General features: G+C 38.6%; 7 protein-coding genes across 9 annotated transcripts; 1 reads left to right on the top strand and 6 right to left on the bottom strand.

Moving 5' to 3' along the window:
* Window positions 1-40,982: 40,982 nt before the first annotated feature.
* On the bottom strand, window positions 40,983-47,326 carry si:rp71-1h20.5 (uncharacterized protein LOC541434 homolog). Its single transcript, XM_056445743.1, has 3 exons — window positions 47,265-47,326; window positions 47,028-47,128; window positions 40,983-42,476 (listed from the first exon to the last, which is right to left on the bottom strand). The coding sequence occupies exons 2-3, from the start codon at window positions 47,083-47,085 to the stop codon at window positions 41,428-41,430; spliced, it is 1,107 nt and encodes a 368-aa protein (XP_056301718.1). The 5' UTR covers window positions 47,086-47,128; window positions 47,265-47,326; the 3' UTR covers window positions 40,983-41,427.
* Window positions 47,327-50,896: 3,570 nt separating this feature from the next.
* LOC130214194 (gastrula zinc finger protein XlCGF8.2DB) lies at window positions 50,897-56,998 on the bottom strand. Its single transcript, XM_056445744.1, is given in 4 exon segments — window positions 50,897-51,838; window positions 51,841-52,384; window positions 52,387-52,409; window positions 56,873-56,998. Coding segments are annotated over 4 exon segments (1,008 nt in total). The 5' UTR covers window positions 56,931-56,998; the 3' UTR covers window positions 50,897-51,455.
* A 10,211-nt stretch (window positions 56,999-67,209) lies between these two features.
* On the top strand, window positions 67,210-72,869 carry LOC130214190 (oocyte zinc finger protein XlCOF20). The gene is made up of 2 exons (XM_056445741.1): window positions 67,210-67,584; window positions 68,957-72,869. Exons 1-2 carry the CDS (start codon window positions 67,527-67,529, stop codon window positions 70,171-70,173), a joined length of 1,275 nt encoding a protein of 424 aa, XP_056301716.1. The 5' UTR covers window positions 67,210-67,526; the 3' UTR covers window positions 70,174-72,869.
* Window positions 72,870-76,549: 3,680 nt separating this feature from the next.
* Window positions 76,550-85,091, bottom strand: LOC130214191 (oocyte zinc finger protein XlCOF26-like). The gene is made up of 3 exons (XM_056445742.1): window positions 85,008-85,091; window positions 84,771-84,871; window positions 76,550-79,676 (listed from the first exon to the last, which is right to left on the bottom strand). Exons 2-3 carry the CDS (start codon window positions 84,826-84,828, stop codon window positions 78,628-78,630), a joined length of 1,107 nt encoding a protein of 368 aa, XP_056301717.1. The 5' UTR covers window positions 84,829-84,871; window positions 85,008-85,091; the 3' UTR covers window positions 76,550-78,627.
* Window positions 85,092-88,021: 2,930 nt separating this feature from the next.
* On the bottom strand, window positions 88,022-95,083 carry LOC130214681 (gastrula zinc finger protein XlCGF8.2DB-like). 2 transcript variants are annotated; one of them, XM_056446475.1, is made up of 3 exons: window positions 95,009-95,083; window positions 94,738-94,869; window positions 88,022-90,245 (listed from the first exon to the last, which is right to left on the bottom strand). In XM_056446475.1, the coding sequence occupies exons 2-3, from the start codon at window positions 94,793-94,795 to the stop codon at window positions 89,290-89,292; spliced, it is 1,014 nt and encodes a 337-aa protein (XP_056302450.1). In that variant the 5' UTR covers window positions 94,796-94,869; window positions 95,009-95,083; the 3' UTR covers window positions 88,022-89,289. The 2 variants fall into 2 exon arrangements, with proteins under 2 accessions (XP_056302450.1, XP_056302451.1); XM_056446476.1 differs by having other exon boundaries at window positions 94,738-94,852; window positions 95,009-95,072.
* A 2,397-nt stretch (window positions 95,084-97,480) lies between these two features.
* LOC130214679 (gastrula zinc finger protein XlCGF57.1-like) lies at window positions 97,481-103,148 on the bottom strand. Of its 2 annotated transcripts, none has more exons than XM_056446473.1 (3): window positions 102,971-103,148; window positions 102,690-102,799; window positions 97,481-101,871 (listed from the first exon to the last, which is right to left on the bottom strand). In XM_056446473.1, exons 2-3 carry the CDS (start codon window positions 102,745-102,747, stop codon window positions 100,679-100,681), a joined length of 1,251 nt encoding a protein of 416 aa, XP_056302448.1. In that variant the 5' UTR covers window positions 102,748-102,799; window positions 102,971-103,148; the 3' UTR covers window positions 97,481-100,678. The 2 variants fall into 2 exon arrangements, with proteins under 2 accessions (XP_056302448.1, XP_056302449.1); XM_056446474.1 differs by having other exon boundaries at window positions 102,690-102,785.
* A 777-nt stretch (window positions 103,149-103,925) lies between these two features.
* LOC130215193 (gastrula zinc finger protein XlCGF7.1) lies at window positions 103,926-112,184 on the bottom strand. Its single transcript, XM_056447103.1, has 4 exons — window positions 111,944-112,184; window positions 111,557-111,648; window positions 111,410-111,472; window positions 103,926-107,518 (listed from the first exon to the last, which is right to left on the bottom strand). The coding sequence occupies exons 2-4, from the start codon at window positions 111,633-111,635 to the stop codon at window positions 106,806-106,808; spliced, it is 855 nt and encodes a 284-aa protein (XP_056303078.1). The 5' UTR covers window positions 111,636-111,648; window positions 111,944-112,184; the 3' UTR covers window positions 103,926-106,805.
* Window positions 112,185-115,062: the final 2,878 nt, after the last annotated feature.

Here is a 115,062-nt window from a genome sequence, read left to right as displayed (position 1 = left end):
GAATAGAATAGATAGAATAGAATAGAATAGAACAGCACAGAATAGAATAGAACAGCACAGAATAGAATAGAACAACACAGAATAGAACAGCACAGAATAGAATAGAATAGAATAGAACAGCACAGAATAGAATAGAATAGAATAGAACAGCACAGAATAGAATAGAACAGCACAGAATAGAATAGAACAGCACAGAATAGAATAGAACAGCACAGAATAATATAGAATAGAATAGAACAGCACAGAATAGAATAGAATAGAATAGCACAGAATAGAATAGAACAGCACAGAATAGAATAAAATAGAACAGCACAGAATAGAACAGCACATAATATAGAATAGAATAGAACAGCACAGAATAGAATAGAACAGCACAGAATAATATAGAATAGAATAGAACAGCACAGAATAGAATAGAATAGAATAGCACAGAATAGAATAGAACAGCACAGAATAGAATAGAATAGAATAGCACAGAATAGAACAGAACAGCACAGAATAGAATAGAATAGAATAGAATAGCACAGAATAGAATAGAACAGCACAGAATAGAATAGAACAGCACAGAATAGAATAGAACAGCACAGAATAGAATAGAACAGCACAGAATAGAATAGAACAGCACAGAATAGAATAGAATAGAACAGCACAGAATAGAATAGAACAGCACAGAATAGAATAGAACAGCACAGAATAATATAGAATAGAATAGAATAGAACAGCACAGAATAGAAAAGAACAGCACAGAATAGAATATAATAGAATAGAATAGAATAGAATAGAATAGAATAGAATAGAACAGAATAGAACAGCACAGAATAGAATAGAATAGAACAGCACAGAATAGAATAGAATAGCACAGAATAGAATATCACAGAATAGAATAGATTAGAATAGCACAGAATACAATAGAATACAATAGAATAGAATAGCACAGAATAGAATAGAATAGCACAGAATACAATAGAATACAATAGAATAGAACAGCACAGAATAGAATAGAACAGCACAGAATAGAATAGAATAGAATAGAATAGAATAGAATAGAATAGAATAGAATAGAATAGAATAGAATGACTGCACTCTCAGAAATAAAGGTACGGGATCGGTCACTGGGGTGGTACCTTTTTAAAAAGTACACACTTGTAGCTAAAGGGTCCATATTAATAACTCAGAGGTACATATTGGTACCTAAAAAGTACAAAAGTGTTCCTCTTAAAATGTTTTAGGTCCAAATATATGTTTTTAAGGTACCAATATGGAGCCTTTAAGTCCAAATGTGTGTCTTTTGAAAAGGTTTTATTTCTTTATTTTCGAGAGTAGAACTGTGATGGTTTGAATAATTAAAGACTGTAGAGCAGGCTTTGGTATGACACAAACATTAATAGATGCAAAGAAAAGATAAAAAGGATGAGAGTTGTTTTAAAATGTGATTAGAGTTCATTCTGATGTTTTTATTCTCCGCAGCTCTTCTCTGGAAGCTCAGAATAAGACTTCATTTGAGTGAAATCTCAAATGATTAACTGTAAGAGATGACAGTGAGAGGACAAGATGCAGCCGAAGAGGAAGAGAAGAGAAGAAAGCAAACTACAGAGAGAGAGGAAGACAAGCCTGCGCACAAGAAAACGACACTGAAGAGAGGGAAAGAAAACAGCTGTGGATTCGCAGAACATCTGACAGTGCAGCAGAAAAACAGCCTCGACAAATTCAGACCAAAGTGTAAGGAAATCTGAGATGAATATATACACAACACAATACAATACAACATTATTTGTATAACACCAAAGTGGACCAAAGTGCTTTACATAACACAGTACAGACATATAAACAAAACACACAATAATAAATACACAACAAACAATAAGTTGTAAACATGGGCGAAGTTTAGCATATTTCAGCAAATTCTACAGCAATATAGATTAAAACACATTAAAATTAATTATAATAGCATTTTTATGGATTGTGACATTACTTTAATACAAATTATAACCAAAAGGCTTTCTGTTATTCAATCAAACTCTATCCTGAATGCTTGTTTGTTTGTTTGTTTGTTTAGTCTCTCTGGATCCAGATGGACCTGCTGAACACAAATTCACAGATGAGGTAAGAGACAGAATGATTTAGAGATTAAACCTTTGTGTGTTTGTATTAAAGTCTAAGATTGTGTTCATTTTTTTCTTCAGAAAGCCTCAGTTTCCCTGCTCTGACTCCAGAACATCTCTTTCAGTCAGTGATTCACAATGAGACTGGAAGATGAAGCACACTTTCCTCTGAAAATGCTCTAGTTTTAAGAGTTCTTCTTTTTTAAGAACATCTTTAGTTAGAAAAGCATTATTTCTCTCTGGGGCCATTCCTGCATCACAATTCACTTATTATCCATCCTAAATAGTATTAAAAATAGAATTAATATGTCATAAATCAATATATGATGAGATGGGTTTTCCAAAGTCTACAAGCAACAAATCAGGTAAAAAAATCAGGAAAAGTTAAAAACAAACTGCAAACATGTCCTCTATCATGATGTACATCCATTTGAAACAGTTCTGAAAGTAGAAAAAAATGTGGGGCGGTGCATGATTATGTCCTTTAAGAAACAACTGGATTGCTGGAAGATGGGAGTTGCTAATCAAATGAAAGAAGATTGACGAATGGATAAAGGCAGAGCAGAAATGAGACACACCTTAACAGTCCTGCCCTAAAGGACTGAGAGTCCCACCCCAAAGCACTAATAACCCTGCCCTGAAAGACTGATAGTCCAACCCCCAAAGGACTGATAGCCCACCCCAAAGCACTAATAACCCTGCCTTGAAAGATGGATAGTCCCACCCCCAAAGGACTGATAGCTCTACCCCGAAGGACTGATAGTCCCGCCCCAAAGGACTAATAGCCCCATCCCAAAGAACTAATAGCCCTCCCCTAAAGGACTAATAGCTCCATCCCAAAAACTAATAGCCCTGCCCTAAAGGACTAATAGCTCCATCCCAAAAACTAATAGCCCTGCCCTAAAGGACTAATAGCTCCATCCCAAAGAACTAATAGCCCTGCCCTAAAGGACTAATAGCTCCATCCCAAAGAACTAATAGCCCTGCCCTAAAGGACTAATAGCCCCATCCCAAAGAACTAATAGCCCTCCCCTAAAGGACTAATAGCCCCATCCCAAAGCACTAACAGCCCTGCCCTAAAGGACTAATAGCTCTGCCCTAAAGGACTAAAAGCTCCACCCTAAAGGACTAATAGCCCCATCCCAAAGAACTAATAGCTTCACCCTAAATGACTGAAAGACCTGCCCAGAAAGGACTAAAAGCTCTGCCTTAAAGGACTAATAGCCCTGCCCTGAAGGATTAATAGCTCTGCCCTAAAGGACTAAAAGCTCCGCCCTAAAGGACTAATAGTCACACCCCAAAGGACTGATAGCTCCGCCCTAAACGACTAATAGCCCAATCCCAAAGAACTAATAGCTTCGCCCTAAAGGACTGATAGTCCTGCCCCAAAGAACTAAAAGTCTGCCTTAAAGGACTAATAGCTCCGCCCTAAAGGACTAATAGTCACGCCCTGAAGGACTAATAGCTCCGCCCTAAAGGACTAATAGTCCCGCCCCAAATGACTAATAGCTCAGCCCTAAAGGACTGATAGTCCCACCCCAAATTATTAATTGCTCCACCCTAAAAGACTAATGGCCCCACCCTAAAGACAGACCATGTGACCAAAAGTGAAGAAAAGTCATTTTAAGGGGTGAGAGACGGTTACAATATGATTAAAAATTCTGAGGGCAAATTATTTTTTACAAAATAACGAACAGATAAATGCCACTCTCACTGGCAGAGCTGTGATAAAGCAAAAGGCAATTAGCTGCTTTTTTTAAAAGGGGAGGAGCTACTCTACGTCCAGCTCTCAGTTTTTCAGTCGAGGTTACGTCAAACATCCAATAAAAAAAGAACATTTCAAAGCACTCTCAGGACATTTACTACATTTTTGTTTAAAGTCTGTGTGAAATCAAAAATTGGGATAAAAATGTATTGAAAAACATTTAAAAATGTGTTTTTGGTAATCTTCAATCAAATTCAGAGTCGAATTCGGATCAAACTTTCATTTGGAGTGGCTCCTACTGTTGATGACAGTTTGATGCTTCAGTCACAATATTCTTAGCCACACCCCTTTAACCGTTAATTTGCTATAAGGGAATGATGCGCAAAAAGAAAACTCCGCCCCATACTCAATATTCCGTTTCAGCTGGAAGTACATCAGCACACTAAAATAAAAGTCTCAGCAACTTCCGTTCACATTAACTTCATAAACACACTTAGGAAAATGATGACGCATTTTTAGTCATGTGACCAAAACATCATACAAATTATATTTTGCAGTGTTCTCTGAATGTTTTGAGTAAAAACACATTCATATGCAAAAGCTATATTAGACTTTCTGAACGTTTTTGATCCTTCTTGTAAGATATTTGGAGAAACGTTTGCTCATTACTTCTGAGAATGTTGAGTGGGCCTATATATCTGTACTGTGTACATTCATAAACCTATTTTTGGTTTTGTTTTAATAGGAACTAAATTAGACGGGTCTTTTCATATGATAATAATAAGCAGAAACACTGAAAACATCCTCTTGTTTGAACTGCAGCTCCACACAGTAGTTGAGCATTAATAATAATTACTGCAGCAGAAATGCCATGCGGTTTTTCCATGTGATAACAGTGACTGGAGATTTCCTCTGTAGCTTCATTACTGCTGTCTACACTGTAAAAGACACCCGTAAATTAGCAGGTTTCTGTATTTTGTCATTGATGAACACTTTGTAAAGTGTCTTCAGAGTGTTAAAGTACATTTCCTGCATTATACTTTTGTGTTAATTCCTTTGTGAATGATTTTAGTTGTCAACACAACACAAATTTGACATAAAAGCTGTCCTTTGCTTTGCAATGCAAAATAAATATGAACTATTCCAACAAATGAGATCCTGTATGTTTTTTCTAAATGCATATCTATCTTCATATGTTTATAAAGAGCAAACATGAATAGTATTATTAGATAAACATGAAAAATACAGACGTTGCAGTGCAAATGTCTAAAGATCTTTAAATCAAGAAACACTGCTTGAACAGTAAAATGAGGTAAGAAGTTTTGTTTTTCTGTATTAACTTATTATTGACCCGTTTTTAGGAAACAGGATTTATTTTCTTCACTTTAAGTACTGTAATTAAAGATAAATAAAATAAAGAGGATGATTTGCAATTTTTTATGGGTGTGAATGGGTGTTTTCCAGTGATGGGTTGCAGCTGAAAGGGCAGCCGCTGTGTAAAAAACATATGCTGGATAAGTTGGCGGTTCATTCCGCTGTGGCGACCACAGATTAATAAAAGGACTAAGCCGAAAAGTAAATGAATGAATGAATAAAGACCTTCAAAACTGGAAAAGGTGTCTGCACCAATAGCCTAGTGGTTAAGTTTGCCGACATATAGCACCATGGTGCTCACGGCGACCCAAGTTCGATTCCCGGCTCGAGGTCCTTTGCCGACCCCTTCTCTCTCTACTCCTAATACTTTCCTGTCTGTAACCTCCACTGTCCTATTTGAATTAAAGGTGAAAAAAAAACTTTTCTTGGCACCCTTTGGGCTCATTAGTATCAATTAAGCATTGTGTCAACACCACAGCCTACCTGAGTATTGTTGCTGACCATGTCCATCCCTTTATGACCACAGTGTCTCCATCTTCTGATGGCTACTTCCAGCAGGATAACGCACCATGTCATAAAGCGCCAATCATCTCAGACTGGTTTCTTGAACATGACAATGAGTTCACTGTACTCAAATGGCCTCCACAGTCACCAGAGCTCAATCCAATAGAGCACCTTTGGGATGTGGTGAGATTGGCATCATGGATGTGCAGCCGACAAATCTGCAGCAACTGTGTGATGCTATCATGTCAACATGGAGCAAAATCTCTGAGGAATATTTCCAGTACCTTGTTGAATCTACACCACGAAGGATTAAGACAGTTCTGAAGACAAAAGGGGGTCCAACACGGTTCTAGTAAGGTGTACCTAATAAAGTGGCCGGTAGTTTAATGCATACTTTCAATACAAAAAACGGTAACACCTTCTATAAAGTCTTCATGAGGGTTTTCTTAATAAATGCACAAAGCCATGCAATATGTGATAAATAAATCACAGACAAAAATAAGTAAATTAACTATAAATTACATCTGTAAATGAGCAGTTTTCCATATTTTGTGACTCAGATTTTATTTTTTACCTCATTTTGAGGTGCATTATGGGGCCGTGGTCATTCTTCCAACAACTTTTTTTTTTAATAATAATTTTTTAGGGGTTTTTAACTTTATTGATAGGACAGTGGAGATTAGAGACAGTAAATTGTGGGGAGCAGAGATTGGGGAAGGATCGGCAAAGGACCTCGAGCCGGGAATCTAACTTGGGTCGCTGCGAACACCTCGGTGCTATGTGTCAACGCAAAAACCACTAGGCTATTGGCGCCGACTCAACAACTTTTAACCTTTAAAAAATTGTGCACTAGCATATTAAATCATAAAACGGACCATTTTTTTAAATGATATTTTATTTACAGATATTGTGGTTTATAATTGTGTTTCTGTTGAATGTTTACTGAACTTGTGACTATAGATGATTTTACTGCAGTTTACCTCATACAAGATCAACTCTGCCCACCGGTTTACATTTCAACCCTAATCAGATCAACTTTGCGTCAGCCACTGAACCTTACAGTGATAAACTGACACCTGCATTTTTTGCATATCTGAATCAAGTCAAGCATTAACTAAACTTTTTATTTCCACTGTGCAGGAAATGACGTTCAGCGCCGACAGTGTTGATGCATCCTTAAACCCTAAAATATGCTTCATTTTAATATGCGGGCATTAGAAACTAATCACATGCACAGCCTTTTAAACTTTATTAATGCCTTCAGGGCAATTCATTCTGACATGCGTGGTTCTTTACTAATAATTAACACAACTCAACCATTTAACACAACGTTACAGACACGAATACACACAAGAATAAATAAGTAATAAATATAAATAAACAAAATTGCATATAGAGTGAATAAACACAATGAAGTTAAGTAAAACATGTAGTAAATAAAGTAAATTTAAAATAAATATAGTGAATAATAATAATAAATCATATAGGTTATATTACTCACCGGCCACTTTATTAGGTACACCCTAGTAGTCACGGGTTGGACCCCTTTTGCCTTCAGAACTGTCTTAATCCTTCGTGGTGTAGATTCAACAAGGTACTGGAAATATTCCTCAGAGATTTTGCTCCATGTTGACATGATAGCATCACACAGTTGCTGCAGATTTGTCGGCTGCACATCCATGATGCCAATCTCACCACATCCCAAAGGTGCTCTATTGGATTGAGCTTTGGTGACTGTGGAGGCCATTTCAGTACAGTGAACTCATTGTCATGTTCAAGAAACCAGTCTGAGATGATTCACGCTTTATGACATGGTGCGTTATCCTGCTGGAAGTAGCCATCGGAAGAGGAGTACACTGTGGTCATAAAGGGATGGACATGGTCAGCAGTTTTGGTGAGCCTGTGTGAATTGTAGCCTCAGTTTCCTGTTCTTAGCTGACAGGAGTGGCACCCGGTGTGGTCTTCTGCTGCTGTAGCCCATCCGCCTCAAGGTTGGACGTGTTGTGTGTTCAGAGATGCTCTTCTGCAGACCTCGGTTGTATCGAGTGCTTATTTGAGTTACTGTTGCCTTTCTATCAGCTGGAACCAGTCTGGCCATTCTCCTCTGACTTCTGGCATCAACAAGGCATTTGCGCCCACAGAACTGCCGCTCACTGGATATTTCCTCTTATTCAGACCATTCTCTGTAAACCCTAGAGACCCTAGGATGCCTGTATTTTAACTTCCAACTAACTTTCTACTTGCAGATAGTAGATATTTGGACTAGAAAAAAGACATAAAAAATCGAAGAACAGCATTTTTTCAGTGTATGATTTCCATTCTTATGAATTTTGCTGGGTGTCAAGGTGGCACAGTGGGTAGCATAATCGCCTCACAGCAAGAAGGTCGCTGGTTTAAGTCCCGGCTGTGTCAGTTGGCATTTCTGTGTGGAGTTTGCATGTTCTCCTCGTGTTGGCGTGGGTTTCCTCCGGGTGCTCCGATTTCCCCCACAAGTCCAAACACATGCGCTATAGGGGAATTGAACTAAATTGGCCGTAGTGTATGAGTGTATGGGTGTTTCCCAGTGATGGGTTGCAGCTGGAAGGGCATCCGCTGTGTAAAACATATGCTGGATAAGTTGGTTCATTCCACTGTGGCGACCCCTGATTAATAAAGGGACTGGAAAAAAATGAATGAATGAATGAATGAATTTTGCTGCTTGTTTAAACTACTTGCTTAAAATGAGTTGAAACAACCCAATTCTCAAGTTTTTTGGGGGGACAACTTAATTGTTTTATGTTCAATCCACTTAGAATTGTAAAATAAAACAAGATTAAGTAAGATTAACTTAATCGATTTGTGTTGGGACAACATGAAGGAATTGTGTGGAACCCTGCACTTTTACTGTGTTGAAGAACTAAATAATAAAAAAGTTTGAATTAAAGTGTTATGTTTTATTATTTCAGCACTTCCGTTTGTAAGATCTTTGTGTTAAATATGTTCATCTATATTGACATCAGAACAAAGGTAAGTCAAAGCAAAATAGTGCGCTTTCACAAAGACTTTATACACACTTTACAAGAACTTTACAAGATGGCTGAGCTGTTTATGATCTCTGTAATTTCCCTAACAGACACCGCGCCTGAACATGACCTGCACAACCACATTCATTTACATCAGCTCTCATTCACTGTGCTTTCCAGACATGTTTTCACTTCACAATTGACAGCAGTGGTCATATTACACAGTTTTAAAATTCATATATAAATTCATATATTCATATTTATATATATATATATATATATATATATATATATATATATATATATATATATATATATATAGTATAGGTGATACGGTGGCTCAGTGGTTGGCACTTTCACCTCACAGCAAGAAGGTTGGATCAGTTGGCATTTCTGTGTGGAGTTTGCATGTTCTCCCCGTGTTGGCGCGTGGGTTTCCTCCGGGTGCTCCGGTTCCCCCACAGTCCAAACACATGCGCTATAGGGGAATTGATGAACTAAACTGGCCGTAGTGTGTGTGTGTGTGTGTGTGTGTGTGTGAGAAAATGAGTGTGTATGGGTGTTTCCCAGCTCTGGGTTGCAGCTGGAAGGGCATCTGCTGCGTACAACATATGCTTGGAATAGTTGGTGGTTCATTCCGCAGTGGTGACCTCTGATAAATCAAGGACTAAGTTGAATGAATGAGTGACTGAATGAATGAAGTATAATATAGAGGTTATTAAAGCAGTATACATGGATGAATAGCAGATTAGATTGTTTCTCATTCACTTTATTTAGCTATACATGCAGAAATGTAAAAAGTGAGATGACAGAATCGTGCTAGCGTGATGATTATCGTTATGGATTATTATTTATTATTGCTGATATCAATATTGTAGAGCAGAAAAGAGTATTAAATAATCCTAAACTTCCTCCAGCTCCTTTTCAGACATGTATAACTTACAAATGTTTCCTATTGTGTTGTATTATTTTCATTTCCTTTATTTAATGTGTTAATTAGATTATTAGAAGTCTTTAGGAAGTCTATAAGTTCAACTAATTAGCAGACTGTGTTGGTTTTGATGTGAAAAAAAATATCCTCGATGCAAATAATCAATCGCAACTAGCACATCCAGTAATTATGCACACTGTAAATATAGTTAGACTAACTTTAAAATGCTGACATCAAGTCAATTGAAGTGAATGCATTTTCCATTATGGTTACACATTAATTAGGCTCATTTTTGTTTAGTTTTTTGATATCACTTCTGTTATTTAGATATATTTTATCATCACAATGTTCATCATGTTAACTATTTTCCATACTTTTACACGTCAGTGTCAGACTTCTTGTTTATCTGTAATCTGTATTTGCTGCAGGCCACATTAGGCAATCGCTGCTATCAATCACAGTGAACCTGTTTCTAAATAAAGCTTTTTCCATTGTCATATGTTTGCTCGTGTTCACGTCATACGGGTGGAGCCTGAGATCACCAACATGTCTTAGTAGTAATGTTTTACCAGCGCTTCTTATCTTTCTTTCTCGTACTCCATCTGTTTGCTCTGTAGTTTTAATCTCGTCATTAGAGGATTATCAAACGCACAGAAAGTTGATGCGGGTGTTTTTGCTGCTCAAGGATTCATCAAAAGGTAAATAAAATATGTATATTTATATAAATAGTACAAAATTCTATATTTATATTAGTGCTGGGCAGAGATTACAGATTGCGTCCGAAATAAAATGAGTTTTTATGTAATATATGTGTGTGTGCTGTGTATATTTATTATGTATATTTAAATACACACATGCAAGCATATATCTGGGATGTTTGTTTATATTTAGATATAAAATATACATGTATTGGGTGGCACGATGGCTCACAGCAAGAACGCCGCTGGTTTGAGTCCCGCCTGGGTCACTTGGCATTTCAGTGTGGAGTTTGCATGTTCTCCCCGTGTTGGCGTGGGTTTCCTCCGGGTGCTCCGGTTTCCCCCACAGTCCAAACACATGTGCTATAGGGGAACTGATGGACTAAAATGGCTGTAGTGTATGAGTGTGTGTGTGTGTGTGAATGAGTGTATATGGGTGTTTCCCAGTACTGGGTTGCAGCTAAAAGGGCATTCGCTTTGTAAAACATATGCTGGAATAGTTGGTGGTTCATTCCATTGTGGCAAACCATGATAAATAAGGGAAGTAAAATGAATGAATAAATGACTATACATGTATATATAATTTTAAATATCTATATAACAAATTTGTCTTGTATATATTAGTATCTATGTGTGTGTGTGCATCATATATACATAATAAATATATATACATAATAAATATATATACATAATAAATATATATATATATATATATAATAAATATATATACATAATAAATATATATACATAATAAATATATATACATAATAAATATATATATATATATATATATATATATATATATATATATATATATATATATATATATATATAAAATACATAAACAAATGTCAAAACAAACTTCTATTTGTGGATGTGTGTCATGGATTGGTCAGGCTCTCACGACCCCCACTCACGAAGATCACCATCACCTGACTTCTAATGAGCACACAGCTGCATCACATTCACGAGCACCAGATAAAAGCACAGCACTCCAGTCGCTCATTGTCCGGGCTCGTCTCGACGAAAGCGGACAACTGAGCGACCACTCAGCGTAGTCATCCTCAGCTAAAACAAACGATTTACTTACCTGTTCTCTTTGTATTCCTCCTAGTCTTCCTGGTCCTCCCGAATCGTCCTGTCTTCCAGTCCTTCCAAGTCTGTGTCATCCTCTGTCAGCTGTATCTGGTGTGTGCTGTCCATCCTCGTGTATTCCTGTTACCCAGCCACGGAGGAAAAGACCCCAACATCATTCCTGATCCTCCTGGCTATCCTTCATGTGCTCCTTGTTGTCATTCAATAAACACCCTAACGTTTCCTTACCTCTGTCTCCCGTCCGCTTCAAAACAGAAGCCCGGACCCATAACGACGACAACATGAGCACCCCCGATCACCTTCAAGAGCTGGTGGACCAGTTGAAGCGGATTCTACAGCCACCAGCTCCACTTTCCAACGCACCACCAGCACCGAGCACTTCCGCCTCCACAGTTTCTTCTTCGGCCCTTCCTTCCAGTCCCATGGCCCGACCAGCGCCCTACTCAGGCGGAGCGGGGGAGTGCAATGGTTTTCTGTTACAATGTTCCCTCATATTCGAAATGCAACCTTCTCTATATCCCACAGATAAGTCGAAGATCGCCTACATCGTATCTCTACTCTCTGGACCTGCACTTAAATGGGCTGAGACGATCTGGAACCAAGCCGGGCCGGTCATGAATTCCATCACTACCTTCACGGAGTATTTCAAAGAGGTGTTTGGACGTTCTGATGGGGAAGTAGCCGCTGGAGAGCAGCTGTATCATCTAAAGCAAGGTACTCTATCTACACAGGAATATGCTCTCCGGTTTCGCACTCTAGCAGCTGCAAGTGGATGGAATGAGAGATCGTTGTTGACCACGTACCGGCTCGGCTTGGAACCCACTCTCCGAATCCAACTGGCCACATTAGATGATACAATGGGTCTGGAGAGATTCATCCAACATTCTCTCCGATGTTCCGATCGTCTCCGTTCCTATCAACAGGACACCATCACCCCCTCGTCTGCACTCCTCCAATCGCCTGAGTCAACAGCCTCTCCAGAACCAGAACCCATGATAATAGAGTCTGGAAGACTGACATCAGCGGAACGACAGAGGAGGCTGACCCGGGGTCTGTGTCTATACTGCGGTGTCAGTGGACACACCCGTATGGAGTGTCCCCTTCGTCCCATTCGGACTTCAGTGAGTGTATTCAGTACGAATATTGAACAATGTAAACCACTTACTACCACCGTACAAATAACTACTGCCTCTATTTCTCTCCTTGTCACAGCCCTCATCGACTCCGGGTCAGCAGGGAACTTCATCTCCCAATCCCTCTGTCGTCAACTCCACCTCCGTACTGAGGCGTCCTCGCATATATACCAGATACAACCGATAACCCAGTGCACTCGATCTTCGACCCGTATCCATCGACAATGCGAAGACATCCTTCTTCAAGTGGGGTTGTTACATCAAGAGAGGATTCAATTTCTGGTTCTGGAGGGTGCAAATATGGACATCATTCTAGGGCGCCCGTGGCTGGTGAAGCACGATCCCATCATCTCTTGGGGCACAGGAGAGATAAAGAAATGGGGATCTGGATGTACACCTGCCTGTTTTCCAAATCTCCCTCTTCAAGGTCGGAACCCCATTTCTTTGTTTGCAACATCGGTCGAGAGCCCTCCTGAGAAGCAGTCTATCCACATTCCTAAGGAGTACAGCTCCTTTCATGATGTCTTCTGCCCCAAGAGAGCTTCCCAGCTACCGCCGCATCGGCCATGGGACTGCGCGATCGACCTAGTTCCAGATGCCCAGTTGCCAAGAGGTAGGATCTACCCGCTCTCGCTTCCAGAGAATCAGGCAATGGAAGATTACATAAGGGAGGCTCTGAGTCAGGGGTACATACGTCACTCAAAATCACCAGCCGCCTCAAGCTTCTTCTTTGTGGCCAAGAAGGACGGAGGGCTGCGTCCATGCATCGACTACAGGGTCCTAAATAACGGTACAGTAAAATACCGATATCCCCTTCCTCTGGTACCAGCCGCTTTGGAACAGCTCCGAGAAGCTAAAGTCTTCACTAAATTGGACCTCCGCAGCGCGTATAATCTGATAAGAATACGTGAGGGGGACCAATGGAAGACAGCATTCGTGACCCCTACTGGCCACTATGAATATGAGGTCATGCCTTACGGTCTGGTCAACGCCCCCTCCGTATTCCAAAACTTCATTCATGAAGTCCTCCGGGAGTTTCTTCACCACTGTGTAATAGTGTACATAGATGACATCCTCATTTACTCCCGGAGTGAGGCCGAACATCGCCAACACGTTGCGGAGGTCCTACACACATTGAGAGAACATCACCTCTACCTCAAAGCGGAGAAATGCTCATTCCACCAGAAGTCGATTCATTTCTTGGGATACATCATTGACCAAACCGGTATACGTATGGATGGGAAGAAAATTGAGGCTGTTCTATCCTGGTCAGAACCCACTTCCATTAAGGAGCTCCAGAGGTTTCTTGGGTTTGCTAACTTTTATAGACGGTTTATCAAAGACTACAGCAGGATTACATCACCTCTCACTAATCTCCTCAAGGGTAAACCCAAAGGACTGGAGTGGACCAAAGAAGCAGCCGCAGCCTTCCGCCTTCTTAAGAAGGAGTTCACAAGGGCCCCACTCCTGACTCATCCTGACCCAAATCTTCCTTTCGTGGTGGAAGTGGACGCATCCACCACCGGCGTCGGGGCAGTATTATCTCAACATCATGATACACCGCCCCGACTGCATCCCTGTGCCTATTTCTCTCGGAAGTTGAGCCCGGCGGAGCAGAATTACAGCATAGGAGACAGGGAGCTTCTAGCAATCAAGCTAGCCTTGGAGGAGTGGCGTCACTGGTTGGAGGGAGCCAAACATCCGTTCCAGGTGATCACAGATCACAAAAACCTCCAATACATCAAAGAGGCCAAGAGACTATGTCCACGTCAAGCCAGATGGTCACTTTTCTTCTCACGTTTTGATTTCTCCATTTCCTATCGTCCAGGACCCAAGAATCTAAGAGCAGACGCTCTCTCTCGTTTACACGAGCATCACGATCATGAAGAACTCCCAACGAAGATTCTTCCCGAACACATCTCCATTTGTCCGATCACCTGGAACGCTCCTCCAGTCGTTGCCACTCCGGAAGCCCCTGCTCCGCCGGGATGCCCTCCTCATCGGCAGTTCATACCACCTGAACACCGGGTAGATCTGATCCACTCCTTACATACCTCGCTAGGCACTGGACATCCAGGGATCAACAATACTCTCTCGCTAGTATCCCAACGATTCTGGTGGCCAAACATGGCAAGGGATGTGAGGCAATATGTTCAGGGCTGTAAGGACTGTGCCCAATCCAAGAGCCCACGTCATCTACCCGCTGGAAAGCTCCATCCCTTGCCGATTCCGAACCGTCCCTGGTCACACCTAGGAGTGGACTTTATCACTGACCTCCCTTCGTCAGAAGGTAATACCTGTATTCTAGTCATAGTAGATAGATTCTCAAAGTTTGTCAAACTAATCCCTCTGAAAGGTCTTCCCACAGCCTTTGAAACTGCCGACAATATCTTTAATCAAGTCTTCAGGTCATTTGGTATTCCAGAAGATATTGTGTCGGACAGAGGTCCACAGTTCATCTCACGTCTATGGAAAGCCTTCTTCAAGCTCCTAGGTGTGGCCGTCAGCCTCTCTTCTGGATATCATCCCCAAACCAACGGGCAGACAGAGAGGAAGATTCAGGAGGTGGGACGGTTCCTGAGGACCTTCTGCAGTGGTCACCAGAACTCCTGGAGCCAGTATTTGGGCTGGGCAGAATATGCCCAAAATTCACTGCGGCAACCCTCCACCGGACTCACGCCATTCCAGTGCGTCCTGGGCTTCCAACCACCGCTCTTTCCCTGGGATGGCGAACCATCTGATGTCCCCGCAGTGGATCACTGGTTCCGGGAGAGCGAGAGAGTCTGGGACGAGGCTCATCAACATCTGCAGAGGGCAGTCCGTCGAAGCAAGGTAACCGCCGATAGGAGAAGGTCTGAAGAACCCAGATACACACCCGGACAAAAGGTGTGGCTATCCACCCGGGACATACGCATGCGACTGCCCTCTCGCAAGTTAAGTCCCCGATTTGTTGGTCCCTTCACCATCGTGGAACAGGTTAACCCCGTCACCTACAAACTACAATTACCCTCTCACTACCGTATTCACCCTACATTCCACGTATCACTCCTGAAACCCTATCACGATCCTGTTCTTCCCTCCACAGAGCCTGACCACGAAGAGGAACCCCCTCCTCCACTGCTCCTAGAAGAAGGAGCCGTCTACGCAGTGAAGGAGATCTTGCGTTCCCGACGTCGTGGTGGCCAGTTGGAGTACCTGGTGGACTGGGAAGGGTACGGCCCCGAAGAAAGGACATGGGTTCCCAGAGCTGATATTCTCGATCCTAGTCTCATGGTGGAGTTTCATGAGAGCCACCCTGAGTTCCCAGCGCCTAGAGGCAGAGGGAGACCACCACGGCGTCGGAGGTGTCGGCCCTCAGGAGCGGGCCCTGGGGAGGGGGGTACTGTCATGGATTGGTCAGGCTCTCACGACCCCCACTCACGAAGATCACCATCACCTGACTTCTAATGAGCACACAGCTGCATCACATTCACGAGCACCAGATAAAAGCACAGCACTCCAGTCGCTCATTGTCCGGGCTCGTCTCGACGAAAGCGGACAACTGAGCGACCACTCAGCGTAGTCATCCTCAGCTAAAACAAACGATTTACTTACCTGTTCTCTTTGTATTCCTCCTAGTCTTCCTGGTCCTCCCGAATCGTCCTGTCTTCCAGTCCTTCCAAGTCTGTGTCATCCTCTGTCAGCTGTATCTGGTGTGTGCTGTCCATCCTCGTGTATTCCTGTTACCCAGCCACGGAGGAAAAGACCCCAACATCATTCCTGATCCTCCTGGCTATCCTTCATGTGCTCCTTGTTGTCATTCAATAAACACCCTAACGTTTCCTTACCTCTGTCTCCCGTCCGCTTCAAAACAATGTGATTAATAATGATTGCACAGCACTAATTTATTTTTTATATTTATATTATAAATTTGTATTAATATTTATATAATATTAATATATAATATATAACAAATATAAGTGTGAGAGTGTTTAATAGAAATTGGGTTACATTAAAATAATGGTACATTAATCACTTTTAATGTATGTACTGTTTACTATAATGTATTTATTTATCTTTGTTAACATTAATTAATGAAAATAAAGTGATTTATGGGGCGTCACGGTGGCGCAGAGGGTAGCACAATTGCCTTACATCAAGAAGGTCGCTGGTTCCCCGTGTTGGTGTGGGTTTCTTCCGGGTGCTCCGGTTTCCCCCACAGTCCAAAGACATGCGCTATAGGGGAATTGAAACTAAATTGGCTGTAGTGTAAATGCAAGAGTGTAAGGGTGTTTTCCAGTGTTGGGTTGTGGCTGGAAGGGCATCCGCTGTGTAAAACGTATGCTGGATAAGTTGGCGGTTCATTCAGCTGTGGCGACCCCTTATTAATAAAGGGACTAAGCCGAAAAGAAAATGAATGAATGAATATTTAAATTAGTGCTAGGCACATATTAATTGAGTGCAAAATAAAAGTTTGTTTTGACATAATATATATGTGTGTGTGCTGTGTATAATAATACAGTATAATTAAAAATCTATATATAAATGCACTTATGCATGCATATATTTGAGAAAATGTTTGTTTATGTTTGGATATAAAATATAAATGTATATGATACAAATTATATATACATTAAAATTTCTATGCAACAAAATTGTTTGTATATATTTTGCTTTTATCTATATGTGTGTAATATATATATAATACTGATATATTAATAATGATAAAAATAATAATATAATGTAATATATAATACACAAACATAAGTCAAAACGAACTTATATTTGTGATTAACCATGATTGCTCAGTACTTATTTCTTTTTATATTGTTTTTTTATAATTAAATTACATACACACATATACATACATACATACATACATACATATATATATATATATATATATATATATATATATATATATATATATACATATATATATATATATATATATATATATATATATATATATATATATATATATACATATACATATATATATACATATACATATACATATATATATACATATACATATATATATACATATACATATATATATACATATATATATACATATATATATATATATATATATATATATATATATATATATATATATATATATATATATATATATATAACAATATATATATATATTGTTGAAGTCAGAATTATTCGCCCCCCTTTAAAATTTTTTATCTTTTTTTAAATATTTCCCAAATGATGTTTAACCGAGCAAGGAAATTTTCACAGTATGTCTGATAATATTTTTTCTTCTGGAGAAAGTCTTACTTGTTTTATTTCGGCTAGAATAAAAGCAGTTTTTAATTTTTTAAACACCATTTTGAGGTCAATATTATTAGCCCCTTTAAGCTGTATTTTTTACGATAGTCTACAGGACAAACCATCGTAACTTGCCTAATTACCCTAACTTACTACCCTAGTTAACCTAGTGAAGCCTTTAAATGTCACTTTAAGCTGTATAGAAGTGTCTTGAAGAATATCTAGTCTAATATTATTTACTGTCATCATGACAAAGAGAAAATAAATCAGTTATTAGAGATGAGTTATTAAAACTAATATGATTAGAAATGTGGTGAAGAAATCTGCTCTCTGTTAAAAAAAAAGTTTGAAAGTGTAGAGGTGGGGGGGGGGGGTCGGATGTAAGTGAATATCAGTGGGTGGGGGGATGGTGGGGGTTTGGCGGGGGCATTGTAGGGGCGGGCTCTTGACAATGTCTCTGGGGGCCCCCTCAATGTATGGGTCCTAAGAATCGTTCTAACTCCCCCCCATACACCCCCCCCCCCCCCACCCCCCCGGTAAAACATGAACATTATTTTAAAGTGTTAGCGAATATTGAATATACTTCATTTCTAATGTATATATTGTATACTATTTCTGATGGTTATTTATTTGAATCTAGAGGAAACAGTGGACGTGACATGAGATCACATCTGGATAATCAGAAAAGATCAAATCATTAAATGAGTGATGGAAAGCAGAGAGAAAGATTTAAAGTGCAGTGAATTATGGGAGAAAAACCTACTGAAGCCTATTCGCAGAGACAGCATGCAGCAGAATATTAAAGAGTATTATTTTAATTTAATATGGTATTTACTGAAGGAGGTTTTAACAAGTTTGCTTTATTATAAGCAATATTGGGTGTAGTTGTCAGTATTTTGACACACTTTAAAATCTTGAGGATTGCTTAAAGTGTTAGTTAATAAATAGCAATGCCTAAAATGTGTGTGGGTGTGTGGAGGTGGAAGGAGGCCAGAAAGACAAAGTAAGAATGAGCTCCTCCCAAACTCTCAGATTTCATTCATAGTTGACACATGTCGATATTTTCAAGGGCTACTGTAGGTTGTCACACTCAACACTGACATTAATCTGATTTTTATTTTAGCTTCATAGCATAAGGTAACATACAGAACATGTCAAACCATTGTTTTGAAGACTACATTATTTGTTTATGATTCCTCCAACACACACACACCTCGCCTGAACATGACCTGCACAGCTATTTTCATTTACATCAGCTCTCAATCACTGTGCTTTCCAGACATGTTTTCAGTATGGGCAGTTTCAGTGGTTAGCACTGTGGCCTCACACCAAGAAGGTTGCTAGTTCAAGCCCAGGCTGTGTCAGTTGTCATTTCAGTGTGGAGTTTGCTTGTTCTCTCCGTGTTGGCGTGGGTTTCCTCCGGCTGCTCTGGTTTCCCCCACAGTCCAAACACATGTTATTAGGTGAATTGGGTAAGCTAAATTGGCCGTAGTTTATGAGTGTGTGCGTGAATGAGAGTGTATGGGTGTCTCCCAGTGCTGAGTTGCGGCTTAAAGAGCATCCACTGTGTAAAACATATGCTGGAATAGTTGGCGGTTCATTCCACTGTGGCAACCCTTCATGTATAAAGGACTAAGCTGAAGGAAAATGAATGAATGAACAAATTCAACTGAAATCTAATAGCGATTATAGTCTTAACACAGTTAACATTTATTATTATACAGTACTATTGTATGGGTCCAGGTTTTAGTCTTAGTCATTTGATTTTGAGTATCTACCAATCAGAGATGTATAAAGTACTAGAGACCCAGACTTAAGTAAAAGTACAAGTGCTCTATCAAAAAAGTGACTTGAGTAGAAGTTGAAGTGCTCTTTAAGCCCCACACTTAAGTGGAAGGACTAAAGTGTTCAACATTTTGTGTATTTAAGTATTGCAAGTACTAAAATGTACTACTCAAATACTGAAAGTAAAAGTACAAGTATTTATGTAGTTATTAAAGAAAGCAGTCAAATGACATCATATTGTTTTGTTTATTTCAAATATCTTTTTTGGGGCACGTGATTAAGCAGAACGAAAAGAAACATGGCTTATGATTTATTATTATATATATATATATGAGGGGTCAAAAACACCATTCAGCGTGACACAGCCTTTATGATAGCCAGGTAGTTAACGTTAAGTGAACATTGCAGCATGTTATGAACCGTTAGCTAACGTTAACTTATTTAGCGCTTACACAAACTGCTGTGTTTTGTGTATTATTTTTAACTTATCTTGATATGTTTCATCGAATTCGACTGTGAATTTTTGAAGGCCATTATTTCGCAATCTTTCAGGAGGCAGAGTATGCACTTCATTCTATATGAATAATCTTTCACTCCAACAAATGCAAACATGGACTCTAAATAGGGCCAAGGGGGGTCTTCTTCATCACCATAAACAGTTAAAATTGAAGGAGTTGAAGGTGGAATTTTGGGGTTTTTCATGTCGAAAACAAACTAAAATCCTCAATGCAGGCAGGCAGCGCTGTCTTCTTTAACCGTCTGAATGATGACGAGCCAGCTTATTCAAACCTGTGACAGCGCCATCTGCTGCTCTGGCAGTAATAATGTGGATTTGAATGATTCGTAACATTTTTATAATTGTAACGAGTAACGATGCGGCACATGATCGAAAATAAGTACTGAAGTAAAAGTGGAAGGAGAAAAAGCAATACTCCAGTAGAGTACAGATGCAGCCTTTTAGTACTTAAGTACAGTAGTGAAGTAGTTCTACTTCGTTACTATACATCTCTGCTACCGATACAGAAACCCGATCTGATACTTCTATAGTACATAAAAAAGAATAAAGAAGAGTGGAGAAACAGATCCAGGATGTTCCTTATGTTTTATATAATTCACCTTATTTTAACATTCATCAACTCTGTGTGTGTGTGTGTGTGTGTGTGTGTGTGTTGCTTTTTTTCTGTTAGTGGGCGGGGCCGCAGCTTTCAAATCTCCCGGGCTTGCGCGTGCAACTACTTGTGTTTGGTAGCCGCGTCATCACGAAACACCTAATGACTCGTTATCAAGACGACTCGTTTGAAGCACTATGAGTCGACTCTTTTATAGATGAATCAATAGTTTTAAACACTGTACACTTACAGATTTAAGCCTTAGCTGGATATTTCACTTCACTTAGAGCTGTGTGACACACTATATGGAAGAGCATTTTTTAAAACCCATAATATGGGCTCTTTAACAAACAGAGCACTTCTGTGAGGTAGCTTGAACAATCAAGTAATAAACAACATCAACTCTTCACTTTTGGACTTTAGTGCAACAGTAAATATAAAAAGATCTAATATGAAAACATATAGCACCTTAACTTCAATACCCGGCAGGCAATTCAAGTTTACTTATCTCACAGTTTGCTCTGGCAATGTTGTCGCCATCAACTTTATAATACCTCCAGACCGCAGGCACACTCGTGCTTTCCACTTTAAGCTGCTTCCGTGTTGTACTTTGCCGGCGTCCTGACATTTTATCCTACCCATCAGATTATGCTACCAACACTGTCTTTGAATGGTTCTGAGATTGGGGTTAGGGATTAGGTAGGTTAGGGCAATATTAAAGCTTCATATAACAATACTCCACATTAAAATGTACACTGGTAGCAAAATCTGATGGGAAGCATATTGCATCATCAAATGTGCTACCTACTTTTTGAATGGGAGGTAGGAAAATCTGACAAGGTAAGACAAATCGTCAGAACACCGGCATTTAATCAATAGCGTCTTTACAACAAAGTGATTTCATGCCGCAAGCCTTGCTGTTTCTGTGTGAAGTCAGGAAAGAGGTCGAACTCTGTGCCACTGCATAACTATAGATGTGTTAAAAAATAATGAGAATATATATATATATATATATATATATATATATATATATATATATATATATATATATATATATATATATATATATATATATATATATATATATATATATATATATACAGGGGCGTAGCAACTGGGGGGGACGGTGGGGATCCGTCCCCTTCACTTTTAGAGACAGACCATTTAGAGACAGATGATTACTAATTATATGAACATATGATCTCATACAGCCGTCCCCCCCACTTTTAAAATGTCCACTACGCCCCTGTATACAGGGGCGGACTGGCCGTCTGGCAATTCTGGCAAATGCCAGAAGGGCCGGAGCAGTTTTAAAATGTGGGCCGGTCAGGTTTTATTTTATTTTTATTTTTTTTATTTATTTTTTTTTTAAATATGTATTGTTTTTGCATGCTGGCAGCTTTTATCTCTTGCAAGATGTGAATATAATGCTGCTGTTGATGACGACAACAATAATAATAATAATAATAATGATGATTGATAATTATAATAATGATACATGTTAAGCATTTGGGCCAATCGGCGACGGCCGGCCGGTCTCGAGATGGGCCGACCCAATCAGAGGCTGTGGATTACGCTGATGTAATCAAAATCTGGCAAGATGGTCAAACAGTAAATGCAACACAACGCAAGCTAACGTTAATGTCAAAATATGGACCGTAAAAAAGGAAAGGCGGTGCTGAAAAGGTCAGAGAGAGCAAGAAAATGGCTCTAAAATCAGATGCTGCCAAATGCATAAAATTAACCGAAATATTCGCGAGAGGAGGTGTAAATGCATCGGAGGACAGTAGCGCGGTAGAGGAGGTAAGAAGGGAACAGAAAATAAAGCAGGTCACACATCGGATGCGCCGCAACACGGCGAGCACATGACAGTTGAGAGTATGGCACATCAGACGCGCATATTCACATGGCAGCTGCCGACTTGTGTACCTTAGAAACTTTTGTTTAGAAAATAGAATTCTGAAATGCATGGCGTTGCGCGGCGCGACGCGGTGCGTCGCCGAGCAGCGCTTCTGGTGTGTGACTGACCCCCTTAATTATACTAAAATATAAATAATTAATTTTAATGTCATTCACGCTACTTCTGACAGTTTTTGACAGTAACCTACACTGTGTTTAACAGTTAACTCAGCGTGGAACTCCCATACATTTTAAAATATCATTATAAGCAGATAACGTGGAATTTAGGGTATACACAGAACAGCTATAGCTATAGTACTGTAGGAATTTGTAGTCAACTCTAAATACATAGCTAGTCTTTAAAGTATGACATTAAATACATGCATATGTCACAGTATGTAGGTGGAACATAGACTTCTTTTACAGGCAATATTGTAGTATATCTATGCAATAGTCAGACATTGGCTTGCTTATGTTCTTCCTTTCCTGACCCCTGTGTTCATCTATTCAAACTAGAATGTTTCTGGACCCAGTGGCAGTGCAGATAGCCTGACTGCTGCAGCAGAGTCAAGTGTCATGGAGGTAGGAATACAGCCGTAAGAGAAACACACCCTGACACAAATGCTGACAGTTTCTTAATACTGTGTACAGAAAACTGATATAGAAACCACAAACCAGTTAGGGGTTGTCAGTGGGGGCTAGTTCACCACAGATGTCTGGTCAGTCAGAGGCAACGAGCTGCAATCAATCCAGAATTCTTTATTCTTTTTCCACAAAGTTTCCTACAAGTACTGAGCATGCAAGTGCTAAACATCACTTCGGAGTATCCATGTAGGTTGGTGTGTGTGTGTGGTCCCGAAACAAATAAGAATAAACTGTCTGATTGCCAGAAACACTTCAAAATAAAAGCTCATGTAAGCCTTTTTAAGACTGTGGCTAATTAACGATAAATTAACCCCTATGATAGGAGTAGCCTGTGAATGTGTGTCACACACACACAAATGGAGATGCAGCACTAGCAACACTTCAGCATACTTTATATCAAAAAAAGCTATATATCATGAAGGATTAAAAATGTACAAATCTGCTAGTACACACAAATATTTCTGCTTTTTTGTTGTATATTGTATTGCCTTTTGTGCTACTGTTATTACTTAAGTGTAATAAAGTTTTTTACAGACGCTAGGACACATTTCTCTATATAGGACACTTTTGCAAAACTCTTGACACAGTGAGCACAGCAGAAGTCTATGTGGGCTGAACTAGGGATCAATTCTCATTGTTTTGGCACAAAATGCATTTAATGATTACATCTCTCAAATTTCATCAATTCTTTTCTCACTCAGACACAACAACTGACAAAATTCTTTGGACATACAGGACATTTTGCACATGTTGCGTGCTGCATGTCCATTTGTGTGTAAAGCTCTGTGTGTGTGTGTGTGTGCGTGAGACACATTCAAAGGTTACTTCTATCATATAATAGCAGACAAACATTTTTTTATTAAGTTTTTACTGTATGTATACATTTTTTATAAAGAGGTTGTTTTTGTTCCAGTCACATACATTTAAATGTTTTAATATCTATTACATTTGGCACTGCGTATATTATTTCACCATCTGTACACTAATATAATGTGTGGATGTGCGTGTCCATGGGTGGGGCTGTGTCGGTGTGGTAATGTGGGCTGGTGTGGCTACAGTGCCAGGGCTGAATTTTTGTCCCAGGCCGCCCCTGCCTGTATATATATATATATATATATATATATATATATATATATATATATATATATATATATATATATATATATATATACACACACACAAATATTCGAGTCCCAATCGCGAGGTAACGTCTGATTCTGATCGAGTCTGAAACTGTGTGATCAGGCCCGATTTCTGATCATGTGATCGAAATTATTTTCGCTGATTTCCCTGATTTAAGCTTATAATTCATCCTGTTTTATTGCAGTGTGTGTGGATGCAGACGGACATGTACAGTTTAACTCTGGTCAGTCGGAGAGAATCAAAGAAAAGGTGAGAAATTAATTCATATCCTAAAGAGAAGGACGGGTATATCGAGTACTCTAATTCAAAATAAATGTATTTTAGGCATTCAGAAACATCATCAAACTATCTAGCAACAAGGCAAAATATCATAGCAACATTTTAGCAACCATTCCAGAACATCTTAGCAAAACACCCTAGCGACTTTGTAGTAGAAACATTAGCAACACCCTAGCAATGATCCACACTACCTTAGCAACATCATGACAACAATCCAAAACCCATGACAACATCCTAGCAATCACCCAGAAAATCTAAGAAAATCACTTTAGCAACTGCTAAGCAACCACATAGCAACACAATATGGCCAATGATACCTTACCAACACTATGGCAACCATCCAATCCACTCTCGCAACTAAACAGCAAGGCATTAGCAACCACCCAGATAAACGTGAAAATACAGAAACACCCCAGCAACACCATAGCAACCATCCAACCCCCTAACAACATCCTCACAATCACCCAGAATATCTAAGCAAATCACCTTAGCAACTGCTAAGCAACCACCCAGAAAACACAAGCAACCACATAGTAACATATAAGCAAGACCAATCATAGCTTAAAAAACACTATAGCAACCATTCAACCCCCCTAGCAACTAAATAGCAAGGCCTTAGCAACCACCCAGAATTTCTTAGCAAAATACAAAAAAACACACTATCAACACTGTAGCAACCATGCAACCCCCCTAACGACATCCTAATCACCCAGCATATTTTAGCACACTACAGAAACACCCCAGCAACACCATAGCAACCATCCAACCCCCTAGCAACATCCTAGCAATCACCCGGAATATCGAAGCATATCACCTTAGCAACTGCTAAGCAACCACACAGAAAACACAAACAACCACATAGCAACACATTAGCAAGGCCTGTTATAGCTTAACAACACTATGGCAACCATCCTTAGCAACCCAGAATGGCCTTAGAAACCATGCCTTAGCAACCCAGAATGTCTTAGCAAAATACAACACAACATGTCCTAGCAACACAATAGCAACCATCCAACCCTCTAGCAACATCCTAGCAATCACCCAGAACACCTCGGCAAAACACCCTAGCAACTGCTAAGCAACCACCCAGAAAAACAATCAACTCCATAGCAACACCCTAGCAACTAAACAGCAAGGCCTTAGCAACCACCCAGAATAGCTTTGCAAACAACAGAAACACCCCAGCAACACTGTAGCAACCATCCAACTCCCTAGGAACATCATAGCAATCACCCAAAATATCTAAGCAAAACACCTTAGCAACAGCTAAGCAACCATCCACTCAGAAAACACAAGCAATGACATAGCAACATATTAGCAAGGGCCAGAATACCTTAACAACACTACAGCAACCATCCAATCCCCTCTAGCAACCACATAGCAAGGGCCATAATACCTAACCAGCACTATAGCAACCATCCAATCCCATTTAGCAACTAAATACGATGGCATTAGCAACCAGCAAAATACAGAAACACCCCAGAGTAACCTAGCACCCACATAGCACACCTTAGCAACCACAGAGCATGGCAAACCCGTATGAATGGCCCAGAATGACTTGGCAACAATCTAGTAACTAACCCAGCAGGCTCCTAGATGTCAAAACAACATCAAATTTGTCAAAAACAAAACAAAACATGCAAATAGCATTAAAATTGCAATGTAAATAGTTATTTATAATTAAACCTATTATAATTGCTCGCCTCTTTCTCTCTCTCTTTAGATCCACGCACTGTGTTTTGTACTCTTCAGAGATTTGATCTTCAGCTCTCATTCAGCGGGCACCGAGTCACTGCTCCCCCTGCTGGACACAATCGTGTAGCACACCTTACTTATATTGAGTGCGCAGCATCGAACTTTACACTAAAACACTGTAGAGTGTGAAGGTTTTCAGTTCACTGTGGCCTGATTTCAGTGTCAATTAAAAAAAATGCATTAGTTAATGTATTTACTAACTTTAACAAACATTAAAGAACACATTTATTACAGTATTTATTCATCTTTGTTCAAATGTATTAAAGCAAATACAGTTGTTCACTGTTAACAAGCACAACTGTAGATGTTACTAATGCATTAGGGAATGCTGAACTATGAGCATTAAATGCTGTATAAGACATATATAAACTGTATAAGTATGTTTATACAACGTTGGTATCACTTTACAATAAGGTTGTTTTCGTTAATGCATTTACTATATATGTTTCTTTATTTAACCAGATAAAACCCATCGAGATCAAGATCTCATTTAAAGGGGAGACCTGGTCAAGAGGTCTGCAGCACACAACTGATGAAAAAAATAATCATAAATAAAAAATGAAGATAATAGTTATTCAGCTTTACCACATTACAATATGTTAAAACACACACATTGAGAAATGGACTGTTGTTGTTTGTTATAAAGGATAGAGCCGAATGATTTAACTGGGATGAGCTCAGACTGAAGAGTATTCCAGGGGGCGGCATGCCTAAAGGCTCACTTCCCCATTTCAGTTCAAACCCGGGGAACAGTCAAATGATAAGATTCACTTGAACGTAGGGCATACTGGCTTTTTAACTTATGAAGAAGGGAACTTAGGTATGAAGGCACCAGTCCCAGGAGAGCCTTGTAGACCAGAGTCATCCAATGGGTGTACCTTCTTACATAGAAGGCCACTCAGCTTTGGCATACAGTTCACAATGCTGAGTTAGTCTCTGACAGCCTGTAACAAACCTCAGAGCGCTGTGATAAACAGAGTTTAAAGGCTGAAGATATTTGGTTGAACATTTGGTTAATTAACTAACATGAACTAACGATGAACAACACATTTATTATTCATGTTAGTTAATGAAAATAAAGTTGATCATTGTTAGTTCATGTTAACGTACGGTGCATTGACTGAATTTAACAAGCATGAATTTGGATTTTAATAATGCTGAACTATGATTAATAAATGCTGTACAAGTATTGTTCACACTTAGTTGTTAGTAAATCCATTTACTAATGAAACCGTATCGTAAAGTGAGACCACTTTGTTTATGACTGGAACATTATTGTAAAGTGTTACCCAGTATTTAATCTTTATGTTTCATATATATATATATATATATATATATATACACAGTTGAAGTCAGAATTATTAGCCCCCCTTTGAATTTTGTTTTCTTTAAATATTTCCCAAATGATGTTTAACAGAGCAAGGAAATTTTCACCGTATGTCTGATAATATTTTTTCTTCTGGATAAAGTCTTATTTATTTCATTTCGGCTAGAATAAAAGCAGTTTTTCATTTTTTTAAGCACCATTTTAAGGTCAATATTATTAGCCCCTTTAAGCTATATTTTTTTTCGATAGACTACTGAACAAACCATCATTATACAATAACTTGCTTAGTTAACCTCATTAACCTAGTTAAGCCTTTAAATGTCCCTTTAAGCTGTATAGAAGTGTCTTGAAGAATATCTAGTCTAATATTATTTACTGTCATCATGACAAAGAGAAAATAAATCAGTTATTAGAGATGAGTTATTAAAACTATTATGATTAGAAATGTGCTGAAGAAATCTGCTCTCCGTTAAACAGAACTTGAGGGAAAATATAAACATGGGGGCTAATAATTCAGACTTTAACTGTATATGCAAATATGCATTATATTTCCTTATTCCTTGTGAAGGATTTCTAAGTGTTTCATTTAGATTTTGAGTACTATTTATACTTAATGTCTTTTGTTTCATAATAAAATTGTTTTCTATGGTCTTTTCTGTTCATATTTGTGAAAGAAATTCCAATGCAAAAAAAAAAAACTTGCTATCTTTTTGTAAGTTTGTAATTGTATATAAGTTACAGTGGATGTATATTGCTTTTTTATACAAATAAACCGCCTCTGTGAGGTGCATTACACCTAAACATATCTATAATTTGTGCTCATATAATTTCTTTCATTTTTCAGTTTTTACAACACTCCAAATGGGGACAACAAATCATGTCTTGTTTATTAATGATTTCATTAGGACAGTAAGGTCTGACTCTGCTTAGATAGAAGTCTCATCACTGAACCTTCAATAATGTCCAGTATAGAATATGTGGTCATGCTGCAGTGGAAACAGAATGAATATTGTGTCTGACTCCATCATGAGCTTGGAGGACTGCATCCATACATCTCTGACATGACTCAAATCACTGATTAATAAAGTCATCTGGAATGGCAAAGAAAGCGTTCCTGCAGGACTCCCAGAGTTCATCAAGATCCTTTGTGTTCATCTTCAACGCCTCCTCCTTTCATTTTACCCCAGACATGCTTAATAATGTTCATGTCTGGTGACTGGGCTGGCCAATCCTGGAGCACCTTGACCTTCTTTACTTTCAGGAGTTTTGATGTGGAGGCTGAAGTATGAGAAGGAGCGCTATCCTGCTGGAGAATTTGCCCTCTCCTGTGGTTTGTAATGTAATGGGCAGCACAAATGTCTTGATACCTCAGGCTGTTGATGTTGATCATCCACTCTGCAGATCTCTCGCACGCCCCCATACTGAATGTAACCCCAAACCATGATTTCTCCTTCACCAAACTTGACTGATTTTTATCAGAATCTTGGCTCCATGTGGGTTCCAGTAGGTCTTCTGCAGTATTAGTGATGATTGGGATGCAGATCAACAGATGATTCAGCAGGAAAATCCACCTTCTGACACTTTTACAAATGATCAACTAGAAGTCAAGTCATTATGTGTTACTCTTACAACTGAGATCCACCACAAGACTTCTGTCAGGTAGTGTATGTAGTTCAGTTTACTTTGCCATTTTTTTATTCTCGTTTTTTGTTGATGTTGTTTGTTTTTTTTGAGAATAGTATGACTATATATAGTATATATTTTTTATTTTCAGGGTGTTTTCTATTTTAATGTTATTTTTTATCTAAACATTAAGCAAAGGTAAATGAAATATAGACATAAAGGTAGAATATTATTCCCTATTTCATAAGGAAAATACGTTTTTTTGTTATTATTTCTAATTTTTGTAAACTGTATGTTGTGGGTTGAATAACTTCTACTCTTGCTAATAAAAGGTCATACGTTTTGAGTTATTTTGTATTTTTTAAATTGCATGACCTATAAAAAGCTTTTGCTGTTAGTCGATGAGTTAAATAACACACACACACACACACACACACACACACACACACACACACACACACACGCGTGTCCAAACACAAATTATGACGAGTGTGTCCTGTGGGTTCAGGTTTCGAGTTCCGAGTGAAACTGATTCAGTGTTTTGATTCATTTAAACGAACCGACTCTTGAGAGTCATTCGTTCGGGTGTCTGAAACTGCATGGGCTCGTTTCATATTTAATTTAAGAGGTTTATTTCTAACAGTATTTGAAGTCATTTAACTTGCCGATATTTAGACGAAAACGTTTGGCGCAATCTATACTCAGATTTTAGTGTTTGAACAAAACACGTCAAGGTAATTCAGAGGACTGTAAGTGTTAATGAAGCTTCTTACGCAGCTATACATGAGAGTTTAAATGCTGAGGAATATTCCCATCTTCCCACAGTTGAAGAAGCAGCAAACAGGAGGAATAACAGCAGGAAAAACCACTGACATACTATAGTAAAAATGGAGATTGAGAAGAACCCTGCAGAATAAAGATGAAGAGACAGAGGAACGAATAGGTTTGTATTTTCGTTGTTCTGTTTAACGACTGACGATGAACATTTGTATTGAAAATGATATGTAACAATACTGAATATGTTTGTAGATATTACTGGGGACTTATATTCAATGTATAATAGGCTATTCGAGCCCATTTAAAACGAACTAGCGCCGCAAACCGCTGTTTAAAATCCTGCCGCTCCATTCACATTATCTTTCTTTGAGTACTTGGATGTTATATATTTTAAATCGTTGTTAACTTACATACTTAACTCTAAGCTTGATTATTGTGTACATCTGGATATGGATAGGATATATGAGAGATGAGAATGTGAATCGAGCAGCTGCGCGTTTCGCGGAGCGGTCGCCATATTAGGAGAGGCAAATAATGTAAACAAACACAAAATCACCACAGAATAAAAGCCGAACGTTACAATAAAACTTGTTAAAAACCTGTACTTTAGATTAATACTCGAATCAATTTACACTGCAAATATTCAGTTGGTGTTTAGAGTGGTTTACGAAGATAATAAATAAAACATATAACGTGTGGAAATTATATATATCATATAGCTTTGTACTGAAACTTCACGAGGATACCTAGCCCTAAGACATAACAATAATACTTTTTTGTTTAGAAAGTTGTGTTTTTGACTGTGTTATAAAGCCTGAAAAACAAATAACTTCACTTGAAAAGTGCAAGATTCCCTCTATTGATAGAGATGCCGGGGAAAAAAGCAAAGGAGTGGATGTTATTATCATTATTAGCCTATTATTATCTTTTTATATGGCTCAAACACAAGAGACAGAAGATAATGACAGAGACAGGAAACTTTCTAGGTATTTTCTTACCTTGTTGGTGTGAGCATTTGAGCAAGGATAGTTTCACTCCAAATTTTAAATTCATTAAACACAAAAGGAGAAAGTTGGAAACATGTCCCCCACTGACTTCCATACTACAAGGTTTCTGCTGAGTCTTAAATGTCTTTAATCTCATCTCTAATTTTAGTGAAATATTGTGTTGTAGGCAGTGTTGCCAGTGTCCCCTCCATTTAAAAAGGAATTTTGTTTTGGCTACAGAAGCTTCCAGTGTACATAAAGTGACAAGGAAACACAAAATAAACATGAGAAAAGATGACAAACATTAAACAGGGATGCAATTAAACAAAAAGCTCTGGATGTTGAGTTGTATGTATAGATTTGTTATAAATATACAAGTTATAAGGTGCAAATGCGTATGATAAAGTATTGCATTGTATATTGTTATAGGTTGCGCTTTGTGTCCAATGTGTGACTCCTTATGAGTGAAATATTAGTTTGTGTGTCAGTGATTTGTGTATTGTCATTTATTGAAGTGTTTAGGGATTTAACGTGTTTATTTTAAACCCGACAGAAGTGAAAGAGGGACAATCGCAAAAGACCTAATTTAAAAAATGAAGACGGAAATGCTGCAATTTCACAACGTGAGCAGAGTTTCATTCATGATGGAGAGAAACCACATATGTGTGCAGGACTGCGGGAAGAGCTTCAGTACATCAAGCAACCTAAAAAAACACCAGAGGATTCACACTGGAGAGAAACCGCATCAGTGTTCACACTGTGAGAAGAGCTTTACACTCAATCAGAGAGCCTGAAAATTCATCAGATAGTTCACACTGGAGAAAAACCCTATCAGTGCTCTTCATGTGGGAAGAGTTTCGGCAGATCATTTAACCTACGTGATCATAAGAAACATGTCAGCATTTCAAAAAAATGAAGACATTGATATATCACAGAATTTCACACAGGAACAAGCTGGAATGAGTAAATCTTTCACCTGCCCTGAATGTGGAAAGAGTTTCGTGCATAAAGGAAACTTTAACGTTCACATGAGAGTTCACACTGGAGAAAAACCATTCACGTGCGCTCAATGCGGAAACAGCTTCATTCGTAAAGAGCACTTACATGTGCACATGAGGATTCACACCGGAGAGAAACCGTTCACGTGCACGCAGTGTGGAAAGAGTTTCATATCTGAATCAAAACTCAAAAGACACATGAGGGTTCACACTGGAGAAAAGCCTTATACATGCACTGAGTGTGGGAAGAGCTTCAGGTCTAAAAAGTTTCCTGAAAGATCATCATCGCTCTCACGCTGGAGTGCGCTCTTTCGGCTGTGATCAGTGCGATAAAACATTTATTACAGCGTCAACTTTAAGATCACACCTTAAAATTCACTCTGCTACCAAGTCTCATGTTTGTAAGTTTCTGCGGAAAGAGTTTTTCACGGTCTGAACATTTACAAGTTCACCGGAACATTCACACTGGAGTGAAACCGCACTGTGTGTTCAGACTGCGGGAAGAGCTTTAAAACATCCAGCAACTTAAAAACACACCAGAGGATTCACACTGGAGAGAAACCGTACACGTGTTCGGACTGTGGGAGAGTTTCTCATGTTCATCAACACTGAAAGATCATGAGAGGATGCACACTGCAGAAAAGCCGCATCAGTGCTCATCATGCGGGAAGAGTTTCACTCGCTCATATAATCTACAGATACACATGAATAAACAGTGGTGTCTAAATCAGGGGTTCCCAAACTTTTCAGCCCAAAATAACAATGCCATTTCATCATGACCCCCCCACCCCCTCCTTCTTTATCCTCAGAAGGGGTTATGAATATACAAGTGTTGCATGCAATGGTAACGCCTCCATTTCCAGGATATTATAACTGATATAATATGTCCAGGGCTTGACATTAACTTTTCTGATCACCAGCCACTGTTGCTAGTAGTTTCCTGGTTTCATTATTTTATTATTAGAAATTTTGCAGACATTCATTTTAAAATACACTTATTTTTAAAGATAAACATAAAACTTACATTTTAACAATTAAGACATTTGAAAAGAAAAAACAAAAACAAAACAACAAACAACAGTATTAAAATAATTAAACAGAAAAGTAACATGCATTCCCCCCCACCATCGTCCCCACCAGTGCTATCCAACAATAAACGTAGGTACTGAAGGCATAGTAAACATATTAATCACAAGTTTGTAAAAAGGAATAAAAGAGGACCTGTTTTTTTCAAATAACAAAACCTTGTCTATTAGGGTATATCTGATTTTTTTTCCAGATGTAAGTATCAGTTAACTCTGTCAGCCATAATTAAGAGTTGGAACATCTTTTTCTTCCAAAACAAAAGGATACGTTTTTGGGCAGAGATCAACCCATATGAAACAAACTGTTGTTGTACCCGTGTAAGGCTCAAAAATTCTTCAGAAACTGAAAAAAAAATTAATATAGGATCTGGATCAATCGGAATGTCTAATGTAACAGAAAAACTTGAAATATTTAGTTCCTGAAACTCTGTAATTTGGGATGTATAACATAGGAATGAGACAGGTTGGAATCTAAAAACTGACATTTGTCACACACTGGAACTATTTTATTCATTTACCACCAGGAATAATGAAGCCTATGAAGTACTTTAAACTGAATGAGACAATGTCTTGTGTTAATGCAACATCTGTGAACCAGTTCAGATTTTGTTCCAACTTGGAACTAGTAGATTTCCAACATTACTAGCCACTCGCCATTTCACTTGCCAAAATTTGTTGTTGGGAAAATATATTTTACATGCATAAATATGACTTTGACATGCTAAAAAATGACTTGATTTAGATGTTGTTGTTATGTCCACATGCCGCCTCATTCATTTCACTTTTTGTGTGTCATGTATGAGCGTGCTCAATGAGCATGAGCAAATGGCTCATGGTTTCATAGTGTCGTATTACAATTCGTTTTTTATTTCACAGGACTTTTCAGAGCTCAGAATAAAGAATTTACCAAATTTACTCTGACCATAAAATAATTATTAACTGATAACTGATAATAATTAACTGAACATAAATTATTATTTCTTAGCCGCAAATATTAAATGTGTCAAAACAAGCACATAATAGCTGTATACTATACTTTTGATTTACACAAAACATTTCTTAAAGACAACAACAAAAACAAACACTATTGACATTTGAAAGAGAACTGATCACATCAGTTGCGTTCTAGGCATGCTTGCTTCACGCAAGGAAACAGCCTAGCGCATCACATTAGCTGTTAGCACGAGTGATCATCCTCTCATTCGGTATTCACCTGCTTTCTTTTGCTTGTGCGTTAGAGGTGTGAATCTACACTGGTCTCACGGTTCGGTTTACGATTATCATGCCATCGATTCGGTTCAATTCGATATCTCGGTGCATTGACGATGCTTTCCATACACAAGTTTATATTTTCTTCACAGCACAGCAATTCTTGTATTAAAATGTATAAATATATTTATATACTCTTTGTTATACAATTTTGTCCTTTAATATAAACAAGATATATAAACTGCACCTTACAAACTCAGGTACATGCACAGAACAACGAGCATTTATAGCAAATTAACAAATATAAGTCGCTCGCTTTTGAGCCTTGTGAGGTCATTCTTACAGCCCTATGATTGGTCACGCGATCAACAGAAAGGGCTGTGATTGGCTCTTGCGCGCTGCGCTCTTCACCAATGAGTGACACTGATAAATGGCCAGCGGGCGATCACAGCTGATCCATGAAAGACATGGTGGAGAAAACTCTGCAGACACGCGCTCGTGTCTGTATCCAGAAGTATCGAGATGTAAATGCCGAGAGGAGAGGAAAAGTCACGCCAGCAGGTCAAATGAGCCACAGTGAGAGAGAAAATGAGTACTTTCATTCTCTCAATTGCAGTGAAATAGGGGCTTCTGCTGTAAGTGTCAGTGAAAGAGAAAGAGAAAGTTTTTAAGTAGTTGGAGCGTTTGTAAACACTCGCCATAGTAAGCTACGGAGACATAGCGCATATGATATAAATGACGTCAGTACATAATAACCGGTTATGATACTACTGAACCGACCGAATTGTCTGCATCGAGGTGCACCAAAGAAACTATTTATTTTGACACCCCTATTGTGCGTACACAGTTATTGTTGTCAGCCGTGCTGCTTTCTCGATTCTAAGATCGCATTTGCACGCATATTAGGCCATCCTTATTGACTGCTTTTAAAGAAAACTACAATTTAAAAATTATTTTCAACCAGCCAAAGTGGCTAGTGGGAGTGTCCTGTCTAACCCGCCACCAGCTGAAATCTACCTGCATTTGGAGAGTGTTAAGGTCAAGCCCTGAATATGTCTGTATAGTATATGAGAGACTTGCTTTGTTTGCCAAACAAGTGGATCTAATGGGATTTGCATTGAAATCCTTAAATATTGAAAAGTTCTTATTTCTTATGTCATGTGTCAAGTGTTTTCGACCTAACGTTGTGTCAGTCATATTAATACACTGCCTCTGAAACTTTCTTACATCAAAAAACAATAATTTAATCGGGTGAGATAGATATTTTTTAATCCAAAAAGTCCACAGGAGTGGGACCACAGGGTTTCATCTCTGTTATTCGCAGATGATGTTGTTCTGTTGGCTTCACCGAACATGAACTTGGGTGGTTTGCTGCCGAGTGTGATGCAGCTGGGATGAGAATCAGCAACTCCAAATCTGAGGCCATGTTGCTCCACTGGAAAAAGGTGGTTTGCTATCTTCAGGTTGGAGGAAAGCCCTTACCCCAGGTGGAGGAGTTCAAGTGTCTTGGGGTTTAGTTCACGAGTGAGGGAAAGGATGGATCGTGAGATTGACAGGCGGATTAGGTGCAGTGGCAGCAGTAATGCGGTCGATGTTACCAGTCTGCTGTGGTAAAGAAGGAGCTGAGACAAAGGCAAAGCTCTCGATTTACTGGTCAATCTACCTTCCTACTCTCACCGATGGTCATGAGCTTTGGGTCATGACTGAAATGACAAGATCTCGGATACAAGCGGACGAAATGAGTTTGCTTCATAGGGTGGCAGGGCGCACCCTTATAGATAGAAGCTCTGTCACCCGGGAGGAGCTTGAAATAGAGTTCTCCTCCACATCGAGAGAAGTCAGCTGAGGTAGCTCGGGCATCTGTTTTGGATGCCTCCTGGATGCCTACCAAGGGAGGTGTTCCAGGCATGTCCCACCGGGAGGAGGCCACGATAAGACCCAAGACATGCTGGAGGGATTATGTCTCTCAGCTGGTCTAGAAACGCCTCGGGATCCCCCCGGAGGAGCTGGAGGAAGTGTCTCTACTAAGACTGCTTGCCCCCGTGACCCGCCCCGGAGAAGCGGATGCAAATGAATGGATCCAAAAAGGCGTTTTTGAGAGGTGTTTTGACAATTCAGGTAAAAAAAGAGGCACACAAAAATTTTGGACTTCAATGTGCAAAGACCTTAACAGTTAGAGGGACTTGACTAATATTTTACCAATCCGTCAATCTGATGTCATTAGAGGAAAGACAGTCGTTCCAGAGGCAGAAGCAAACTGTCAGATTGTAATATAATTATGTAAGATTCCCAAAGCAAATTTTTCATTGAGTGGATTCACTTGCACAGATTAATTGTTCACCTAACCAAACCAAAAGGGCACTAGCAAAATAAACATTGTAAATTTTGATTCCATGTGGAGGTCGTCACGGCGGCGCAGTGGGTAGCACAATCACCTCACAGCAAGAAGGTCTCTGGTTTGAGTCCCAGCTGGTCAGTTGGCATTTCTGTGTGAAAGTTTGCATGTTCTCCCAGTGTTGGCGTGGGTTTCCCCCACAGTCCAAGCACATGCGCTATATGTGCTAATTGGCCATAGTGTCTGTGTGTGTGTGAATGGGTGTTTCCCAGTGTTGGGTTGCGCTGAAAGGGCATCCACCGAGTATAACAAATGCTGGATAAGTTGGCAGTTCATTCTGCTGTGGCAACCCCTGATTATTAATAGAACTAAGCCGAAAAGAAAATGAATGAATGAAATCATTTGTCGCCATCTAGTGGAAGATCTGCTATACTGACTAATGATTACCATAAAAAAACAACCTATACTGATGAATTAAACCTCAAGAACATCAAAACCTTTGTTGTGCAATGCAGTATATGCACAGCTAGTGTTTTTCAGCCAAAGATAACTCTCAGTGAACACTTAATGTGATTATTTTCTATAAACACCAGTGAAAATACTAAAGTTAAAATAAGCTGTCATATTTTAAGTCATAGCAGGAGAAATTGGAATGAAATGCAGTGCTTCTTGTTCGGTCTGAGACCCACTTTATGTCATATATCTATCAGGGAGTGAAGATTACTGATTTTAAAGAAATCAGACCTTAAACATGGCAATCTTTAATAGAAAGCCCAGAAACGCAGAGGCTGGCTGGCTGAAACTCAAAGTCAGTGTGCATATAGCCCATTAAAAAAAGATTCTTCACTATATGCAAGTCGTGCCTTTTTCCCCTCAGATTATATGACATAGCTCATTATATGACTCAGGTATATGAGAAGGGGTCATATTTGACATTTCATAAAGTTCTCCTGTAAAATAATTCATTCAAACAATTGCATATTTTATCAGTAGTGTATCACAATCGTACAGTGCATCTGGAAAGTATTGATAGCGCTTCACTTATTCCACATGTTTTTATGTTACAGCCTTATTCCAAAATGGATTAAACTGATTTATTTCCTCAACATTCTACACACAATCCCCCATAATGACAAATTTATTACAAATAAAAAAGCTGAAAAACACATGTACATCAGTATTCACAGCCTTTAGCGTGAAGCTTTAAATTGAGCTCAGGTATATTCTGTTTCCACTGATCACTCTTGAGATGTTTCAGCAGCTTCATTGGAGTTCACCTGTGGTCAATTCGATTGATTGGACATGATTTGAAAAGGCATCAATCATCTGTGCAGCAATCCACCAATCAGGCCTGTATGGTAGAGTGGCCAGACAGAAGACACTCCCCGCCTGGAGTTTGCCTAAAGGCATCTGAAGGACTCTCAGACCATCAGAAACTAAACTCTCTGCTCTGATGAGACTCAAATTGAACTCTTTGGAGTGAATGCCAGACGTTACATTTGGAGAAAACCAGGCAGCGCTCATCGCCAGGCTAATACCATCCCTACAGTGCAGCATGGTGGTAGCAGCATCATGCTGTGGGGATGTTTTTCAGCAGCAGGAACTGGAAGACTAGTCAGGATAGAGGGAAAGATGAATGCAGCAATGAACAGAGACATCCTGAATGAAAAGCTGCTTCAGAGTGCTCTTGACCTCAGACTGGGGCGACGGTTCATCTTCTAGCAGGACAATGATCCAAAGCACACTGCAAGAATATCGATGGAGTGGCTTCACAACAACTCAGTGAATGCCCTTGAGTGCCCAGCCAGAGGCCAGACCTAAATCCTATTGAACATCTCTGGAGAGATCTGAAAATGGCTGTACACTGTTGCTTCCCATCCAACCTGATAGAGCTTGAGAGGTACTGCAAAGAGGAATGGGCAAAAATTCCCAAAAACAGGTGAGCCAAGCTTGTGGCAGCATATTCAGAAAGACTTGAGGCTGTAATCGCTGCCAAAGGTGCATCAACAAAGTATTGAGCAAAGGCTGTGAATACTGATGTACATCTGATTCATCAGCTTTTTATTTGTAATAAATTTACAACAATTTCAAAAACTCTTTTTTTCACATTGTCATTATGGGGGGATTGTGTGTAGAATGTTGAGGAAATAAATCAGTTTAATCCATTTTGGAATAAGGCTGTAGCATAAAAACGTGTGGAAAAAGTGAAGCGCTATCAATGCTTTCCAGATGTACTGTAAGAAAAAACGACTATTAAATATATATGGGGAAAAAAATAGGTTTTAAAAATTATTACTACAGAATATTTATTTCTAAGCTAGTGCTTCATCTTGCTCTATTTCGACTAGCTAAATAAATTAGTTAGTTTAAGTGTATATGTGTAAGTAAATATTGTATTGATTACAATGAAATGTATTTTGTTGCAAGAATTGTTTAAAGTGTATGATTGTCTACATCTGAGTCAGCAATGTTGAATACAGCATATTCATGCAAACTAATCTACATGTATTAAACAAGTCATCATTGATTTTGTTGCTTTTTATTTCAGTGTATTATACAGTTTTACAAGGTGACATCACTGCAAATGCAAGTTATGTTGTGATTTAGATTATTTAATCAACTGATATTACCACCAGTATTGAAATGTTCACAATTAATATGATGTGTGCTCAGCATAAACAAACATTTCAAAAATACGCACAGCAACTCAAACTATCATTTCTATAAACTTTCATTTGAAATGTATTTTACGACACATAGTGTGATATAGTTAGAACATGGAGGAAACAAAACATCCCTTTTAATAGTCTTTAAATATTATCAAGACCCAAACTAAACAAAAATAGGAAAGTTTTTGTTCATATTATTATACTGCTATGGACAATAAATACATTGATATTGCTTGTAATTTGATGGTTTGTCAATAAATTTGATTTTGTAGAAAACAAGTTGCACAAAATGCAGTAAAACATCAGCTGTAATCAAATATCCCCAATAGAGTTATAGGAAGAGTTTTTTTAAATTGTCAATTTTATTATAAGAGCTGAGTGGTTTCAAACACTGTAAAATACAATACAATAATAACAGATGAACAAGTAACATTCCCTAAATGTCTTATGGATCATAAACTGTTAACAATTTCCTGTAGAATCTACAGTAACTACTGTAAATCAATTACAGCACCATTTAGCCTTGCTGTTTACACTCACCGGCCTCTTTATTAGGTACAACTGCTCGTCAACGCAAATTTCTAATCAGCCAATCACATGGCAGCAACTCAATGCATTTAGGCATGTAGACATGGTCAAGACGATCTGCTGCAGGTCAAAGTGAGCATCAGAATGGGGAAGAAAGGGGATTTAAGTGACTTTGAATGTGGCATGGCTGTTGGTGCTAGACGGGCTGGACTGAGTATTTCAGAAACTGCTGATCTACTGGGATTTTCTCCCACAACCATCTCTAGAGTTTACAGAGAATGGTCTGAAACAGAAAATATCCAGTGAGCGGCAGTTCTGTGGGGCGCAAATGCCTTGTTGATGCCAGAGGTCAGAGGAGAATGGCCAGACTGGTTCCAGCTGATAGAAAGGCAACAGTAACTCAAATGAGCACTCGTTACAACCGAAGTGTACAGAAGAGCATCTCTGAACACACAACATGTCCAATCTTGAGGCAGATGGGCTACAGCAGCAGAAGACCACACCGGTGCCACTCCTGTCAGCTAAGAACAGGAAACTGAGGCTACAATTCACACAGGCTCACCAAAACTGGACAATAGAAGATTGGAGAAATGTTGCCTGGTCTGATGAGTCTCCATTTCTGCTGCACATTCAGATGGTCGGGTCGGAATTTGGCCTCAACAACATGAAAGCATGGATCCATCCTGCCTTGTATCAGCGGTTCAGGCTGGTAGGGGTGGTCTAATGGTGTGGGGGATATTTTCTTGGTACACTTTGGGTTCATTAGTACCAATTGAGCATTGTGTCAACGCCACAGCCTACCTGAGTATTATTGCTGACCATGTCCATCCCTTTATGACCACAGTGTCTCCATCTTCTGATGGCTACTTCCAGCAGGATAACGCACCATGTCATAAAGCGTGAATCATCTCAGACTGGTTTCTTGAACATGACAATGAGTTCACTGTACTCAAATGGCCTCCACAGTCCCCAGAGCTCAATCCAATAGAGCACCTTTGGGATGTGGTGGAACCGGGAGATTGGCATCATGGATGTGCAGCTGACAAATCTGCAGCAACTGTGTGATGCTGTCACGTCAATATGGAGCAAAATCTCTGAGGAATATTTCCAGTATCTTGTTGAATCTACACCACGAAGGATTAAAGCAGTTCCAAAGGCAAAAAGGGTCCAACCCGTGACTAGTAAGGTGTACCTAATAAAATGGCCATTGAGTGTATAATAATAATAATAATAATAATAATAATAATAATAAAACATTGCAATCTTGATGCTTAAACAATATATTGTGCAGGGCTAAACTAAAAAAATTCACAAATCGATTGTGTGGAATCCAGCATTTTTTACAGGATCAACCCTCATAGCGATGGCAGCAAGAATATATAAGATTAAAACACATTTGATTTGATTATAATGTCTTATTTTAGATTTCTGTATAGGTTTTACAAAGAAATACAATAAACGTTTGCTCACGATGACAGCTTTAGCCGATGTTTTTTTTCATGACTTCGCATATTATGAAAAAGAGCGAACCTCCTCCCACATGACGAGCACTGATACGGCTTTTCTCCGGTGTGAATCCTCACATGAGCTTTCACAGCCGACGAACAGGAGAAACTCTTCCCACAGTGTGAACACTTGTACGGTTTCTCTCCGGTGTGAATCCTCTTGTGCTTTTTTAGGTTGCTCAACAAACTGAAGCTCCTGCCGCAGACTGAACACACATGAGGTTTCGCTCCGGTGTGAGTGTTCTGGTGCAATTTTAAATAACTCATATGTAGAAACGTCTTTCCACAAAACGCACAAATGTAAGGCTTCACACCAGTGTGAACTTTAAGATGTGTTCTTAAGTTTGATGCACAAACAAATGACTTACCGCACTGATCGCAGCTAAACGACTTGACTTCAGCATGAGTGTGCAGATGATTATTGAGCACGCTTTTATATTTAAAACTCTTCCCACATTCAGTGCATGCGAACGGTTTATCTGTAGTGTGAACTCTCAGGTGCACATTCAAGTGTCCTTTACGTGTGAACTTTTTTCCACAATGAGTGCACTCGAACATGTCTTCTCCGCTGTGAATCTTCATGTGCGCATTTAAGTCTTTGTTGTACATGAAACTGTTTCCGCATTGAGCGCACGTGAACGGTTTTTCCCCGCTGTGAATCTTCATATGCTCCTTTAAATGTCCTTTATAAATGAAACTGCTTCCGCACTCGGCGCACGTATAAGGTCTTTCTCCATTGTGAACTTTAATGTGCCTGTTAAGATCTGATTTGTACATGTAACTCTTTCCACATTGAGTACATGCGAACAGCTTTTCTCCACTGTGAGCACTCATGTGTTTTTTAAGGGAGGATTTATATATGTAACTCTTACCACACTCAGAGCAGGTGAACAGCTCTTTGACTTCAGTGTTTTGCACTTGTTTCTTTGTAAAATTTTGCTCAGCTGCATTTCCATCTTCATTTTTGATATGATGAGGCTGTTTTTTGAGTTCATCCAGCTCCACGGGGCCTAAAATGAACATTAAAATCCACATATTCAATTACAGAACGAATTAATCACAAACAAAACAAAATGTTTAACCTGAACGTGGTGCAACCTTATGGCCCGTTTCCACTGAGGGTACGGTACGGTTCGGTTTGGTTTGGTACGCTTTTATGGCCGTTTCCACTGTCAAAAAGCGTACCGAACCATACCACTTTTTCGGCACCCTTTCGAAAGGGTACCAAACACGAGAAAGGGTACCAAAAGGCGGAGCTAGACGCGCAGCTGAACGCTTTTGGTTTACAGAAGGGCGTCATGCGCTTCAAGCCAGAATGAAAACAAAAAACCCGCCATGTTTGAAATACACAGCGAGAGATTAAAGCGGAATTATAAATACATATAATAACGAGCCATGGTAGATCTGAGCTCAAACTAACCTTGTCATCGTCTGGAAGAACAACCACAAAGCCAAGAAAAAGAGCAGATTTACCCTGTGCCCCGTAGTTTTTTACGAGGCAGTCTGAGGCACGAGCGGTTTCGTTTTCTTGCTAGCGCTCGCGCGCGTCTAACATTATATCTGAAATAACAAACTTCTTGAGCTGATGATAATAACCTGCGCTTGATTATTGACGTGCTTTTGAAACCTGATCCTGTCAGACACTGACAAACGCGAGAGTGAAGCGTGAAGAAACAAAGGAGAAGCCGGAAAAAAGGAGCACATTATTATTCAGCAAACATGAACAAAATGCCATGTATAACTAACTTATTATCTTCACCTTTTGGACTAATATGAACCGGGAATGACGGAATTACTGTCTAACAGAGGCTACATGTGCTTCTGTAGATTACATACACAGATGAGAGGTTTTCACTGACTGTGGCTATATTTTGTGTGGTTTGAACCTAAATACTGACGAAATGTCTGCTGTGTGTAGTTCATCTGTAGTTGGTAACATATCGGAGAGTGTAAGGGGCTGTATGTGTTTATATATGTTCATTTATTAAGTTATTTAATATAATTACAGACGTTACAGTAGGCTGTTTCGCACAACATCATTGATCTGCAGTTATAATCAACTCATGTTCATAGAAAAGTTATTAATAAACATTTCTACACAAGTATTTATGTGTATGAAGCATCTGTTTTATGAGAAGAGCTTCTCATATGATATGTAAGTGACCTGTACAGCTTAATTGTAGACATTTCCTCGAGTGAGAATGACGTCGACTGAACTTTCTGTCGTACACCACGCCCACCAAAGGGTACCCTTGTTAATGGAAACGCAAGCTTGATAAAGGTGACCCGTACCAAACCGAACCGTACCGTACCAGTCAGTGGAAACGAGCCACTAATATACAAGGTCTACAGTAGACATGGTCCGGTTTAAGATTCTGACGGTGTGATACCTCGAATAAAAATACTAGTTTCACGGTATTGAAATAAAGTTATTTTTAAATGTCTGGGTAAAACAAACAAACTAAAATAACCTTTTCCCTGTTGAACACAGTTTATTTTATTTTAAGAAACATTTATAATATTGTGGAACAGTCAACACGTCAGGCTAAATAGTTCAAAATAAAATCATTGATTCTGCTCATTTGGTTCAAAAACACAGATTTCTTTACAAACAAATAAAAAAATACATAAAAAAAACTACATATACAGTTGCCGTCCCCTGTTTATTTTTCTCCAATTTCTGTTTAATAGAGAGAAGACTTTTCAGCACATTTCTAATCATATAGTGTTAATAACTCATCTCTAACACTGATTTATTTTATCTTTGCCATGATGAGAGTAATAATATTAGACTAGATATTCAAGACACTTCTACACAGCTTAAAGTGACATTTAAAGGCTTAACTAGGGTAATTAGGCAGGTTAGGGGAATTAGGCAAGTTATTGTATAATGATGGTTTGTTCTGTAGACTATCGAGAAAAAACACAGCTTAAAGGGGCTAATTATTTGGTCCTTAAAATGGCTTTTAAAAAATTAAGAACTGCTTTTATTCTTAAATAAAATAAATAAGACTTTCTCTAGAAGAAAAAATATTATCAGACATAAAGTGAAAATTTCTTGAAGCTGTTAAACATCATTTGGGAAATATTTAAAAAAGAAAACAATTCAAAGGGGGGCGAATATTCTGACTTCAGCTGTACCTTGGAACGGTATAACAGAACATTTTAGCCGTATTAAAACCTTGAAACCGGTTATCGTCCCATGCCTAGTCTAGCAGTGTTTCCCCACACATAATAGACTTTTCTTGAGCTTGCCGCCCAGCTTTACAAACGGCCGGTCACATATACTTGGTGGTGACACATCCATAATACTATTATTATCATCCTTTTGCACTTTTTTGTATCAACTCAAGAAAGTCAACATTCGCGATCTTCTTTCTTCTTTCACTCTGCACATTTCCTACTGTTTGGTCTGTGTGCGCATGTTACGTCCCGTGACTGTTTTATTTTTGTTTCTAGCTGCGGTCACACTGGGCTTTTCTCCCCATAGACTTCCATTCAAATGCACATGAAATGCGTCAGAACCAGAAACGCAGGGTCGTGCGTCAAGTTCACAGATCGCTGCGTTGGAAAGTTCAAGCTTGGTGAACTCTGACCTGCGAAATCGCATCACTTGACTGCGTGAGACCAATCGAGGATCAAAACAGGACTTCTCTGGGCAGAAATTTAAAACATAGAGCAATCGCTGGCTTTTTAAATGTCTAATCATCTTGTTTAATCCTGCCCCTTTTTGCAGCGCCGCACGACAGAATTTCACAAGCTCAAACTCTAGTGTGACCGCAGCTTCTATATTGCCGTTTTTTCTTCTGTTTCCTGATTTCTTTTGTTTACAGATTGTTGCCACCTGAGTCAAATCTGCGCAGCTAACCAACTGAGCTATAAAGAATGGCTGCAGCCGACCAGAAGGCAAGAGAGAGGGGGACGACATGTCTCACTTGAGCTGCTCCAGTCCCAGGGGCTTGTGACTCGTGTGCTTTTTGTTTTCACCTTTATAATGTGAATTAAGTTGACGGTATGAGTAAGGTGTGGGGTGTCTTTTTTATTTTAAAAACCTTTTTCTCCTGTTTTGCTGGGTAGGCAGGGAGAAAGAAAGGGAAGTATATTGTATTTTTCTTTCTTTTGGGAATGTTTATTTTGTTAGGGAAGTTAGTTTGTCTTTAAATTAGTTGTTTGTTGTTTTGTTTGTTATTTTGGACCCCCACATCCTGAGGTATCATTTTGTTTTGTATTATGTTCTTAAAATTTGAGATACATTATAAATTTTTGATAACACAATAAATCAATACTTGCCCTGATGGTGATCAGAATATAAGAAGGTGTTGACTGATGATTCTAGGTCTGGAAGCGGTACTCTCCCCTCTTTCTTCATTGTTCATTCCTAGCTGTGTTTACCCAAGATTTAAGTAGGAACGTAACAGCAAGAACCGTTAACACGCACAGACAATCTCACGTGCTCTGCAGACCCACAGAGAGGCACCTTTGTACCAAAATGCATCCGGCATCCAGCTGAAGGTTCTGAACTCCTGAAAGGTTTTACTTTCGCTTTCTGAATTTGCCATTATTTGTATGTTTTTGCATTACCTTTCACTGCTGCCGGGCGCAAGAGAAACATTAAATGATTAATCATTAACTTTACTATATAAATGGTTAATCAACTAATTTGCCTAATATAAATAATCTACACTTTTATTAATGCTATTAACTTTTTAAAACTTTAGCAGAATGTCTATTTTTATTCATTTTCTGTGGTTATCATTTCCTGTTTTATTTAATATATTACATGGTGGCGCAGTGGGTAACACAATCACCTCACAGCAAGAAGGGTTCGAGTCTCGGCTGGGCCAGTTGGCATTTCTGTGTGGAGTTTTGCATGTTCTCACAGTGTTGGCGTGGCGTGGGTGCTCCGGTTTCCCCCCACAGTCCAAACCACATGTGGTGTAGGTGGAACTGTATAAACTAAATTGATGGCCGTAGTGCATGAGTGGGAATGCAAAAGTGTATAGATATTTCCCAGTGTTGGGTTGCTGCTGGAAGGGCAAATATCCGCTGCATAAAACATATGCTGGATAAGTTGGCGGTTCATTCCGCAGTGACAACCCTGATTAATAAAGGGACTAAGCCGAAAAGAAAATTTTAAATATATCTAAAATGCTTTGGCAAAACTGTACTTTGCCAATAAAGCAACTTTAGAGAGAGAAAGAGAGAGAGAGAGAGAGAGAGAGAGAGAGAGGAGAGAGAGAGAGAGAAGAGAGGAGAGAGAGGAGAGAGAGAAGTGGCTGCACATGGCTCCTAAATAGCATAAAAGTAAGAGAAAGTGGATTTCTTTTATTTCAACAGCCTTTTTAAATAACTTTGACCCATTGAAAAAAAGGTGTACAACAGTGTCATAATAAATAAAAAATATGGTTAAAATAATCACTTTTTTGCTTGTTGTAAGTAGTTTGACCATTTGTGCTGTTGTTAAAAGGTGTGTTTCAATCCGGCACTGACGGGTATTTAGTTTTAGATTAATTATTAGTCAGTTTGGGTTATTTAATAAGAGAAAGAATGAAAACACAAACCTATTAGTTCCTCGGCCTCTTCCTCTTTTATTCTGCAGGGTTCCTCCTTAATCTCCATCTTTACTATAGTATACCAGTTGTTTCTCCTGCAGTAATTCCTCCTGTTTGACCAAATCATCAGTTTAACACATCGGGAAACACGCGAAATTAATGCCTTCTGAATAAAGATTTGATAGGAATTTCAATTGCCATCATCTTAAAATAATTCTCTAATAAATATAAAGTGAATGTACTTACAGTTTGATAAATATAGTATATTCAGAGCATTATGAACGGCTGTTTCCGTTCTCATGTTTTCATTCTTCCGCGCTCTTCTTCTTCTCTTAAACCTGGACGTTGTTTTCGGTACGCGAGCGCCACTACTGGCGGAACCCGACACTCATGAACGCCTTTATAAATCATAAATAAAGCGTTTAAAATAAACTCACTGTTATCTTAGCTGACAAATAAACGCAGGGTTGGTTTCTCTGTTTCTCTCCTCATACATGTTTGATTTGGAATTAGGCTGCTTCTTTTAAAAGCGAACAGTGAATTCGTACATCAGTAAAGTATGACAATTGACGATTCTTCATTCATTCAATTTCAAATTCCTTCAGCTTAGTCTCTAGCCTCTTAGTCAGAGGTCCCCACAGCGGAATGAACTGCCAACTATTACAGGATATGTTTTAACTTAGCGAATGCCCTTCTAGCTGCAACCCCAGTACTGGGAAACACCCATACACACATTCACTTCGGCCAATTTAGTTTCTTTAATTTACCTATAGCGCATGTTTTTGACTGTGGGGGAAACCAGAGCAGCCTGGAGGAAACCCACGACAACACGGGGAGAACCTGCAAACTGAACAGAAATGCCAACTAACCCAGCCGGGACTCGAACCAATGACTTTCTTGCTGTGAGGCGACAATGCTAACCACTGAGCCAACCACATTTTTGTGTTGTGAAATATTTAAAAAAATGTATAATTTGATTAATTTGTGATTATTATTTACTGTTATTATTAGTGATATTGGTAAATATAGCCTAATGCTAGCAATTAAGGCAATGACAACAAATAACCCAATGTTTAAATCACTGCACTTGATTAACGGAACCCCTGGTTGGGACAAATAAACAACCCAGCATTCTAATGCTGTGTTCACACCAGACGCGGATAAAGCATCAAGCGTGAGTGATTTACATGTTACGTCAATGCAAAGACACGAATAGATATCCTGCGAGGCGATACGCGCTAATTACATGATTTGCGCAAATGAAGCGCGCAAATTGAGTAACATTCGCGCTGCCTTAACCAATCAGAAGTCTGCTCATGTATGGGGCGTGATTATGACGTAGCGCCTGTTGTGATGCCCTGGGGGACACCGTACAACAGCTAATCAACTGGGCTCGGTCTGAAGCACCACTGAGAGCTTCCAACATCCAGCTTAAGTTTCTGGAGTTGATGAACTCACAGGGTTAGGTGCATCTCTGAATGGGTCTAGCGCACTTGACACGGCTCCAAATGAATCAACGCTGTTTTTCCTTCCTAAGGCACATAAACACAGCTATTCTGTTAATAAAACCCATGTTAGCCATTAACCAATGAAGCTACAGTCACCGGACAGACAGCAGCCCTGCCCATGACATGAATCCGCATCTATTGTGAAGTGAATTTGACGTGCGAATGTAGCGTAAACTCAAAATGTTCACACGTTTATTTACACGCGAATAGCATGATTTATCCACACGTACCGCATCTGGTGTGAACACAGCATAAGCTAAAAAAAAATTAAGTAAAAAAATTAGTTCTGTCCCATATTTACCCAGCGGCTGAGTTAAGCCTGGGCTTTTTTCCAGATCAGCATTTTTAGTGTCACCTGAAATTCGCTAATATGACCAAACCTTTCTTATTTATCAAAACACAATTCAAACTAAAATTCTGGGAGTAAGAAGAAACAATAAAAAAAATAATCTGCTCAACTTTTTATTTAATTTGAACGGCATCTTATGTTAATCTGCTTTTCATTATCCCAAGATCTCCATAATCCTGGACCAGGCCGTATCCTGAGCAGATGCTGTGGGGTTATGGAGGAGTGGAGAGCATGAGACCTGAAAGACAACAGTGACAGACGAGTCTCCGCATTGATCTCGTGGGCCAGCCCTAAACACCCACCGGTGACCTACTCACCCTGCAGCTTCTCCATAATGAACGTCCAGCGTTCTCCAGCCTCCGGCACCTAGACTGAAGCTCTGCATAAGAAGTTTGGTCAGAGGAGAAATGGTCGTGCCCAACTGAGCCTGGTTTCTCTCAAAGTTTTTTTCCACTTCACTTTGTCAATTGTTGAAGTTTATTCCTCCAGTCGCCACTGGCTTGCTTGGTTTGGGACTTGTGGAGCTGCACATCGATGGATTTGCTCTTCAGTGTTTTAATCTACTAGAACTTCACACACAATCTACATGTAGAAGCGCTATAGAAATAAAGATGAATTGAAATTGAATATATTAGTTGATTGTGAATACATATAAACTAAAGTTACTTTGTTCATTAATTAGGCCAATGAGTATATGATTTATTATATTATTTATATATTTTTATTACTGACAAATTACATCAGTAATAATAAAAATACATAACCCTAATGACGCAATAAATGTGCTCATAATATATGTAATTGACATTATTCACTCATATTTATTCACAAACATTCATTAAAAATATTTTTGATTTTCATTGCAAATTCCATTGCTGATTAAACATTATTCATTCATTTTCCTTCAGATTAGTCCCTTTATTCATCAGGGGTCACCACAGCGGAATGAACCTCCAACTTACCCAGCATATGTTTTACACAACGGATGCCCTTCCATCATCAAATGTCCTCTTCCCAACAGGGATAAACCAGCAACAATCAAGAATGCATGATTATATGCTGTCACAGCTTTGCGATCAAAATATGTGATTATAATGGAAGTCAATGGGGCAAAAACAGCCACCAACATAATGAAAGGGCAGGCGATCTGCCACGAGTGTATTGAAAATGTTCAAAGCATCTTCCCAAATTATGTGTCAAAATAGATGTCACCAAAAATCATACCGTTTCCTGAAACACAGAGAAGGTGGCTAGGAATGTCCAGATTCGATCATGTGATCAGAAGTCGGGACCGATCACACTGTTTCACTCAATCGGAATCGAATGGTATATATATATATATAACAGCTCTGCTCTGTTTAGTTCCAGCCCTAATAGACTGATTTCACACTGCCGCCACTTTTAAAAGCGTAATCGAGGCTCTGCGGTGGGAAGAAACCCAGAAGTGTCGTTGGGAGTTACAGAGGAACGTTGTGTACCTGGCTGTATATCTTATCAGCGAAAGAAAAGTGACACAAATTTATCATTTCACCTGAAGGTCCGTTCTGATGAATGGTGAAATAAAAAGGCATATCAGAGCTCATTTTCAGCTAAGTAAGGGAAATGGCACTAGTTAGCTAACGTTTCTTTTCCAAACACACGTTAAGATCAAACTCAAGTTAATGAACTGATTCTTCACTATATTAGACTGTCATGAACTGAATTAAAAAAAAAACCGTCCATTTCCCGCTAATGTTTAAGGCACTGTTGATGGCTTTCTTAAAGCAGCGCTGATTTGCCATTGTGTTCACGTGCTCAACAGAAATGATTGTGATTGGGCCGACAAGGTCATCAGTTCACTCTCCGCTGTTTACCGAGCACAAACACAGACGAGATCTGCTTGATGACTCGACTGATCTTCACGGCTGCTTCGCGCTCAGTCTCCGTGTATCTGTGTTTGCACTGGGTGAAGAGCGGTAAACTGATAAGCACTTGTGAATACTATGGTAATCAGCGTGTTTATGAACGCGCTCAGCGGCGTTTGAATGTTAGCGGGAAATGAACTGAAAACTTGAGTACCGGACAATTACAGACAACACAAGGGCGTGCTACAGAGGACTGCAGTGTTTTATCACTCACCAGGTTACATAGGCTGAAGCAGGAAAGCGTCCCGATGGTGTTTAACTAGTGCCATGAACTGAAGCCAAGAGGACACTTGAGCATTTACTCTTACAGATGTGTTTGTAATTGCTTTTAATTGTTTAAATAATCTTACTGAATGATATTAAAGTGATGTTTACACCATTTCTGCATTTGAAATCTCAGCAACAGCTGGAGGTTTGTAGTCCACAGCGTGTACTGCAATGTTTACAGTGCTCATCCTATACTTACAGGTTTCTTCCCACCGCAGCCTCGCTTTGGTTCTTTAAAATGGCGGCCGCGTGAAATAAGCGTGTTAAACACACCTGATCAAACTAATTGAGTCCTTCAGGCTTGTTCAAAACCTACAGTAAGTGTTGAAGGAGGGTTGGAGCTAAACTGTGCAGGATGAGTTTGACATCCCTGCTATATGAGTTTACTTACAGGTGAGGCATCTATAAATTAACTTTGCTCACATTTTCTTTCATGAGTTTGAAGATTGTGAAGCACGATAAACCTCCTCCCACATGACATGCACTGATACGGCTTTTCTCCAGTGTGAAGTCTCACATGAGCTTTCAAAGACGATAAATGACTGAAGCTGCATTCACAGCGCGAACACTTGAGCATTTTCCCTCCGGTGTGAAGCTTCTGGTGTGTTTTTAGGTTGCTCGATGTACTGAAGCTCTTCCCGCAGTCTGAACACACATGAGGTTTCTCTCCAGTGTGAATGTTCTGGTGCAATTTTAAATAGCTCACATGTGCGAAGCTCTTTCCGCAAAACGCGCAAATGTAAGGCCTCGATCCAGAATGAACTTTAAGGTGCGTGCTAAGACCGCTGCTGTAACAAATGTTTTCCCGCACTGATCACAGCTGAACGACTTGACTCCACTGTGTAAGAGCTGATGATTTCTGAGAGTCTTTTTACGTCTGAAGCTCTTCCCGCATTCAGAGCATGCGAACTGTTTGTCTTCAGTGTGAATCTTCATGTGCAAATTGAATTCTCCTTTACGGATGAAGCTTTTCCCGCATTGAGCGCACGTGAACGGCTTTTCCCCGCTGTGAATCTTCATATGCTCCTTTAAATGTGCTTTAAAAACAAAACCGCTTCCACACTCTGCGCATATATGAGATCTCTCTCCAATGTGAACTTTAGCGTGTCTGTTAAGCGCTGATATAATCATGTAACTCTTTCCACATTCAGAGCAGGTGAACGGTCGTTCTCCACTGTGAGCTCTCATGTGTACTTTAAGCTTGGATTTATGTATGAAACTCTTACCACACTCAGAGCAGGTGAACAGCTCTTTGACTTCAGTGTTTTGCACTTGTTTCTGAGTGAAATCTTGCTCAGCTGCATTTCCATCTTCATTTTTGATACGATGAGGCTGTTGTTGAGTTCATCCAGCTCCACGGGGCCTAAAATGAACATTAAACTTCAATTAAAGGACTAAATCACATTCAAACTAAATGTTCCCTGAAGTGCTTTGAAATGTGCATTTTATATTCGATGTTTGACATATTCTTAACCGAAACGAACATTATAAAGCTGCAGACGCTCAGACCAGCACTTCCAGACCTATCGTTAGTAATGTAATGTATTTATTATTTAATGCTATGTCAGCAACCAAGGCTATTTTAATAGCAAGAACATTTCAATAATAAATATACAATTAAAAGCCACAAACAGATGAAAACATAAATTAAATAAGATTTTTAGTGTTAATACATGATAAGAAGATTTTTTTAGACCTATTGTTGACCAATGTTGCTTCTTGCTAGAACAGGGTTTCTGCAGGTTTCATCAAGGCAAGTTTAAGACTTTTAAAGACACTTTTAAGAGCATTAAGAATGAAATTTTAGACTTAAACAGGGCTAAATACTAAGAATTTTTGTAAAGACCCGACTGGGGTTTTTTTTTATTTAATGTGTCAAAACTCTATTTGTATACACTTTTCTTTTTCATCATAATGTTTTTCTAATTAAAAGTTTAACATTCTTAAAAGTATATTATAAAAGAAAATGACAAGAATAATCAATTTAAATTTGTTTGCTTTTGGTCCAAATAAATTAAGTAGAACTCCTATTCAACCTAATGCATTTGTTTTTTTGTACAATATATTTATTGCTTTTTTTTGCATATCACAACAGATTACACAATTACAGAATAATAATCATGAAGGCACAGCAAACTTTTTACCCCCCATTCTCCCTCCCAACAACCCATTCTCTTAAAAAAAAAAAAATAATAATAATAATAATAATATAAATAAATAGATAAAATAAAAATAAAAACAAATAAATACATATAAAAAAAAAAAGGGGGGGGGGGGGTATGTTTAAATCAGGTAGAGAGTGTTTCCTGAGTTTGTTTAGACCAGTGTTTCCCAACCCTGTTCCTGAAGGCACACCAACAGTACACATTTTCAACCTCTCCCTAATCAAACACACCTGAATCAACTCATCAGAACATTAGAAAAGACCCCAAAACCTGACACGAATGGGTCAGATAAGGGAGACATACAAATATGTACTGTTGGGTGTGCCTTTAGGAACAGGGTTGGGAAACACTGGTTTAGACCATGATACTTCCCATATTCCTAAGCTTGTTCTTGTTGTAGTAGACGGTCAACATTTACATTGTACTTTAGAAAGTTATTAAAAGGTCTCCAGATATCTTCAAACACATTTTGTTTCTTTTTGACAATGTACGTGATCTTTTCACCTAATGCATTTGTGTTTTAAACCCTTAGGTTTCATACCCATTTATAATATTATGTATGTTAATAGTTTTTGTGTAAATAGAATTATCAAAAATGTCTAAGAGCTGTTGTGAATTGCATCTCTTTGCAACAAAAACTTAAATACATAAAAAATATTTAGATGGATTGTTGGTGATTGGATGGGTGTCGGCTCGACTGGGTAACTTGGAGAACTGTTAACATTAAGACTTGTTTAAAGTTAATTAAGACCTACAACACAATATTTCTGTGAATTTAGGACTTTTTAAGGCCTAACATTTTGTTTTTGAAATTTAAGACATTTTAAGTTGAAGGATTCGGATTTCGGCCTTCTAATCTGTCTCATCATGGATCAACGTTTATCCTTTTCTCATCATTCTGTTTCTCATTATCTTTAAATATGATTATTTAAATGAGTATTTAACTAATTAATAAGTAACACACTGCTTTATGTAAGAATGTTCAGTGCATTTGCCTGTCTCTGTGTAACTTTTTCAGGAGCCACCAAACAAGGTCAGAGGTCACGGAGACCTTGAGTGGAACTGAGGGCTGAGGACTGGAAGCAACTCTCTCTATTGTTATTTCTGTGAGTTAATACTCTCTAAAATGTCTAAAGTGATTAAGCTATTTTTTGGGGTTTATTCTTTTAAAGTGATTCTACTTTTTATTCAAGATAAACTTTGTGTAGTAAGGATATTATAACTGCCTGAATGTAGATTATAACGGTTTTTAACCAGTTTTGATGAAGACGGCTGAGAGTACACTCAGCCTTGGATAAGAAACAGATTGTACTTTAAGTGTGTGTGTGTGTTCTATTTGATTGTGGATCCGTTTCACAGGTCTGGCGTCAGCTCCAATACGTCTAGTGGATGTCTGATGTTTACATGCTTGAGATATTGTTCAGAATTGTATGCATGCACCCACATGGAAATTTTCCAAGTCTATCTGTGTTTCAACCAATCAGGTTAGAACACCTATATGTATGATGCCGTTAATGACCTTATGTGAGAGTTTAATTGTTATTGATTTGTGATTGTAAGCAGAGCGGCCTAGGAACTCATTTGCCTGTGTTGAAGCTGGCTTCTGCTGATGAAACTGCAGACTATCTTCAGTAGAATTTATTTATTCATTTTAATCTCTGACTCCAGCTCTTCTTCATCTGACTGATTGCTCATTCTTTGGGTCAAAAGTGTAAATTACCCCTTACAAAGTCTTTTAAGACCCCACGAATACCCTGTAGAAAGTGCCAAGATGTTCTTGTTGCAGTCTGTAATCACGATGATGTTGTGGACGAGGTCCAATATGTAGTGGACCTTGTACCGCCCACTAAGGTAATGCCTACTGTGACAGTCAGGTGCAGATTTAACTAATAAGCCAGGTAAGTGGCCGCTTAGAGCCCCCAATAAATATCTAGAAGTATAAATTATACCTATAAACTATATAATTGTTTTCTATCATATTTCATATGGTAAGAGTTAAACAAATACAATACTCTTTTTCCAGACAGGAAAGCATTGGGAGCAGAGAGAGCAGAAGGATCGGCAGAGGACCTCGAGACCGGAATTGAACTCAGGTTGCCGTGAGCATGTCGGTGCTCAATGTCAGTGCACAGTACCACTAGGCTATTGGTGCTGACAGCAAATACAATTTTAATGAAATTAAATATTATTTAGTATACAATTAAATCTAATATTATTATAATAATGTAATAATAATATTAAAAATAAAACATTCATCATGGAGCAGTCAAATTTATAAAAAAAATATAATGTGTATTATATTTAGTAAATTAGGCAGGGCATGTCAGACACTAGAGAGCATTTGATTGGTCAGAAGATTTGATGAGAAACTGAAGTGTGAGGTGACGTGAATAAAAGCAGTAATGCATTTCAATACAGATACTTAAAGTTTCAGTTCGACTTGCAGCATTATTTAAACACCCCTCCTACCTCTGCACAATATTTTAGTTTAAAATAAATTTTTTGTACAAATTACATTTATACATTTGATTTGTATAAATCTAAAGACTTTATCTTCAACTTTATGTTTGGAATTTTTTTATACACAAACAAAAATGCATGGCTTCACGTCTTACTTTTCGACATTTTCTGATTGAAGTTGACTCACTGCTCAAATCTTTCCGCATGTGTCAGATCTTTGGTACGTCATGAAGAACTGTTTTGATTTAGATAGCTTATAGATAGCAACTTATTTTCATTCCTTCATTTTTCGGCTTAGTCCCTTTGTTAATCAGGGCCACAGCGGAATGAACTGCCGACTTATCCAGCATATGTTTTTACACAGCAGATGCCCTTCCAGCTGAAACCCAGTACTAGGAAACACCCATACACACTCATGCACTACGGACAATTTAGCTTACCCAATTTCGCTATAATCGCATGTGTTTTGGACTGTGGGGGAAATCAAATCTCAATATAAGTATATATAATAACCCGGAGGAAAGCCAGGCAAACACGGGGAGAACATGCGAACTCCACACAGAAATGCCAACTGATCCAGCCAAGGCTCGACCCAGCGACCCTCTTGCTGTGAGGCAACAGCGCTGCCCACTGCTCCACCACGCCACTCCTTTTGTCATATACATTTATACAAATGTAATTTACTTACCCCTTTCTTTATTTTGTCAGTCTTTCTTCTCTCTGCATTTAATGTAACTTGTATTTTCCCTCTGTTATATCTCTCTTATAATGATCTCCTGATTGTGTTTGTGTATTTTTATTCATTCATTCATTTTCCTTCGGCTTAGTCCTTTTATTAATCTGGAGTCGCCACTATGGAATGAACCACCAATTTATCCAGCACACTTTTAAGCAGCGGATGCCCTTCCAGCCACAACCAAACACTGGGAAACACCCACACACTCTTGCACACACTCACAAACAATACGTCCAATACAGCTTATTCAATTCACCTGTACAGCATGTGTTTGAACTGTGGGGGAAACCAGAGCATACTGATACTAACATCTAAAAAATACTTTGCTTTAATTTCATGGGATCTTTACCATGTGATTGGCTACTAGGTCTACATGTATCTAGTTTTAGATTAATTGCTATGTCAGTTATAATCTTAATTTTCATGATTAACTTAGTTATTAAAGAGAAAGAATGGTACACAAACCTATTAGTTCCTCTGTCTCTTCATCTTTTATTCTGCAGGGTTCCTCCTTAATCTCCATCTTTACTCTAGTATGTCAGTTGATTCTCCTGCTGTAATTCCTCCTGTTTGACCAAATCTACAACATGGGTTTATCTGTAAACATGAAATTAATGATTTCTGAATCAACATTTAATGAATTTCAGTCGTTATCCGCGCGGGCTGATACCAATGTTATCCATATAACTCAGCCGTTTAAAATTATCCTAATAATAAAGTGAATGTACTTACAGTGTGAAAATACAGTATATTTAAAGCCTCATGAACGACTCTGCTTCACTGTTGTTGTGTGTGTTTCTTCTTCTCGTAGACTCGGATGTTCGTCAATGTTTAAGGTGCACGAGCGCCACCACTGGCGGAAACGTAAACTAACCGTTTATAAGCCTTCGTGTGCAGTGTTGCCAGATTGGGCGGTTTCCAGTTTATGTTTGCGGGTAAAAAATGTCATAGGCGAGTAGTGAAATTTTGGGCGGCTTTGCAACGGCGTATCCGCCAGCCCCGGTCTGCCCTCATAAATCTGTTTTGATCTCCCAAAGAGTCGCCATACCCTCCATTCTTCGCATATAAACGCTCAAACAGCGTAGAAACGCTTGTGATATCCCTCCCCGACACGACATCTCAATCAGTCCTGGAGGGCCGGTGTCCTGCTGAGTTTAGCTCTAACTTGCTTCAACACACCTGCCAGGAAGTATCTAGTATGTCTAGTAGCTTGATTAGGGTTGGAGCTAAACTCTCCACGACACCAGCCCTCCAGAACCGAGTGTGGACACCCCTAAAATAAGGGATATGCCCGCCAGAAAATAGCAAAAAAATAGTCCCCGCATGTGTTTGGACTGGGGGGAAACCGGAGCACCCGGAGGAAACCCACAACAACACGGGGAGAACATGCAAACTCCACACAGAAATGCCAACTGACCCAGCCGGGGCTTAAACCAGCAACCTTTTTTACTGTGAGGTGATCGTTCTAGCCACGGCGACAAAAGCAAGCTACTTTTAACTATTTGCTTTAGGTTTTACAATTATATTTACAGTATATGCTCGCCTTAACAATTTACTCTACTGAATATACATTCACCGGCCACTTTATTAGGTACACATGATCAACTGTTAACGCCAATTTTTAATCAGCCAATCACATGGCAGCAATTCAATGCATTTAGGCATGCAGACATGGTCAAGATGATCGGCTGCAGGTCAAAGTGAGCATCAGAATGGGGAAGAAAGGGGATTTAAGTGACTTTGAACGTGGCATGGTTGTTGGTGCCAGACAGTCACCAGAATGGTCTGAAAAAGAGGAAATATCCAGTGAGCAGCAGTTCTGTGGGCGCAACTGACTTGTTGATGCCAAAGATCAGAAGAGAATGGCCAGACTGGTTCCAGCTGATAGAAAAGCAACAGTAACTCAAATAAGCACGAGGTCTACAGAAGAGCTTCTCTGAACACACAACACGTCCAACCTTGAGGCGGATGGGCTACAGCAGCAGAAGACCACACCGGGTGCCACTCCTGTCAGCTAAGAACAGGAAACTGAGGCTACAATTCACACAGGCTCACCAAAACTGGACAATAGAAGATTGGAGAAACGTTGCCTGGTCTGATGAGTCTCCATTTCTGCTGCCACATTCGGATGGTTGGGTCAGAGTTTGGCATCAACTACATGAAAGCATGGATCCATCCTACCTTGTATCAGCGGTTCAGGCTGGTGGTGGTGGTGCCGGCGTCCTGACATTTTATCCTACCCATCAGATTATGCTACCAACCTGTCTTTGAATGGTTCTGAGATTGGGGTTAGGGATTAGGTAGGTTAGGGCAATATTAAAGCTTCATATAACAATACTCCACATTAAAATGTACACTGGTAGCAAAATCTGATGGGAAGCATATTGCATCATCAAATGTGCTACCTACTTTTTGAATGGGAGGTAGGAAAATCTGACAAGGTAAGACAAATCGTCAGAACACCGGCATTTAATCAATAGCGTCTTTACAACAAAGTGATTTCATGCCGCAAGCCTTGCTGTTTCTGTGTGTGAAGTCAGGAAAGAGGTCGAACTCTGTGCCACTGCATAACTATAGATGTGTTAAAAAATAATGAGAATATATATATATATATATATATATATATATATATATATATATATATATATATATATATATATATATATATATATATATATATATATATATATATACAGGGGCGTAGCAACTGGGGGGGACGGTGGGGATCCGTCCCCTTCACTTTTAGAGACAGACCATTTAGAGACAGATGATTACTTATATGAACATATGATCTCATACAGCCGTCCCCCCCACTTTTAAAATGTCCACTACGCCCCTGTATACAGGGGCGGACTGGCCGTCTGGCAACCCTTCTGGCATTTGCCAGAAGGGCCGGAGCAGTTTTAAAATGTGGGCCGGTCAGGTTTTTTTTTTTTTTTTAATATGTATTGTTTTTGCATGCTGGCAGCTTTTATCTCTTGCAAGATGTGAATATAATGCTGCTGTTGATGACACAACAATAATAATAATAATAATGATGATTGATAATTATAATAATGATACATGTTAAGCATTTGGGCCAATCGGCGACGGCCGGCCGGTCTCGAGATGGGCCGACCCAATCAGAGGCTGTGGATCACGCTGATGTAATCAAAATCTGGCAAGATGGTCAAACAGTAAATGCAACACAACGCAAGCTAACGTTAATGTCAAAATATGGACCGTAAAAAAGGAAAGGCGGTGCTGAAAAGGTCAGAGAGAGCAAGAAAAGGGCTCTAAAATCAGATGCTGCCAAATGCATAAAATTAACCGAAATATTCGCGAGAGGAGGTGTAAATGCATCGGAGGACAGTAGCGCGGTAGAGGAGGTAAGAAGGGAACAGAAAATAAAGCAGGTCACACATCGGATGCGCCGCAACACGGCGAGCACATGACAGTTGAGTATGGCACATCAGACGCGCATATTCACATGACAGCTGCCGACTTGTGTACCTTAGAAACTTTTGTTTAGAAATTAGAATTCTGAAATGCATGGCGTTGCGCGGCGCGACGCTGTGCGTCGCCGAGCAGCGCTTCTGGTGTGACTGACCCCCTTAATTATACTAAAATATAAAATAATTAATTTTAATGTCATTCACGCCTACTTCTGACAGTTTTTGACAGTAACCTACACTGTGTTTAACAGTTAACTCAGCGTGAACTCCCATACATTTTAAAAATATCATTATAAGCAGATAACGTGGAATTTAGGGTATACACAGAACAGCTATAGCTATAGTACTGTAGGAATTTGTAGTCAACTCTAATACATAGCTAGTCTTTCAAGTCTGACATTAAATACATGCATATGTCACAGTATGTAGGTGGAACATAGACTTCTTTTACAGGCAATATTGTAGTATATCTATGCAATAGTCAGACATGGCTTTGCTTATGTTCTTCCTTCCTGACCCCTGTGTTCATCTATTCAAACTAGATGTTTCTGGACCCAGTGGCAGTGCAGATAGCCTGACTGCTGCAGCAGCATAGTCAAGTGTCATGGAGGTAGGAATACAGCCGTAAGAGAAACACACCCTGACACAAATGCTGACAGTTTCTTAATACTGTGTACAGAAAACTGATATAGAAACCACAAACCAGTTAGGGGTTGTCAGTGGGGGCTAGTTCACCACAGATGTCTGGTCAGTCAGAGGCAACGAGCTGCAATCAATCCAGAATTCTTTATTCTTTTTCCACAAAGTTTCCTACAAGTACTGAGCATGCAAGTGCTAAACATCACTTCGGAGTATCCATGTAGGTTGGTGTGTGTGTGTGGTCCCGAAACAATAAGAATAAACTGTCTGATTGCCAGAAAACACTTCAAATAAAAGCTCATGTAAGCCTTTTTAAGACTGTGGCTAATTAACGATAAATTAACCCCTATGATAGGAGTAGCCTGTGAATGTGGGTCACACACACACAAATGGAGATGCAGCACTAGCAACACTTCAGCATACTTTATATCAAAAAAAGCTATATATCATGAAGGATTAAAAATGTACAAATCTGCTAGTACACACAAATATTCTGCTTTTTTGTTGTATATTGTATTGCCTTTTGTGCTACTGTTATTACTTAAGTGTAATAAAGTTTTTTACAGACGCTAGGACACATTTCTCTATATAGGACACTTTTGCACAAACTCTTGACACAGTGAGCACAGCAGAAGTCTATGTGGGCTGAACTAGGGATCAATTCTCATTGTTTTGGCACAAAATGCATTTAATGATTACATCTCTTCCAATTTCATCAATTCTTTTCTCACTCAGACACAACAACTGACAAAATTCTTTGGACATACAGGACATTTTGCACATGTTGCGTGCTGCATGTCCATTGTGTGTAAAGCTCTGTGTGTGTGTGTGTGTGCGTGAGACACATTCAAAGGTTACTTCTATCATATATAATAGCAGACAAACATTTTTTTATTAAGTTTTTACTGTATGTATACATTTTTTATAAAGAGGTTGTTTTTGTTCCAGTCACATACATTTAAATGTTTTAATATCTATTACATTTGGCACTGCGTATATATTTCACCATCTGTACACTAATATAAGTGTGGTGATGTGCGTGTCCATGGGTGGGGCTGTGTCGGTGTGGTAATGTGGGCTGGTTGTGGCTACAGTGCCAGGGCTGAATTTTTGTCCCAGGCCGCCCCTGCCTGTATATATATATATATATATATATATATATATATATATATATATATATATATATATATATATATATATATATATATACACACACACAAATATTCGAGTCCCAATCGCGAGGTAACGTCTGATTCTGATCGAGTCTGAAACTGTGTGATCAGGCCCGATTTCTGATCATGTGATCGAAATTATTTTCGCTGATTTCCCTGATTTAAGCTTATAATTCATCCTGTTTTATTGCAGTGTGTGTGGATGCAGACGGACATGTACAGTTTAACTCTGGTCAGTCGGAGAGAATCAAAGAAAAGGTGAGAAATTAATTCATATCCTAAAGAGAAGGACGGGTATATCGAGTACTCTAATTCAAAATAAATGTATTTTAGGCATTCAGAAACATCATCAAACTATCTAGCAACAAGGCAAAATATCATAGCAACATTTTAGCAACCATTCCAGAACATCTTAGCAAAACACCCTAGCGACTTTGTAGTAGAAACATTAGCAACACCCTAGCAATGATCCACACTACCTTAGCAACATCATGACAACAATCCAAAACCCATGACAACATCCTAGCAATCACCCAGAAAATCTAAGAAAATCACTTTAGCAACTGCTAAGCAACCACATAGCAACACAATATGGCCAATGATACCTTACCAACACTATGGCAACCATCCAATCCACTCTCGCAACTAAACAGCAAGGCATTAGCAACCACCCAGATAAACGTGAAAATACAGAAACACCCCAGCAACACCATAGCAACCATCCAACCCCCTAACAACATCCTCACAATCACCCAGAATATCTAAGCAAATCACCTTAGCAACTGCTAAGCAACCACCCAGAAAACACAAGCAACCACATAGTAACATATAAGCAAGACCAATCATAGCTTAAAAAACACTATAGCAACCATTCAACCCCCCTAGCAACTAAATAGCAAGGCCTTAGCAACCACCCAGAATTTCTTAGCAAAATACAAAAAAACACACTATCAACACTGTAGCAACCATGCAACCCCCCTAACGACATCCTAATCACCCAGCATATTTTAGCACACTACAGAAACACCCCAGCAACACCATAGCAACCATCCAACCCCCTAGCAACATCCTAGCAATCACCCGGAATATCGAAGCATATCACCTTAGCAACTGCTAAGCAACCACACAGAAAACACAAACAACCACATAGCAACACATTAGCAAGGCCTGTTATAGCTTAACAACACTATGGCAACCATCCTTAGCAACCCAGAATGGCCTTAGAAACCATGCCTTAGCAACCCAGAATGTCTTAGCAAAATACAACACAACATGTCCTAGCAACACAATAGCAACCATCCAACCCTCTAGCAACATCCTAGCAATCACCCAGAACACCTCGGCAAAACACCCTAGCAACTGCTAAGCAACCACCCAGAAAAACAATCAACTCCATAGCAACACCCTAGCAACTAAACAGCAAGGCCTTAGCAACCACCCAGAATAGCTTTGCAAACAACAGAAACACCCCAGCAACACTGTAGCAACCATCCAACTCCCTAGGAACATCATAGCAATCACCCAAAATATCTAAGCAAAACACCTTAGCAACAGCTAAGCAACCATCCACTCAGAAAACACAAGCAATGACATAGCAACATATTAGCAAGGGCCAGAATACCTTAACAACACTACAGCAACCATCCAATCCCCTCTAGCAACCACATAGCAAGGGCCATAATACCTAACCAGCACTATAGCAACCATCCAATCCCATTTAGCAACTAAATACGATGGCATTAGCAACCAGCAAAATACAGAAACACCCCAGAGTAACCTAGCACCCACATAGCACACCTTAGCAACCACAGAGCATGGCAAACCCGTATGAATGGCCCAGAATGACTTGGCAACAATCTAGTAACTAACCCAGCAGGCTCCTAGATGTCAAAACAACATCAAATTTGTCAAAAACAAAACAAAACATGCAAATAGCATTAAAATTGCAATGTAAATAGTTATTTATAATTAAACCTATTATAATTGCTCGCCTCTTTCTCTCTCTCTTTAGATCCACGCACTGTGTTTTGTACTCTTCAGAGATTTGATCTTCAGCTCTCATTCAGCGGGCACCGAGTCACTGCTCCCCCTGCTGGACACAATCGTGTAGCACACCTTACTTATATTGAGTGCGCAGCATCGAACTTTACACTAAAACACTGTAGAGTGTGAAGGTTTTCAGTTCACTGTGGCCTGATTTCAGTGTCAATTAAAAAAATGCATTAGTTAATGTATTTACTAACTTTAACAAACATTAAAGAACACATTTATTACAGTATTTATTCATCTTTGTTCAAATGTATTAAGCAAATACAGTTGTTCACTGTTAACAAGCACAACTGTAGATGTTACTAATGCATTAGGGAATGCTGAACTATGAGCATTAAATGCTGTATAAGACATATATAAACTGTATAAGTATGTTTATACAACGTTGGTATCACTTTACAATAAGGTTGTTTTCGTTAATGCATTTACTATATATGTTTCTTTATTTAACCAGATAAAACCCATCGAGATCAAGATCTCATTTAAAGGGGAGACCTGGTCAAGAGGTCTGCAGCACACAACTGATGAAAAAAATAATCATAAAATAAAAAATGAAGATAATAGTTATTCAGCTTTACCACATTACAATATGTTAAAACACACACATTGAGAAATGGACTGTTGTTGTTTGTTATAAAGGATAGAGCCGAATGATTTAACTGGGATGAGCTCAGACTGAAGAGTATTCCAGGGGGCGGCATGCCTAAAGGCTCACTTCCCCATTTCAGTTCAAACCCGGGGAACAGTCAAATGATAAGATTCACTTGAACGTAGGGCATACTGGCTTTTTAACTTATGAAGAAGGGAACTTAGGTATGAAGGCACCAGTCCCAGGAGAGCCTTGTAGACCAGAGTCATCCAATGGGTGTACCTTCTTACATAGAAGGCCACTCAGCTTTGGCATACAGTTCACAATGCTGAGTTAGTCTCTGACAGCCTGTAACAAACCTCAGAGCGCTGTGATAAACAGAGTTTAAAGGCTGAAGATATTTGGTTGAACATTTGGTTAATTAACTAACATGAACTAACGATGAACAACACATTTATTATTCATGTTAGTTAATGAAATAAAGTTGATCATTGTTAGTTCATGTTAACGTACGGTGCATTGACTGAATTTAACAAGCATGAATTTGGATTTTAATAATGCTGAACTATGATTAATAAATGCTGTACAAGTATTGTTCACACTTAGTTGTTAGTAAATCCATTTACTAATGAAACCGTATCGTAAGTGAGACCACTTTGTTTATGACTGGAACATTATTGTAAAGTGTTACCCAGTATTTAATCTTTATGTTTCATATATATATATATATATATATATATACACAGTTGAAGTCAGAATTATTAGCCCCCCTTTGAATTTTGTTTTCTTTAAATATTTCCCAAATGATGTTTAACAGAGCAAGGAAATTTTCACCGTATGTCTGATAATATTTTTTCTTCTGGATAAAGTCTTATTTATTTCATTTCGGCTAGAATAAAAGCAGTTTTTCATTTTTTTAAGCACCATTTTAAGGTCAATATTATTAGCCCCTTTAAGCTATATTTTTTTTCGATAGACTACTGAACAAACCATCATTATACAATAACTTGCTTAGTTAACCTCATTAACCTAGTTAAGCCTTTAAATGTCCCTTTAAGCTGTATAGAAGTGTCTTGAAGAATATCTAGTCTAATATTATTTACTGTCATCATGACAAAGAGAAAATAAATCAGTTATTAGAGATGAGTTATTAAAACTATTATGATTAGAAATGTGCTGAAGAAATCTGCTCTCCGTTAAACAGAACTTGAGGGAAAATATAAACATGGGGGCTAATAATTCAGACTTTAACTGTATATGCAAATATGCATTATATTTCCTTATTCCTTGTGAAGGATTTCTAAGTGTTTCATTTAGATTTTGAGTACTATTTATACTTAATGTCTTTTGTTTCATAATAAAATTGTTTTCTATGGTCTTTTCTGTTCATATTTGTGAAAGAAATTCCAATGCAAAAAAAAAAAAACTTGCTATCTTTTTGTAAGTTTTGTAATTGTATATAAGTTACAGTGGATGTATATTGCTTTTTTATACAAATAAACCGCCTCTGTGAGGTGCATTACACCTAAACATATCTATAATTTGTGCTCATATAATTTCTTTCATTTTTCAGTTTTTACAACACTCCAAATGGGGACAACAAATCATGTCTTGTTTATTAATGATTTCATTAGGACAGTAAGGTCTGACTCTGCTTAGATAGAAGTCTCATCACTGAACCTTCAATAATGTCCAGTATAGAATATGTGGTCATGCTGCAGTGGAAACAGAATGAATATTGTGTCTGACTCCATCATGAGCTTGGAGGACTGCATCCATACATCTCTGACATGACTCAAATCACTGATTAATAAAGTCATCTGGAATGGCAAAGAAAGCGTTCCTGCAGGACTCCCAGAGTTCATCAAGATCCTTTGTGTTCATCTTCAACGCCTCCTCCTTTCATTTTACCCCAGACATGCTTAATAATGTTCATGTCTGGTGACTGGGCTGGCCAATCCTGGAGCACCTTGACCTTCTTTACTTTCAGGAGTTTTGATGTGGAGGCTGAAGTATGAGAAGGAGCGCTATCCTGCTGGAGAATTTGCCCTCTCCTGTGGTTTGTAATGTAATGGGCAGCACAAATGTCTTGATACCTCAGGCTGTTGATGTTGATCATCCACTCTGCAGATCTCTCGCACGCCCCCATACTGAATGTAACCCCAAACCATGATTTCTCCTTCACCAAACTTGACTGATTTTTATCAGAATCTTGGCTCCATGTGGGTTCCAGTAGGTCTTCTGCAGTATTAGTGATGATTGGGATGCAGATCAACAGATGATTCAGCAGGAAAATCCACCTTCTGACACTTTTACAAATGATCAACTAGAAGTCAAGTCATTATGTGTTACTCTTACAACTGAGATCCACCACAAGACTTCTGTCAGGTAGTGTATGTAGTTCAGTTTACTTTGCCATTTTTTTATTCTCGTTTTTTGTTGATGTTGTTTGTTTTTTTTGAGAATAGTATGACTATATATAGTATATATTTTTATTTTCAGGGTGTTTTCTATTTTAATGTTATTTTTTATCTAAACATTAAGCAAAGGTAAATGAAATATAGACATAAAGGTAGAATATTATTCCCTATTTCATAAGGAAAATACGTTTTTTTGTTATTATTTCTAATTTTGTAAACTGTATGTTGTGGGTTGAATAACTTCTACTCTTGCTAATAAAAGGTCATACGTTTTGAGTTATTTTGTATTTTTTAAATTGCATGACCTATAAAAAGCTTTTGCTGTTAGTCGATGAGTTAAATAACACACACACACACACACACACACACACACACACACACACACACACACACGCGTGTCCAAACACAAATTATGACGAGTGTGTCCTGTGGGTTCAGGTTTCGAGTTCCGAGTGAAACTGATTCAGTGTTTTGATTCATTTAAACGAACCGACTCTTGAGAGTCATTCGTTCGGGTGTCTGAAACTGCATGGGCTCGTTTCATATTTAATTTAAGAGGTTTATTTCTAACAGTATTTGAAGTCATTTAACTTGCCGATATTTAGACGAAAACGTTTGGCGCAATCTATACTCAGATTTAGTGTTTGAACAAAACACGTCAAGGTAATTCAGAGGACTGTAAGTGTTAATGAAGCTTCTTACGCAGCTATACATGAGAGTTTAAATGCTGAGGAATATTCCCATCTTCCCACAGTTGAAGAAGCAGCAAACAGGAGGAATAACAGCAGGAAAAACCACTGACATACTATAGTAAAAATGGAGATTGAGGAAGAACCCTGCAGAATAAAAGATGAAGAGACAGAGGAACGAATAGGTTTGTATTTTCGTTGTTCTGTTTAACGACTGACGATGAACATTTGTATTGAAAATGATATGTAACAATACTGAATATGTTTGTAGATATTACTGGGGACTTATATTCAATGTATAATAGGCTATTCGAGCCCATTTAAAACGAACTAGCGCCGCAAACCGCTGTTTAAAATCCTGCCGCTCCATTCACATTATCTTTCTTTGAGTACTTGGATGTTATATATTTTAAATCGTTGTTAACTTACATAACTTAACTCTAAGCTTGATTATTGTGTACATCTGGATATGGATAGGATATATGAGAGATGAGAATGTGAATCGAGCAGCTGCGCGTTTCGCGGAGCGGTCGCCATATTAGGAGAGGCAAATAATGTAAACAAACACAAAATCACCACAGAATAAAAGCCGAACGTTTACAATAAAACTTGTTAAAAACCTGTACTTTAGATTAATACTCGAATCAATTTACACTGCAAATATTCAGTTGGTGTTTAGAGTGGTTTACGAAGATAATAAATAAAACATATAACGTGTGGAAATTATATATATCATATAGCTTTGTACTGAAACTTCACGAGGATACCTAGCCCTAAGACATAACAATAATACTTTTTTGTTTAGAAAGTTGTGTTTTTGACTGTGTTATAAAGCCTGAAAACAAATAACTTCACTTGAAAAGTGCAAGATTCCCTCTATTGATAGAGATGCCGGGGAAAAAAGCAAAGGAGTGGATGTTATTATCATTATTAGCCTATTATTATCTTTTTATATGGCTCAAACACAAGAGACAGAGATAATGACAGAGACAGGAACTTTCTAGGTATATTTTCTTACCTTGTGGTGTGAGCATTTGAGCAAGGATAGTTCACTCCAAATTTTAAATTCATTAAACACAAAAGGAGAAAGTTGGAAACATGTCCCCACTGACTTCCATACTACAAGGTTTCTGCTGAGTCTTAAAATGTCTTTAATCTCATCTCTAATTTTAGTGAAATATTGTGTTGTAGGCAGTGTTGCCAGTGTCCCCTCCATTTAAAAAGGAATTTGTTTTGGCTACAGAAGCTTCCAGTGTACATAAAGTGACAAGGAAACACAAAATAAACATGAGAAAAGATGACAAACATTAAACAGGGATGCAATTAAACAAAAAGCTCTGGATGTTGAGTTGTATGTATAGATTTGTTATAAATATACAAGTTATAAGGTGCAAATGCGTATGATAAAGTATTGCATTGTATATTGTTATAGGTTGCGCTTTGTGTCCAATGTGTGACTCCTTATGAGTGAAATATTAGTTTGTGTGTCAGTGATTTGTGTATTGTCATTTAATTGAAGTGTTTAGGGATTTAACGTGTTTATTTTAAACCCGACAGAAGTGAAAGAGGGACAATCGCAAAGACCTAATTTAAAAAATGAAGACGGAAATGCTGCAATTTCACAACGTGAGCAGAGTTTCATTCATGATGGAGAGAAACCACATATGTGTGCAGACTGCGGGAAGAGCTTCAGTACATCAAGCAACCTAAAAAAACACCAGAGGATTCACACTGGAGAGAAACCGCATCAGTGTTCACACTGTGAGAAGAGCTTTACTCAATCAGAGAGCCTGAAAATTCATCAGATAGTTCACACTGGAGAAAAACCCTATCAGTGCTCTTCATGTGGGAAGAGTTTCGGCAGATCATTTAACCTACGTGATCATAAGAAAACATGTCAGCATTTCAAAAATGAAGACATTGATATATCACAGAATTTCACACAGGAACAAGCTGGAATGAGTAAATCTTTCACCTGCTCTGAATGTGGAAAGAGTTTCGTGCATAAAGGAAACTTTAACGTTCACATGAGAGTTCACACTGGAGAAAAACCATTCACATGCGCTCAATGCGGAAACAGCTTCATTCGTAAAGAGCACTTACATGTGCACATGAGGATTCACACCGGAGAGAAACCGTTCACGTGCACGCAGTGTGGAAAGAGTTTCATATCTGAATCAAAACTCAAAAGACACATGAGGGTTCACACTGGAGAAAAGCCTTATACATGCACTGAGTGTGGGAAGAGCTTCAGGTCTAAAAGTTTCCTGAAAGATCATCATCGCTCTCACGCTGGAGTGCGCTCTTTCGGCTGTGATCAGTGCGATAAAACATTTATTACAGCGTCAACTTTAAGATCACACCTTAAAATTCACTCTGCTACCAAGTCTCATGTTTGTAATTTCTGCGGAAAGAGTTTTTCACGGTCTGAACATTTACAAGTTCACCGGAACATTCACACTGGAGTGAAACCGCATGTGTGTTCAGACTGCGGGAAGAGCTTTAAAACATCCAGCAACTTAAAAACACACCAGAGGATTCACACTGGAGAGAAACCGTACACGTGTTCGGACTGTGGGAGGAGTTTCTCATGTTCATCAACACTGAAAGATCATGAGAGGATGCACACTGCAGAAAAGCCGCATCAGTGCTCATCATGCGGGAAGAGTTTCACTCGCTCATATAATCTACAGATACACATGAATAAACAGTGGTGTCTAAATCAGGGGTTCCCAAACTTTTCAGCCCAAAATAACAATGCCATTTCATCATGACCCCCCCACCCCTCCTTCTTTATCCTCAGAAGGGGTTATGAATATACAAGTGTTGCATGCAATGGTACGCCTCCATTTCCAGGATATTATAACTGATATAATATGTCCAGGGCTTGACATTAACTTTTCTGATCACCAGCCACTGTTGCTAGTAGTTTTCCTGGTTTCATTATTTTATTATTAGAAATTTTTGCAGACATTCATTTTAAAATACACTTATTTTTAAAGATAAACATAAAACTTACATTTTAACAATTAAGACATTTGAAAAGAAAAAAACAAAAACAAAACAACAAACAACAGTATTAAAATAATTAAACAGAAAAGTAAACATGCATTCCCCCCCACCATCGTCCCACCAGTGCTATCCAACAATAAACGTAGGTACTGAAGGCATAGTAAACATATTAATCACAAGTTTGTAAAAAGGAAATAAAAGAGGACCTGTTTTTTTCAAATAACAAAACCTTGTCTATTAGGGTATATCTGATTTTTTTTCCAGATGTAATGTATCAGTTAACTCTGTCAGCCATAATTTAAGAGTTGGAACATCTTTTTTCTTCCAAAACAAAAGGATACGTTTTTGGGCAGAGATCAACCCATATGAAACAAACTGTTGTTGTACCCGTGTAAGGCTCAAAAATTCTTCAGAAACTGAAAAAAAATTAATATAGGATCTGGATCAATCGGAATGTCTAATGTAACAGAAAAACTTGAAATATTTAGTTCCTGAAACTCTGTAATTTGGGATGTATAACATAGGAATGAGACAGGTTGGAATCTAAAAACTGACATTTGTCACACACTGGAACTATTTTATTCAATTTACACCAGGAATAATGAAGCCTATGAAGTACTTTAAACTGAATGAGACAATGTCTTGTGTTAATGCAACATCTGTGAACCAGTTCAAGATTTTGTTCCAACTTGGAACTAGTAGATTTCCAACATTACTAGCCACTCGCCATTTCACTTGCCAAAATTTTGTTGTTGGGAAAATATATTTTACATGCATAAATATGACTTTGACATGCTAAAAATGACTTGATTTAGATGTTGTGTTATGTCCACATGCCGCCTCATTCATTTCACTTTTTGTGTGTCATGTATGAGCGTGCTCAATGAGCATGAGCAAATGGCTCATGGTTTCATAGTGTCGTATTACAATTCGTTTTTATTTCACAGGACTTTTCAGAGCTCAGAATAAAGAATTTACCAAATTTATCTCTGACCATAAATAATTATTAACTGATAACTGATAATAATTAACTGAACATAAATTATTATTTCTTAGCCGCAAATATTAAATGTGTCAAAACAAGCACAATATAGCTGTATACTATACTTTTGATTTAACAAAACATTTCTTAAAGACAACAACAAAAACAAACACTATTGACATTTGAAAGAGAACTGATCACATCAGTTGCGTTTCTAGGCATGCTTGCTTCACGCAAGGAAACAGCCTAGCGCATCACATTAGCTGTTAGCACGAGTGATCATCCTCTCATTCGGTATTCACCTGCTTTCTTTTGCTTGTGCGTTAGAGGTGTGAATCTACACTGGTCTCACGGTTCGGTTACGATTATCATGCCATCGATTCGGTTCAATTCGATATCTCGGTGCATTGACGATGCTTTCCATACACAGTTTTATATTTTCTTCACAGCACAGCAATTCTTGTATTAAAATGTATAAATATATTTATATACTCTTTGTTATACAATTTTGTCCTTTAATATAAACAGATATATAAACTGCACCTTACAAACTCAGGTACATGCACAGAACAACGAGCATTTATAGCAAATTAACAAATATAAGTCGCTCGCTTTCTGAGCCTTGTGAGGTCATTCTTACAGCCCTATGATTGGTCACGCGATCAACAGAAAGGGCTGTGATTGGCTCTTGCGCGCTGCGCTCTTCACCAATGAGTGACACTGATAAATGGCCGCGGCGATCACAGCTGATCTATGAAAGACATGGTGGAGAAAACTCTGCAGACACGCGCTCGTGTCTGTATCCAGAAGTATCGATGTAAATGCCGAGAGGAGAGGAAAAGTCACGCCAGCAGGTCAAATGAGCCACAGTGAGAGAGAAATGGAGTTTACTTTCATTCTCTCAATCGCAGTGAAATAGGGGCTTCTGCTGTAAGTGTCAGTGAAAGACTGTCCAGCAAACACACACAGTGAAATTGTGCGTTTCTGCGTTTTTAAGTAGTTAGAGCGTTGTAAACACTCGCCATAGTAAGCTACGGAGACATAGCGCATATGATATAAATGACGTCAGTACATAAAAACCGGTTGTGATTATTACTGAACCGATACCGTATTGTGCACGTCTGCATCGTGGTGGGCCAAAGAAACTATTTATTTTGACACCCCTATTGTGCGTACAGAGTTATCGTTGTCAGTCGTGCTGCTTCTCGATTCTAAGATCGCATTTGCACGCATATTAGGCCATCCGTATTGCCTGCTTTTAAGAAAACTACAATTTAAAAACTATTTTCAACCAGCCAAAGTGGCTAGTGGGAGTGTCTGTCTAACCCGCCACCACTGAAATCTACCCGCATTTGGAGAGTGTTAAGGTCAAGCCCTGAATATGTCTGTATAGTATATGAGAGACTTGCTTTGTTTGCCAAACAAGTGGATCTAATGGGATTTGCATTGAAATCCTTAAATAAATATTGAAAAGTTCTTATTTTCTTATGTCATGTGTCAAGTGTTTCGACCTAACGTTGTGTCAGTCATATTAATACACTGCCTCTGAAACTTTCCTACATCAAAAAAACAATAATTAATCGGGTGAGATATATTTTTTGATCCAAAAAGGCCACAGGAGTGGGAGAACAGGATTTCATCTCTGTTATTCGCAGACGATGTTGTTCTGTTGGCTTCACCGAACATGAACTTGGGTGGTTTGCTGCTGAGTGTGACGCGGCTGGGATGAGAATCAGCACCTCCAAATCTGAGGCCATGTGGCTCCACTGGAAAAAGGTGGTTTGCCATCTTCAGGTTGGAGGAAAGCCCTTACCCCAGGTGGATGAGTTCAAGTATCTTGGGGTTTAATTCACGAGTGAGGGAAGGATGAAACCTGAGATTGACAGGCTGATTGGTGCAGTGGCAGCAGTAATGCGGTCGATGTACCAGTCTGCTGTGGTAAAGAAGGAGCTGAGACAAAAGGCAAAGCTCTCGATTTACTGGTCAATCTACCTTCCTACTCTCACCGATGGTCATGAGCTTTGGGTCATGACTGAAATGACAAGATCTCGGATACAAGCGGACGAAATGAGTTTGCTTCATAGGGTGGCAGGGCGCACCCTTATAGATAGAAGCTCTGTCACCCGGGAGGAGCTTGAAATAGAGTTCTCCTCCACATCGAGAGAAGTCAGCTGAGGTAGCTCGGGCATCTGTTTTGGATGCCTCCTGGATGCCTACCAAGGGAGGTGTTCCAGGCATGTCCCACCGGGAGGAGGCCACGATAAGACCCAAGACATGCTGGAGGGATTATGTCTCTCAGCTGGTCTAGAAACGCCTCGGGATCCCCCCGGAGGAGCTGGAGGAAGTGTCTCTACTAAGACTGCTGCCCCCGTGACCCGGCCCCGGAGAAGCGGATGCAAATGAATGGATCCAAAAAGGCGTTTTGAGAGGTGTTTTGACAATTCAGGTAAAAAAAGAGGCACACAAAAATTTTGGACTTCAATGTGCAAAGACCTTAACAGTTAGAGGGACTTGACTAATATTTTACCAATCCGTCAATCTGATGTCATTAGAGAAAGACAGTCGTTCCAGAGCAGAAGCAAACTGTCAGATTGTAATATAATTATGTAAGATTCCCAAAGCAAATTTTTCATTGAGTGGATTCACTTGCACAGATTAATTGTTCACCTAACCAAAACCAAAGGGCACTAGCAAAATAAACATTGTAAATTTTGATTCCATGTGGAGTCGTCACGGCGGCGCAGTGGGTAGCACAATCACCTCACAGCAAGAAGGTCTCTGGTTTGAGTCCCAGCTGGGTCAGTTGGCATTTCTGTGTGAAGTTTGCATGTTCTCCCAGTGTTGGCGTGGGTTTCCCCCACAGTCCAAGCACATGCGCTATATGTGCTAAATTGGCCATAGTGTCTGTGTGTGTGTGAATGGGTATTTCCCAGTGTTGGGTTGCGGCTGAAAGGGCATCCACCGAGTATAACAAATGCTGGATAAGTTGGCAGTTCATTCTGCTGTGGCAACCCCTGATTATTAATAGAACTAAGCCGAAAAGAAAATGAATGAATGAAATCATTTGTCGCCATCTAGTGGAAGATCTGCTATACTGACTAATGATTACCATAAAAAAACAACCTATACTGATGAATTAAACCTCAAGAACATCAAAACCTTTGTTGTGCAATGCAGTATATGCACAGCTAGTGTTTTTCAGCCAAAGATAAACTCTCAGTGAACACTTAATGTGATTATTTTCTATAAACACCAGTGAAAATACTAAAGTAAAATAAGCTGTCATATTTTAAAGTCATAGCAGGAGAAAATTGATTGAAATGCAGTGCTTCTTGTTCGGTCTGAGACCCACTTTATGTCATATATCTATCAGGGAGTGAAGATTACTGATTTTAAAGAAATCAGACCTTAAACATGGCAATCTTTTAATAGAAAGCCCAGAAACGCAGAGGCTGGCTGGCTGAAACTCAAAGTCAGTGTGCATATAGCCCATTAAAAAAAGATTCTTCACTATATGCAAGTCGTGCCTTTTTCCCTCAGATTATATGACATAGCTCATTATATGACTCAGGTTTATGAGAAGGGGTCATATTTGACATTTCATAAAGTTCTCCTGTAAAATAATTCATTCAAAACAATTGCATATTTTATCAGTAGTGTATTAGAATCGTACAGGGTATCTGGAAAGTATTGATAGCGCTTAATTTTTTCCACATGTTTTTATGTTACAGCCTTATTCCAAAATGGATTAAACTGATTTATTTCCTCAACATTCTACACACAATCCCCCATAATGACAAATTTATTACAAATAAAAAAGCTGAAAAACACATGTACATCAGTATTCACAGCCTTTAGCGTGAAGCTTTAAATTGAGCTCAGGTATATTCTGTTTCCACTGATCACTCTTGAGATGTTTCAGCCGCTTCATTGGAGTTCACCTGTGGTCAATTCGATTGATTGGACATGATTTGAAAAGGCATCAATCATCTGTGCAGCAATCCACCAATCAGGCCTGTATGGTAGAGTGGCCAGACAGAAGCCACTCCCCGCCTGGAGTTTGCCTAAAGGCATCTGAAGGACTCTCAGACCATCAGAAACTAAACTCTCTGGTCTGATGAGACTCAAATTGAACTCTTTGGAGTGAATGCCAGGCGTTACATTTGGAGAAAACCAGGCAGCGCTCATCGCCAGGCTAATACCATCCCTACAGTGCAGCATGGTGGTAGCAGCATCATCCTGTGGGGATGTTTTTCAGCAGCAGGAACTGGAAGACTAGTCAGGATAGAGGGAAAGATGAATGCAGGAATGTGCAGAGACATCCTGAATGCTTCAGAGTGCTCTTGACCTCAGACTGGGACGACGGTTCATCTTCTAGCAGGACAATGACCTAAAGGACACCGCCAAAATATCAATGGAGTGGCTTCACAACAACCTGGTGAATGTCCTTGAATGGCCCAGCCAGAGCCCAGACCTAAATCCTATTGAACATCTCTGGAGAGATCTGAAAATGGCTGTACACCATCGCTTCCTATCCAACCTGATAGAGCTTGAGAGGCACTGCAAAGAGGAATGGGCAAAAATTCCCCCAAAAGACAGGTGTCCCAAGCTTGTGGCAGCATATTCAGAAATACTTGAGGCTGTAATCAATGCTAAAGGTGCATCAACAAACTATTGAGCAAAGGCTGTGAATACTGATGTACATGTGATTATTCAGCTTTTTTCTTTGTAATAAATTTGTCATTATGGGGGATTGTGTGTAGAATGTTGAGGAAATAAATGAATTTAATCCATTTTGGAATAAGGCTGTAACATAAAAACATGTGGAAAAAGTGAAGCGCTATCAATACTTTCCAGATGTACTGTAAGAAAAAACGACTATTAAATATATATGGGAAAACAAATATGTTTTAAAAATTATTTATTACTACAGAATATTTATTTCTAAGCTAGTGCTTCATCTTGCTCTATTTCGACTAGCTAAATGAATTTGTTAGTTTAAGTGTATATGTATAAGTAAATATTTGTTTTGATTACAATGAAATGTATTTAGTTGCAAGAATTGTTTAAAGTGTATGATTGTCTACATCTGAGTCAGCAATGTTGAATACAGCATATTCATGCAAACTAAACTACATGTATTAAACAAGTCATCATTGATTTTGTTGCTTTTTATTTCAGTGTATTATACAGTTTTACAAGGTGACATCACTGCAAATGCAAGTTATGTTGTGATTTAGATTATCTAATCAACTGATATTACCACCAGTATTGAAATGTTCACAATTAATATGATAGTGCTCGGCATAAACAAACATTTCAAAAATACAGCACAGCAACTCAAACTATCATTTCTATAACTTTCATTTGAAATGTAAATGAAATGTAAATGTATTTTACGACTCGCATAGTGTGATATAGTTAGAACATGGAGGAACAAAACCTTTAATATTATCAGACCCAAACTAAACAAAAATATGAAGTTTTACTTCTATGGACAATAAATACATTGATATTGCTTTTAATTTGATGGTTTTGTCAATAAATTTGATTTTGTAGTAAACAAGTTGCACAAAATGCAGTAAAACATCAAATATCCCCAATAGAGTTAAAGGAAGTGTTTTTTTAAATTGTCAATTTTATCATAAGAGCTGAGTGGTTTCAAAACACTGTAAAATACAATACAATAATAACAGATGAACAAGTAAACATTCTTTAAATGTCTTATGAACTGTTAACAATTTCCTGTAGAATCTACAGTAACTTACTGTAAATCAATTACAGCACCGTTTAGCTTGCTGTTTACACTCACCGGCCTCTTTATTAGGTACACCTGTCAAACTGCTCGTCAACGCAAATTTCTAATCAGCCAATTACATGGCAGCAACTCAATGCATTTAGACATGTAGACATGGTCAAGACGATCTGCTTCAGTTCAAACTGAGCATCGGAATGGGGAAGAAAGGGGATTTAAGTGACTGAACGTGGCATGGTTGTTGGTGCCAGACGGGTTGGTCTGAGTATTTCAGAAACTGCTGATCTACTGGGATTTTCACGCACAACCATCTCTAGGGTTTACAGAGAATGGTCTGAAACAGAAAATATCCAGTGAGCGGCAGTTCTGTGGGCGCAAATGGCTTGTTGGTGTCAGAGGTCAGAGGAGAATGGCCAGACTGGTTCCAGCTGATAGAAAGGCAACAGTAACTCAAATAAGCACTTGTTACAACCGAGGTCTGCAGAAGAGCATCTCTGAACACAACACGTCCAACCTTGAGGCGGATGGGCTACAGCAGCAGAAGACCACACCGGGTGCCACTCCTGTCAGCTAAGAACAGGAAACTGAGGCTACAATTCACACAGGCTCACCAAAACTGGACAATAGAAGATTGGAGAAACGTTGCCTGGTCTGATGAGTCTCCATTTCTGCTGCTACATTCGGATGGTCGGCTCAGAATTTGGCCTCAACATCATGAAAGCATGGATCCATCCTGCCTTGTATCAGCGGTTCAGGCTGGTGGTGGTGTAATGGTGTGGGGGATGTTTTCTTGGCACACTTTTGGTTCATTAGTACCAATTGAGCATTGTGTCAACGGCACAGCCTACCTGAGTATTGTTGCTGACCATGTCCATCCCTTTATGACCACAGTGTCTCCATCTTCTGATGGCTACTTCCAGCAGGATAACGCACCATGTCATAAAGCGTGAATCATCTCAGACTGGTTTCTTGAACATGACAATGAGTTCACTGTACTCAACTGGCCTCCACAGTCACCAGAGCTCAATCCAATAGAGCACCTTTGGGATGTGGTGGATTGGCATCATGGATGTGCAGCTGACAAATCTGCAGCAACTGTGTGATGCTATCATGTCAATATGGAGCAAAATCTCTGAGGAATATTTCCAGTATCTTGTTGAATCTACACCACGAAGGATTAAGACAGTTCTGAAGACAAAAGGGGTCCAACCTGTGACTAGTAAGGTGTACCTAATAAAATGGCCATTGAGTGTATAATAATAATAAAACATTGCAATCTTGATGCTTAAACTATATATTGTGCAGGGCTAAACTCAAAAAATTCACAAATCGATTGTGTGGAATCCAGCATTTTTTACAGGATCAACCCTCATAGCGACGGCAGCAAGAATATATAAGATTAAAACACATTTGATTTGATTATAATGTCTTATCTCAGATTTCTGTATAGGTTTACAAAGAAATACAATAAACGTTTGCTCACGATGACAGCTTTAGCCGATGTTTTTTTTCATGACTTCGCATATTATGAAAAAGAGCGAACCTCCTCCCACATGACGAGCACTGATACGGCTTTTCTCCGGTGTGAATCCTCACGTGAGCTTTCACAGCCGACGAACAGGAGAAACTCTTCCCACAGTGTGAACACTTGTACGGTTTCTCTCCGGTGTGAATCCTCTTGTGCTTTTTTAGGTTGCTCAACAAACTGAAGCTCCTGCCGCAGACTGAACACACATGAGGTTTCGCTCCGGTGTGAGTGTTCTGGTGCAATTTTAAATAACTCATATGTAGAAACGTCTTTCCACAAAACGCACAAATGTAAGGCTTCACACCAGTGTGAACTTTAAGATGTGTTCTTAAGTTTGATGCACAAACAAATGATTTACCGCACTGATCGCAGCTAAACGACTTGACTTCAGCATGAGTGTGCAGATGATTATTGAGCACGCTTTTATATTTAAAACTCTTCCCACATTCAGTGCATGCGAACGGTTTATCTGTAGTGTGAACTCTCAGGTGCACATTCAAGTGTCCTTTACGTGTGAACTTTTTTCCACAATGAGTGCACTCGAACATGTCTTCTCCGCTGTGAATCTTCATGTGCGCATTTAAGTCTTTGTTGTACATGAAACTGTTTCCGCATTGAGCGCACGTGAACGGTTTTTCCCCGCTGTGAATCTTCATATGCTCCTTTAAATGTCCTTTATAAATGAAACTGCTTCCGCACTCGGCGCACGTATAAGGTCTTTCTCCATTGTGAACTTTAATGTGCCTGTTAAGATCTGATTTATACATGTAACTCCTTCCACATTGAGTACATGCGAACAGCTTTTCTCCACTGTGAGCACTCATGTGTTTTTTAAGGGAGGATTTATATATGTAACTCTTACCACACTCAGAGCAGGTGAACAGCTCTTTGACTTCAGTGTTTTGCACTTGTTTCTGTGTGAAATCTTGCTCAGCTGCATTTCCATCTTCATTTTTGATATGATGAGGCTGTTTTTTGAGTTCATCCAGCTCCACGGGGCCTAAAATGAACATTAAAATCCACATATTCAATTACAGAACGAATTAATCACAAACAAAACAAAATGTTTAACCTGAACGTGGTGCAACCTTATGGCCCGTTTCCACTGAGGGTACGGTACGGTTCGGTTTGGTTTGGTATGCTTTTATGGCCGTTTCCACTGTCAAAAAGCGTACCGAACCGAACCGTACCGTACCACTTTTTCGGCACCCTTTCGAAAGGGTACCAAACACGAGAAAGGGTACCAAAAGGCGGAGCTAGACGCGCAGCTGAACGCTTTTGGTTTACAGAAAGGCGTCATGCGCTTCAAGCCAGAATGAAAACAAAAAACTGCCATGTTTGAAATACACAGCGAGAGATTACAGCGGAATTATTTATACATATAATAACGAGCCATGGTCGATCCAGGCTCAAACAAACCTTGTCGTCGTCTTGATGAACAGCCACAAAGCCAAGAAAAAGAGCAGATTTACCCTGTGCCCTGTAGTTTTTTACGAGCCAGTCTGAGGCGCGAGCGGTTTCGCTTTCTTCCTTGCGCTCGCGTCTAACATTATATCTGAAATAACAAACTTCTTGAGCTGATGATAATAACCTGCGCTTGATTATTGACGTGCTTTTGAAACCCGATCCTGTCAGACACTGACAAACGCGAGAGTGAAGCCTGAAAAAGCAAAGGAGGAGCCAGAAAAAAGGAGCACATTATTATTCAGCAAACATGAACAAAATGCCATGTATAACTTATTATCTTCACCTTTTGGACTATTATGAACTGGGAATGACGGAATTACTGTCTAACAGAGGCTACATGTGCTGCTGAAGATTACAGACACAGATCAGAGGTTTTCACTGACTGTAGGCTATATTTTGGGTTGTTTTGAACCTAAATACGGGCGAAATGTCTGCTGTGTGTAGTTCTTCTGTAGTTGGTAACATATCAGAGACTATAAGGGGCTGTATGTGTTTATATATGTTCATTTATTTAGTTATTTCATATAATTACAGACGTTACAGTAGGCTGTTTCGCACTGTCATTGATCTGCAGTGATAATCAACTCATGTTCATAGAAAAGTTATTAATAAACATTTCTACACAAGTGTTTGTGTATGAAGCATCTGTTTTGTGAGAAGTGCTTCTCATATGATACGTGAGCGACCTGTACAGCTTAATTGTAGACATTTCCTCGAGCGAGAATGACGTCGACTGAAACTTTCTGTCATACACCACGCCCACCAAAAGGGTACCCTTGTTAATGGAAACGCAAGCTTGATAAAGGTGACCCGTACCAAACTGTACCGTACCGTACCATACCAGTCAGTGGAAACGAGCCATTAATATACAAGGTCTACAGTAGACATGGTCCGGTTTAAGATTCTGACGGTGTGATAACCTCGAATAAAAATACTAGTTTCACGGTATTGAAAATAAAGTTATTTTTAAATGTCTGGGTAAAACAAACAAACTAAAATAACCTTTTCCCTGTTGAACACAGTTTATTTTATTTTAAGAAACATTTATGTTGGAACAGTCAACACGTCAGGCTAAATAGTTCAAATAAATCATTGATTTCTGCTCTTTTAGTTTCAAAAACACAGATTTCTTTACAACAAATAAAAAATACATTAAAAAAAAAACATATATACAGTTGCAGTCCCTGTTTATTTTTCTCCTCAATTTCTGTTTAAAGAGCAGATTTGTTCAACACATTTCTAATCATAATAGTTTTAATAACTCATCTCTAATAACTGATTTATTTTATCTTTGTCATGATGAGAGTAAATAATATTAGACTAGATATTCAAGACACTTCTATACAGCTTAAAGAGACATTTAAAGGCTTAATTAGGTTAACTAGGCAGGTTAGGGTAATTAGGCAAGTTATTGTATAATGATGGTTTGTTCTGTAGACTATCAAGAAAAAACATAGCTTAAAGGGGCTAATAATTTTGTCCTTAAAATGGCTTTTAAAAAATTAAGAACTGCTTTTATTCTAGCCGAAATAAAACAATAAGACTTTCTCCAGAAGAAAAAATATTATCAGACATACTGTGAACATTTCCTTGCTCTGTTAAACATCATTTGGGAAATATTTAAAAAAGAAAACAATTCAAAGGGGGGCTAATAATTCTGACTTCAGCTGTACCTTGGGAACGGTATAACAGAACATTTTAGCCGTATTTAAACCTTGAAACCGGTTATCGTCCCATGCCTAGTCTAGCAGTGTTTCCCACTCATAATAGACTTTTCTTGAGCGTGCCGCCCAGCTTTACAAACGGCCGGTCACATATATTTGGTGGTGACACATCAATAATACTATTATTATCATCCTTTTGCACTTCTTTGTATCAACTCAAGAAAGTCAAACATTCGCGATCTTCTTTCTTCTTTCCCTCTGCACATTTCCTACTGCTGGTTCTGTGTGCGCAATGTTATGCCCCGTGACTGTTTTATTTTTGTTTCTAGCTGCGGTCACACTGGGCTTTTCTCCCCATAAACTTCCATTCATACGCACACGAATGCGTCAGACCAGAAACGCAGGGTCATGCGTCAAGTTTCACAGATCGCTGCATTGGAAAGTTCAAGCTTGGTGAACTCTGACCTGCGAAATCGCATCACTTGTCTGCGTGAGACCAATCGAGGATCAAAACAGGACTTCTCTGGGCAGAAATTTAAAACATGGAGCAATCACTGGCTTTTTAAAATGTCTAATCATCTTGTTTAATCCTGCCCCTTTTTGCAGCGCCGCACGACAGAATTTCACAAGCTCAAACTCTAGTGTGACCGCAGCTTCTATATTGCCGTTTTTCTTCTGTTTCCTGATTTCTTTTGTTTACAGATTGTTGCCACCTGAGTCAAATCTGCGCAGCTAACCAACTGAGCTATAAAGACTGGCTGCAGCCAACCAGAAGGCAAGAGAGAGGGGGACGACATGTCTCACTTGAGCTGCTCCAGTCCCAGGGGCTTGTGACTCGTGTACTTTTTGTTTTCACCTTTATAATGTGAATTAAGTTGACGGTCTGAGTAAGGTGTGGGGTGTCTTTTTTATTTTAAAACCTTTTTCTCCTGTTTTGCTGGGTAGGCAGGGAGAAAGAAAGGGAAGTATATTGTATTTTTCTTTCTTTTGGGAATGTTTATTTTGTTAGGGAAGTTAGTTTGTCGTTAAATTAGTTATTTGTTGTTTTGTTTGTTATTTTGGACCCCCATATCCTAAGGTATTATTTTTGTTTGTATTATGTTCTTTAAAATTTAAGATACCATATATATTTTTTTGATAACACAATAAATCAATGATTGCCTGATGGTGATCAGAATATTAAGGTGTTGACTGATGATTCTGGGTCTGGAAGCGGTACTCTCCCCTCTTTCTTCATTTGTTCATTCCTAGCTGTGTTTACCCCCATATCCTGGACCAGGCCGAATCCTGAGCAGCTACTGTGATGGTCATGGAAGAGTGGAGAACATGAGACTGATTCCTGTGACGCTTTCCTGTGACGCTCCAGGGACAGACGAGTCTTCGCTGAGGCCAGCTTCCAGCCTCCGCCACTGAGACTGCAGCTCTGCACAAGACGTTTGGCCAGCGGAGAAATTAAAATGGTCGTGCCCAACTGAGCCTGGTTTCTCTCAAGGTTTTTTTTTTTCTTCACTTTCACCATTAGTGAAGTTTTTTTTCCCTCTCCGCTGTCGCCACTGGCTTGCATGGTTTGGGATCTGTAGAGCTGCGCATCGTTGGATTTGCTCTTCAGTATTTGGACTCTCAGTAGTGATTATTAAACCACACTGAACTGAGCTCAACTGAACTGAACTTAAACACTACAAACTGAACTACACTGTTCCTATTTACTGTGACCCTTTATGTGAAGCTGCTTTGACACAATCTACATTGTATAAGCGCTATACAAATAAAGCTGAATTGAATTGAATTGAATAGATTTAAGTAGGAACGTAACAGCAAGAAGTCACAGACACAATCTCACGTGCTCTGCAAACCCACAGAGAGGCACCTTTTGTGCCAAAATGCGTCCAGCTGAAGGTTCTGAAACTCCTAAACTGTCAGAGATTCAGGTTTTACTTTCGCTTTCTGACGTTGCCATTATTTGTGTATGTTTTTGCATTACCTTTTCACTGCTGACCGGCGCGAGAGAAACATTAAATGATTAATCATTAACTTTACTATGTAAATGGTTAATTAACTAATTTGCCTTATTTAAAAAATCTACACTTTTTAATTCTAGTAACTATTAAAATTTTAGCAATAATGTCTATTTTTATTCATTTTTCTGTGGTTTATCATTTCCTGTTTATTTTAATATATTACATGGGGCGCAGTGGGTAGCACAATCACCTCACAGCATGAAGGTCGCTGGTTTGAGTCACGGCTGGGCCAGTTGGCATTTCTGTGTGGAGTTTGCATGTTCTCCCTGTGTTGGTGTGGGTTTCCTATGGGTGCTCCGGTTTCCCCCACAGTCCAAACACATGTGGTGTAGGTGAACTGTATAAACTAAATTGGCCGTAGTGTATGAGTGTGAATGCAAGAGTTTATGGATGTTTCACTGTGTTGGGTTGCTGCTGGAAGGGCATCCGCTGCATAAAACATGTGCTGGATAAGTTGGCGGTTCATTCCGCAGTGACAACCCCTGATTAATAAAGGGACTAAGCCGAAAAGAAAATTTTAAATATATCTAAAATGCTTTGGCAAAACTGTACTTTGCCAATAAAGCAACTTTAGAGAGAGAAAGAGAGAGAGAGAGAGAGAGAGAGAGAGAGAGAGAGAGAGAGAGAAAGAGAGAGAGAGAGTCACCTGTCAGTGGCTGCACATGGCTCCTAAATAGCATAAAAGTAAGAGAAATAGTGGATTTCTTTTATTTCAACAGCCTTTTTAAAATAACTTTGACCCATTGAAAAAAAGGTGTACAACAGTGTCATAATAAATAAAAAATATGGTTAAAATAATCACTTTTTTGCTTGTTGTAAGTAGTTGACCATTTGTGCTGTTGTTAAAAGGTGTGTTTCAATCCGGCACTGACGGGTATTTAGTTTTAGATTAATTATTTAGTCAGTTTGGGTTATTTAATAAAGAGAAAGAATGAAAACACAAACCTATTAGTTCCTCGGCCTCTTCCTCTTTTATTCTGCAGGGTTCCTCCTTAATCTCCATCTTTACTATAGTATACCAGTTGTTTCTCCTGCAGTAATTCCTCCTGTTTGACCAAATCATCAGTTTAACATCGGTAAACACGCGAAATTAATGCCTTCTGAATAAAGATTTGATAGGAATTTCAATTGCCATCATCTTAAAATAATTCTCTTAATAAATAATAAAGTGAATGTACTTACAGTTTGATAAATATAGTATATTCAGAGCATTATGAACGGCTGTTTCCGTTCTCATGTTTACATTCTTTCCGCGCTCTTCTTCTTCTCTTAAACCTGGACGTTGTTTTCGGTACGCGAGCGCCACTACTGGCGGAACCCGACACTCATGAACGCCTTTATAAATCATAAATAAAGCGTTTAAAATAAACTCACTGTTATCTTAGCTGACAAATAAACGCAGGGTTGGTTTCTCTGTTTCTCTCCTCATACATGTTTGATTTGGAATTAGGCTGCTTCTTTTAAAAGCGAACAGTGAATTCGTACATCAGTAAAGTATTGACAATTGACGATTCATTCATTCAATTTCAAATTCCTTCAGCTTAGTCTCTAGCCTCTTAGTCAGAGGTCCCCACAGCGGAATGAACTGCCAACTATTACAGGATATGTTTTAACTTAGCGAATGCCCTTCTAGCTGCAACCCAGTACTGGGAAACACCCATACACACATTCACTTCGGCCAATTTAGTTTCTTTAATTTACCTATAGCGCATGTTTTTGGACTGTGGGGGAAACCAGAGCAGCCTGGAGGAAACCCACGACAACACGGGGAGAACCTGCAAACTGAACAGAAATGCCAACTAACCCAGCCGGGACTCGAACCAATGACTTTCTTGCTGTGAGGCGACAATGCTAACCACTGAGCCAACCACATTTTTGTGTTGTGAAATATTTAAAAAAATGTATAATTTGATTAATTTGTGATTATTATTTACTGTTATTATTAGTGATATTGGTAAATATAGCCTAATGCTAGCAATTAAAGGCAATGACAACAAATAACCCAATGTTTAAATCACTGCAACTTGATTAACGGAACCCACTGGTTGGGACAAATAAACAACCCAGCATTCTAATGCTGTGTTCACACCAGACGCGGATAAAGCATCAAGCGTGAGTGATTTACATGTTACGTCAATGCAAAGACACGAATAGATATCCTGCGAGGCGATACGCGCTAATTACATGATTTGCGCAAATGAAGCGACGCAAATTGAGTAACATTCGCGCTGCCTTAACCAATCAGAAGTCTGCTCATGTATGGGGCGTGATTATGACGTAGCGCCTGTTGTTGATGCCCTGGGGGACACCGTACAACAGCTAATCAAACTGGGCTCGGTCTGAAGCACCACTGAGAGCTTCCAACATCCAGCTTAAGTTTCTGGAGTTGATGAACTCACAGGGTTAGGTGCATCTCTGAATGGGTCTAGCGCACTTTGACACGGCTCCAAATGAATCAACGCTGTTTTTCAGCCTTCCTAAGGCACATAAACACAGCTATTCTGTTAATAAAACCCATGTTAGCCATTAACCAATGAAGCTACAGTCACCGGACAGACAGCAGCCCTGCCCATGACATGAATCCGCATCTATTGTGAAGTGAATTTGACGTGCGAATGTAGCGAGTAAACTCAAAATGTTCACACGTTTATTTACACGCGAATAGCATGATTTATCCACACGTACCGCATCTGGTGTGAACACAGCATAAGCTAAAAAAAATTAAGTAAAAAAAATTAGTTCTGTCCCATATTTACCCAGCGGCTGAGTTAAGCCTGGGCTTTTTTCCAGATCAGCATTTTTTAGTGTCACCTGAAATTCGCTAATATGACCAAACCTTTCTTATTTATCAAAACACAATTCAAACTAAAATTCTGGGAGTAAGAAGAAACAATAAAAAAAAATAATCTGCTCAACTTTTTATTTAATTTGAACGGCATCTTATGTTAATCTGCTTTTCATTATCCCAAGATCTCCATAATCCTGGACCAGGCCGTATCCTGAGCAGATGCTGTGGTGGTTATGGAGGAGTGGAGAGCATGAGACCTGAAAGACAACAGTGACAGACGAGTCTCCGCATTGATCTCGTGGGCCAGCCCTAAACACCCACCGGTGACCTACTCACACCTGCAGCTTCTCCATAATGAACGTCCAGCGTTCTCCAGCCTCCGGCACCTAGACTGAAGCTCTGCATAAGAAGTTTGGTCAGAGGAGAAATGGTCGTGCCCAACTGAGCCTGGTTTCTCTCAAAGTTTTTTTTCCTTCACTTTGTCAATTGTTGAAGTTTATTCCTCCAGTCGCCACTGGCTTGCTTGGTTTGGGACTTGTGGAGCTGCACATCGATGGATTTGCTCTTCAGTGTTTTAATCTACTAGAACTTCACACACAATCTACAATGTAGAAGCGCTATAGAAATAAAGATGAATTGAAATTGAATATATTAGTTGATTGTGAATACATATAAACTAAAGTTACTTTGTTCATTAATTAGGCCAATGAGTATATGATTTATTATATTTATTTATTATATTTTTATTACTGACAAATTACATCAGTAATAATAAAAATACATAACCCTAATGACGCAATAAATGTGCTCATAATATGGATGTAATTGACATTATTCACTCATATTTATTCACAAACATTCATTAAAAATATTTTGATTTTCATTGCAAATTCCATTGCTGATTAAACATTATTCATTCATTTTCCTTCAGATTAGTCCCTTTATTCATCAGGGGTCACCACAGCGGAATGAACCTCCAACTTACCCAGCATATGTTTTACACAACGGATGCCCTTCCATCATCAAATGTCCTCTTCCCAACAGGGATAAACCAGCAACAATCAAGAATGCATGATTATATGCTGTCACAGCTTTGCGATCAAAATATGTGATTATAATGGAAGTCAATGGGGCAAAAACAGCCACCAACATAATGAAAGGGCAGGCGATCTGCCACGAGTGTATTGAAAATGTTCAAAGCATCTTCCCAAATTATGTGTCAAAATAAGATTTGTCACCAAAAATCATACCGTTTCCTGAAACACAGAGAAGGTGGCTAGGAATGTCCAGATTCGATCATGTGATCAGAAGTCGGGACCGATCACACTGTTTCAGACTCAATCGGAATCGAATGGTATATATATATATATATATATATATATATATATATTAAAAAAAACAGCTCTGCACTGTTTAGTTCCAGCTCTAATAGACTGATTTCACACTGCCGCCACTTTTAAAAGCGTAATCGAGGCTCTGCGGTGGGAAGAAACTCAGAAGTATCGTTGGGAGTTACAGAGGAACGTTGTGTACCTGGCTGTATATCGTATCAGCGAAGAGAAAGTGACACAAATTTATCATTTCACCTGAAGGTCCGTTCTGAATGAATGGTGAAAACAAAAAGGGATATCAGAGCTCATTTTCAGCTAAGTTAAGGGAAATGGCACTAGTTAGCTAACGTTTTCTTTCCAAACACACGTTTAAGATGGCATTTATCAAACTCGAGTTAATATACTGATTCTTTCACTATATTAGACTTGTCACGATACTGAATTAAACGCAAAACCGTCAACTTCCCGCTAACGTTTAAGCCACTGTTGATGGCGTTATTAAAACAGCGCTGATTTGCCATTGTGTTCACGTGCTCAACAGAAATGATTGTGATTGGGCGAGAAGGTCATCAGTTCACTTTCCGCTGTTTACCGAGCACAAACACAGACGAGCGATCTGCTTAATGACTCGTCTGATCTTCACAGCTGCTTTGTGCTCCAGTGTCCGTGTATCTGTGTTTGCACTGGGTGAAGAGCGGTAAACTGATGAGCACTGGTGAATACTATGGTAAATCAGCGCTGTTTATGACACGCTCAGCGGCGTTTGAATGTTAGCAGGAAATGGACGTTTTTGAAACTTCAGTAGCGGGACAACACTATTACAGACAACACAAGGGTGTGCTACAGAGGACTGCAGTGTTTTATCACTCACCAGGTTACATAGGCTGAAGCAGGAAAGCGTCCCGATGGTGTTTAACTGGTGCCATGAACTGAAGCCTAGGAGGACACTTGAGCATATTACTCTTACAGAGCTTGTGATGTTGTTTGTAATTGCTTTTAATTGTTTAAATAATCTTACTGAATGATATTAAAGTGATGTTTACACCATTTCTGCAATTTGAAATCTCAGCAACAGCTGGAGGTTTGTAGTCCATAGCATGTCACTGCAATGTTTACAGTGCTGGTCCTATACTTCCGGGTTTCTTCCAACCGCAGCCTCGCTTTGGTTCTTTAAAATGGCGGCCGCGTGAAATAAGCATGTTAAACACACCTGATCAAACCAGTCCTTCAGGCTTGTTTGAAACCTACAGATAAGTGTGTTGAAGGAGGGTTGGAGCTAAACTGTGCAGGGTTGAGTTTGACATCCCTGCTATATGAGTTTACTTACAGGTGAGGCATCTATAAATTAACTTTGCTCACATTTTCTTTCATGAGTTTGAAGATTGTGAAGCACGATAAACCTCCTCCCACATGACATGCACTGATACGGCTTTTCTCCAGTGTGAAGTCTCTCATGAGCTTTCAAAGACGATAAATGACTGAAGCTGCATTCACAGCGCGAACACTTGAGCATTTTCCCTCCGGTGTGAAGCTTCTGGTGTGTTTTTAGGTTGCTCGATGTACTGAAGCTCTTCCCGCAGTCTGAACACACATGAGGTTTCTCTCCAGTGTGAATGTTCTGGTGCAATTTTAAATAGCTCACATGTGCGAAGCTCTTTCCGCAAAACGCGCAAATGTAAGGCCTCGATCCAGAATGAACTTTAAGGTGCGTGCTCAAGACCGCTGCTGTAACAAATGTTTTCCCGCACTGATCACAGCTGAACGACTTGACTCCACTGTGTAAGAGCTGATGATTTCTGAGAGTCTTTTTACGTCTGAAGCTCTTCCCGCATTCAGAGCATGCGAACTGTTTGTCTTCAGTGTGAATCTTCATGTGCAAATTGAATTCTCCTTTACGGATGAAGCTTTTCCCGCATTGAGCGCACGTGAACGGCTTTTCCCCGCTGTGAATCTTCATATGCTCCTTTAAATGTGCTTTAAAAACAAAACCGCTTCCACACTCTGCGCATATATGAGATCTCTCTCCAATGTGAACTTTAGCGTGTCTGTTAAGCGCTGATATAATCATGTAACTCTTTCCACATTCAGAGCAGGTGAACGGTCGTTCTCCACTGTGAGCTCTCATGTGTACTTTAAGCTTGGATTTATGTATGAAACTCTTACCACACTCAGAGCAGGTGAACAGCTCTTTGACTTCAGTGTTTTGCACTTGTTTCTGAGTGAAATCTTGCTCAGCTGCATTTCCATCTTCATTTTTGATACGATGAGGCTGTTGTTTGAGTTCATCCAGCTCCACGGGGCCTAAAATGAACATTAAACTTCAATTAAAGGACTAAATCACATTCAAAACTAAATGTTCCCTGAAGTGCTTTGAAATGTGCATTTTATATTCGATGTTTGACATATTCTTAACCGAAACGAACATTATAAAGCTGCAGACGCTCAGACCAGCACTTCCAGACCTATCGTTAGTAATGTAATGTATTTATTATTTAATGCTATGTCAGCAACCAAGGCTATTTTAATAGCAAGAACATTTCAATAATAAATATACAATTAAAAGCCAACAAACAGATGAAAACATAAATTAAATAAGATTTTTAGTGTTAATACATGATAAGAAGATTTTTTTAGACCTATTGTTGACCAATGTTGCTTCTTGCTAGAACAGGGTTTCTGCAGGTTTCATCAAGGCAAGTTTAAGACTTTTAAAGACACTTTTAAGAGCATTAAGAATGAAATTTTAGACTTAAACAGGGCTAAATACTAAGAATTTTTGTAAAGACCCGACTGGGGTTTTTTTTCATATTTTAATGTGTCAAAACTCTATTTGTATACACTTTTCTTTTTCATCATAATGTTTTTCTAATTAAAAGTTTAACATTCTTAAAAGTATATTTATTATAAAGAAAATGACAAGAATAATCAATTTAAATTTGTTTGCTTTTGGTCCAAATAAATTAAGTAGAACTCCTATTCAACCTAATGCATTTGTTTTTTTGTACAATATATTTATTGCTTTTTTTTGCATATCACAACAGATTACACAATTACAGAATAATAATCATGAAGGCACAGCAAACTTTTTACCCCCCATTCTCCCTCCCAACAACCCATTCTCTTAAAAAAAAATAAAAATAATAATAATAATAATAATAAATAAATAGATAAAATAAAAATAAATAAACAAATAAATACATATAATAAAAAAAAAGGGGGGGGGGGGGGGTATGTTTAAATCAGGTAGAGAGTGTTTCCTGAGTTTGTTTAGACCAGTGTTTCCCAACCCTGTTCCTGAAGGCACACCAACAGTACACATTTTCAACCTCTCCCTAATCAAACACACCTGAATCAACTCATCAGAACATTAGAAAAGACCCCAAAACCTGACACGAATGGGTCAGATAAGGGAGACATACAAATATGTACTGTTGGTGTGCCTTTAGGAACAGGGTTGGGAAACACTGGTTTAGACCATGATACTTCCCATATTCCTAAGCTTGTTCTTGTTGTAGTAGACGGTCAACATTTACATTGTACTTTAGAAAGTTATTAAAAGGTCTCCAGATATCTTCAAACACATTTTGTTTCTTTTTGACAATGTACGTGATCTTTTCACCTAATGCATTTGTGTTTTAAACCCTTAGGTTTCATACCCATTTATAAATATTATGTATGTTAATAGTTTTTGTGTAAATAGAATATTATCAAAAATGTCTAAGAGCTGTTGTGAATTGCATCTCTTTGCAACAAAAACTTAAATACATAAAAAAATATTTAGATGGATTGTTGGTGATTGGATGGGTGTCGGCTCGACTGGGTAACTTGGAGAACTGTTAACATTAAGACTTGTTTAAAGTTAATTAAGACCTACAACACAATATTTCTGTGAATTTAGGACTTTTTAAGGCCTAACATTTTGTTTTTGAAATTTAAGACATTTTAAGTTGAAGGATTCGGATTTCGGCCTTCTAATCTGTCTCATCATGGATCAACGTTTATCCTTTTCTCATCATTCTGTTTCTCATTATCTTTATTAAATATGATTATTTAAATGAGTATTTAACTAATTAATAAGTAACACACTGCTTTATGTAAGAATGTTCAGTGCATTTGCCTGTCTCTGTGTAACTTTTTCAGGAGCCACCAAACAAGGTCAGAGGTCACGGAGACCTTGAGTGGAACTGAGGGCTGAGGACTGGAAGCAACTCTCTCTATTGTTATTTCTGTGAGTTAATACTCTCTAAAATGTCTAAAGTGATTAAGCTATTTTTTGGGGTTTATTCTTTTAAAGTGATTCTACTTTTATTCAAGATAAACTTTGTGTAGTAAGGATATTATAACTGCCTGAATGTAGATTATAACGGTTTTTAACCAGTTTTGATGAAGACGGCTGAGAGTACACTCAGCCTTGGATAAGAAACAGATTGTACTTTAAGTGTGTGTGTGTGTTCTATTTGATTGTGGATCCGTTTCACAGGTCTGGCGTCAGCTCCAATACGTCTAGTGGATGTCTGATGTTTACATGCTTGAGATATTGTTCAGAATTGTATGCATGCACCCACATGGAAATTTTCCAAGTCTATCTGTGTTTCAACCAATCAGGTTAGAACACCTATATGTATGATGCCGTTAATGACCTTATGTGAGAGTTTAATTGTTATTGATTTGTGATTGTAAGCAGAGCGGCCTAGGAACTCATTTGCCTGTGTTGAAGCTGGCTTCTGCTGATGAAACTGCAGACTATCTTCAGTAGAATTTATTTATTCATTTTAATCTCTGACTCCAGCTCTTCTTCATCTGACTGATTGCTCATTCTTTGGGTCAAAAGTGTAAATTACCCCTTACAAAGTCTTTTAAGACCCCACGAATACCCTGTAGAAAGTGCCAAGATGTTCTTGTTGCAGTCTGTAATCACGATGATGTTGTGGACGAGGTCCAATATGTAGTGGACCTTGTACCGCCCACTAAGGTAATGCCTACTGTGACAGTCAGGTGCAGATTTAACTAATAAGCCAGGTAAGTGGCCGCTTAGAGCCCCCAATAAATATCTAGAAGTATAAATTATACCTATAAACTATATATAATTGTTTTCTATCATATTTCATATGGTAAGAGTTAAACAAATACAATACTCTTTTTCCAGACAGGAAAGCATTGGGAGCAGAGAGAGCAGAAGGATCGGCAGAGGACCTCGAGACCGGAATTGAACTCAGGTTGCCGTGAGCATGTCGGTGCTCAATGTCAGTGCACAGTACCACTAGGCTATTGGTGCTGACAGCAAATACAATTTTAATGAAATTAAATATTATTTAGTATACAATTAAATCTAATATTATTATAATAATGTAATAATAATATTACAAAATAAAACATTCATCATGGAGCAGTCAAATTTATAAAAAAAATATATATGTGTATTATATTTAGTAAATTAGGCAGGGCATGTCAGACACTAGAGAGCATTTGATTGGTCAGAAGATTTGATGAGAAACTGAAGTGTGAGGTGACGTGAATAAAAGCAGTAATGCATTTCAATACAGATACTTAAAGTTTCAGTTCGACTTGCAGCATTATTTAAACACCCCTCCTACCTCTGCACAATATTTTAGTTTAAAATAAATTTTTTGTACAAATTACATTTATACATTTGATTTGTATAAATCTAAAGACTTTATCTTCAACTTTATGTTGTTTGGAATTTTTTTATACACAAACAAAAATGCATGGCTTCACGTCTTACTTTTCGACATTTTCTGATTGAAGTTGACTCACTGCTCAAATCTTTCCGCATGTGTCAGATCTTTGGTACGTCATGAAGAACTGTTTTGATTTAGATAGCTTATAGATAGCAACTTATTTTCATTCCTTCATTATCTTTTCGGCTTAGTCCCTTTGTTAATCAGGGCCACAGCGGAATGAACTGCCGACTTATCCAGCATATGTTTTTACACAGCAGATGCCCTTCCAGCTGAAACCCAGTACTAGGAAACACCCATACACACTCATGCACTACGGACAATTTAGCTTACCCAATTTCGCTATAATCGCATGTGTTTTGGACTGTGGGGGAAATCAAATCTCAATATAAGTATATATAATAACCCGGAGGAAAGCCAGGCAAACACGGGGAGAACATGCGAACTCCACACAGAAATGCCAACTGATCCAGCCAAGGCTCGACCCAGCGACCCTCTTGCTGTGAGGCAACAGCGCTGCCCACTGCTCCACCACGCCACTCCTTTTGTCATATACATTTATACAAATGTAATTTACTTACCCCTTTCTTTATTTTGTCAGTCTTTCTTCTCTCTGCATTTAATGTAACTTGTATTTTCCCTCTGTTATATCTCTCTTATAATGATCTCCTGATTGTGTTTGTGTATTTTTATTCATTCATTCATTTTCCTTCGGCTTAGTCCTTTTATTAATCTGGAGTCGCCACTATGGAATGAACCACCAATTTATCCAGCACACTTTTAAGCAGCGGATGCCCTTCCAGCCACAACCAAACACTGGGAAACACCCACACACTCTTGCACACACTCACAAACAATACGTCCAATACAGCTTATTCAATTCACCTGTACAGCATGTGTTTGAACTGTGGGGGAAACCAGAGCATACTGATACTAACATCTAAAAAATACTTTGCTTTAATTTCATGGGATCTTTACCATGTGATTGGCTACTAGGTCTACATGTATCTAGTTTTAGATTAATTGCTATGTCAGTTATAATCTTAATTTTCATGATTAACTTAGTTATTAAAGAGAAAGAATGGTACACAAACCTATTAGTTCCTCTGTCTCTTCATCTTTTATTCTGCAGGGTTCCTCCTTAATCTCCATCTTTACTCTAGTATGTCAGTTGATTCTCCTGCTGTAATTCCTCCTGTTTGACCAAATCTACAACATGGGTTTATCTGTAAACATGAAATTAATGATTTCTGAATCAACATTTAATGAATTTCAGTCGTTATCCGCGCGGGCTGATACCAATGTTATCCATATAACTCAGCCGTTTAAAATTATCCTAATAAATAATAAAGTGAATGTACTTACAGTGTGAAAAATACAGTATATTTAAAGCCTCATGAACGACTCTGCTTCACTGTTGTTGTTGCTGTTTCTTCTTCTCGTAGACTCGGATGTTCGTCAATGTTTAAGGTGCACGAGCGCCACCACTGGCGGAAACGTAAACTAACCGTTTATAAGCCTTCGTGTGCAGTGTTGCCAGATTGGGCGGTTTCCAGTTTATGTTTGCGGGTAAAAAATGTCATAGGCGAGTAGTGAAATTTTGGGCGGCTTTGCAACGGCGTATCCGCCAGCCCCGGTCTGCCCTCATAAATCTGTTTTGATCTCCCAAAGAGTCGCCATACCCTCCATTCTTCGCATATAAACGCTCAAACAGCGTAGAAACGCTTGTGATATCCCTCCCCGACACGACATCTCAATCAGTCCTGGAGGGCCGGTGTCCTGCTGAGTTTAGCTCTAACTTGCTTCAACACACCTGCCAGGAAGTATCTAGTATGTCTAGTAGCTTGATTAGGGTTGGAGCTAAACTCTCCACGACACCAGCCCTCCAGAACCGAGTGTGGACACCCCTAAAATAAGGGATATGCCCGCCAGAAAATAGCAAAAAAATAGTCCCCGCATGTGTTTGGACTGTGGGGGAAACCGGAGCACCCGGAGGAAACCCACAACAACACGGGGAGAACATGCAAACTCCACACAGAAATGCCAACTGACCCAGCCGGGGCTTAAACCAGCAACCTTTTTTACTGTGAGGTGATCGTTCTAGCCACGGCGACAAAAGCAAGCTACTTTTAACTATTTGCTTTAGGTTTTACAATTATATTTACAGTATATGCTCGCCTTAACAATTTACTCTACTGAATATACATTCACCGGCCACTTTATTAGGTACACATGATCAACTGTTAACGCCAATTTTTAATCAGCCAATCACATGGCAGCAATTCAATGCATTTAGGCATGCAGACATGGTCAAGATGATCGGCTGCAGGTCAAAGTGAGCATCAGAATGGGGAAGAAAGGGGATTTAAGTGACTTTGAACGTGGCATGGTTGTTGGTGCCAGACAGTCACCAGAATGGTCTGAAAAAGAGGAAATATCCAGTGAGCAGCAGTTCTGTGGGCGCAACTGACTTGTTGATGCCAAAGATCAGAAGAGAATGGCCAGACTGGTTCCAGCTGATAGAAAAGCAACAGTAACTCAAATAAGCACGAGGTCTACAGAAGAGCTTCTCTGAACACACAACACGTCCAACCTTGAGGCGGATGGGCTACAGCAGCAGAAGACCACACCGGGTGCCACTCCTGTCAGCTAAGAACAGGAAACTGAGGCTACAATTCACACAGGCTCACCAAAACTGGACAATAGAAGATTGGAGAAACGTTGCCTGGTCTGATGAGTCTCCATTTCTGCTGCCACATTCGGATGGTTGGGTCAGAGTTTGGCATCAACTACATGAAAGCATGGATCCATCCTACCTTGTATCAGCGGTTCAGGCTGGTGGTGGTGGTGTAATGGTGTGGGGGAGATTTTCTTGGCACACTTTGGGTCCATTAGTACCAATTGAGCATTGTGTCAACGCCACAGCCTACCTGAGTATTGTTGCTGACCATGTCCATCCCTTTATGACCACAGTGTCTTCCGATGGCTACTTCCAGCAGGATAACGCACCATATTATAAAGCTTGAATCATCTCAGACTGGTTTCTTGAACATGACAATGAGTTCACTGTACTCAAATGGCCTCCACAGTCACCAGAGCTCAATCCAATAGAGCCCCTTTGGGATGTGGTGGAATGGGAGATTGGCATCATGGATGTGCAGCCGACAAATCTGCACCAACTGTGTGATGCTATCATGTCAATATGGAGCAAAATCTCTGAGGAATATTTCAAGTAGCTTGTTGAGTCTCTGCCATGAAGGATTAAAAGTTCTGAAGGCAAAGGGGGTCCAACCTGGTACTAGTGAGGTTTTACTAATAAAGTGAGTTTATATTCTACCAATTATAACAACTGTACTTGGATAAAGCTGTGTGTGCGATGGTTTCATTTTAGAGATAACAGTGGCAGAACTAAAGTTAGTTGCTATTAGATGATTTTATGAAAACACACACACACACACATACATACATACATACACACATATATAATTATACTAATATATAATTATACTAATATATATATATACACACACACACACACACACACACACACACACACACGTATACACATATATACATATACACATATATACATATATATATATATATATATATATATATATATATATATATATATATATATATATATATATATATATATATATATATATATACAGTGACTTTCAAAATCAAAAACCATGTATAATACCTTATAGCAATGGTCTCAAACTCAATTCCTGAATCAATTCCTCTATTTTGGCAATACTGGGCTGGCTTTGATTACAGATTACATGTCATTTTTTCCAATAATTAGACCAATAAATGAATGGTTTAGTTTGATTTTTATTACTGTAACAAAATAAATGCAAGACAAAAGACATCAGTTACAATACAAGTGCGTCACAACGACTTTTAACAGGCAACAAAATCAACGTGTCCATTACATACACTGTTCAAGACATAGTAACATGCAATAATAGAACTAACAGTGTTACATTGACATTAAATGGGCAACCAGGTGAGACGAGGAGCAACTAATTAGCTCAATTGGTTACAGATACAATATTGTTGCACGCCTCCAACCAGTGGTGTAAAGTACCAAGTTACAAATACTCAAATTACTAAAATTGAGTAGTTTTTCTTAGGAATTGTAATTTACTAAGTAGATTTAAAAGTGTACGTTTACTTTCCCTTGAGTGCAGTTTTAGTGCTGTATCGGTACTTTTACCCCACTATTTTCCTTCAACCTGCAGTCACTACTTTGTTTTCTTGTCTATGGGGATTGGCTAAAGTAGAAAAATCAGTTCTGCAAATTCTGTCTAATCAAATCGCACATAGAAAATAAATGGCATCATACTGAATAACCTGAAGACATGGGCACTCTATAAATGCAGAAATCCTTTTGGAAGAATTAAAAGTGTCCAAGATGATGTCCAAAATCTTTACACGCAATGACCCAGAGACTGTTTAGATACATGACATTAATGAGAAAATGAAGGAAGTCGACTGTATGATGACTGAAATCACTAAACAGCCTTAATTACTAAATGAAACTAATGAAGAATGAATGAAAGGGCCGAATAAAGGAATGGAAGGAAGGAAGAAGCGAACTAATGAAAGAAGGGAGGACTGAACAAATGAAGGAAGGACCAAATGAATGAAGGAAGGATTCAAGGAAGGACTGAATAAGTGAATGAATGAATGAATGAATAAATGAACAAAGAACCAAATGAAGAAAGGAACAAAAGAATGAAGTGAATGAATGAGTAAACAAAAGAAGGGAGGAACGAAAAAAGGAACAAATGAATGAAGGACAGAACGAACAAAGAAACGAACGCTGGACAGAATGATCAAACAAACAAACAAAGGACAGAGCGATTAAACAAACAAAAGAACTAAGGACAGAACAAACAAACGAATAAAAGGACAGAACAAATGAATAAAGGACAAAACAAACAAACAAACGAAGGACAGAACAAACAAACGAATGAAGGACAGAACAAACAAACGAACGAAGGACAAAACCAATGAACAAATTAAGGACAGAACAAAAAAAATGAAAGGAAGGAACAAACAAATAAAGGACAGAACAAACAAAAACAAATTAAGGACAGAGCGAACAAACAAACTAATGAAGGACAGAACAAATAAACAAACAATTGAAGGACAAAACAAACAGACAAACTAATGAATGAAGGACAGAACGAACAAATAAACGAATAAAGGACAGAACAAATAAACAGACAATTGAAGGACAGAACAAACAAACAAACTAATGAATGACAGAACGAACAAATAAACGAATAAAGGACAGAACAAATAAACAAATGAAGGACAGAACAAACAAACGAATGAAGGACAAACAAATAAACAAACAATTGAAGGACAGAACAAACAAACAAACAAATGAAGAACCGAACAAACAAACGAATGAAGGACAGAACAAATAAACAAACAATTGAAGGACAGAACAAACAAATAAACAAATGAAGGACAAAACAAACAAACAAACAAACAAATGACTGAAGGAAGGAAGGACAGAACAAACAAACAAACGAAGGACAGAACAAACAAACAAACAAACAAACAAACAAATGAAGGACAGAACAAACAAACGACTGAAGGAAGGACAGAACAAACAAACAAACGAATGAAGGACAGAACAAAAACAATGGAAGGAAGGAACAAACAAATAAAGAACAGAACAAACAAACAATTGAAGGACAGAACAAACAAACAAACTAATGAAGGACAGAACAAACAAAATAATGAATGAAGGACAGAACGAACAAATAAACGAATAAAGGACAGAACAAACAAACAAACAAACGAATAAAGGACAGAACAAACAAACAAATGAAGGACAGAACAAACAAACTAATGAATGAAGGACAGAACGAACAAATAAACGAATAAAGGACAGAACAAATAAACAAACAATTGAAGGACAGAACAAACAAACAAACAAACAAACAAATGAATAAAGGACAGAACAAACAAACAAATGAAGGACAGAACAAACAAACAAAGGAAGGAAGAACAAAACAAACAAACGACAGAAGGAAGGACAGAACAAACAAACAAACGAATGAAGGAATGAATGAACACAGGAAGATCACTAAATGTACTACAGAATGGTACGTTTACAGATCCCTGCACAAATTGCATGTAGATGCATCAGCCTTTCCCAGTGTAATACTCGCTGCTAGTCACTCGAGTACTTCTGAAAGGGCTACTTTTTACTCATACTTTCAGTAATATTTACAACACATACGGTTACTCTACTTGCACTACATTTTAGGCCAAGTGATGGTGCTTATACTCGAGTATGATTTTTCAGTACTTTCTGAATCCCCCCCCCCCAACATCCCCTCCCCCCATAATATTTTTATCTATTTTTTATTTTATTTTATCTAATTATTTAATTCATTTCTTTTCTTTCTGTTTTAAGCTAGTTTGTGGTTTTAAAAAGAAAAACCTGTTGTTACTTGTTACTGAATAAATGAACTTGTACTGAATAAATGCAATGTAATATACCCTGTTTTGTAAAAAAAACACAATTAATATATATATATAATAGTGTTGACCATTCTATATACAGGAAAGCAGCCAAGCAACATACTGGTCTGCAAAATTGATAAAAAGCCCCATGTAGCATCAGCATTTCACTTATAAAATACATTCATTCATTTTCCTTCAGCTTAGTCCCTTTATTCATCAGGGGAATGAACCGCCAACTATTCCAGCATATGTTTTACACAGCGGATGCTCTTCCAGCTGCAACCCAGTATTGGGAAACATCCATACACACTCATACACTACGGCCAATTTAGTTTATTCAATTCCCCTATAGCGCATGTGTTTGGACTTGAAACCGGAGCACCCGGAGGAAACCCACGCCAACATGGGGAGAACATGCAAACTCCACACAGAAATGCTAACTGACCCGGCTGAGACTCGAACTAGCGACCTTCTTGCTGTGAGGCGACAGTGCTAACCACAGAGCCACCCTTATAAAAATAGTACAATGATAAAAACTCACTCACTTTCCTTCAGCGCTCCTTCAGGGTCTAAAGATTGCTCATTTTGAAACCTCAGGCAACTATTCGGGCTTTTCTCGTGAGCCCGTAGGTTATGAACTTGGGCGAATCTCCTCCCGCACGACGAGCACTGATAGGGTTTTTCTCCAGTGTGAACTCTCTCATGCACTCTCAGTCCTGATGAATGACCGAAACTGTGTTCACAGTATGAACACTTGTACGGTTTCTCTCCGGTGTGCATCCTCTGGTGTTTTCTTAGGTCACTTGACGTACTGAAGCACTTCCGGCAGTCAGAGCACTCATAAGGTTTCACTCCGGTGTGAATGCTCTGGTGCACTTTTAAATTGTTCAGGTGTAAGAAACTCTTTCCACAAAAAGAGCAAATGTGCGGCTTCACACCAGTGTGAACTTTACGATGTGTTCTTAAGTTTGATGCGAAAGCAAATGATTTACCGCACTCCTCACAGCTAAACGACTTGACTCCAGAGTGAATGTGAAGATGATCTTTGAGAGCGCTTTTATATTTAAAACTCTTCCCACATTCAGTGCATGCGAAGAGTTTTTCCTCAGTGTGAACTCTCAGATGCACATTCAAGTGTCCTTTACTTGTGAAGTGTTTTCCACAATGAGTGCACTCGAACATGTCTTCTCCAGTGTGAATCTTCATGTGCACAATCAAGTCTTTGCTGTAATTGAAACGGTTTCCACAGTGAGCGCATGTGAATGGTTTCTCCTCGCTGTGAATCCTCACGTGCGCATTTAAGTGTTTTTTAAAAACAAAACTCTTCCCACACTGAGCGCACACGTAGGGTTTCTCTCCGGTGTGCACTCTCATGTGCTTCTTAAGTTCTGATATATACATGTAACTCCTTCCACACTGACCGCACGTGAACGGTTTCTCTCCACTGTGAACTATCACGTGTCGGTTGAGTGTTGATTTCTGCGTGTAACTCTTTCCGCATTGATCGCACGTGAACAGCTTTTCTCCGCTGTGAACTACCATGTGTTTTTTAAGTGTTGATATATATGCGAAGTTCTTTCCACACTCAGAGCAGATGAACGTGTCTTTAACTCCAGCGTTTGGACCTTGTTTCTGTGTGAAATCTTGCTCGGTCTGTGAAACGCCCGCAATTCCACCTTCATTTATGAAGTGATGAGGTTGTTGATCGTCTTCATCCACTTCCACAGGGCCTAAAATCACATATTAAAGCACAATATTTCAATTAAAGCACAAGCTGATTACAAATAGAACTAAATAGTTAGCCTTAACTTAAAGATCTAGTGCACAAAATAAACTGAACAAGCTTTTGGGATGCAGAGTATGTTTTAGGTATGTAATCCAACCTGACTAACATATACATAAATATATATATATTATATATATATATATATATATATATATATATATATATATATATATATATATATATATATATATATATATATATATATACACACACATATACACACTCACTGGCCACTTTATTAGGTACACCTTACTAGTACCGGGTTGGACCCTCTTTGCCTCCAGAACTGCCTTAATCCTTCGTGGTTTAGATCCAACAAGGTACTGGAAATATTCCTCAGAGATTTTGCTCCATATTGACATGATAGCATCACACAGTTGCTGCAGATTTGTCGGCTGCACATACATGATGCCAATCTCCCGTTCCACCACATCCCAAAGGTGCTCTATTGGATTGAGCTCTGGTGACTGTGGAGGCCATTTGAGTACAGTGAACTCATCGTCATGTTCCATGTGATTGGCTGATTAGAAATTTTGTTAACGAGCAGTTGGACAGGTGTACCTAATAAAGTGGCCAGTTAGCATATATAGATAGATAGATAGACAGATAGATAGATAGATAGATGTCACTTTACTGGCAGCTAATTGGTCTCTAACTTAGAATAAATCTTGCTTAAAAACGGCTTTGTACAACAGGCCTCAGGTCAGTTTTCATCTTAATGTTTCTCATTGGTAATTAAAGAGAAAGAATGAAAACACAAACCTATCAGTTCCTCTGTCTCTTCGTCTTTAATTCTGCAGGGTTCCTCCTCAATCTCCATCTTTACTATGTCAGTTGTTTCTCCTGCAGTAATTCCTCCTGTTTGACCAAATCTACAACATCAGATTATGTATAAAACACACGACAGTAATGATTGGAGAAGCAAGATTTGAGATGAATTATAACCGTTATCCACTCGGGCTGGTACCGTTGTGATCCACCAAAACTAACCGATTATTTAAAAAGATTATCGTCTAAATAAATAGTAAATATATTGTACTCACAGTGAGAAAAATAGTGTATTTAGAGCCTCATAAACAGTTGTTCTCCGTCTCTATTGTTACTGCTTTTTCCTTCGTCTTCTCATAGACTCGGATGTTCATCGCGTTTGCGGTGCACGAGCGCCACCACTGGCTGAAGCACACACAAACGCTTCTTACCATCGATAATCGTCTACATTTCGTTAATATGAGCTCTTTAATGATCATAATCAATAATATAATTTATGGAAAGAAAGCAATGTTTAAATGTAAAGATCATATGTTTAATTTAAACATAAAAATATGTAATATATCTGTAAAATAAGCACGCTTTGTTAGAATGAAGGTCTGTAAACTTTACATAAATCTATATAATACAGCCAATGCATGACCAAAATAACTAACTTTTAAATATTTAATCCAGACTATAAGAGATGATTATAGATTGAGCATCTGACACAATAAACTAGCAATTTAATGAAAGTGTCTTCAGTTTACTCAATGCATTACCTCTAATTAATGACAATAATAAATCACTGCAAGCTTAACTAACGCTTCAATAAATCTACTTCACTGCCGTCAATTGTTCCACAAAGAACTTTTAATGTTAATAGAAACTTTTCTGTCCACAACAGATGCTTTATAATGATAATATATACTTTAGATTATTAAAATATCCTTTTAAAATGGCTCTTTTAAGAGCTTTCATCACCTAAAAAGTTCTTCAACACCATTAATGTAAAAAACAAACATTATTTGGTTCTTCCTGGCACTTATTTAAGGAGCAAATATGTTCGAATGCAATTAATTTATCTCTTCAATATAAGAATAAACAAATCGCTTTATTAATTGCATCACAAACAGCATTTACAAAGTGTTTTGAGTATTTTCAAATCACACTAGAATAAATAAAATCTGTCTGAGATCATATTTCCAGAGGAAATAGGAAAAAACATATACTTTGTTCAACTTCTTAGTTAAAAATTTACTTTGACTACATTTAAACGTAGGTTCAGTTTGTTTATTAAGCCTATTAGTACATGGTTTTGTTCTGTTTTTATTAGTATAACAAAACTATTTAACTAAAACAAAACTGACTACTTGTTTTGGACTCTATAACCAGCCCACTGCCGGATTAACCAATTATATTTCAGCACTCCGGGTTGCCTTGGCGGAAAAAGCACGCATTTCATTTCAGTCTTGAAGGCTGCATAAATGTGGGCATGATCCAAAATGCAACCTCCGAAAAGAGACGCAGATTCAGAGTTATAAAAATCCACATGAGGTGATTTTTAATGAGCAAATAATACAAATATTACCAACATAAACATTAGCTGAGCTGTTACAGTGCATTTCAATACAGTGTCAAATCCACGAGTGCTACTGACAATGCCACTGATCTGGAGAATGTCAGATTTAGGGCTGCACACATGTTTTTGGTAGAAGACAGCATGTTTACAGATTTATTATGGTCACACGTGCTAGATCAATGCATGAACACACAGGCCTACGTGGTTCACAATGAAAAAGTGAAAGTTGTCAGTCTGGCAACCGGCAAAAAAGCACTATCCAATATACTTTGAATAGGATGTTTGTGCAAACTGAGAGTGAGAAGGAATACATTATCATACGTGTCTACATGTAAGTGATTTCAGCTCAGCAATCCCCAAACACTCAGAACACTACATACTCTATATTAAAAGTCTTTAAATACTTTATATTTGCTTTTATTTCCTATTGCATAACTTCTACTTCTCCGTAGCTTATTCTTATTGCTCAAAATCAAACAAGAAGTGCTCAGGGTTAGCTCAATTAATGTATCAGCGCTTCTTGGGTAAGGAATTCATCAGAATAAACAGCAAAAGAACATCCAAGGCACTCGAAAAACTTTTTATTTATTTATTTATTTATTTATTTAACATTTTTCGAGTACCTTGGACTTTCTTTTGCTGTTTATTCTTACTGTTATTCAAGAGTTCACACTTAGCTGATGATTGGTAATAAGCTAGTTTGGCATGCTGTCCTGGGAGAGAGCCCTGAGCTCATGAGATCCTCGAGCCCTGGGCTCCCTCCCATTTGCAGGGCGAGAGGGGAGTTTGAGCTCAGGTAGATCTTGAGGAACCCCCCCGCTCCTGCTGCTTAAAGATTGCTATGAGGGTGTGTTGCTGGTGGAATTTGACTATGGTGCTGATTTGGTTTAGTCAATTTACTTATGTCTCATGTTTTTGGACAGTGGGAGGAAACCGGAGGACCCGGGGAAAACCCACGCAAGCACGGGGAGAACATGAACTCCATATGGAAATGCTGTGCAGCCGGGTAGAGACCCGAATTAGAGGCATTCTTGCTGTGAGGCCACAGTGCTAGCCACTAGGCCATCGTGCTGCCCTATAGAGGAAAAAGAGGAGGAGAGGGGGTGGAAGGGGGGATTCTTCAAGACGAAGATGACTAAAGGTAAGATGCTTGGTTATTTATATTGAGTTAGGAATCATCTGATTGGTGGTTTGTACATTAGCTTGACTCGGGGCCAGCCGTGTCAATAATAAGCACATGATCCTCTCGAAATTAGTTTATAAATAAACTCCACTCTGTGTTAAAGTGGTTGCTTTTTTAAGCGTTTTCTCCATGCCACTTTCAAACCCATAATGCACTGCTTGAGTATACACGCTCAATTTCCATATGAATGAATTGAAAACGCATTCCTTCAATTATTTTCCTAAATCCCTTATTTATCAGGGGTCTCCACAGCGGAATGAACCGCCAACTACTCCAGCATATGTTTGACGCAGCAGATGCTCACCCAGAATATTAAAATACGAAAACACATTTAGATCATTTACTTTAATCAGTACTATTGGAATGTGAAAATAATCTAGCTCCTGTTTATCTAACCAATCTTCTGTCTCGCTACAATCCAACTCGCTCTTTAAGGTCTCAAAACTCAGGGCTTCTGGTAGTACCTAGAATAGCAAAGTCGAGTAAAGGAGGTCGAGCCTTCTCATTTATAGCTCCTAAACTCTGGAATAGCCTTCCTGATAACGTCCGAGGCTCAGACACACTCTCCCAATTCAAAACTAGATTAAAGACCTATCTGTTCAGTAAAGCGTACACTTAGTGCACCACTTAGGGGGCTTCCACACAGGATCTGCATCTAGTTTATATACACTATGAACATCAGCTACGCTAATTATCTTCTTTATTCTCCATTTCCACCTGGGGATACTCTTCCCGAGGCCCTCAGACTATGCAGAGTCACTGATTCGATCCAAGACCAACAACGAGATGATCCCAAGGTTTCCATAATCCTGGACCTGGCCGTATCCTGAGCAGGTACTGTGGTGGTCATGGAGGAGTGGAGAACATGAGACTGATTCCTGTGACGCTCCAGAGACAGACGAGTCTTCGCTGAGGCCAGCTTCCAGCCTCCGCCACTGAGACTGCAGCTCTGCACAAGACGTTTGGCCAGCGGAGAAATTAAAATGGTCGTGCCCAACTGAGCCTGGTTTCTCTCAAGGTTTTTTTTTTCTTCACTTTCGCCATTTAGTGAAGTTTTTTTTCCCTCTCCGCTGTCGCCACTGGCTTGCATGGTTCGGGATCTGTAGAGCTGCGCATCGTTGGATTGCTCTTCAGTGTTTGGACTCTCAGTAGTGATTATTAAACCACACTGAACTGAGCTCAACTGAACTGAACTTATACACTACAAACTGAACTACACTGTTCCTATTTACTGTGACCTGTTATGTGAAGCTGCTTTGACACAATCTACATTGTATAAGCGCTATACAAATAAAGGTGTATTGAAATTGAATTGAATGTGAAGAGACTTTCAAGCAGCGCAACAGCACAATCACCTACTGCAGCTTTAAATTTGCTCAATGGGATAACCTAGGCAGTGTTTCTTCTCATGACTTTGTAGACTGTGAAAAAGAGCAAAACTCATCCCACATGAGGAGCAACGATACGGCTTTTCTCCAGTATGAATCCTCTCATGAACTTTCAGCGTTGACGGATAAGAGAAACACATCCCACAGTGCGAACACTGATACGGCTTCTCTCCAGTGTGAACTTTCTGATGTACTTTCAACGTCGACGAGCTGGTGAAACTCTTTCCACATTGCGAACACGTGTAGGGTCTCTCTCCAGTGTGAATCCTCCGGTGTGTGTTTAAATTACTCGTTGAACTGAAAGTCTTCCCGCAGTCTGAGCACACGTGCGGTTTCTCTCCAGTGTGAACTCTCATGTGTCTGCTGAGCACCGATTTATACTTGTAGGTCTTTTCGCAGTGAGAGCACGCGAACTGCTTTTCTCCGTTGTGATCTTTCATGTGGCTGCTGAGCTCGGATTTATTCATGTAGCTGTTTTCACACTGAGCGCATGCATACTGTTTTTCCTCAGTGTGAACTTTCATGTGTGCTTTAAGAGTGGATTTATGCATGTAACTCCTTCCACACTCCGAGCAGATGAACGTCCTTTTAATTTTACTGTCTTGATTCTGTTCAGTATGGGAAATGGCGGCATTTCCATCTTCATCTGTGAAACGGTGAGGCGGTTTGTGTTCATCCACTTCCGCAGGGCCTAAAATTAACATTAAATCCCCATACTTTAATTATAGAACAGACCAATTAGAAACAAACATACATAATTAACTTCAAGCTGGTATATAAATCTACCAGGTCTGCTGCCATCTAGTTTTAGATCAATTATTATGTTTCAGTTTTTAATCCTAGACTGATTTTACCTTAACAACAAGCAGGGAAAATCACATTTCTATCTAATTTTACTCGTGACAAACACGTTCTGATGTCAAAAGAATGAGCTGTAATTTTAATGAGTGAAAATTCTCACGTTATGCATTTTAAGTCCATTATAAGGAAACAGCTTAATGTGGTTTAACGTACTTTAACAGCGACCAGGGAAACCCAAATTTCTGTCAAACTTTACTTGTGATTAACACTAACTATTGGCAAAAGAACGAGCCCTAATTCCATAGATAAAGTGAACAATATCAGGTTAAGTGTTTTCTCCCCATTAAAGTCTATAGTAAGGAAAGGCTTAACATAACTCTACAACAACCGAGGGAAACCAAATGTTAAAAAGGCTGTTCATAAAATCAAAGTTTGAGTTAATCACTAGTAAAATTTGATAGAAATGTGATTTTCCTCGCTTGTTGTTAAACCATGTTAAGCTTTTTCTTTATAATAGACTTCAATGGGGGAGAAAACACTTAATGTGATGTTTTTCACTTTATCTGTGGAATTGGGACTCTTTCTTTTTACAGTAATTAGGGTTAATTACAAGTGCAATTTGACAAAAAAAATGTGTTTCTCCTGTTTATGTTTAGGTACATTAAGCCATGTTAAGCTTTTTTCACGTTAAGCGCTTTAGAATGTTCCTATTTGCAGTGCGTTTCTGTATTTGCATGTGTTGTGAGTATTTTCATGCACATGTTTAGTCAGAGATTGATGAATTAATGTTTACTATTTCCTATATTTACTATTATTTTAAACTTTTTTCACGTTAAGAGTTTTAGAATGTCCCTGCAAATAGCACAGACCACAACAGAAATGTGTCGGGGGACCCCAAAATGTTATTGATTGTTTACTAGATTTTATGGAGATGCAAATATTAAACATTAATTTATCAATCTCTGACTAAACATGTGCATGAATATACTCACAACACACTGCAAATATGGACATTCTAAAGCGCTTAGCGTGTAAAAAGCTTAACGTTGCTTAATGTACCCAAACATGAACTAGAGAAATCCAAATTTCTGTCAAATTATACTTGTAATTAACCCTAATTACTGTAAAAAGAAAGAGTCCCAATTCCATAGATAAAGTGAAAAACATCACATTAAGATGTTTGTCCCCCATTGAAGTCTATTAAAAGGAAAAGAATGCAGGGACATTCTAAAACTCTTAACGTGAAAAAAGCTTAAAATAATAGTAAATATAGCAAATAGTAAAACATTAACTCATCAATCTCTGACTAAACATGTGCATGAAAATACTCACAACACATGCAAATACAGAAACACACTGCAAATAGGGACAATCTAAAGCGCTTAATGTGGCTTAATGTACCTAAACAAACTAGAGAAATAGAAATTTCTGTCAAATTGCACTTGTAATTAACCCTAATTACTGTAAAAAGAGTCCCAATTCCATAGATAAAGTGAAAAACATCACATTAAGCGTTTTCTCCCCCATTGAAGTCTATTATAAAGAAAAAGCTTAACAACAAGCGGGGGAAATTTCTATCAAATTTGACTTGTGATTAACTCAAACTTTGATTTTATGAACAGCCTTTTTAACACTTGGTTTCCCTCGGTTGTTGTAGAGTTATGTTAAGCCTTTCCTTACTATAGACTTTAATGGGGAGAAAATGCTTAACCTGATATTGTTCACTTTATCTATAGAATTAGGGCTCGTTCTTTTGCCAATAGTTAGTGTTAATCACAAGTAAAGTTTAACAGCAGTTTGGGTTTCCCTGATCGGTGTTAAAGTATGTTAAGCCACGTTGAGCTGTTTCCTTATAATGGACTTAAAATGCATAACGTGAGAATTTTCACTCACTAAAATTACAGCTCATTCTTTTGACATCAGAACGTGTTTGTCACGAGTAAAATTTGACAGAAATGTGATTGTCCCCTCTTGTTGTTACAGTACATTTAGCCACTTTAAGCTTTTCCTCATAATAGACTTCAATGGGGGATAAAAATCTTAATGTGATGTTTTTCACTTTATCTATGGAATTAGGACTCTTTCTTTTTACAGTAATTAGGGTTAATTACAAGTGCAATTTGACAGAAATTTGCGTTTCTCTAGTTTATGTTTAGGTACATATTAAGCTTTTTTCACGTTAAGCACTTTAGAATGTTCCTATTTGCAGTGTGTTTCTGTATTTGCATGTGTTGTTTACTATTTGCTATATTTACTATTATTTTAAGCTTTTTTCACATTAAGAGTTTTAGAATGTCCCTGCAAATAGCACAGACCACAGCAGAAATGTGTCGGGGGACCCCAAAATGTTATTAATTGTTTATAGATTTCATGGAGATGCAGCGGTTCCCAAACTTTTTGCTGTGTGCACCCCTTTCTAATATTTGACACCTGTCAAGCACCCCTTTCTCCGATTGAACTCCACATTTTAACTACAATAACTAAATACACATATTTTCAGTATACGCAATTAGAATAAACATAATAAAATACGTGAATTTAATGGACGAGCTTTTAATGAAGATGACAATTTTCACAGCGTCAGATAAAAGTTCATCTGGCATGTTTTTCATCGCTAGAGCTTCTTGGTGAATCCTGCAGTGTAACCGATGGTGCAACTTTTGGGAGGAAAGCTACAGCTCCTTTGTGCCTCCTTTTTTCTTCTTCTTCCGTTCCTTCAATCCCTTGAAAATAATAACTTACAGGCATGACTTGTAAGTGCTGGACCATATATGAGGGCTTAGGACTGCTATTAGCTAAAACCTCACCACAGACTACACATTGCGGATTTGGATTTTCTGCATCTCCAATCCATGTGAAACCGAAAATAATGTAACTGTCGCTATATTTGTGCTTCTTACTTGACATTTTCTCACTCTCTAGCGTAGGCCTAAATCTTTTCATCAGTACATCTCTGCTGGATTTCTCTGTTCCCGCCTGCCCCTCTTTCCCTTGTTCGTTATCCTCCGAGTCCATATATTCAAGGCCGCTGCACATCTCCATAGAAGAGGCCGATGTAGATGGTTCATCCCTGCTGTCACTTGACTTTAAAGTGCCAGTTTTTAACCAGATGTCCATTTTGATGAATACAGTAAGCAAAAAAATAATAATAATAATCAAAATAAAACAAAATAAAATAATCTCTTAGCGCCTAATTGGAAAGGGCGGGGCTATTGTGACGCAGACGTCAAGCCATGAGATTAGTATATGCATGCATAGGTTGTAAATTACAATTTGTAATGTGATTTTTTCTCTCTCTCTCTCTGTGAATTTCTTTTCTCTCAAAAATATGACGTGAAGTTTACCCAAGATAAATGCATAAAAATAATAAAAGATCAAATTTTCCGACATCACAAACATTCTCTCGCGCACCCCTGGTGGACAGACTGTGCACCTTAATTTGGGAACCGCTATGTTATAAAACCTTTCCAAATAGAGATATCTATTTGTCATCGGGTGAAATTGTTTTCATACCGCAATATATATCGCAAAATAATCAAATATCGCAATGTAAATTTTTTTTTTTTATTGTGCAGGGCTAGTTCGGTCAAATAAATAGTGCTAATGTTGTTCTGAAGTCATACTTGCATGTGATTTCAGTGCGAATATTCAAAGTACCATGGTAAACAACAAAGGGAGCATGTCACAAGTTGTCACTGAACGAATGTGCAAATAAAAAAACAACATCACCTAATCTTAAATGTCAATGTCAGCCATTAAACAGCAAGAAATAAACACCAACCTATTTGTTCCTCTGTCTCTTCATCTTTTATTCTGCAGTGCTCATCCGAAACCTCCACCTTCACTGGTTTCAGGAGTAACAATAAATGTCAGTTTTCATCATAACATTTCTCCTCAGTCATTAAAGAGTATTATGAAAATCACAAACCTATTGGTTCCTCAGTATCTTCATCTTTTATTCCGCAGGGTTCTTCCTTTAACTCAAACCTTACTAGTTGCAGATACATTAATAAACGTCAGCTGTTAATGTCAATGGTCAGTTTTAGATTAGATTAGATTCAACTTTAATGCCATTACACATGTACAAGGCAACGAAATGCAATTTAGGTCTAACCAGCAGTGCAATAGCAGCAAGTGCAGTTATAGAAAAACTGTGGTGATATTTACAGATGGATGTATTATGAACATTATATGCAGGTTGTATTAGCTATGAACAGAGATTTAAAATACATGAATATATGTACAGGATGCTATTAATAATCAGATATTAAACTATTAATGACAGTTATTAAATAGGAAGAATAAAAACACAAACCTATTCGTTCCTCTGTCTCTTCATCTTTTATTCTGCAGGGTTCTTCCTCAATCTCCATCTTTACTATAGTATGTCAGTTGTTTCTCCTGCAGTAATTCCTCCTGTTTGACCAAATCTACAACATGTGTTTATTTACAAGCTGACAGAATTGGTGATTTGAGAGGAATTTTAATCGTTATCCACTCGGGCTGGAAGCGTTTCAATCCACTGGTTGTTTTTAAAGATCTCTCCTACTAATTATTAAAGTAGACGTACTTACAGTGATAAATACAGTATATTTAGAGCATCGTGAACGGCTGTTTTTCTTCTAATGTTTACATTCTTTCCGCGCTCTTCTTCTTCTCGTAGACTCGGATGTTCGTCTTTGTTTCTGTTGCTCGAGCGCCACCACTGGCAGAAACTGATACAAACATTTCTTACCCTCGATGATTTACATTTCGTTACAGTATTTCTCGGTTGCTTTGGTCAGGCCTGAATTAAGAACACAGGGGCCTTCTTCTTCTTCTTCTTCTTCTTCTTATAATTTTTACGGCGGTTAGCATCTAGCGTTTTGGTGCATTACCAACCATCTTCAGCTCCGGAGTGTGGACTAGAGGTTAGGTTTACAGACTAATCATTTCCCCTCCACTTCCCTCCTTCCCATTCTTTCTCTTATACACACATACATACATACATACATACATACATACACATACATACATACATACATACATACATACATACATATGTCAGCTACATGTACTAAATCATTTGAAAGATGTACTTAGACATTTGCAATTTGATGAAATGAATGAGAAAATGGCGATGCAGTGGTGCAGTAGGTAGTGCTGTTGCTTCACAGCAAGAAGGTCTCTGGTTCAAGCGTCGGCTGGGTCTGTTGACGTTTCTGTGTGGAGTTTGCATGTTCTCCCTGTGTTGGCGTGGGTTTCCTCCGGGTGCTCCGGTTTCCCCCACAGTCCAAACATATGCGGTACAGGTGAATTGGGTAGGCTAAATTGTCTGTAGTGTGAATGAGTGTGTGTGTGGATGTTTCCCAGAGATAGGTTGTGGCTGGAAGGGCATCCGTTGCGCAAAAACGTGCTGAATAAGTTGGCGGTTCATTCCGCTGTGGCGACCCCGGATGAATAAAGGGACTAAGCTGAAAAGTAAATGAATGAATGAATGGAGAAAATCAAGTCTGTTTTGAACATTTGCCAAGTGGTTTGTCCATGTTGTTTTGAGAATGTAATTCCTGTTTCAAGAAATGAGCCAAACCAACAAAGAAAAACTGTAAATGTAAGCAGGAAAAACACCTTATTTTAAAATGTATTCAACAATACAGAATCAATCAGCAGGAGAGTAAATAAATACTATAAATAAGTCACAATTGGCTTTGATGCCTTTTTAGTACATTAGAGACTAATTTACAATATGACTTTATAAATGAAGCAAATTCACCTACATGCTTAGCTGTATGATACATGAATGTGCTCCACACAGGTTCTGCATCTTGTTTATACACACTATGAACAGCAGCTACAATAATTATTCTCTTTATTCTCCATTTCCACCTGGGGATACTCTTCCCGAGGCCCTCAGACTATGCAGAGTCACTGATTAGATCCAAGACCAGCCACAAGATGATCCCAAGGTTTCCATAATCCTGGACCAGGCCGTATCCTGAGCAGCTACTGTGGTGGTCATGGAGGAGTGGAGAATATGAGACTGATTCCTGTGACGCTCCAGAGACAGACGAGTCTTCGCTGAGGCCAGCTTCCAGCCTCCGCTACTGAGACTGCAGCTCTGCACAAGACATTTGGCCAGCGGAGAAATTAAAATGGTCGTGCCCAACTGAGCCTGGTTTCTCTCAAGGTTTTTTTTTTCTTCACTTTCGCCAATTAGTTAAGTTTTTTCCTCTCCGCTGTCGCCACTGGCTTGTAAGATTCGGGATCTGTAGAGCTGCGCATTGATGGATTTGCTCTTCAGTGTTTGAACTCTCAGTAGTGATTATTAAACCACACTGAACTGAGCTCAACTGAACTGAACTTAAACACTACAAACTGAACTAAACTGTTCCTATTTACTGTGACCTTTTATGTGAAGCTGCTTTGACACAATCCACATTGTAAAAGCGCTGTAGAAATGAAGGGGAATTGAATTGAAATGCTACTTATGGTCAAAAACTGAACTCACCGAACATTCTCTGAGAGTTTCAACTGATATTAGCAGTACAGAAATGCACACAATTAATATGATTAGTTGAACTGATCTGCATAAACAAAACACATGCTTGAAAGAACAGAACACAACATGGCAACTCAAAATATTAATCTTTAATACACATATATATATATATATATACACACATATATATATATATATATATATATATATACACATACACATATATATATATACATATATATATATATACATATACATATATATACATATACATATATATACATATACATATATATACATATACATATATATACATATACATATATATACATATACATATATATATATATATATATACATATATATATATATACATATATATATACATATATATATACATATATATATATATATATATATATATATATATATACATATATATACATATATATATATATATATATATATATATATATATATATATATATATACACACACACACACACAATTTAAGTCAGAATTATTAGCCCCCGTTTATTTTTTTTCCCCTAATTTCTGTTTAACGGAGACCAGACTTTCTTTAGCACATTTCTAATCATAATAGTTTTAATAACTCATCTCTAATAACTGATTTATTTTATCTTTGTCATGATGACTGATGGATTTCATTATTATGTGTGTGTATTCTACTGTTTTACAGCCTGTTTTTCTTGTTCTCTCTACTGTGTCTTTTCACTGCAGAAATGTGTGTGGGTATGCATATTCTGTTCATCTCATCTCGGTGTGGCCGGAACATTTCGTCCCTGCGCAAAAGTCTCTATCTGACTCACTCACAGATGCGCGCATACCTACATGCACACATTCTCACGTATTCTGGTTGCTGTAAGCTGTCTTTGTATCGTTGTTTTCCTCCTTCTATGATAATATTCTTTTGTGTTAGGGCTCAGCTGCAGGCG

This window comes from Danio aesculapii, chromosome 21 (assembly GCF_903798145.1).
Source record: "Danio aesculapii chromosome 21, fDanAes4.1, whole genome shotgun sequence".
Lineage (NCBI taxonomy): Eukaryota > Metazoa > Chordata > Actinopteri > Cypriniformes > Danionidae > Danio > Danio aesculapii.
Note: the sequence above shows the minus strand (reverse complement) of the source record. Positions and strands in the feature narration are given on the sequence as shown.

Bases quoted from the DNA above. Each gene is read 5' to 3' on its own strand.
- si:rp71-1h20.5 (XM_056445743.1), bottom strand. From the start codon at position 47,085: ATGGAGATTAAGGAGGAACCCTGCAGAATAAAAGAGGAAGAGGCCGAG. The intron at 42,477-47,027 runs GTTTGTGTTTTC...TGTTCATTTTAG, and splicing joins AGAGGCCGAGGAACTAATAG to GCCCCGTGGAGCTGGATGAA.
- LOC130214190 (XM_056445741.1), top strand. From the start codon at position 67,527: ATGGAGATTGAGGAAGAACCCTGCAGAATAAAAGATGAAGAGACAGAG. The intron at 67,585-68,956 runs GTTTGTATTTTC...TAAACCCGACAG, and splicing joins AGAGACAGAGGAACGAATAG to AAGTGAAAGAGGGACAATCG.
- LOC130214191 (XM_056445742.1), bottom strand. From the start codon at position 84,828: ATGGAGATTAAGGAGGAACCCTGCAGAATAAAAGAGGAAGAGGCCGAG. The intron at 79,677-84,770 runs GTTTGTGTTTTC...TGTTCATTTTAG, and splicing joins AGAGGCCGAGGAACTAATAG to GCCCCGTGGAGCTGGATGAA.
- LOC130214681 (XM_056446475.1), bottom strand. From the start codon at position 94,795: ATGGAGATTAAGGAGGAACCCTGCAGAATAAAAGATGAAGAGACAGAG. The intron at 90,246-94,737 runs GTTTGTGTACCA...TGTTCATTTTAG, and splicing joins AGAGACAGAGGAACTAATAG to GCCCCGTGGAGCTGGATGAA.
- LOC130214679 (XM_056446473.1), bottom strand. From the start codon at position 102,747: ATGGAGATTGAGGAGGAACCCTGCAGAATTAAAGACGAAGAGACAGAG. The intron at 101,872-102,689 runs GTTTGTGTTTTC...ATGTGATTTTAG, and splicing joins AGAGACAGAGGAACTGATAG to GCCCTGTGGAAGTGGATGAA.
- LOC130215193 (XM_056447103.1), bottom strand. From the start codon at position 111,635: ATGTATCTGCAACTAGTAAGGTTTGAGTTAAAGGAAGAACCCTGCGGA. The intron at 111,473-111,556 runs GTTTGTGATTTT...TCCTGAAACCAG, and splicing joins AGATACTGAGGAACCAATAG to TGAAGGTGGAGGTTTCGGAT. The intron at 107,519-111,409 runs GTTGGTGTTTAT...TGTTAATTTTAG, and splicing joins AGAGACAGAGGAACAAATAG to GCCCTGCGGAAGTGGATGAA.